Below are 142,539 nucleotides of genomic sequence, written 5' to 3'. Positions count from 1 at the left end.
ACCACCTGTGGATATATGACGTAATAACCATGACATCGCTCTCACCTGTCAATCAGGATGGTTCCAATGGTGACCAGGTGGACCGTCCAGTGCGGCGTCGAACAGACACAACGTCCAACTCCAATCGAGGATCACCAGCTTCATGTTCAACACCTGACTGTGATGTACCTCAGGTCAGTGACAGACAGGGAGAGAACACCTGGATGGATTTAAAAACAGGACAGCCATATGGACGTAAATGATCTAATCTGATTATCAGATACTTCAACTCATACGCCTTCTTCTGTTTTTGTCTATCACTCTATCAATCAAATAATCAGATTGGGCAGTGCAGTAACAGAGCTCAGAGGAGAGCATCCTCCCAGGACAGACAGGTGAACAGACACACAGACACGGAGACGGACATACAGAGCAACGATGACGGCTTTAACAGGACAAAAGGTGAGTGAATCTATAAGTGGCTGAAATGTATTGACAAAAGGGTTTAGAAAAGCATAAAAAAGTACACATTTATATCCACGTAATTGCTTTTTTGACATCTCTTAACTTGTCCTTTTGCACCCTTTTGTTTATTTTACGCTTTAGTGTATGCATGAAAAACAGTCTGCATGGAAAGCAAAAGCATATATTCACTTTCTGAACACACACTTGCTATTTGTATAGTAAACAAAAGCACACAGAAAAACAAGCCTCTGCATGAAGTCCTTTATCACTACATCAGATTAAAGATTTCAAGAGAGATTCACCGTTAATCCAGAGGCGTGTAATTGTCAGGCGAAAGCTGATGGGTTCCAAGATCGCTGTCTGAATAATTACGTCCTTAATTTCTGCAAAACGTTCCCCACCTAGTTTTGTATTTTTCCTTTTTATAGATAAAGACTGTAAGTGATTTGGTGTCAACTACAAGTCCCAGAGTGCACTGCAAAGAGTAACGTGTAATATCTGATCTTCCAGCTCCAGAGATGTCGAGCTGTGTGCGGTCGGGGGACTGTGCGGACGGTCTGTGCTGCGTCCGGTATCTGACCGGTAAACGTTGTCAGAGGATCCCCGTGGAGGGCGAGGCCTGTCTGCTACGAGGGTCCACCAAACGGAGAAGCAAGCTGGGGCGCTGCGATTGCGACGTGGGGCTGTCCTGCACCGCCGTTAACCGGGCAGAGTCAGGGAAAGCCAAGGGTCAGGGGGTGTGTCTCCCCAGCCAGAGCCGGAGGAACAATTCTGGGAAGAAGAGGAGGACGGCAGAGACGAGCTGCTGACAGATTCACTATAAACTCTGTAGCATCGGAACATATTTAATTTAACTCGGTTCAGTTTGTAGGAGAATATTGTTGATGTGTAAAACTATAGTGACATGAGTCGAGGTTCAGGTATCACCTCTGGAGGCCATGTTGGATCTGACTTTGAGTAGTTGTAATCATGTGATCATCATGACATGTTGAATTTAGTTAGAGAGCAGGAAGAGCTTGATCCATGACTTGACTTCTTTTAAGTCCATGTAAATTAACATAATTAATATTTCTTAAGTTATTTACGTAACCTTATTTAAATTAATCTGTCCCAGCTCAATATAACGCCACAAAGTCACACAGAACAAAAGCCACATACATCATTTCACAAATGTAACTAGTACATATTTCAGCCAAAGCTACAATCCATTTTTGTGGTGCCTAAACCAAGCCAAACGTTTTCATAATGTCTACCATGTTTGTCAAAGCTGCTTTTAGGTAAATTTGATGTCTGGATCTTAAGTTATCAGAGAAACAAGCTGAGGTCGTTCAACAGCAGCTCAGCTCACAGCCCCTACTGAGTTGGATCTTTTTCTCTCTAAATCTTTTACCATTTCTTTCAATGTTTCTTTTACTTTAACCCTTTATGAACTGCAATGCAACTGACCCGAAAGTAGCCATGGTTCATTCTCATTTGGATTAGTTATAAAAGCACACACTCAAGGCATTGCTACCTAGCTGGCAGTCTGCTCTCCATCTGAAAAGCACGCTTATTTATGGCATCATATGCAAAGAAGCTATGACCCAACCCCATTCTGTCTGTCACAGATTTTGAGGCGCGAACTTGCCAAGTTCTTGAGAACTCAGGGCCGCTCCTCTATCTATTCGTAATGTGGATGAAGACCCTTACATAGACTTTTTAACCTTATTGTTCGCCCTTTTTTTTTTAGATTGCGTATCTGGAACCAATATTGAGAGACCTGCCCATTTTATATAACAAAACTGATGATGTAGAAAACAAAGTTGGATAGAATAGAATCCGTACGGTTGTAACCATAAACTGCACAGAAAACACTCCGTTATTAAGTCAACATTGAGTGTTCCTCTCAGTAAAAGTTACAAACATTTTCTTGTCAACTGTTGATTTAGCACTTTAGTATATTAAAATAAAGCATTAGTGTGCTCTGACTTCCTTTATTTGTTTCTGTTTTTCACTTAACATACACTAAATAATAAATAATGTGCCCTCCTTGACCACTTCTTGGGGATTTCTGTTGTATTTTAAACAGCGAATTAAAAAGTGCATGAATCTGAATAGCACTGCCTCAAATACAGGTGTGTGTATGCAGGTGTGTGTATGCAGGTGTGTGTATGCAGATGTGTGTATGCAGGTGTGTGTATGCAGGTGTGTGTATGCAGGTGTGTGTATGCAGGTGTGTGTATGCAGGTGTAGGCCAAAGTGCAGCCGCATGCAGGGGGAGTCAAATAATTTGACCAGAGGGAGGTTAGCATTACCATATTTTGGTGTCAGGAGGAGATTAAACGACTTTAAATCTGACATTTCACCTAAAATAAAAACCACAAGTGTCCAAAATCAACGTAAAGTGCTGATTTTCAACTGTATTGTCAAGCTAGCTGTAAATGCGTGAATGGACGAGGAAGTGTTTACCTGCTGTCTCAAAACCGGAGAATCCAGAAGTTCGGATAAATTCAGTTGCCTAGCAACCACCTGAGCTGTTACAGCTAGATCTGTGACGTAATTTGAGTTCGAAGCGATGACGTTTTTTTGCAGCTAAACTGAAAACGTGCTTTTTTTCCCCTCCAAATGAGTGCAAATGAGTGCAAATGAGTGCAAATGAGTGCCCTTTGAGTTGCATTAAATTTTAAAATTTTAAATTTTAATTTAAAATTTTAATTTTAAATTTTAAATTTTAAATTTTAAATTTTAAATTTTAATTTTTAACTTTTAATTTTTAAGCATTTAAATTAAAAGATTCACTAATTCAAAAGCCATAATGAGACCATGAATGAGACATGGTTTAGTATGTAAAATAAAAAAAATAGCTTGCAAGTTTGCTGATTTGGAAAATTTTGAGTTTAAGGCTACATTTTGAAACAAGATGGTGGCCTTGGCGTTTTTAAGTATTTGATGATGTATTTAATCTAAATAAGCAAAACAGCTTTTCCATTAAATAGCCTATTGTATATATTAGAAATCAGTGATAGAAGCGCTTGTAGGTGCAATTAAAGGCTAAAGGCTAAACACATCCTGACTTCAGCTTCACAAATTTTTTACAGACTATGAAAGAACAGTAGAACAGTCAGAGGTCTAATTCTGAATAAAAACATGTACAGTTTTATTTGTCTCTAAAACTTGTTTAATTTGAATAAACTTCAGTGTTTTTGAGGATTATTAACTCATTCATGAAGATTATAAAAATCAAGGTCTGGTGTGCAGGTGGCCTAGTGGTAGATTTGCATGCCGCATGTGCAGATGCTGGGGTCCTAGCAGCGGGCAGCCCGGGTTCAAATACCAAATGTGGTTCCATTTATCGCATGCCATTCGCCACTCTCTCTCTCGCTCTCTACATTATTTAAAAATCTGTCCACTGTCCTGCCTCTCAGATAAAGGCATAAAAAATAAATATTTAACAGAAACTAAAAATAAACCTTAGCTCTGACTTCCATCAGTCTACATTTGGGTGGCCGATGTATTTTTATGGGCCAAAATAATAACAATATGGTTGTAAACTTTTTTGCCTTTTTTATCCTCCATTACATTTTTTGATATTATATTCTAGCTTTGGTGACTGTCAGTCGGTTTCAGAAATCCAGTTTTAAAATGATCACCAAAACCATATTTTGTATTCACAGCAAAAAAAAACAACAACAACAAAATAAGGTTTTAATACCATTTTAATTTGTTTCAGTATTAAATCTGTCTAAGAAACTCATTGCATGGGCTATACCATTTACTTGGGTTGGGAACTGGAGGGTCACCGGCTCAAATCCCGGTATGGGATAGGTGCCAGATAACTTCCTGAGCACTGCCGTGGTGTCCTTGAGCAACGACTCCCCTAGGCCCCAGAAATAATTGATGAATGGGCCCTTCAGAGATGTCATTGAATAATATCTATAGATGTGTGTTGGGTCAGCAGCGTTAGATCAACCTGCTGTTTAAAACTCGCCTCCTCAGCCTGACTCAGGTCAGCTTTTGGAACTGATTAAAAAAAAAACGCTAGTCAGCATGTTATTTGTTGGGGTCAAATGTCCAGGACGTCTTTCTTTTCCCGGCATCCTGACTCTTCTGGCATTGCTACACAGTCAAACATTGCTGGCCTTCCCACCATGTCGTTAACATTACAGTGAGTCCTTAAATGGAGAATGGTACTAAAAACAATCTGATAAATCTTTGAGTATTGTGACATTTGGACATTCAGTTGACTACATGTTATTTAGTAAAATAGAAACGCGTGTAATTGCCGTTTAAAATGTAATATGAGAAGTTTTTATGAGAAGCCAGATTTTGCCCTGTGATCAGAACATTACAGCCAAACAGCTCCCTCTGCTGGAGACGCACACACATGACATTCTTCAGTTCATTGTTCGCACATTAGATTATGTTCTTAGTGCATTAACATATTTAACAAAATTAACGTCACATGTAAGCAATATCTTTTAATCGCATAAAGAAGCAACTTCATAAAGGCTCTTGTCCACACTTGGAGAGATAGTAAGTGACAATGACGTCTGCAAAGTTAGAAATATTTTGTACATCATGGTTTAATCACTGCTGGTTAGCTGCTCACAAAAGGCCAAAAACCTGATGTGTAAACTTCAGCCGCGTGTTCTCTGTAGTCTCTTAAATTACTGAAGCTAGTTAGAACAGGTCAGGGCATTATTGACATTTTGCTGAAGCCACACACGTATGAGCCTTTACATTGAGAGTAGCAGAAACAAATCATGAATGATAGTTCATGTTGTAAACGAACACCACATACTACCTTAACTTCAATTAATACACCAGTATTTAGAGCATAACATCTTAGGTGAAGTTTCCTTCCCAGAATCTGGACTTTCTGACCTCTCCTTTTGAGTCACATCAGCCCATTTACATAGGTGAAGGCAGTGGTTCTCTACTGGTTTTAGGTTCAGGTCCCACCATCAGCTCTTTGATAGGTTGGAACTCAACCACTATTGACTGACAAATTGCACTTTTGATGGCTTCATGCTTTCAATGGCTGCACACAGCACCAAGGTTTGTCCCCACCAATGCAAGAAAACCCCATATTAAATGTTTTAAATGTCATATTTGCATTATGTCATGCAAAAAGAGTCGTTTATTAGCAGTGGTAACAAGCAATGAGGTGCATCACCCCCCCCCCCACCAGCTCAGAACCAGGCATGTAGACAACCTGTACTAAACATAACATATGTAAATAACAACACAGTCTCAGTTGTCAAGGCAACATTTTTATTTTCTCTCATTTCATTTTTTGACTTAACAAAAAAGCGTTGGGACTTTGTGAAAAAAAAAAAAGAACGTTAATGCAAAAGAAACTTTAAAGGCAAAGTCACAAATGCAACAACATGATTTTAACAGAATATAAAAGGAGGGCAGGGTAGGGGGGGAATCTGCTGAATCTCCATCAATAGGAATGTTGAATTGGATGGGGAGGACAGGGCTGGAGCCTACAGGGGTGTGGCTACAGGATGAGCAGAGAGGGTTAAGTGCTGCAGCTCAGAGCTGCCCGCAGTCGGCGATGGTGAGCTTGCCTTGAACTTTGCCGCTCTGGCTGCCTTTTCTCTCCATTGCCTCTACCACATCGATTCCCTCCACAACCTTTCCGAACACCACGTGCTTACCATCGAGCCTGCAGGCAGACACATTATTAAGTATAGTCTCACAACCAGCACTAAATGGGAGCTGCTTGTGTAGCCACAGGGATGGAAATGCACAAAAGCAGTCAGAATGAGTCATGTAGCAGGAGGGGAGCTTTTATTTGCAATTCAAGTGTTTGGCTCCATTTAACCGGTTAGCAATTGTTTAAGTTGCGAGCTCTTACCATGCTGTTTTTGCTGTGCAGATGAAGAACTGGGATCCGTTGGTGTTTGGTCCAGCGTTGGCCATGGACAGGATGCCGGCTTCGGTGTGCTTCAGAGTGAAGTTCTCATCACCAAACTTGTTCCCATAGATGGACTTTCCACCAGTTCCGTTGTGGTTGGTGAAGTCACCCCCCTGTGTGTTCAAATATACCGTTTAACATCACACACACCTTAATACTAGAGCTGGTTTCCTGCATAAATCAGGTAAGACTGATCTATTTAATCTAAAATGCTAACACTTTGTGCTGAGAAGTGAACAGCGGATAGGCTGGGATTCAACGCAAACATGTCCAAACCAAGTTTTATCCCCATAGAGAGAACACTCATATCCTTTGAATTAGACATGGTGGATATCTTTGCTCTTGAATTAAAACTAGTCTTTTTTTCGTCAATAAATTTAGTTTTGTATGGAATTATATTCTACTATTCTGTTTGGAATTATTTTTACAAAGTTTATTTTGGGACACTTCGACTGCATTTGTTACTCACATTAACTGTGAAGAGTACATATTTCAATAATACTCTGAGGTGCGATGTCTACACTTTAGTTTTAAACATGGAGCCTTACAGGTGAACGGGCCAGTGATTGGAGGTGGGGTGAAGCCGTACGTCTCAATAAGACACTATGCAGTCTCAGGCATAATAAATTAGACTTCTATAGCACTTTTGTAAATACGCAAAGACCCTTAAGAAGGAATAACAAAAAGACAAAATACATTTTGTAAAAGAAGGAGGATGAGCGTTGAGATTAAGGATTTAGTTGAATGCGAGCTATGCTAGGCAGCACTAAACTGGATATGAATGAGCTGAGCAGTTATTTTTAGATGCTGGAGAACATTGGTGTAGCTGGCAGCAATGTTTATCGACACCAAGTCATCAGATTATGAGTCTATTGGAGAGTATGACGGCCTAGTGCTGATTAGATTATTAGTATGTAGTATAGCTGATGAGCCATTTTTGTAGAACTAATAAAGTCAATTATCGTTATATCTAAACCATTTCAGTAACTTATGAGTTTCACAGTATATGTTTATCGAAGCCATCCTAAACTACTCACTGGCATTTCAGGTCACCTTATGTCAAAAGAGTCATTTCTGCAATTGTCAAGTTTATTGATCCCAACATAGCTGGTTCAAGACGAGTGATTTTAAATGCCCCAAAACTCACAACTTAATACTAAAATAGTGAAATTAATTAACTAAACTGCATAACAAAACCCTGGAACACATCACGCAGACAAACCTACTTAAACCAAGCAAAAGAATCATGACTGCAATTGGATACCTCGCCGCATTACCTGGCACATGAAGTTAGGGATGACACGGTGGAAGCAGGAGCCCTTGTAGCCAAAGCCCTTCTCGCCAGTGCATAGGGCACGGAAGTTCTCAGCTGTCTTGGGCACCACATCGTCACGGAGCTGCAGAAACAAAAAAGCATCAAACCTCAAGTTAGTCAAATTTGGCGGGTTAGCAGAGTGTGAAGTCAGCTTTGAGTTTCTTGGACAAGGTGAGCGTTGTGAGCTGTAGCACTTGAGTTCACATTTGGCCTGTTGCCATCACGGCATGAAGCCAAAACCAGAGTAGGTGCGTCAGATATGGTGCACTTCGTTCCCTTAGTGCAGTCTGGATTGAAGTTATTCAATCACTTGCAACACATTTGTCAGCAAACTGGTTGGTTATATTCCAACTGCAGGAAATTACAGATGACCCCTTGCAAAAATGAATGCAAATTACATTCCAGTACACCATGCAATTTTGGAAATTCAGAACTGCAAACATCCCCTCTAAACATTAGCTAAAAATAGATTTGACTCCTTGCATTTACAAAGAACAGGTGTACAGGGTGTAAAGTTGAATCAATATCAAATACTTTGTGTGGCAGTCCACACCCATTAAACTAGATCAGGTAATTATGTGGTTAGTCTGTGGTAATAGCTTTATGTCAAGGTGATAGAGGAATGCAGCATTGCACCACACTGAAATATCTGCATGCCCTGCACACCAGTGATGTTACCATGCAATATGTTCAGAGGGAGGGATGAGAGATGCATGATGGTGTGCGTGTGTGTGTGTGTGTGTGTGTGTGTGTGTGTGGGGGGGGGGGGGGCTGCAGCAGACAGTCTGGTGTGCAGTAAGTACTGCAGCTGGTCTCAGAACAGCACCTTAAGTTACAGCCTTCTTTCCACCTGCTAGGCAGTAACAGGAACCAGACATTCATAATGCAAGAGTTGGCTGCATGAGGGATGCAAAGCCACCTTCTGCACACAGCAGAATTAATGCTTCACACTAAACAGGCAGAAAGGCAGCTGAAAACAGTCTCATAAGGTCCAAATACGTCGCACACATACCAGTGTGGCTTATTGCTAATACAAAATGATTAAAGTTTGCAGCTGTTCCAACAGAACAGGGAACAGGGAACAGGGGGTCTCTGGGTTAACATTTAGCTTAGAGCTCGTGCCACATATAGGTGACGCCCATAATGGGACACAGCTACTTGTGTGTGCACAAAATGGCTGAGGTTAGCTAGCATGCTAGCAGCTCTTAGGTTACAAACATGCTGCCTTACATGTGCAGCCTTTTGTAGCAACAGGGGCCATTGTACTTCACACAACCAGATATGCAACACTACGCTTCTTCATGGTGGGTACAAACGGCAGAAGGTATCGCCGCTGAATCGGCCCTCTCCCTACATCCGCATTTTTTAGTCATACAGAAAGCCCTCCCCTCCCCTCCCCTCCCCCCCTGCACCGTGGAACTTTCCAGAACTGCAGCCTCGTCCATTCACACCGGAACCGGTGTAATTAGCTTCACTGACTAACTGAACGGCTGCAAACAGCACATTTATGATTGGGGGGGGTAAAAAAAATAAAAATCATAAACTTCCAGTCACATTAACAACAATAAGAAGAAGTACTACAGTGGTTTGAGCAGCGGGGTTTCCCGGGCTGACTGAAGGCCGCTACACGCTGCAACAAAGAACAGCTGCGCACAAGCGTTTTTTAAATTTCCCTTCTGCGCACCTCTCGGATGGTCCGATGTCCAGCGGAAACAGCGGGCCACTACTTTGCGACTGCGTTATTTAAATCATGAACTTCATTTAAATTACTACATCATGAAGTACGGGGCCTCTGACGGGGCCTCGAGGTGATCACATGTATTTAAACAGCTCGTTAAATGGTTCAGACTCCCTTATTGTTGAAGATTTTCACTGTAGACACCGCAGCTGGCTTCTCAACTACACTACATGTATATACACACACACACACACACACACGTGTTACATTCACATTTATGAATATCTTCATCTGCTTCACGGATTCTCGCTTCATCAGCCGTTAAAAACCCGTTATCTGTTAAGTTGGCTCCACGCCACAAACACGTGGTCTCCAGCACCATCCTGGCCGTGACAGCTCGGATAATGTGAGCTCTAAACGCGACGTTTCCCCTCTGAACAGATCGACTCACTGTTTAACTTAAAGATACGAAGTGACTTATAACACCTAACGACACACAGCAGACCCCGGCTTGTCTAACCCCCCCCCCCCTCCCCTCCTCACGGCTAACATCGTGAAGCCCGTCCACAGTGATCACACTCCCGGCTGTAAAGCACCCAGAGGCCCGCTCACCTCCATCACGATCCGGCCCATCGGGCTTCCGTCATTAGAAACATCGAAGAAGACTCTCGGTTTGGCCATTTCAGCAGGCTGAATCGGAGTGGATGGACTAACGGTTTTTCGGCGAGATAATACGGGTGGCTACAGGGATCCGAAAAAGATGGAAGTGTGTGGATTAATTTTATATAAGACGCCGGTGGGCGGTGTAAACCTGCAGTGAGCCAATCGGTGCCGCTCGAGCTATTGATTGACATGTGCTTGAGCGAATCAGCAGCCAGAAGAGCAGGAGCGCATTTTTTTTACTCGTCATGGTGTGTTTGATTTATACACTAGAGTACAGCTCAGGCGGGGGATAGACGTTGCCAGGCTACGTCACAATGTAACACCGCCCCGGTCAGTTACCCTGGTCAGAAATAAAAGGTCCAGAAATGTTTGCGAGCAGCGCGCGCCCTGATTCACGGGCAGCTGCGGGAACATGAAGTCCTGCAGTCAGTGCGCGCTCCCGCCGGAGAGGGGAAATGTGAACGCGCACTCGCTTGGTTTGGGCGCGGTCTGTCCCGCCATCCGCATCGTAAAACTTTCCGTCTGAAGTTTCTGTTCGACGAATCAAACCATATTTTACTCACAATAAGGGCGCTGTCACTTAAAGGCAGACAGTTAAATATTTGTTCTTTCCAGGGGAAAACAAAAACAGTTTGTTTACTGTAGTTTAAAACTAAAGTAGCCTCGTCCGACAAAGGGCTGGTGGAGCATATTTTGCAATCTGTGCCCATAATTGCTTCCCTTTTAGCAAATCAGTTAATCAATCAAATCAATTTTTATTTGTATAGCGTCAACTCATAACAAATGTTATCTCGAAACACTTTACAAAAAGCAGGTAAAAGATCTTACTCATTGTTATGTTACAAAAAGCAGGTAAAAGACCTTACTTATTGTTAATTACAAAGATCCGGCCTATCCATCATGAGCACTTTAGCAAAGCAGCAAAAGTTACAGTGGTAAGAAAAAATTGCCTTATTAAAAGGCAGAACTCTTCGGCCGGATCCCCGGCTCATGACGAAACAGCCTTCACAGGCCTAGACTGCACCGGGCTTGGAAGGGGATAGGGGGAGAGATGGGATAAGATGCAGGAAGAGGGATAGGGAGCAAGGGGGTGGGGGAGGCAAACTTCTGTTAATCCAGAAGCAACCTTTAGGCTTTTAATACAGATTTGTGATGTGTGTATTTTTTTTTTCTTAGGTGACCTGAGGGGGTCTTCCTGTGTAGGCTATATTTACTATTTTATTTATTCATTTGTTAGGGACAGTGCATATTAATAAACAGCTGTAAAAATGTCAGATTATAGCAGAAGTGCTAGTTTCTATCTGTTGTCCCTAGGTAGGTAACAGAGAAATACAAATTACAAATAAAATACAAATACAAAGGCACAAGTGACACAAGACAATAATAGAGGTTAAAGGTTCAAAGTGGTCACAGACTTGGTTTTCTTTTATCCACTGTTTGAGGTGTGTTTTGAAGGTTGCATATGTTTGTGAGTCTCTTATTGTGAGTGGGAGAATATTCCAATATTTAGTTCCTTTGACTGACAGAACAGTTTGTCTGAATGTAGTGCGTCTGTATGGGACCTCACAGTCTCCTCGGGCTGTGGCCCCTGGTGCCGATCCCACTGGCAGACTTCAGCTTTATAAAGTCCTTCAAAAGAGGAGGAGCAAGTCCGTGCAAAAACTATAAGACATTAGTTAATATAGTAGCCTACTGCAGTGGTTCCCAAAGTCGGCGTTGGGACACTCCCGAGGGGGGGGGGGGGTCGCAACAACGTAGGCATCAGTGAGATGCAACACCTAGTGTCCAGTCTTGTATGTCCACTCTGTGCTAAAGTCTTTATATGGAAATTCCTTGTATTCTGCTTCTAGCATTTCTTATGATACAGTGGGTACGGAAAGTATTCAGACCCCTTTACGTTTTTCACTTTGTTTCGTTGCAGCCATTTGCTAAAATCAAAAAAGTTCATTTTATTTCTAATGTACACTCAGCACCCCATCTTGAAAGAAAAAAAACCGAAATGTAGAAATTTTTGCAAATTTATTAAAAAAGAAAAACTGAAATATCACATGGCCATAAGTATTCAGACCCTTTGCTCAGTATTGAGTAGAAGCACCCTTTTGAGGTAGTACAGCCATGAGTCTTCTTGGGAATGATGCAACAAGTTTTTCACACCTGGATTTGGGGATCCTCTGCCATTTTTCCTTGCAGATCCTCTCCAGTTCTGTCAGGTTGGATGATGAACGTTGGTGGACAGCCATTTTCAGGTCTCTCCAGAGATGCTCAATTGGGTTTAGGTCAGGGCTCTGGCTGGGCCAGTCAAGAATGGTCACAGAGTTGTTCCGAAGCCACTCCTTTGTTATTTTAGTTGTGTGCTTAGGGTCATTGTCTTGTTGGAAGGTGAACCTTCGGCCCAGTCTGAGGTCCTGAGCACTCTGGAAGAGGTTTTCTTCCAGGATATCTCTGTACTTGGCCGCATTCATCTTTCCTTCAATTGCAATCAGTCGTCCTGTCCCTGCAGCTGAAAAACACCCCCATAGAATGATGCTGCCACCACCATGTTTCACTGTTGGGATTGTATTGGGCAGGTGATGAGCAGTGCCTGGTTTTCTCCACACATACCGCTTAGAATTAAAGCCAAAAAGTTCAATCTTGGTCTCATCAGACCAGAGAATCTTCTGTCTCATAGTCTGGGAGTCCTTCATGTGTTTTTTGGCAAACTCTATGCGGGCTTTCATATGTCTTGCAATGAGGAGAGGCTTCCGTCGGGCCACTCTGCCATAAAGCCCCGACTGGTGGAGGGCTGCAGTGATAGTTGACTTTGTGGAACTTTCTCCCATCTCCCTACTGCATCTCTGGAGCTCAGCCACAGTGATCTTTGGGTTCTTCTTTACCTCCCTCACCAAGGCTCTTCTCCCACGATTGCTCAGTTTGGCTAGACGGCCAGGTCTAGGAAGAGTTCTGGTCGTCCCAAACTTCTTCCATTTAAGGATTATGGAGGCCACTGTGCTCTTAGGAACCTTGAGTGCTGCAGAAATTCTTTCGTAACCTTGGCCAGATCTGTGCCTTGCCACAATTCTGTCTCTGAGCTCCTTGGGCAGTTCCTTCGACCTCATGATTCTCATTTGCTCTGACATGCACTGTGAGCTGTAAGGTCTTATATAGACAGGTGTGTGCCTTTCCTAATCAAGTCCAATCAGTTTAATTAAACACAGCTGGACTCCAATGAAGGCGCAGAACCATCTCAAGGAGGATCAGAAGAAATGGACAGCATGTAAGTTAAATATCAGTGTCACAGCAAAGGGTCTGAATACTTATGACCATGTGATATTTCAGTTTTTCTTTTTTAATAAATTTGCAAAAATTTCTACATTTCTGTTTTTTTTCTGTCAAGATTGGGTGCTGAGTGTACATTAATGAGAAATAAAATGAACTTTTTTGATTTTAGCAAATTGCTGCAATGAAACAAAGAGTGAAAAATGTAAAGGGGTCTGAATACTTTCCGTACCCACTGTAAATTATGACACTAACCAGTGTTTGGATGGGCGGATTGGAGCAGTCAAACGAACTGGACTTTAGGGGTGAAGTGTGCTTGGGCACGGTACGATTACCTCGTGAGTGCGCCCTTAGTGTGTGTTGCCTCAACCATCTCCAGGGACAGTGGGGTCCCCAGTCTCTGGCAGCCTTATTTTGGGGGTCACAAGTCGAAAATGGGAACACCAGGCCTACACTGCAAAGTCTAATGAGAGAGCCAACAGCCTTGAAAATTAAAATCTTAATTGTTTATTCTCGTCTAAAAACTCTTAACCATAAAGAAAAGAATCCAGATTTGGTAAACTCATGTTAGCCTGTTTTCTGTCGAGATGTGACGCTATCCGTATCCCGTAATAATGCTACCAGATCATAATAAAACTATATTAATTCAGTTCTCTCTCCATATCCAATATCAAAACTCTATTCATTAAGATTTAAGGAGAAGCATCTCAATTGACAATTATCTCCGATCAAATAAAGCTCCTATAATCACTTTAAAACACCACTACTCTCTGTATTTGCTGTTATCAATTTATGCTCACTGTACTGCACAGGGCCGCATGCTAGCACATATCGATGGGTAGGCTAGAACTATTTGATAGACCGCCGGTTTAGCTATAACATTATTCAAGAAGCTAACGTAACGCTAGCCATGCTGATCTATCAGCAGCTAACAGGGAAAACAGCTTTTCAAATAAACGTCTTGAACCATTTCTAGTGTTTATCTGAATGATCATACGAGTTAAACAACTTAATTTAAGCAATGTTTTCATGCTGTGGTACGTACTCTATCCTCTTATAGTCTTTGTTTTTGTTTTATTACAGTCGGCGCCTCACTTCAGCACAAAGGGGAAGCTCAAAGCTCAAGAGCTACGTGTGTACATTCTCATGAGTTCAAAAGTCCAAATTTTCAAACTTGTTGATTTAAATCTGCTCTGTTGTTCTGTTGACTTTAAGGTTTTTTTTTTACAGGAGCACATTGTGTTTATCCTTAGGAACATGGTTGATGTATTTGCCTTCTATATAAATCATTTAATAAAGCAGAACTTAGAAATCAAATCCTGTTTTTCTTTATCTGTGTTTACTAGCTAATCGTGATCCTCTTTGCCTTTGCTTTCTAATGTTTTGCTTTCAGTTATCTTGGCAACCCATGTCAAAGGACAAACCGGATCTGGGCTTGACTAAGTTCTCTAAACCCCACCATTCAGTAAACTTCATATTAAGATGGACGGCGTAACAGGTGCCTGTATGAAGCCAGTAGACCTATATTTAGAGCTCCGCCCGCTGACTGCCTGCAGTAAAGCCCGGCGTATACTGTACTATTGTAGAAGTGTCAAGGTGGAATGTCAACTCACACTGTACAATCAAATTGTTTACGTCACTCAGCAAGAGCTTACGATTTATGTGCTGCTCACAATGTACGACAAGATTGTCCAGCACGACCTGAGTGCTCACACTGTACGGGTTTAAGTTGGACTCGGGCGGAGCATTCATGATTGTCAATAAAAAACTCACCCAGTTGGAGGTTGAAGTCAGATGTACGGTATGTAAATGGACTTGAGCATTTCTACTCTTTTGACTCTTCAGAAGTAACTAATCCCATTCATACACATGTACAGTATGCAGCCGCTGAAGCAGCATGAGCAATTTGGGGTTAAGTGTCTTGCCCAAGGACACATCGGACATGTGGCTGCAGGAGCTGGGGATCGAACCCCCGACCGACTCTACCAACTGAGCCACAGCCGCCCCATGTGTTTTTCAGTTGTCTCATATGCACAGCTCATGTACCCACACAAAAACACTCACTCTCTCTCTCACACACTCAGCATCAATAATGAACACAAGCTTGTAGCATCTAAATCATAACCAATAATTCCTTTCAGTCGAGGAATCGGTTTGTGGCTCTGCTTTCACTGCACCAGTGTTCGTGCAGTTGTTCGACCAAAATATCAAACTTGCCAGAAAACCATCCTACTGGTCTAGATCAGCTGATCGGTGTCAAGCCTCAGTGTACACTGCGCCATCAATGACACCCGATTGGGCTGGATTTCAGTCTGACCTTAAAATTAGTCATAAGACTCAAAAAATCCGGTGTGAATTGGCTTGAAATAGTACATTGTACACCTGGCTTAAGTCATAAACCCTGCCTCCTCCATGTGAACAGATGGGACAAACCGTCAGTGTTTGCAGACGTCTGTTCAACATGAGTCTGTTTCTGCCCCTTAAAAGGACGTTTATTTTCTTGCCTCTGTAACTTTTCTAAATGTTACTTATAGTGCTCATGCTGGATTAATGTTGGGTCTTTATAAATAAATAATATATGGCATGGAACAGTCTAGGCTCTTTTTCTAAAGTGTCTTGAGATAACATTTGTGATGAAATGGCGCTTTACAAATAAAGATTGTTTGATTTTCAACTGGATTAGCAGAGTAGAGGAAGAAAGGCAAAAACATGACAAAAAAACGACCAGTAAAGTTATTAAACCTGCCGTAAACATTGAGTGTCTGCTCCAAACGGACACAATAAACTGTTCTGATGTTGGCTGTACCTGACGCTTTAATCTGTAAGATGTGAGCAAAAATCAATTGGAGGGCCCTCTCTCCTAAAGACGGTAAAGACGGATAATTCCCCTTCATTTATCTTTGTTTACTTTCATCGACAAACTTTGGTTTTCACAGCAATAATGTATGCAATGCTCAGCAAGGCAACAAGAGTGACTGCTCTCAGTTGGGGCCCCCTCAGGGAGGATTTTACTTTTGTTGCAAAACTAGTTTGTGAGCCCTAAGGCGGCTTGCTTTGCCTGTTAACAAGCAGCGCCTCTGCAACCAAGCAGGTCTCATTCAGTCCAGTCTGTTCAGAGGTTTTCTCAGGTTTCCAGATAGAGGTGAGCGTTTGAACTGTGGGGTTCTGAAAAATACAGGAAGCTGGTGGAGGATTACAGGGGGCCCGGTTTCGATCAATGACCTTTTAACAACCTGTCGTTGATGCTCACAGAGACGAGGCTGTGCATACTGCTTTTTTCATCTACTCCATTTACCATGTACCACACTTGTTGCTATACTTAGTTATTCTTTGTATATTTTTGTCTTTATTGTACATATAATTGACATTTGCATATTTCTCCCTCATATCTCATATATATATTTTATATGTACAGGCTTATGTTCTGTGGAGGGGCAATTGTACACCCTTCTTTTTCCACCAGGAATTAGTAAAAATATTTCTGATTATGATTTTAATAAATAGTTTCTGATTGGTTTTCTGTGTATTAGTTGCTGCAGAAATAAATAAAACAAATCACCTTTTATTTAACGTTTTTCTCTCCAGTATTTCCTGGATGCTTCTTCGCACTTCCTTTCATCTTTCACACAAATCAGCACATGTTGTCCTCTGCGTGTCTTTCCAGTGTGTGTTTATTAAATTACAAAGGTTATTATTATTATTATTATTATTATTATTAATAATATTGTTGCTGTTATTATTAGCATCATTACTGAATCATACAGTGTGATCATGTATAGCTTTATTCGTTCCAGGAGCCGGAGAACTCACAGGGACACGGAGACACCACGACTTGTCTGGACTCGAGTCACTTTACAACATACAGAAGAACGAGGAGGGGGAGGGGGAGGGGGTGAAGATGGACCATCAGATATTACATACACAAACTGGTCGAGGAGCTCTTTGGGCTCAGGGCAACCGTTTGAGGCAATAACAACAATCCTCTCATCGACTTTCATTTAAATTCATTTTTTCTTCTCTCTTTGCCTCATAAAGTTGCCCTGAAATCCAAGAACTCCTTGCTTGAACGCTCGACTGCAGGAGTGAAGACAACAATGACAGAGATCCGAATTAAATCATTTTGGCCCCTTTACTATTTAAAAAAAAAAAATCAGTTTTTATGTCATGTGAAATCATTTACACTCAGCCACAGACGAGAGAGAAAACACACAACATGCAGAGTTTTAGTTTCTGCTCTCATCCTCATTTCTCTTTCAAATACTCTCTGGTGCTTCTTTTCTTCTGGCCCGTTAGTGAAACGTATCTGTCCGAGTGATGTGTTACCACTAGATCCAAATGCGTGCATGTCAGCAGGGGCGTGTCCAGAGGGGTGGCATTTGCCTCCCTTTTAATCTGATTGGCCACCCCAGAGTCCAAATCAATGATTGGCTATTCGCCTAATCAGAGGGTGGACTTGAGTTGAAATCAACTATTCTGGTTGTTTTCAAAAGGCTGCCGATAGTTTTCTTTACATGTAATGTTGTATTTTGTTGCTGTTAGTACTTTCAGTTTTACTTTAAAATGACTTTGTTCTTTCCATAAAAACTCCAAAGCAAACACTAGCACACATCGTCTAACCTGCCAATAAATGTATTTTTGTAAATTAGACAGCGTTGCGACAGTAAGCATGCAATCCTTTTAAGTACTTTCAAATTCGCTCATATATCTTAGTTTTTGAGTCCATAAAGAAACTAAAGATTTATATTTTGCCAAATTGTGTTTCTTACTAGTACTTAAAGTTTGTGGGTTTAGAAAGATTCAAACATTTTTAATTAATTTGTGTATGTGTAACCACAAACTTCATGCCCCTCCCCCCCCTGCGTAAGTCAAGGGCCACCCCTGCAGGTTAGGGTTGTCACGGTTACTGCTTCTTAAATTTAGTCGTTATTCTAGTAAAATACAAACAGTTTCGTTAATGCAACCAGTATTCGTAAAAAAACAATTTTTTAAATCACCCAAAGACGCCTGTAAACTCCTGCCCACTGTCCAAATTTAACGAATAGATTTGCAACGTTTCGGTTAAGAAACAAAACATGTAGACAGTACTCTCTCTCTGTTTAGCTCGCAGCACTTTTGGGTTAAAAACATCCCCTTAAACCAGAGTTTTTTTTAAAGCTTGAGTACTTTCAGAAACTATTGATCATTAAACAACCTGCCAATGATTTCCTTTTTGAACTTATCTTATGAAAAACTTCCCTTACTGTATCTCCTATTATTTGTCTCTTAAAGTCACTTTAGCTTCATGTTATTTTAATCAATAAAAGAAAATAAAGATAAAAACACAAACGAGCCGACTGGTCAGGTCAAAGCGTCAGGCAGCAGCCATGATGTAAGTCAGTCAGATCTCAGGGCTGCTCAAACTATTGACTACAAAACGTACTTTACACACCTGATGTAAAAAGTCACTTTTGACCTATGGCTTCACATTGGACTTAAACTCTGCATATGTGGTGGACGTCCTCGATTGTTCACTAAAATCAGACCTGAAACATTCCTCATTCTGTATCACTCAACTCTGAACTAATTCTTCTCTTGTTTCAGAAACTTTTCAAAAAAAAGAGTCAGGCTCAGGCGCTGATCTAGAAAAAAAATGACTTAGGGTGGATCTGAGATTAAAGGTGCAGCTACTGTGACCGCCAACGACAAACAGCATAGGTGAAATTTAAAAGTAGAGTGCAATCCCTCATCAAATCGGACACGACCACACTCCTCCAATCACTCAAATCTCCTTTTTCACATTTTACTAAACGGATGTTTCTCACATTTTTTGGGACAATTCATTGTAAAAATATGCATTTTGAAGAGAGCTGCTGATTATTTTTTTTGTGGACCAATCAACTCACTGATTGATCCTCGTCATCTTTGTTGTTAAAAGTTGAACAGCATTAATCCTCAAACACTGAAACACACACGGCATGTGATGGATCTCTCTCGTGACTGAAGCTCAAAATCAGATTCAAACAGATTAAAGAAACAATCTGCGCCTCTGTTTCTGTGATTTAGTACGATGGAGTAAGAGGGCCGCACTCAAGAGTAAAATATAGCTGGAGATTTAAATTGTAATTTGTGTGAAAAACAACCTGAAAAGAAGTCATTATTTCAGCCCGTTTGCTTTTTTTCAAGAAGAGTGACCAGCCGCCTGCTCGACAAACAGGAAGTGTTCAGTTATTTGAAAAACTTTAACTAAAGTATAAATTCACAAGATGCTCAACAGTTCTCTTTATAGTGCAGGCGACTGGCTTCTCTCCTGATATGCCCTTTCAAAATAAAATACAGGCTAACCACAGCCAAACATTTATGACTTTGATATTGCAACATTAAGACTTTATTCTCCTAATATTACATTTTTATTCTCTTACAACTATAATCTTGTCAAATCACGATTAAATCCTAAAATTTCAGATTATATTTCTTTAATTTGGCCCTCATTGTCTGCCGTAGTTTTGAGTGTTCTTAGATTAATCTTTGAAAATATTTCTACATAACGTCAAACACATGAAGTTTATTTATTTTCTGATGACTTATCAGCAGTTCTGTGTTTTTGGAATCTTTGATAAAATCCTTATTTGATGGTTTTGAACTTAAGTTTTGCGTCCACCTGGCGTCTTTTTTCTGCGTGGCAGAATCTTTTTTAAATTGTTCCTAACACAAAGAGAGCGTTTGCAGCAGCAGCAGGTGGCGACCGCCAGCACTCAGCGTCCTCTTACCAAGCGCTCCGCCCTTTTTTTGTGTGGCCGCTCCAGCCAATCATGTAGTCCTCTTATTTTTGTCTCTTTTGTCTACAGATTGTGTCTTGTAACAAAATCCTCTTTGTTCCGTGTATGATCAGAGCTAGGATTGCTGGGCGGCCATTATTATTATTATTACTATTAAGCTCATCCTCCAGTCAACATCGGAGGCAGACCTCCTCCGTTTGATGCTCAGTGAAGGAAATATAAAACATACAGTAAAAATCAACAGAGCAGTGTCAGTCATACAGCGGCTGTAGTCTAGAGACCGATGTCATAGAGACATGATACACGTGCAGAGCTTTTATTCTCAGCGCACAGCCAGCGTTTTACTCCCTGAAGAAAACGCCAGGTGGACACACGCCGTAAGGTTCTTCACAGTGAAGCGTTTTCTCTGTGGCTGAGTGTAAATGAAAGTTTCTCAACAGTTCTTCGTCTTCAGAGTCTCCACATCTCACCTTCACTCCTTTAAAGCTCATCTTGGATTGTTTATACCGACACATTTAAAAGTCTCATGGAGCAGAAATATTCCGCCTTTAAAGGACCATACCGCTCTTTAATTACAAACACAGCCACAGCTCATCACTGCTGAACCTCTTCAACCCCGACTGACCGATTCATCGCTCTTAGAAACTCACTGAACCTGTGAGATTTAAAAAACAAACACGGGTGATTTGGAGAGTTTCAGCAGTGACTGTGTGTGTGTGTGTGTGTGTGTGTGTGTGTGTGTGTGTGTGTGTGTGTGTGTGTGTGTGTGTGTGTGTGTGTGTGTGTGTGTGTGTGTGTGTGTGTGTGTGTGTGTGTGTGTGTGTAGTTAAAGCAGCAGCGTCGTCGTCACTTTAAATATTTTGTCGACTGGGAATGAAGGATGAAACATCAAAATACAGTTTCAGAGGATAAAAAAAAAAAAAAAAACAATAAAATAAAGTTACCATCAAGTTCATAGTCACACATTAACGATTTTGAAAAGGTTGTTTGTTTCCTTCTGATCGTCCGCTCCGTCCTGTGCAGACGGCGGCCATGTTGGACCGCGCGTCATGTTGGCGGGCGAGGAGAGAAAGAGTTTGTAATATACACTAAAGTCTCTGAAAGTATGTTCGTGTGTGTGTGTGTGTGTGTGTGTGTGTGTGTGTGTGTGTGTGTGTGGGTGTGTGTGTGTGTGTGTGGGTGTGTGTGTGTGTGTGTGTGAGAGAGTGTTCAGTTGTTCTCGAACAGCGACAGCAGGTCGTCGTTGTTGTTGTTCGGGAGGTCCGGAGGTCCGAGGTACGACAGCAACTCGTCAGGGTTGGTCAACTCTGGAAGCAACTGTAGAAACAAACATGTCTGTTAGTCTGATTCAAACAGCAGAACCACGTCTCTGTCTCTTTAAATCTCTGACACAGACTCAGGATGAGCCTGGGTCCAACGTATTTTATATATTCAGGGGCGTGGCCAGAGGGATGGCATGGGCTCAGCGCCTTGAAATCTGATTGGCCACCCCATGTGCCACCCAAAAATTCCAATCTAAGAATGGCTATTTTCCAAATCAGAGGCAGGACCTCTGTGAAAATCAGCTATCTTTGATTATATTTGATAAACCTGATTTTAGTCTCTGTCCGGGTTTTACTCACGTCCAGAGAAGGTTCTGGAACCTCCGAGGATCCTCCCAGACCAAAGGAGCTGTCGCCTTGGAGACGGGGATTCTGGTTGCTACGCTGCATCATCTGGTTGTTAGCCCCCAGTTGGGAGTTGCCGTGGAGACCTTGCGACTGCTGCTGGGGGAGAGGAGCACCATGGGAAGTGGAGTCCAGACGGCCTGAGACCGACATCTGAGAGAGAGGAAGTAAGAAAGGAATAAAAAAAAGGAGACAGAGAAATAAAGAAAAGAAAGTGATGAAGGCGAGATGGCAGGAGAGGAGGGTAGGAAAGGAGAGATGGAAGGAGGGGAGAAAAGGAGGGAAGGAAAGGAGGCGATTGAGGGAAGGAAACGAGATATGGAAGGAGAGGAGAGATGGAGGGTAGGAAAGGAGAGATGGAAGGAGAGGAATTGGGAGAGGGAAGGAGAGGAGGTGATGGAGGGAAAGAAAGAGAGGAGATATGGAGGGAAGGAAAGGAAAGAAGAGATGGAAGGAGAGGAGGTGATTGAGGGAAGGAAAGAAGATATTGAAGGAGAGTAGATATGGAGGGTAGGAAAGGAGAGATGGATGGAGAGGAATTGGGGAGGGAAGAAGAGGAGGTGATGGAGGGAAGGAAAGGAGAGGAGATATGGAGGGAAGGAAAAGAAAGAAGAGATGGAAGGAGAGGAGGTGATGGAGGGAAGGAAAGGAGACATTGAAGGAGAGTAGATATGGAGTGAAGGAAAGGAAAGGAGAGAGGGAGGTGCAGTTTACTGATTCACAATGTTTCTATTCTTTAAAAAAAAACTAAAAAACATGATGATGATGTCATCACTGTACCTGTCCAGCCAGCGGATGAGGGGGAGGTTTGTCGGGGGTGAGGAGGGCGCTGGAGAGCTCAGACTGGTAGGAGAGAGGGGGAGGACCTGGGGAGGAGAAATCCCCCCCCATTCCCGGAGTCCCAGGACCACTGAAGTCTGAGAAACCAGCAGACTGACTGGGATAGGACGGAGCTGAGGAGGGGGGGGGAGAGAGAGAGAGAGAGAGAGAGAGAGAGAGAGAGAGAGAGAGAGAGAGAGAGAGAGAGAGAGAGAGAGAGAGAGAGAGAGAGAGAGAGAGAATTTATACAACTTCCTCCATCTCAACCCGGGTAACACTGAGGTCTCTGTCATCGGCCCTGATCGTTTTAGTAAGTAGGTCAGCCATTACATCAGAACTCTCTTTTCAGTAGCTTATCGGTTTTTATGATCAAGTAGTACGTTAGCGTCCAGGCACCCTACTGGTCTGGGGCCCCAAGCAGCACCTCTGACAGACAACCCCTCATTGTCTCTTTACGCCGTAATAATAAAGTCAAAGGTCTGAGCCTGACGTTAAGAGAGACTCGTGTTTACGTCACCTCCACCTGAATGTTTTATCAGAGATCCATCGTCATCTCACATTAATGAACTGCAGACCTTCCATGTGCATTAAAGTTGCACTTATACATTAAAGGAGGATATCATTATCGTAATGACATCATTGATTATTGATGTTTCCTGGACCAATACAGATAATAGGAGGAGGTTAATGGATGTTGTTTTCCTGACGTTACTCTGCTGTTAAAACATCCATCGGCTCTTTTGAAGGTCAGTGTCGCGGCTCCTGTTTACCTGGTCCGGGGTAGTCTGGTGTGTTGTTGCTGTTATTGCTGCCCCCTGCAGACAGGGACGGGTAGGGCATCGGGGAGGAGGCGGAGGCAGGGTTGGAGGAGGAGGAGGGGCCTAGCGATGCGATCATCTCCATTACGCTGGGCAGGACCATGTGACTCGGGCTGAGTGTCCGGCAGCGCTTCAACACGGGACCGTCCGACTCCTCCTTCACGTGGATGTCGGGCTTCACGGGGACCGGCTTCCAGCTGCACACCGGGTCGATGGTGATCTCCTCGTACTCCGAGCTGAGGACAAACAATCTGTATGAGAAGACGTTCCTGACACGTTTCTATCACTTATGAATGCCTGAGAGCGTAGAGTGAACTACAGGCTTACAGGTGTGTGAGGAACACACCTGACCTTTGACCCCGTTCTGGACAGAAACCCAAACGATGGGAAACAATGAACAGGAACGATAGAAAAATGACAGCAAAGTTTCTTACTTCTGAACGTAGATGAGGATCCCCAGCATGTACTGATCCACTTCTAGACCCTCCAACAGAGCGGTTTTACTGCACACACACAAAAAGACACACACACACACACACACAGGCGTTATGCTGCATTCAGGTGCTCATGGGATGGTCGTTTTTCCGACTTCAGTGTGTTCACATGATTTCAGTTCGGAAAGTCGGAATGTTTTAACACCAACAACAAACTCAGTTTTTATTTTTCTTCTTTGATTTTTGGAGTTGAGTTAAGATGTGTTTAAATGTTTGTATACAAACAATGTGTGAGTGTGAGTGAGTGTGACGTACTTGCACACAGGACATCTCCACGTTCCTCTCTCACAGTTCAGCTGCAGGTACGACTCCAGATCAAAACACTGCGCACACACACACATAGACACACACACACACACAGAAATGTATTAGGCTGACAAATCAAACGTCTTTTTCCCAACCTTTTTGAAGTTAGTAATGTTGAATTGTATACATGTTCTAAAGCCTCTTTTCAACTAAAGGTCCTCAGAACTAAAAGGTTCAGGGACTACCGTCAAGACCAAGACCAAGGCAGGCTGAGACCAGGATCACAAATAAGACAGATAAATCATCATCTTGTGTGTTGAACAGTCCGCGGTCACACTGCACCAGGACTAACCGTGCCTAAGCTCTCTTTTACATAACGTTGTAATACAGCACATGCAAAGCTTTATGTTATTATGAAGCGTGCTCAGTTTACAAACAGACGGACTCGAGGGACCTGCGTGGACAGCTCTGTAACCAATGTTTCGAGTTTGGACTGCAGTACCGATTGTTAACACTAGGGGTCAGAGTTACATATTAATTAAGAGGTTTATCTTCGAAATCATTTTATGAATGAAATTATTTGCTACAAATATAAAATAAGTTACATATTCCCGTTGTCCCGATGTGACCCAGTTTTGTTTTATTCAATTTTTTTAAAAAGCTCCTTTGAAAATTAAAAGTAAAAACCTCAAATAAAAGCAAGGTTAAAACAAACGCCGTGGCCCTGACCTGTATGTGTCTGCAGTCGTGACCTCTGGCGGGCAGCTGGATGCGTCTGAACGTGATGGGACATTTTAACGAGACTCTGATGGCGGTCTGCTCCACGCCGTCCTCTCCATTTAACCCGGGGGTCCCAGGGATGGTGCCGCTGCTGAAGTTCCTCTTTACTGAAACACACACACACACATTTAAGAACATGAGACAGCAAACGCACACACAAAACTACATCATAGAAGATCGGAGACTTGAGGAAGATCCGTTTGAAACTTCACAAACGTGAACGCTGCACTGATCTGATTCTGATGAACTGACCTGAAGGAGTAACCCTGTCCCTCCTCCACACTGACTGACGTGCACCTCCTCAAAATGTAACAACGCTTTGAAACAACACAGACTGTAAGTCCTGTGATTGGTGTACAGTTTCCCCACATGTAAGACATCTGGAAACAGAGTCTTATAAGTGTGATAATGACAAGTAGATAAATACATGTCCTTTGTCACATGACCCTCCGTGTGTTTAACGCTGGCTAACTTGTAGCCTGAGCTAACAACGCTATAGAGTTGAATACTCATCCATCTTTTGTTCTTTGCAATAATGAAGATCAGATAATACTTTATTGATGTCCAGAGGGAAAATTGAAGGTTGCAGTATAACCAAGTGCTGCTCAATATTTATCAGCTACAATTCCAAAATAGTACGCTTGTTTTCAGTCGCCATGGTTACTGTACACAAACAAGCGGAGAATGTGGCGGATTAAAAAGTGGTGATATAACTAGCAGAGAAATCAGACTGTTTAACTCGGATTATTGAAACGCAGACTCACCAACACACAAGTATGTAGTGCTCACTCACGACGGCTTAGGACACTACGGTGAAGATTTGACGCAGAAGTTTAAACCAGGCTTAAGAATAACCGTCAAATAGACTCAACGAGCCATGAAGCTGCGGGTGAAACAACCGAACGCCTCGGCACACTGCTCATCAAAATGAGCATTTCTCAAAATGTTAGAATATCTGCAGTTTATGTCTCTCCATTCGAAGTTAAGTTAGAAACATTCAGCGACTCCGCTCCCGGATTAATTAAAAATAAAGGATGAGTGATTTGTTGTGATCTTCATTTCTATTGGTTGAAAAGACGCTACACTGGACAAACTGCAGTCAGTCCTAAATCAACCAGAATGATCTGATTGGTGGTTTGGTGGAGGAACTTACTCTTAGTGACACAGTGCTCTGCAGGCAGCAGCCTCTTCTTCATCAAACCCTGCAGCACCGAGCGGACCGACGGACGGTGAACCAGCTGGAGCACAAACAGGTGAGACTGCAGGGAGGGCGAAAGAGAGAGAGAGACGGAAAGAGAGAGAGGTATGTTAAACCCAGCAGTACATGAAGTTCACCTGTAGATGTGTGAAATATGAGGAGTTCTTACACAGCAGCAGGCGGTGACGGTGATCTGGATCGTGTTCCTGCCCGGCTGACACACTTGCTTCAGGTACAAAGGCTTATGGGAGGTTTTGTTGTCGCCTCGCTCGATGGTGAGAGGGGTGGCGTTCACACTCACCTGAGCAGGAAGAAGAAGAGTAAATAAAACAGGAAAAAAAACTAAAATCAAGAGCAGGACAAACTGGTTCTGAGAGAAGATGAGAGAAAGAGGATGGAGGTCAGACCTGGACGGAGGCTGGCCAGTTGGTGTTCATCTGTCGATCCTCGTGGTGGTAACACTTAAACTGCAGCTCCAGGTCCGGTCTGAAACAAGCACGCAAACATTTATCAATATACATATAAAATATACTTTTTAAACACTCTTGACTGACGCATGCCTCAGAGAGACGGTGTGCAATGGGGAGCTTCTAGAGAAGATTGATGACGTGTGATGTCTTTTTTATTTGTATAGCATCAACTCATAAGTGTTATCTCGAGACACTTTACAAAAAGCATCTTTAATGTGGTCCTGGGGGACAAATCTTCTTTGTTTTTGTCACAGACAGACACAGATATTTATTAAAAGTGTCAGAATTTATCACAGGAAGAATCCCAGGAGGAAAACCGTTTTGTTTAGAAGTAAGTTCCTTTTTTATCTCAAACCAGAAACAGCTTTCACATCGCTCCCTTCAAAGAATCAACCAGACACCTTTGACAAAAACAGTGATTCACCTTGCAGAGAAAGACAGTTACTCATTAACAGCTGCTTTAGTTGTAGTCTTTTCACAGGCACACAAAACTACTAAAGTTTTCAGGGTGTGCAGCATGTGTGAACGCAAAAACAGCCACATTTTTCACTCTGACTTTATCCAGAGTTTCTCCAGACCCCAAATCATTCTTGAATCATAGCCTTTCTTGATATAAAAATCACCTTATTAATACTTTACTATCCGGAGTTTCTCCTGCCAGACTCCTCATGACATCAGAGTGAGCTGATGTGAGAACGCAGCAGGATATTATCAGGAGAATTCACCTCGAGCCAATGGGAGGGGGTGGTGACGTTTATATACCGTGATAGGTGCACGACCAAAGATTGTCTGCACACGACCAGTATGACCTCTGTGCATGTTATTAAATGGCTGCATTATATTCTTCCCGCTCATTTGAACTCCACATATATAAAGGAAAATGTTCTCACTATAGTGTCCTACAGCAGACTTTAACTTTGTCCACAACTTCCACATAGTTCTTTATATGTCATGTCTTTCCTCAGGAGACCCCCGCCCCCCTTCCCATCCGACAGGTACAGTCTCCCGCTGTGAGGTGTGTGTGTGTGAACGATTAGATCAGGAGGATTTCAGAGGCAGTCCTCCTGAAATTCTGTAGAAATTTTCAGGAGTGCATGTGTGACAACAGCTTCAATGTTTTTGTCAAAGGAGTCCTCAGCTCGATCAGTGTTAAGGCCAGCAGAGGACTGTGTGTGTGTGTGTGTGTGTGTGTGTGTGTGTGTGTGTGTGTGTGTGTGTGTGTGTGTGTGTGTGTGTGTGTGTTCACACCTCATGATGAGCGTTTTGTAGACGGAGTCTCTCAGCTGGAAGACATGATTGCTGACAGCCAGGTTGTGCTCTAATCTGAACGGCTCTAAAACCACACCATCACGCACCGGGAAGGTCAGCCGCAGGTCGTCGCTCGGGTTACCTAGAAAACAAGAACTCAACACAGTCAGACACTGTCACACCTTTTGTGACACATGATACACCTGAGAAACTGAGTCATTAAGAAAAAGAATAAAGGTGTCCTTGCTGTTCCTGTAAAAGTTTCCTTTAAAGAAAAATGTGGAAAAAAACAAAAACAATCCAACGGCCCGGCCCATCAGAAAACCAAAAGATGGAGGTACGTATTAATCATATTGTTCATGTCGTTGACTCTTAATATTTTCATTACCTTCTATTACTGATGACGTGGTGTGTGTGTGTGTGTGTGTGTGTGTGTGTGTGTGTGTGTGTGTGTGTGTGTGTGTACCTGTTGGAGGAGGAGGAGGCAGGCCGGCCATGTTGGGTTTGATGTCGGGCAGGAAGGAAGCTGGGTTCGGCTTGACGTCACTGTTGCCAGGCGACATGTAGGGCGGGGCCATGGAGCTGCTGGGGGTGATTGGAGGGGTCGGGTTTCCAGGTACAGGGGAGGAGGGGTAACCTGGCAACCCTCGACCCGGCTGAGAGAGAGAGAGAGAGAGACAGAGAGAGAGAGAGAGAGAGAGAGAGCGAGAGAGAGAGCGAGAGAGAGAGAGAGAGCTAATTTAACTTCTCTTTATTCCTAATGTAAAATAATCTATCATATAATCATGAATTATGTGACACAAGAATCTCCAGTTGTCAGTTTCTCCAAACAGGCCTTCAGAGTTTGTCTTACCCCTGACGGTTGGTTGAAGGAGTTGTAGACGCCGCCAGTGCCCCCTGCTGTCAGAGAGTTTAAACCTCCACCCTGACCATTGAACTGTTCCTGCTGCACAGACACAGAAGACAAAATAAAATATCTTTAGTTCACTGTTCAGATTATTGAGGCCACTGGACAAATTTACCAAATTATAAATATTGTGAGGACACTGGTGTGATGTATGAACAACTTTTTCCCATGATTCCACGCCAGCCTTGACGTCATCTTTTGTTATTATTATTTAGAGAGTGACAGATTGCGCACAGGTGTGGTCGACTCTCCTCACCTTGTAGTACTGTGGGTTTGGGGGTCCAGAGGGCGGGTACTGTTGGAGGGGCATCTTGTGGGTCTGGTACGAGGGGGAAGAGTCAGAGCGCTGTGGGGCGGGGCCTGGACCACCAGGACCTGTGGACAGAAAAGACCCTGAAGCATGACTAATACACCTGTGGAGAACATCCGATACGATCTCTCTTTAGAGGCTAGCCGTTTCCCCCCGCTTCCAGTGTTTGTGCTAAGCTAGGCTAAACCATTTAGTGGTTAGATTGGTTTATATAAAATCAACAGGCGTCATCTTGTTGACATTCCCTTTGCAATAAGTGTCATTAACACCTGCTTCAGTCTTCTCACCTGGGTGGTACTGCATGCCGGGGCCAGAGTACGGGCCGGGTCCACCATGGCCGCCACCACCTGATCCTGGCATAGAACCACCTGGACCACCAGAACCCTGCATCACGTTCACATTAGAACCAACGGGGACGCCGTACTGCTGAGGCATGCCTTGGAACGACTGAGGACCAAAGAGGGACAAGAAGAATATGTGTGAGAGTGTTTTTATGTTCCTTAAAGTTTAATGTTCTTATTTCTAATCTTTTTAGGTCTAAATGACCGACGACCTCCTGACTCACCTCAGAGCTGTACGGCCGTTTGAGACCCTGTGGCGGCCTCAGGTGGCTCTGCTGTGGTCCAGGGCCGTAGTTTGGATGCTGAGCGACCCTCTGGGGGCCGCCTCCTGGTCCGTACATTGGGCCCATTGTGGGGGGTCCTCTGTTAGGTCCAGGACCAGGGCCCATACCTCCAGGGGCCATGCCAGGGGGTCCGCGGGGGCCGGAGTGAGCCATGAACTGGTTGTTATAGGCTGGACCTCCCATCTGACACACACACAAACACACACAAACACACACTGTATCATGAGTTAGTGTAACATGAGACACCTGAAGCTCAGATGGAGGCTCACAGGTGTGAACATGAATAAATGATCAACCCGAAATAATTAAAATAAAATCATGACAACACCTGAAGTCACCAGTAGGGGGAGCTCTCACCAACCAAACACCACAAAAACAATCACCTGTGACCCCTCTCTTCTCCTCACCTGTCCGTAGTTCATTTCCTGGTTTTGTTTCTCCTGGATGGCGGCGACTGTTGCCGTGGCCGTGGCGGTTGCCGTGGCAGCAGCAGCGGCGACTGCTGCAGCAGCAGCTGCCTGAGTGAAGTCGGCCGAGCCTCGAGAGCCTCCGGGGTTCGACTGGTAACTGAGGACAAGAAAAAAAGAGTTGTTTATATTTATTTCATACAGTGAAAGATCGACTACACGTCTTTATTTCTGAGTAAATTATCAAGCAGTATAAAACCAAAATAAGAATCTCATGTATATTATTCTATGTATGTGTAAAGGCTCTGTTGAATTCACCAACACACACTCACCTCCCTGCGTACCCCCCCGGTCCTCCAGCGTAGCCCCCACTCGTCCGGCCGTACATGCCCTGGTTCATGTAGCCTTTGTTTGGCTCTCCGTAGCCCTGCTGGCCCATGTAGCCTCCAGGTCCCCCGGCCATTCCCGGACCCCCGGGGCCCTGCATCATGGGTCCCCCTCCTTGGTTCGACCCTGGCCCCATCACTCCTCCACCCAGACCCTTAAGGACAACAAGACACACAGTTCAAATCAACATGTTTCCTTCAAGCTCGACTTAAAGATATTTTAATAAATAAATTTATTTATTTATTTATTATAAAACTTCCTGTTTGGTGATGTCATACCTGGCTGGCTGAGGGATTGGTGACTCCCCAGACGGTGGTTACCACGGAGAGTGATCCTGTGGGCTGATTGGTTTGTTGCTGCCAGCTGGAGGGGTCGTAGGGGTATGAACCATCGCTGCAGACAAAGACACAGATCAGGGTTCAGCTCGTTACATTTTTACATGAAGGTTCACTGTGGTTTTCTCCTTTTGTCTGTTTTTACAATAATATTTGACAGTTTTCATGGATTATTTTAAACAGAGAGCAACAAACAAGAAGTGAGCCAGTCAATGGACTAACATGTTGTTGGTTTGATTGTTTAAAGTGTTTAATTCCCGCTGAGCTCCAGTGGGTTACATTCTTGCTGTAGTGATGTAGAAACATACTCTCAGGTGTGTCAGTATATTGTGACATCACTCCTGGGTTTGGTGGTTACCTGTGTGGATTGTTGGCCAGTCCAGCCTTCATCTGGTTCATAGGGTTCATGATGGGAGGGGTCCAATCAGACAAACTCCTGAGACACAGACAGGAAGTGGGTTAGTTACCTGCAGTCAAGTTAAGGGACAAGAAGACGCCCTAAAGTCGTTTTCACATATTCACTCCTGAAAATTATTCCAAGAGGACTGCTCTGGATATTCTCCTGACCTGACTGTTCACATATGATAGATCATCATTCAGAGTATTGGAGACAGACTACTTCTTTGTCATCTTCCTAACGCATCACGAGCTGCTTATCAGGTCCAGTTTAAACCAGTTTGACTTCATACTAAATGATTTCTGACCCTAAACAAAGAAATTAGTTTTATTCTAATAAATCTGAAGTTCAGAATAAATCCTGAATCAAATAATTCCCAGAAATTAAATCCCCTCTCTTCTGTTAGATGTCAGAGTCATCTGAGAGGCAGCAGGACAGTAACGTTAGGTCACACACACACACACACACACACACACACACACACACACACACACACACACACACACACACACAGTGTGAACAGCAGACTAACAGACACTTGGACGGTTTATTTGACTTTTTGTTGAGATGATCTAAGCAGTCACATTGTCTCTACACTGCAGAGGAACGCCCTCATTAACAAAAACAAGTTTTCTGACTTTATTCCTCCGCCCAGAACAAACAGCTCACTTCATACCAAATGGACGGAGCATTTTTTTTTTAAATTACACTAATATTCTGGGAAATGTTTGATACAACCTCCAAGAAAAACACAGGAAACACAGAGGAGGAGCGCCTGTGTAATCTGATCTGTTTATTTTTTTTTTTAAGTTATTTTGAGGCCTTTTGTCATTTATTAGAGAGGCGAGCTGAAGAGAGAGAGAGACAGGAAACGTCGGGACGAGAGAGGTCAGATTTGAACCAATGGCTGCTGGAACGAGGACTGAAGCCGCCGCACATGGGGCGTGCGACACCAGCGCTAGGCCATCCGGCGCCCCGATCTGTTCATGATTTACAAACTCGCTCAAATAAAGCATAAAGGCGCTTTTACAGAGCGACATGGCAGCTGCAGATCAGCTGACACTCAAACAGAAGAATCATTCAGACACAGGTCAGCTTCAGACGGACACGCTGATAAGACATGATTCATGTGGAAAAACAATTCTACAGTCTGGTCAGAGCGCGTTTCCTAGAATCCCTGATACCTGGAAAATGTGCACTACACTACAGGAAATTGAAAAAATAATAATATTAAAATACATTTCATTAAACTGGTAAACCTTCATACAAGAATCTATAGAGACACAGATGTTTTAAAAAACATAAAAGGAAGAAGTCGTCCATACACCACAAGCTGCTCTAAATCTCACTGAATGCACTTCATCACCACATGACATTTCGCGCCGCCGGCTCTTTATCAGATATAAACAAGCGAGGAGACACACGTCCATGTGTACGAGCCCCGAGGTCAGCTGACAGCTCATGAGAGCCATAGTAAGAATAATTTAAGAGCCATGCACAGAAACATTACGATAAAACAGAGCTCCTCCATGAAACGCTTCACGTGTTGATGAACTTTATGAAATGGGATGTGGAGCAGCTTCTGGTGAGAGGTCTGACTTTGCTTATTGAAAACCTGTCCCGCACGGCGTGGATGTTCCTGCTGGTTAATATTTCATATAAAACAAAAATATGCTGCAACTTTTCAAACTAAAAACGTATTATTCCGTTGGTTACATCACGTCAACACACGAGTCATTTAACCTGCTGCATTATGTTTCCTGTTCTCCAGGATGTTCTTCTCCACTCTTTAGTTCAGATTGTACTTCTGTTGAACTACATGTAGCATTCATAGAAAGACAGTTATTCTCATTATAGCGTCGTATAGAGGACTCTGATGCTTCATGCGATACTTCCGCATTGTTTTTAACGTCTCACCTCAGGAGACCCCCCTCGCCCCCCCCTCCCGTCTGACAGGGAAAGTCTCCAGCTGTGAGGAGCATGTGTGAACAGCTAGGTTAAATTATCTGGATATTTTCAGGAGTGTGAAAACGGCTAAAGTTGCAAGCAGCGCAGCACAGCGGGAGTTTCACATAGACACATTCACACATACCGGACTACCCTCCCCAGCTGAAACCGTCCCGCCTCCGTAGATGATTATATTTTAAAGTCTCTATAACCTGCCAGGGGACAATGAATGAATATTATCATACCAGTTAAGTGTGGCATGTTTAATTCCTACATTTTGAATGATGTTGATCAAGGTGCTCTGTCCCCGTCAAATACACTGGAGGAATATCAGCTGCAGGATGGTTTACCACAGTGTAAACACAACATGCATCTCATCTTACAGCTACAGTGTTAGGCTTTTATAAAAGAATAAACTGAAGAGGATGAAAGAACAGGAGAACGATCTATCAGAGCAGAAGGACTTTGAAGTAACACTCACTTAAATTCATTTATTCTAACATTTCCTTTTATAACAGCGGCGGTTTATAGTGACTCAGTACGCTTCATGATTCCTCCCTCGAATGATTCAACTTTCCTGGATGCTTCTGTGTCATTGGACGCATCACCACGGCGCCTCCCTCGTTCAATGATATTTAGATTTCCTCTGAATGAAACCTGAGTCATGATGAAAGCGGTTATCACACGGCGGGAGTGTCGGCGCAGCAGCTTTCTGTCAGATCTTCAAACTGTTTCAAACCGACTCTTCAGTGGAAACAATGCTGAAGAACAAACATCACACGCTTTCCGTTTCTGCAGAGACGTCCTAACCTGCCCCCTGCGTCAGGCTGAACTGAAGTATTGCTAGTTTAGAAACATAAAAAAAAAACTCACCCTGCTTTTATTTTTGAAACATTTCTTATTTTTGCTCCTCATCAAACACGTTTTCATTGTTTTAGATGTGATGCAACTTCACTTTCAGAATGAGTTCAGTCAGGAGACAAACAAACTCAAACAGTATCTAACGCTGCGTTCCATTTACTTTCGGATCTCGGAGCTGGGAATGACGTCACACCCGAGTTAACTGCGTTCCAGTTGCAAGTCGGAAAAGCAACATGGACGCCTCCAGGAGTACTTTTGTTTTGTTAGCTAACACCAGACGATAACAACACACGACGTGATAGTTTCTGACCGAAAATAACATGAAAACACCTCCACAGAGAGAACTTGCACGATACCATCGGTGTGATTGATTTAATTACACAAAAAGACGACTAAGCTGCTAATAAACAGTCACAGATTAAACATCCTTTTCGATGCTCGTGGCAGCCATATTGGATCTGAATTCGGGCTACTGAAGGTTCTCAGAGTTTCCGAGTCGGAGTTCAGACTTCAGGGGGCGTTCCTGATGACGTATCAAACCGGCAACTTCAATTTCCAACGTCTGAGATCAAATGGAACGCAGCGTATATAAAACAAATGTAAAAGGTGTATTCAGACCAAACCGTTCTGGAGACTATCCACTAGGGCGTTCCCTGAGAACTACACACCATGGGGACTTTTTTCTGTCTGCATTCGTCCACCATGGTACCGACTCTGAACAGGAGCTAAAGGGTTCCTCTACATGAGGTTCTAGGAACTAAAATAGTTCATAGGTCCTGCGGTGCAGAATCAACAAATAAAGGGGCGAGGGTTTCAAAGGTTACTAGAACTATGAAAAAGTTCCTGTAGTCAGCTATTGTCAACGTTTTAGTACCAAACTTTGTCCATGTAGACAGCGCACACTCTCTCTCTCTCTCTCTCTCTCTCTCTCTCTTTTTCTTGAGGCAGCCTTTTGTTAAAACTGAAGATGTTTAAAGCATTGCTCCTTTTTAATGTGAACAGTAAAGATTGTGTTGTTGTTGAACACGTTACTGTCATTCAGAGAAAGTCTTGAACGGATGTAAACATAACTCTGCTCACTTCGGGTGGAAATCCTGTTGGTTTGTTTTTTTAACCTGAAGCCGACCACAACCCCTCGTCTAGATTTCACCAATACGCAGCTTTAACTGTGGACTCTACATTTACTTCAGAAATGTTAATCCATTAATATAAACTCTATCAGTATAAATGTTTAATGAGAAGCAGACAAATCATCGCAGCTCCAACAAAAGCTCGGGTGTGTTTATGTCTCGAGAATCTGACCTTGAATTACAGTGTCTTCATGGTGAATCAGTGCTGATCTGAGTGTTTGTACAGTGACATACTTTTCCTCCCGCCTCTTATCAGTGGTTTTATAACAGGGCAGGCGCCATAACAACAAGTAGAACAGCATAAGTGCAATACTTAACATGTAGATTGTCCTTTGTGCACGCAGAGCTTTTAAATGAACATGATCACCCAGAGTTCCTTCAGGTTCATTTCAAATGGCATCTTAACACAAACAGCTTGTTCAGCCAATAAATGGCCGGGAGAGTCTTCTCCCGGTCGTTATCGGTGGATGTGTACAACGTTACGCACAGAAAAAAAAGGCCTGAATAATCTATTAGGGTCTTTCACACATGCAGAAATCTTCTGAAAAACTCCTGAGATTTTCAGGTGGAGCTGCATGTGTGAACATAAACAGCCACATATTTCGCTCAGACTTCCCCTGGAGTTTCTCCTGCCAGACGCTGAGCATTTTGTCCGCAGCATGTCTGAGTGAGCTGATGTGAAACGTTGCAGGACAGAGATAGTCTCCCACTGTGAGGAGCATAATGTGAACAGGAAGGTCTCCTGAAATGATCTAGATATTTTCCGGAGTGCAGATGTGAAAACGGCTTAAATCTCCTTTTGTAAGCTGCTACAGTCTGAAGTTTTTGAGCTTTTTGAGGAACGGACTTCAGCATGAAGAGCTGATTTTCTTTAAATGTAATTGTTTTTAAATTATAGGTCTGCTTTGGATAAATCAAGAAAGCTTTGTAAGGTGTTTTAGTAGCTAATTCGATTTTTAAATGGTTTTGATGCACCCATTTTCTTTTAAAGCAACCGTAGCTGAGGCTCGTGGTTATTGTATTCAGCGGGTTGGACAAAGGTAAATAATTAAAGCATTAATTCAGCTTGTCATTAGGTAAATCATCACCACTCCTTTGTTACTGTTGTCAGGAAACAAACCAGAGTGATGCCTCTCCCTCTTCTTATAAACAATCTTTGTGTAAGCAGACAGCAGCTGACACCTGAGCAGCTTCCACAGCTCATAAACTGTGGCTGAACTTTTAACCAGCGACATGAACGCTCTTCATGTTGAAATGACAAGTGTGTGTTTTCTTCTGAAGAACGAGTGAAAAACAAAGACACCCCCCCCTGGAATCACTTTCTCTGGGCGTGCAGTCCTGCTGATAAAGGTCGACTTGAATTGGTAGATTTGTGAATGGACTTTGTTATGGCGTCCACCAGGAGACATAAACACAGACAGAGAGACAGAAAGTCCACAATAAAAACTATTTAAAGGCAGCTACACTTAACAATCAAACTCTCTGGGAATCTCAGCACTATCTTTCTTTTACAACTTTTGTTTTTTTTTCCCGCAAACAGGCAAGACTTTCTGAGAAACTGTTTTGTTCAGAGTTTCCACAGATCTAAGTAAACAGAAAATTAACCAGCAACCGTTCTTGTTTTCTATATTCAATTATATGTACATGTTCTATCCTTCTGATCTGGCTGTTCACACATGCACCTCAAAGGGGGAGACTATTCCTGTCTGACAGGAGGGAGGCCAGCGGGGTCTCCTGAGGCAAGACATCAACGAAGAGGTGGACTAAGCAACAGAGTCCGCTATAATGACAGAATTAAAACCCCTGATATTCTGAGCGGGAGCTGCATGTGTGAACGCAAACAGCTGAATGTTTTGCTCCGACTTCATCCAGAGTTTCTCCGGAAACATCTTGCTTCAGGAGACCTCGTCCCCGTCCAACACGGCCAGTCTCCCACTGTGAGGTTCATGTGTAAAAGCACAGATAAGCAGGATTTCAGGGGGCAGTCCTCCTGAAAATCCTTTAAGGTGTTAATATGTGGAAAGGCTTTATATCAGGGATGGGCAACTTTGGTCACAGCAAGGGTCACATTCATTCAATTCTCATTGCCAGGGGGCCAAATTGTAGGATACAAAACGATTCCAATCGATTATGTCTCAAATTTAACTCAACATATACCAGTGATCAAATATTATTATGGACATACTTCTGGTTTTCATGATTTCATGGCAGATTTTCTCATGTTTTCTTCCTGATTCCAATTAATTGATATGTAAAAATTGACCTGAGGGCCACGCTGAGGGTTGATGGGGGCCGCACGTGGCCCCCGGGCCGCCAGTTGCCCACCCCTGCTTTAGATAATTGTTGACACTCTTTCCTGCCCTGAAACGAGACGCAAACGCTACAACTCAGGTATCATTGAAATGTCCTAAATTTAAATCGGTTATTACGACTCTTGAGGGCTGTTGATGTAACTCCTTAAAAAAGGTAAATCCGATATTTCCGATGAGCACATGAAGGCAGCATTGTGTTCTTGTTGCCATGGTATCAAAACAGGTATGATATATCGTATTGATCCTGAATAAAAGTTTGAACTCTTTAATTATGAATAAAACAAACTATAACTTATTATAACAGAAATGATCCATACTAAGTATTAAGTGCACAAAATAAACAGTTTGTTTATTTTCAGTCTTTAAACTACCAACCCCTCTAATAAACATAATGTGACTATTTACAGTAAAATACCGAAATGTAACCGGGAGGTGTTGTTCACATTGTCCTCATATCTCCACTTGGAAGGGAAATGAAAAAAAAAAACAAAATGACAGTGTCAGAGGAGACATTTTGAGATTCCTTGTAGTGTTGCAATCAGGTAGTAGCTAATGCTAACAGGCTAACAGGCTAACAGGGAAATGAGGCTGTAGGTAGCCATAGCACTGTTAGCATTAGCATTAGCATGCTAACGAGCCGACAACAGTCCGATGCGTGTGGGTCGCGTTGAACAGCTCGATAAACACTGATGTTTGAAGGGTCGCTACGTGGGATTAAAGGGGTCAAATAAAGCGTTTAATATACCGAATTTGTTGACATCATTTCACCCGTTCACTACTGTTACGGAGCTAGCCTGTTAGCCTGGCTAGCCCAGCGGCTGTGACAATAGAATGCTCCTCGGCTAACACTTAGCTAACAGCTAGCTCCTCGGCTAACAGCTAGCTCCTTCCTTCAACACAAAACATCCTCTGAATGTGAGCCTGCATGTGGATCCACACTGAGCCCGCTCTGGGGTTCAGAATCGACACATTCCCTGTAATGTTAACATGTAATCTGAATCACACACACACACACACACATACATACACACACACACGGAGGGTCGCAAATGTTGTTCCTCCCACAGCCGACATACCTCCTCTGCTTCCCCGGTGTCCGAGCCCTGCTCCGGGGCTCCGCAGTCTGAGCTCCTCCGGGGTCTCCGGGGCATCAAGCACGGAGCACAACTGAAGCCAGAATAGATCCCCCCCACCAGGACCGGGAGAACCACCTACAAAGACGATCCAAATATCCACAGACCAGTCCCGATAAAATCCTGCTCTGAGGCCGAGATTCACACAGCAGCCCTGGCTTTAACTCCAGCCAGCTAGCCCTCCCTGCCGCCGGCCTTTGCGTCTGATTATCGGGCTTCAGGAGGCGACACCATCCCCCGCAGCTCCACGATCAGTAGAGCGGATGAATATGAAGTAAAACAATAAATAGTGCGGTTCAGTGTTGTTTTTAATAAAACGCTGGGGCCGCTTCAGTGTGTTTCCTCTGCATCGCTGCTGGTGATACCAGCAGGTTGAACAGGAGAGAGAGAGACAGACAGAGAGAGAGAGAGAGAGAGAGAGAGAGACAGCCACACAGACAGAGAGAGAGAGAGAGAGAGAGACAGCCACACAGACAGAGAGAGAGAGAGAGAGACAGCCACACAGACAGAGAGAGAGAGAGAGAGACAGCCACACAGACAGACAGAGAGAGAGAGAGAGACAGACAGAGAGAGAGAGAGAGAGAGACAGGCACACAGACAGAGAGAGAGAGAGACAGCCACACAGACAGAGAGAGAGAGAGAGAGAGACAGCCACACAGACAGTCAGAGAGAGAGAGAGAGAGAGAGAGAGACAGCCACACAGACAGAGAGAGAGAGAGAGAGAGAGAGAGAGAGAGACAGCCACACAGACAGAGAGAGAGAGAGAGACAGCCACACAGACAGAGAGAGAGAGAGAGAGAGAGAGAGAGACAGGCACAAACTGGATTATTGAGAAAAATCAGGTTATGGCAGGAAATAAATCAGTCATTTATTTATTTATTTAGCAGCAAAGACAGAACAATCAGAACAATGGCTCTGACACTTTCAGGTATAGGCTGTTCTCTACGGAAGAGGATTAGGGCCAACCATGAGGAATAAATAATGAGACTTCATGTCAGTGTGCACTTTGAGAAAAATAAATCAAAATGTCAAGAAATTATGTTTCAGCTTGTATTCCCAAGATTTTGACTATTTTTCCTGATATTTTGACTTTATTCTCTTTCAGCTTTATTCTCAACATTTTGACTTTTTCTTAGCATTTATTGACAACTTTATTCAATTAATTATAAAATCATAATAATAATTGTCCCTGGGGGGAATTCAAAGGCAAACAGAGCCCTAGCATGAAGACAAAAGCTTCAGCAAAGACGGTGCAAGGTAGACCAAAAATATATGAGTTTATCACCGACATTTTTACTTTTTTTTCTCTAAGTTTAGACTTTTTTCTCAAAGTGCATAATGGGAACAGCATAGGACCAACATTTATCCACTCCGAGTGAGCACTTCAACAATGAAAAGCAAAAACTTAAACAGGCAGAAACCTCGATAAGAACCAGACTCATGGTGAGCAGCCTCAACCAGTGGGTCAAAGAGGGACAACAAATATGGGATGGAGACAAAAGAAAACGAGACAGGCAGACAGGAATCAATGTTTTAATAGTTTTAGATTATTTTTCAGTCCAGTTGGAATTTGTTTTTAATATTGATGTCATACGTTTTAGTTTAGTTTTTATGGGTTTTAGTGTTAGATTTAGTTTTTATGTTTTGTTTCTGTATCGTAAACGGTCCAGAGAAAAATATCAACTTCTTTAAAAATACTCTTATTTAAAAAAAGAGGGGAACGTTTTTTAACTTCTGCAGACAGCAAGTTCATCTAAAATTGAAATTGAGACTCCTAGCAGTCTAAGCCTGAGCAAGCAAGACTATAAGCTTCATTTAAGAGGAATGGTTTTAGTCTACTCTTAACAGCACAGAGGGTCTCTGCCTCCTGGACCCTGACTGGTAAATGATTCCAGAGGAGTGGGGGCCTGATCACTGAAGGCTCTACCTCCCATAGTACATTTAGAAACTGAAGGTACCACCAGCAAGCCTGCATACTGGGAGCGTAATGGTCTAGAGGGGTAATACAGCACTCTGAGCTCTTTAAGATATGATGGTGCCCGAGCTTTGTGTACCTGAGAAAAAATATTTTAAATTATATTCTAGATTCTACAGGGAGGAAGTACAGAGAAGTTAATACAGGAGAAAACTGTGAACACAAACTCTTTTCGTTGTTCTGGTCAGTACACGTGCTGCTAAGTTCAGGTAAAAAAAGAAGAAGCTCAAAATAAAGGGTGCATGGTGATGGTGGTGCAGTGGTTAGCGCTGTTGCCTCACATCAAGAAGGTTCCTGGTTCAAATCCCACACTGGGCAGAGCAGTTTGCATGTTCTCCTTACTCATGATGGGTTCCCTGGCTTCCTCCCACAGTCCAAAGATATGCTCCTTAAGTTAATATGTGACTGTAACTGTCCTTAGGTGTGGCTGGTTGACTGTCTGTATACGTCAGCGCTGTGACTAAGTAATGACTCACCTGTCTTATGAATAAATATTATTTATGTCGATAGTGTGGACTGACTTGTAGCCCTAAAACACAGGATCCTACATTTCCCATGATGCACCTGAATCACACCGTCCAGAGTTTGAGACTTGAAAGAGAGTCACGTATTTCAAACGCCCGCACCTGTTAGTGAGATATCTTTAGTCTGATGACATCATTATGACATCAGTATGACATCATCTGCTTTATATTCCTGCTCGTGGCAGAATACCCACGCAGCTCTGTGTGTGTGCGTGTTTAAATACGTACACAGACGCCTCAAGAGATGCTGCTGTGATCTGCAGCCTGTTTCCATGGCAACTGATAGTCTCTCTCTCTCTCTCTCACACACACGCATTCTCTCTCAAACACACCTGTGATAGTGATTAGGTTTGACATCTAACAGACCTTGCGAGTGTGTGAGATCAAAGCGAAGACGAGACCGAGAGACGAGAGGAGGGGAGGGGAGGGGAGGGGGGGGCTATGCGAGGGAGGACAAGAAGGAAAAGGAGAGGAGGGAGAAGAAAGATCAAGGTACAAAGATGTGAACAAAGGAATTCAGCAAAAGATTAGAGAACAGTCGAATGAGGAGAGCAAAGGGGAGAGGAAGAAAACAGGATTGAAAAATAACATTAAGGAGGGAGGAAAGGAACCGAGGAAAGAAAAGGATGCAAGGAGAAAATGAGGGAAAGAAAAAGGCAGAAATGAAGGGAACAAGTGTGTGTAAGTCAGAGACAGGACCGTGGATAGAGTCAGAAATCCTGCAGGGAGAGAGAGTGGGGAAGGAGCCACAGGTCGGAATCGGGCCTGGGCTGCCAGTTTGGAGGACTATAGCATTCATACATGTGGAATGGACACTAACCGCTAGGCCACCGGCGCCCCCTCTATTACATTTATAAATGTGTATAAATAAATCTCTACATATTTATCTTTATACATACTGTATATTAGACACGCTGATATCTCCAAACACATTTAAGAGTATCATAAAAAAGTAAGATTTTTAGTTAAGCAGCTGAATGTTTGCAGCACTTGGGAGACAAATTTCCCCAAAAGGGACAATTAAGTGTATCGTATATTTAAAAGTCACATATTATGCAAAGTACACTTCACCATATTTTTCAAACACTAATATGTGTCTCTTGTCTGTCTACAAACCCCTCAATTATGAGAAAAGTCCATCCTCTCCGTCTTTTGCCTGCTCCACTTTTCAGAAAATGTGTGCTCAAACAGGCCGTTTGGAGATTTTCCCTTCATGACATCACAAAGGGCAGTAACCCCTCCCCCAGGTGGGTGACACTCCCACAGCTAGGTGTTTGTTCTGCCCTCTGAGTCTGCCTTCTCACCGTAAACAATAGGACATGGAGAGAGAAAGCCAGAGACACCCGAGCCCTTCCAGAGAGGGGGCGTGGCCAGACACAGCTCATTTACATATTTAAAGGTACAGACACAGAAACAGCCTGTTCTGAGCAGGGCTGAAATAGAGGGGTTTATAGGCATGATCAAATACAGGATCAGAGTGGATTTAAAACAAGAAACTTCACACACATGTTTTGAGGAGCTCTGAGACTTATTTACACTGAATGAAAATGAGAAGAATATGTCACCTTTAAATATTAAGTTACTTTTTCCTTATAAAATCCGACTTGGATTGCTTCAACCAGCCTGTAAAGGTTTCAACGTAATCCTCATGGGGCAAATTGTTCTGATCGATGTTTGTAAGCAAAACATATATTGTTCAGGCTCAGATTGTTCTTGAAACATTACAGAAAAGATCTCAATATCTTTGCTTTATTTTGAACGGGTTACAGCTCGTACGTCGCTCTCTTCAAACTCACCGGACTCCCGTCAGCTGTAATTTGACCTTGCAGAACATGCAAGCTTAAGGTCTTTAGCAGCCGGTATCTTTTATTTATTTTGTGTTATTGTGTTTAACTCTGACTAAATATTTGAGACACCAAAGTCAAACATTTACACAAGCTCACTGGTTGGAGCAGCGGTACATCAACAAGTTAAGTTAGTGTTTTTAATAAGAGGAATTTGATTGCTCTAAACTAAACAGTCATTAACCAGTTGATAGTGGTTTAGAAAAAGATTATTACCTGAACAAAAAGATCTATAAAATATCCATCCATCTAAATTCAAGCCAGGTTTAAATTTCTCTTCCACACACAGAGACACAGAAGCAGCTGCTCTTCAGTACATACAGGATTCTTTATTGAATGAAGCAAAGTAATGAAGAGAATTACAATCCCCTATTATGAAAATAAATAAATCATTTTCTTTGTCTCACAGAAGCCCAGAATGCCACCTGCAGCCGATTTATTTTCAAATCTTCTGTTGTCGTTTTGTTTTTACTATTTTTTTCAAACCAGGAGCTTTTGTTTCCTGCTGACAGAGTTCATTCAGCTGCGAGTCAAATAATAAAAACATGAGACGCTCCGATCCATTTTGGCACGGGGTAAATGCTCCAGAGAGAGAGAGAGAGAGAGAGAGTAAGAGAGAAGAGAAGAAGAGAGGCAGAAGCCGGGGGGTTAAATTATAATCAGCAGTGCATTCGGTTCATGTAGGGACGCCTGATAGCGCAAAACGCGGCCATTTTTACTCCCAAAATATCCCTTCGAAACAAAGATAAACAACAAAATCTCAGTGTGCTAGTTAAGCGTTGCCGTGGTGACTAATTACAGACTTTACCTTAACGAGCTTACACACCTGCTGAAAGGCAGAAAACCCTCCACCTGCTGTACTGAATCCAATACTCCAGTTATGACACCAACTTTTCCCACAGCTAGCCCGCCTCCCATTCGCTTTTCACGGGGAGTGCTAACGATGCTAATGAGCCGTTTATTAAAAAATGAAAACAAAAGATCTCCCGCAACGTTTCAGGTGAAGATGATGATTATCGAGTAATGATCCTGCGTGTGTGAGTGTAGACTGAACTGCTGACCTGCTGATACGTAGATGTGTGTGTGGACGGAGGAATGTGTGTGTGTTTCCAACCTTAAGTATCAGGCTCCGCTCCATCAATGGATTGAAACTATTCTTTAGCAACATCGCCTCAGACGTCACCTCTAATGTCTCTGCTGTTTCTGAATCGTTGCCTCATTTTCACCACAGACTCAGTCACGTCTGCAGCACAGAGCTTTTAAAAAACTGTTACCTACTGAAATCTAGAATTCATGAATCAGACCAATCTTCAATAAAAATGTCGCTGATTATAGTCAGAGTAAATTCAGGGGATTTTCTTGTCTAGCTGCAGTTGTTTTTCAAACCTGAAACCTCAAAAAACACAACATCATCTAAATCTGGCCAATTTTTTTTTTATCAGCAATTAAGTCCAAAAGCAGCTGAAAGAGCTCGAGTCTTCACGCTTTAAATACACACATTTCTCTATTGATACGATGACAGTGATTTCCAGAGCAACAAGAGTACTCTCACATATCGGATTTGATGATTTATTTTCAATTAACCGTCTATTCTTTCACAGCGACACTCAGACGCTGATGAACATTGAAAAACCTCAAGAGAAAACTCGATGCTCGAAAAGTTGCTGCAGTGGAGTTGAGCCTGACGCTGAGCTACCGAGACAAACCGCACTGATGCTAAACTCAAGAGTATTTTTGTAGTTCAATAGTACACAGTGAATTTTAACTTCAAACATCAGTATGCACTTATAGTCCATGGTGTGTTCTGCGTTAACTTTATGTGTCCAAACGTCAGCCTGACCACATACTATCACAAGGCCTAAAGTACATGAACAGCCGATCACAAACAAACGTTTCCCCAACATCATCATGCACAAGAGGGCGCGTTTAATGATGCAGGGAGGCGGATTAGTTTCTGCAGAAACAGAATAAACTTCATTTCTGAATCTGACTGCTGGTAAAAGAAGATCTGAACATGTTTTCTGCGTGTTCTCTGACGTTTGGTTCATTCATCTGGTGAAATGAAAATGAGGAAACTGTCAATATTTGAATCAGACAGACCTCTTCAGTTTGAACCTTCACATTTGACAGAATTCATCGAGTGCACAGAGAACTGCACTTAAGAGAAACAACAGAAGAACGTTTGCATCTGCTGTTTATAACGCAGAGCGTACATTTATTTACCAACAGTTCATTGTTTTGTCAGAAAATCTTATTTTTTCTAGTTTAAAATCTGCTGAAGTAAAAGCAGATTTATAAATAACCTGATTGGAATACATTAAATAAAAGCAGACTTGTTGATAATCTGTTTGTAGTTTGGATGCACTGTGTACTAAAGAGGCTGACGTCTCTGTGGAGTATTAGCAGATTGTGCAGTTTAAGATCATGTAATGTTTGCAAACCCTACGATGAGATATAATGTTTGTTTTTGTGCGCGTGTCGATGCAGTGCGCGTGTCACAACTGAATCCGGTAGAGTTGGGAGAGGGGGGTCAAAGGTCAGACAGGTGAGAGTTTGATCCTGATGTTGCAGGTCAGGGGTCAGAAGTCGCGGCTTTACTCCTGATCTTTGAACGCGTCGAGGCCGAAGGCGTTGTCCAGGAAACGTCGCAGCTCCATCAGGTGAGTGTTTTTGTTTCCTGTAGCCGGAGCTGCTGCCGGCCCCCTGCCAGCGTACCTGAACACACACACACAGTCATGAAGCGGCCCGGCCTAATGTTAGACTTTAAGTCATGTGACTGATCAGACTCTTACCACACAGGTTTGGCTCTCTGGATGGTGGTCCTGATGCGGGGCTTCACGTAGTCATAGTAACCCTGGTTCTTGTGCTCCTCCTGACACCACACCAGGTCGGCGTTGTGGAAACGCTCAGACTCCGCCTTCACCTGATCGAAGGGGAACGGAGACAGCTGGAGAGAGAGGAAAAGTCATCAGTTAATATAAATATCTAGTCCTTTAAATTGTAATGCTCTGTTTTTAAAATCTCATATTTTTTATTTTATTATTCATACAATGATCAACTTGCACTTTGAAGCTTTGGCAGAAACTGTTCTGCCAATAAAACCTTTAAAGCAACGTAATGTAACATTTCGCTTTGGTGCCCCCTGAACGTCTCTGAGTGTCACTGCACTGTTGTAAAACACAGATGTTAAGACTCCCCCTCGTAGACTACGTCCATATGTGGAGGAGCCGAGGCAGGGGGTGAAACCAGAGTCCAACTGACAAGCTAGAGTAATGTCATTTACTGGATTCTGCGCAAATATGATTCTGCTAAAGTCTACCGCCCGTTGCAGGGACGACTTCTGGTGTGAGATGGGTTTATTTATTTGTATGCAAATGAACTGAATTCAGATGGGTACAACTTTATAAATCACCCATAAAAATAAATAATTAGGAGAAAGTTGCTTGTTCAGCATCTCGAGAGTCACTGCCACTTTCCACATAGTTCGAGCACACCGAGTTCCATCAGTACCACAATTTTAGCTCTGTCGGACAGTGAACGCTCTGCCCCACTGGCTCTGTTTCTGGAGCCATGAGCAGCTGAACACACATCACTGGAGAACTACAAGATCACAGGAATTAAGAGAAAACGTGCAGACAACATTTCGCTTTGTCTCTCTGAGGTTGCTCTGCTGTTCATTCTGTTGCACACAGCTCGATTCATTTCTCACACACACACTCTTCACTGTCCCGCAACCCATCTTCAAAGTCGTGTTTAGGAGTGAACAATGCCGTGAGGTTATCCAATATTTGTGAAGCTGTTTAATATCATGTCAATATAATGACGAGGCTTGAAGACGGATCAGTCAAAATATATAGCTGGTTGGAAAATCTTACTTCACATGAGACCTCACTGTGTGTGTCTGTGTGTGTGTGTCTGTGTGTGTGTGTGTGTGTGTGTGTGTGTGTGTGTGTGTGTGTGTGTGTGTGTGTGTGTGTGTGTGTGTGTGTGTGTGTGTGTGTGTGTGTGTGTGTGTGTGTGTGTGTACCTGCTCCACGCGTGCGATGGCCACAATGTCCTCCATGCCTCTGTTCTTCCTCTCTTTGGTCAGCTCATAGTAAACCTTCCCTGTGCAGAAAATCAGCCTCTTCACCTCCTCTGGACGCTGGGCAGCAGAGCCTCCTTCAGGGATCAACCTCTGGAAGTGAGTTCCTGCAGGGAGGAGGATGAAGATATTAAACCGCTTCTTTATGAAATTCTGCTTTAAACGATCAGAAGTGTAGAAGACGTACCAGGCAGCATCTCGTCAAAGCTGGATCTGGCCTCGGGGTGACGCAGCAGAGATTTGGGGGTGAAGACGATCAGCTGGAGGGACAAACGGGAACGTTAGAATTTAAAATGGATCCAAACACAAACTTTACAAAAGAGAAAAACCTGTGATGATTAATCAGATAATAAACTAATATGGTAAAGTTTGTTCATGTTCAGGTTTTATTTATAGCCTGTGATTGTCAGAGCACACATCAGAGAAGATTCAATTTTTGAAACATAGAGGTCTGTGACGCAACGAGTGAAAGCCTGAACATGACCGAGGTCTGTTTAAATAAATATCTCATCATATCTCATTCCATCTATTAACTTCAACAGTCCAACGACACATTATCTGAACATGTACCTGTGTGTGTATGAGTTTTGCTTAAGTTTGTGTGTGTGTGTGTGTGTCTCACAGGCTTCCTGAACGGCAGGAGGATCTGTCGTCTGAGGACGTGGAAGTAGTTTCCAGGAGAAGCACAGTTCACCACAATCCAGTTACAGTCGTAGAGCTGACGGACTGCAAAGTCATCAGTGAGGGCCTGTGAGTGAGAGAGAGAGCGAGAGCGAGAGTGAGAGTGAGAGAGTGAGAGAGTGAGAGAGAGAGAGAGAGACGCACAAATTAAATCACTTTTGAAAACAAGAAATCAATCACACAAAACAAAACAAACAAACAAAATCAGAATTAATTTGACTTCTGAAGGGTAAAAAAAGGTGTTTATCATAACGGCCATGTAGCTTCCACTGCACTTAATGTGTTTGGTGTGCGTGTGTGTTACCGGCATGACGTCGGGGTCGTCGTTGCACATCTGGAGGAATCTCTCTGGACGAGCTGAAGAATGTTCTGGGCCCTGCAGACACAAACAGACACAAACAGACCTGTGTGTCAGTTCACCTGTGTGTCAGACGGATGGTGTGACTGTGTTCGGATCACTAATCATAACACGTTCTGTTCAACTCTGATTGTGTAAAAACCCTTTGATTATAAAGAAATGTGCAGCCACACTAGAGGACTTTATCAGAGACTTTTTCAAAACAAATCCCTCTTTTATAACTTTGTTGTTTTTGGAGGAGTTTGCACATTAGGGCTGCATGCATGATCGTAAAAAACAATACAATACAAAAAAAAACAATCTCGATTCACACATAAATGCAATTTCATTTCTAAATGATTCACTTCCCAATGCGTTCAGGACGAGCTGCATATACGGCAGCTTTTCCCACCTATGATGGGGCCATACTACTCTATCATCTCTCTCATTACTCATCCTCATTTACGGCACTTAACTGTCAGCCACCGTTACTATAGTTACCACTCATGGAGCAGGCAGTGGCATGTGTAGACGAGCAGGAAGGAGGCAGACACTTTATGGGGCTGAAGTTGGAGCCGCAGCTTTCATTTAGTTGAAAAAAATATATATATTGTAAGAGAATGGTGATCTCAAATCTCAGGGAGAAAAATCGGGATTCACATTTTAGCAAGAATCACGCAGCGCTATCACATATCCAACTATCTCATGAAGAAGAGGCATAGGATGAGGCCATTTTTACAACTGTTCTTTATACATCTCGAACCCTCCAAAGAAGTTTAAAGCATTAAGATGAATGCTGACAGGCCTGACACAGCTCTGTGTGTGTGTTTTTGTGTTCGCATGCTCCTCACCATGCCCTCCATGCCGTGCGGCAGCAGCAGCACGATGCCGTTCTGGCGGACCCACTTGGCCTGACCGGGGCAGATGAACTGGTCGATGATGCACTGAGCCGTGTTGTGGAAATCTCCAAACTGAGCCTCCCACAGGACCAGAGCGTTCGGACTCGCCATCGCAAAACCCAACTCAAAACCTGCAGATAATAAACAATGAATACGACAATAACACTGAATAAACTGATTTATAAACGAGCATCGGCAGGAGTGTTGGGACTGACCGAGGCAGCCGTACTCAGACAGAGAGCTGTTGCAGACGGTGTACGGCGCCTGGTCAGGAGCGATGTGGTTCATGGGGATACAGATCCTCTTGTCCACGTTCTGATCGTGGAGGACGTGATGACGGTGGCTGAAAGAGGACAAACAAGAGTCAGACTGCGGGTACACTCTACAGCCCTCAGCTTTAGTTTGATTCAATCTTCTTTTTCTCACAGATGAAATGAACCGAGAGGCGTTAAAAGTCTGCGAGAAACAAAGGTGGTTTACAGCAAATGTGCCAACAACCGAAGTGTTTGTTTTAACATGTGTTGTCCTTTTTGTGACGCTCGGATCTGAGAAACATTGTAATCCTGTTACGTCGATAAATGCCACTGTCAGGTATTAATGGTGTATGGATGATCGTAGCAAACACAGTTTCTTTCTACAAGGATAGTTTAGTTGCGGAATAATAGAGGAGAGAACCCAAAGTCAAACAACAGCTGATACAAATCTCAGTAAAAAGTCCAGCTGTTTAACTGGAAGAGGAGCGAGTGTGTTTCCATGAAGAGGATCTACGAGTGAAGGAATCGGCTACCAAAGCAGGCGGTGAACACAAGGTCTTCATCGCTAACTTCCTGAGTCATGTACCTGAACGTTCCTCGCTCCACGTCCTGTCCCGACAGCCTGATGTGAGTTCCCTCCTTCAGCAGAGACCCGAAGGCCATGTACTCTCCCAGAGCCCAGTCAACGGTCCGGTTACGAACCATCTCAGCCCGACCCTTCAGGATACGACTCAGACCTGGAAAGAAAAACCCACAAATACATCTGTCAGGCCTGTAGTCTTAAGCAGTTTACTTACCAATGAAAAGAACAAGTTGTTTATAATGTGTCAGGAGAAAACATTGACTTTAAATTATGATTCACCGTCTTCTCTTTGTCTGAAGTCAAATAAATAAACGAGGCATTAGAGGTATGATGAATGTGTCAAACCTCCGTGGATGGTGAAGTCCTCCACAGGTACAGACGAGGCCACCTGTCCGATGTGGTTCAGGCTCTCTTCAGTCAGACCAGTGGAGGGGCAGCTCATGGACTTGGGCTGACCGTCCAGAGTGAAAAAACCTGAAGGCGACAACAAAACAACAACATGTCAAGGTCATGATTCATGTGTACACGAGTACGGTCCGCTGGAGGATGTGAACACAACCGTGCTCAAACAAGGAAGTGGACCGCTGTTTGACGTAATTCTAAACGTCTCCTGTCGCTTCATCTGTGCAGCCCGGATCCTGTTTAATCCTGAGCTGCACGGTAGATGTGGAAGTAGGGAGAGGGTCGTTACTGGCGTCTCATAAATAACAAAACATCCACAGTTTCTGGTTCTTGGCAGATTTGGAAACCAACTGTGTGCATACTGCCACCTGCTGTATCAGACTGTGTATATACGCAAGTGTACTCGGGTACAGAACAATGTTACTAATGTGAACACAGACCTGCGGGGGGAGGGGGGAGCAATCGAGCTCGGGCACGGTGCCTAATGTGAAAACGCCCTAAGACCTGTTTCCTTCACTTGTCTTATTTCCTCACTCTGTGTCTGATATGTTAGTATGATAGATTTTCTAGTTTGTTGTCTGTTTTTAAGAACAATCCAATCCAACCAAATATATATCGTATTTAATTCATCATTGTCCTGAAATAGTGACTCTGAGTCTCACTGATCTCTTGTCTCACACTCACCGGGCCATGGGGAGTCCAGCCAGTGCTTGATGTGGAGGATTTTCTCGTCTTTGGAGCGAGCATGCGCCTCCTCACAGATCTTATCGTATTTGGCGATCTCCTCCTACAAACACAAAACCAGAAGAGAGATTCAGACTTCTCAATCAAAACAAAAACAGAAAAGATGACGTCAAGTCTGTTGGGGGAATTTCTCTCTGCACATTTTACAGTGTTGATCAAGAGGAAGACATCTTTTGATCTAATACTTTTAATCATGAATGACACCAACATTGAAGTACATCCAGATCAATGTCACTTTGATCCACCTGCAGTACCACGAGCAAAAAACAAAAACTTCCTGCTCGGACTTTGACACTCGTCAGACTTCATCCTTGGACATGCAGGAAACACGAGAACAAAGTAACGCGGTCATGTTTGTTTGTTTTTTACCTCGTACTCCTGCCTGCTGACGGCTCCCTCTGCGATCAGCTTCTCTGCGTATTTCTGCAGAACCGGCTTCTGCTTCTTGATCTGTTTGTACATCAGCGGCTGAGTGAACATTGGCTCATCCATCTCGTTGTGACCCATACGACGGTAACACACCTGAGAACACACACACACACCTTCAGGTTAAAATACATTCTGCTGTATCTCTAAGAGGAACGCTGCTCATGCTCACATGTTGCGTTTGTGTGCACACTGACCAGGTCGACCACCACGTCTTTGTGGAACGTGGCCCTCCACTCGGCGGCGACCTTGCAGACGTAGATGACAGCCTCGGGGTCGTCTGCGTTGACGTGGAAGATGGGAGCGTTGACGACTCGAGCGACGTCAGTCGGATACGGAGACGAGCGAGCCACACGAGGGTCTGTGGTGAACCCGATCTGGAGACACGGCATCAAATCTCAGTGGTCCGTTGTGTGTTCATCGCTGTGTGTGTGTGTGTGTGTGTGTGTGTGTGTATCTGTGTGTGTGTGTTACCTGGTTGTTGACGACGACGTGCACGGTGCCGTGTGTGGTGTATGACGGCAGGTCAGACAGATGGAAGGTTTCGTAGACGATGCCCTGACCGGCAAACGCTGCGTCTCCATGGAGCAGGACGGACATCACCTGAACACACAGATACACACACCTGCTTCAGAAACAAAACACTTCTACATGATTTTAAACAAGAAGAGGGCGAGTGAAGCTACAGCCTGCACTCATTACTTTATGTTTGGTTTCATCTGATGTATTTTCCACAGATGTTTGAGTACAGGCCTGTCAGCTCTTTGGAGCCTGTGTTGTTGTAGGTGTGTTACTGAAGGGACAGATGAGGACATTTTTATAGTTTATTCAAATACATTTGGGACAGAGTTGAAGAAATCCAAAATGAGACATTTATTTCTGCCTTTCTTACCACACATGAAGCTGCATCAGCATGTTTGTTGGCAGGGATATGGAGACCAGGTTTAAAGGCTTTTAGCAAAAAAGCTCAAGATTTTTTTTTTTTTTAGCACTTTCTAAGAACCTTTGTCAGACTCCTATAACCCTCAAAGGATAATTTAAATCAATCTGTGGATCTTTATGGATGTTGTGTTTGGGTTAAATCGTTCTCTGGATTTGGATCGTGGTGACCTTTTTTAAAGCAGCAGGACTGGTTTAGTTGGAATATTATGATTGGGAGAGTGACAGTTAAGATTGCGGTTTGTTTGTCGGAGGTCTGACAGACGCATAGATTGTGGCTGCTGTGGTGTTTGGATCTTGAAATGGTTGACTTTGTCAGAATCACAGGAACCGCAGCTTTCTAACAATGTGGAACTTCTAGGGTAGACTTTGTTTTCTTGTGAACGTAACCTCTGATGAGGATTTGTTTAAATAATTTGTCTGTCTGCTCCTTCCTCTCTCTGAGTCTCACCCGGTTGCCGTCGTTGTCTCCGCAGTAGAACTGCTCAGCCTTGGTCTTTCCTTGCACCACGGGATCCACGGCCTCCAGGTGAGACGGGTTCGCCATCAGAGACAGGGTGATGTTTCTGTCTGTCACACGGTTGATACGACGATGGTACATTCCCAGATGGTACTTCACATCACCAGAGCCCTGCGGAGGAGGAGGAGGAACAACAACACAGAGGTCAGAGTGTGGAGGAGACGTGGAGATGTGGACAGTATTTATGGTTCTTAAAGCAGCGTGAGTACCTCATCAGCAGCTTCCAGTTTGGAGTCGAACTGACAGAAAATCTGCTCCAGCTCTTTACGGATCACGTTGGCCAAAACATTCAGACGACCCCTTTGAAGAGATGAGAGTAAGGTCGACGTGAAGCACGCTGTAACTGAAAAGCTCTGAAAATAACGGGCATTACTGTAATTGTTGTTTTACCTGTGAGGCATGCCCATGATGACGTTCTCCACGCCGTTCTCAGAGGATTTATCGATGATGGTCTTCAGAGCCGGGATCAGAGACTCGCAGCCCTCCAGACCGAAACGTTTCTCTGCAGACCACTTCTTCTGCAGGAACTCCTCAAACCTGCAAACACACACACAATATAAACAATAATGTGTTGCAACTAATACTGCACAATGGCAAAGGTTAATACACATCCAGCGGACTCTTCTAAGAAAACATTAAATATACACCACAGCTGCTTGATTGAGGAGAACGGAGGTTGGATGCAAGTTTTGGTGGAGAGGGAGGGATGTTGTGGTGTTGATAGTGTGGTGAGGTTACCTGGTGGAGCGGACCATGCGGGCCAGCAGCGTCCTCTTCTCCTCCAGAGTGAACTGCATCACTCCTGGAGTCTCAAACTTCTGTCTGATCCACTGACACTGCTCCAGGTCGTTGATGAACATGAACTCCACGCCGATGTGCTGACAGTACGCCATCTGAGCAGCAGATACCACACAGGTGAGTGTCAGGAGCAGCGCAGGACAGGTGTATGACTTTAACATGTATATTTGTTTTTAATTATTCAGACAAAAGCTTTCAGGGTGAGCTGCATGTGTGAGTTTCTCCTGCCAGCCCTCAAAGTATTTTGTGTTTGCATAGATGAACACACAAAGTAGTTAACCCCTGGATATCTCTGTCACCACCTCAGATGCTTAAACTCATCAATATTCACTTTTATTTGAAGTTTAAACTGTGAGAATGAAGAGTTTCAGAGCCACAAAGTTTTATTAAATACCTAAGAGACACACAAACCAACCATGTCTCTGTTGCTGGTGGAACACCTCCTGATTTCTACTTATTGTTTACTTACCTCCAATCGGCGGATGATCTCCTTCAGCGGCAGGGCGCTCTCTGAGCCGCCGATGAAGGTGGTGGTGGGCAGCCGGAACACCTTATCAAGGTCCGACTCATCCAGACCGTAGAAGCCTACATGTCCCATGATGCACCACAGCACAGGAGAGCAGGAGGAGGAGGAGGAGGAGGGGGGAGAAAAGAGGGAAGGAGGTGAGAAAAGGTTGCAGGACAGAGGGAGTGGAAAAACAAAGAGATGGACAGACAGGCCGTGGACAAATGAGAACATGCATACAAAGGTTATTAATGAGTGCATGAATAAATCAATGAATATTAAATGAATAACATGGAGACAAAGATGTAACAGCCAGACATGTTATTGAAGCACAGACACACAACAGACATGCAGACAGATGAACAAAAGGAGAGAGAAGAGAGCAGAGAGAAGCGACAGCAGCAGAAACAGTTTTAGTTTGTTGATGGAGGAGTGTTTGTGTCGCAGCAGCAGGACGGAGTGAGGAGAAGTTCAGGGGTTCAGTCGAGTTAAAAAAAGAAAAGTAAAAGTAAGAAGAGACATCGTTAGTGTCATTCATCTGAACCAATCAGAAGCTACACACATCAAAACAGACATGACGGAGCTCAGTCTGATGATATTTCTTAAATCAGCAGGTAAGGTACCTTATAACAATGACTGTGTTTGTTAGTATCCCTCCGCTGCTGAAAGTAGTCCCTAACAAATTCCCTGTGTCCTCTTTATGGGTTACAGAGAGACGCTGATTTCAGAGATTCTTGAGCCTTTTATTAAAAACAAAGCATGTTAGACTGAGATGATTTTAAAGTCTGCAGCAGGGAAGCGACAGGCTCAGAGCGACGAGTCTCACGCTGTAGACTCCCACGCTGTGTCTGTTTTTAAGACTTTTGATTACAAGACGGAGAAAAGAGAATAACAGCAGACTGGTTCTTTCACAGGTGACATTATTCAGGACTTCTCAAAGTTGAATTTAACTAACAAACTAAATAACATTGATAATCTGCCTCAGAAGCTATAAGTCTTAAAGTTTACTTTGATGTTTTTAAGGAAGAGGTGTGTCAGATGCTGTAGAGATTATAGATCCCCCGAGACATATGAAGGAATAAAAAAGGCCATCCCCAGTCCATCATCTTCATCATCATCAGTCTACATTTATGAGCCTCTTCCCGGCTGGTTAATCTCGGCTGACAGCTGTAAATCAGCACGGACGACACTGAGGGTGAAATGTCCCAAACCTGAAGAGAAAAAGGTGACGGGGAGTCTCCAGAATGTTTATTCAAAAAAACAAAAAACAAAGCTCTGTTCACCTCAGAGAGAGCAGCGATGTGTTAATGACAGCAGAAATGATAACATGAGTGACATGTTGGGAGGGTTATGAGGATTTAATCGATTATTCTGCAACTTCAAACGGATTATGGGACAGTTAGGGGAGGAGGTGTTATGAAACGAAGAGGACAGATTCAAAGAGAAAGAAGAAAGATGTGTTTTTGTGTGTGTTCGGGAAAAATAGAGTCCTACTGTGTCCTTAAATCAAACAACACAAGCACCTTAAAATGTTTCCTGTTAGACTTCATGAGCAGGACACACTCAACCTGCCAATCAGAGCGCTGGACAGGCAGACTGACGGCTGATTCAGCAAATCAGAGCGCTCACACAAGTTAAAAATCACTTCTGACAAACTGAGCAGTAAACAGAGACGACACAGCCACAAACCAAACGAGTGACAGCCAAGCTGGCCAATCAAGAAGCAGAGTCTCCCTAAAAGTAGCAGACAGACGGATCACTGCTCAGCCTCTTCATCCCTCTCCTCCTTCCTCCTCCTCCTCGTCCAAAGAGCGTGGAGGTAGTGAGAGAGGAGAGGAAACACATTTAAGACGACACTCTTGTTCTCTACAAAACATGGCAGCCAAGACTTTTAAAGTTTCAGAGACACAAAGCAACACGCTCCTGATCTTTACCCCTCTGTCTGCAGCCGACACTAATGTGGGAGGGGCAATCTGACTCTGAAACACAGTCACAAAACTTGATGTTAAAAAATGAAGACTCATTCAATCTTTTCCTTCGACACACATGCTCAGCACGCGAGGACAGCAGCGCGCAGAGACTCCTGACTTTAATACTCGCAGTGCGTTCACACATCTGGCTTCATCTGGTTTGTTTCAGTTTGTTCAGACACAAATCATAGAGACACTTTTTTTAAGACGGTAGTAGAAGTAGAAGGTAGAAAGACTAATAAAACATGCTAGATTTTCTGATGAAAGGTTGAGCGGCATCCCAGACGGTTGTTCACTATGACACACTACACGAGATAAAATGATCGATTTTCGAGTCCCTACGTCCGCTAGATCAGGCTTAAATCGTGCTTACAGTGTGTAGTCTGACCTCAGCATAACATTTTAGAAATGGACTTCATCTGACAGGTCGGTGTCCATCTGTGAAGTCCTGGTACTGATCCGGGCTAACAGGTTTTCAAACTACTGTAAGCAGGACATAATCAGGAGAATTCACCTCGAGCGAATGAGAGGGGGTGTTGACTTTTATTCCCTGTAATCTGTGCACGGTGCATAGACTGTCTTCAAGCGGCCGCTACGATCTCCGTGCACATAAATAAACTGTGTATTATCTTTTCTGTTCTCCAGTATTCTCCCGCTGCGAGGTGCATGTGTGAACAGCCAGGTACGGAGAATATCCAGAGCAGTCCTCCTGAAATTATCTAGATATTTTCAGGAATGCAGATGTGAAAACGGCTTTAATTGTATTTCATTTTACAACGTGCCGTAGCAGATTTTCGAAGGCTTAAACTGTCGAAGATCCACAAAACATGAGAGCAAAGCAGAAAACAGATTCATATTAAAAAAAAAAGCGAGATTAAAGACACAGACAAAAGTTCTAACTCAGAGCAGCTCTGCTTCAAGCTAAAGAAGCTAACAGAGCTAACTACAGACAGGCCAAACATTTTCTATCAGTGACAAATTCTGTGAATAATAAAACAAAAAGGATTATTTTAAAAAATTGAGAATTCATTTTCCCCCAATCCACTGCCATTAAAAAAGTCACTGACAGAAAAATCTTGTGAAAAATCCTCCATCAGAGATTTCTTCAAACTCTTCTACTGTTTATTGGACAGAGCAGGGCGCTAGCAGCAGCTAAAAGCTAACTAAACTACATGGACAGAGCACACAGCAGACATTCAGAGATCAGAGGGACTGAGGCAACACTTGAGCTGCAGAACGACCTCAAAGGTTGTTTTTTTTTTTTTTTTACTCAGGATGTTTCCTCTTTACTGAAGTCTTAAAGAAACATTTCTCTTTGGTTCATCGTCTGAAATCAACAAATAAACAAACGGGACGTCTTATGGAGGAGAAAACAGCGAGCGTGAAGAAACATCAGCTGTTGTCTGCCAAATAAGACGTGATGGATGGAAAAGAAGAAGAGTGAAGCAGATGCTACTAAATCAGGAAAAAATTAAACAGAAGTAATTTAATAAAGCAAACAAAGAGAGAGCTGGATAGTCGGAAACTTTGAGTTCATGATCTGAATTATGTCGCTCTCTTTGTTTCTGCATGTTGGTGATCATTTAGGGGAACTTGTTTTAAATTGCACGTTGGTTTTCAATTCTTATTCCTGAACGGGTTATGTTCATTTTCTTGGTACAGGTCTAATTTTTAATTCTAATTAAAATTCTGATCTATGTAGGGGTTTCTTTAAATCTTTGTTCAGGTTAATATTTAAATTCGGATGGGGGGAATTCCAATGGGACAGAGCTGTGTGACTTACCGTCTCCACTTTTTTTTTCGTTTTTATGGCTTTTGTCTACCGTTCTATTCTTGCGACTTCCCCTGGGAATCATACGTTTCACGTAACAATGAACTGTGGGTAATGCCCGCTTAGTGGCGGGGTTCATAAAGGGATCAAAAAGTCAGCGAGAGATCCTCACACACATTAGGATTTGACAGTGGGACAGCCCTAAGCCCTGACAGGCTGAGCGGGGACGCTCATCAGAGTCAGTGAGTGTGTGAGTGTGGACATCGAGACTGGGCCTCTGTCTCTATATGTCGGGCCTGTGATTGACTGGTGACCAGTCCAGGGTTAACCCCGCCTCTCAACCAATGACAGCTGGGAAAAAGCGTTATAAGGATTCAGTGTTTCCCTACCATTATATTAGGGGGGCGGCCAGCCCCCCCCCAACGGCCCCCTTGAAGGTCAAGTATTACTTTTAGGCTTTTTGGGCCTTTATTGTAGAGATAGGATAGTAGATAGAGTCAGAAATCAGAAAAAGAAGTCGTTTAAGGATACCTTTCCGATAGAAAGGGAGTGTTTGTGTTGGCGTGTGTCCCCCCCACCCCCTTAAAACTGTAAACTTGGGGGAAACACTGGGATTGAAAGGATAATTATTTTTTTTGTAAATTCATATTTTTTTTACTCATCTATTTTCATGTATTGCTGTTTTTGTTCTGGGTGTGTAAGTTTGATATTTTGATGTGATGCAGATGATGTAAAATCAGTCAGTAATCAAGTTAAATAATTGTGATCTCGATATCACTCAAAATAATCGCCATTATGTTTTGTGACATGAGCAGCCCTAACTTTGACATTTTATACATTTCTTTGTTGGTTTCCATTATTAAATCATAAAACAGTGGATCCACGCTTTCCTCATAGCTGAATGCTGCATATATCACACAACACATTTGTATGACTGGAGCAGTTAGCATTTGTAGCACATGATTTGAATGTGTATATTTGTTCCCATTTTAATGTTTTATCTTGATTTTTATGTCATGGAAAAATAGTTTAGCAGCGCTGACTGTCGCTCCACAAAGTGGGAACATTTATGAACTCATGGAACAAAAGTTTGATCAACGTAAAGACAGTGAACCAAAGAAAATATTCCTTTTATTCTAACCTGTCGTCTAGTGCAGCAGCTCCTGCAGGAGCTCAGGATGTCAGATAGAAACTCTGCAGTCTGCTGAACTGGTTCCTCGTGTTACCTGTCCTGATATCCTGAGTTCCTGAAAAAGTCACTGCACACTAATACACGTGATAAACTCTATTAAAGGCACAAACTAGCTTCAAAGCACTGTGCAGGGTCACACCAGTATTTGTGTTTCTCATACCTCCTACCGTTAGGATTTTCAGCCTCTCCTTGAACACAGCAACATCTGGATGGTGGCCAGCAGGGGGCAGCAAAGGGAGAGACACTCGGAAACATTAGTGACCCACAACCTGCTTAAACCAAACAACCACGGCCATTTTACACCAGCGCCACAACCGTCCACAGCTAAAACAGAGCACAACAGTGACCCCTGCATCTCAACGTCTCCACCACCTTTTTATTTGGTAACAAATCCACAGAATCAGTGCAGACGTTTGTTGTAAAAAAAAAGGGTGTGGATAAAAAAAGGGAAGTGGTGGAGAAGAGGGATGCAGTCAAACCATGCTGAGGTTCAAAAGTCCTGAAAAACAGAAACCACACAAACCAACCCACACTGAGGGTTTCACAAAACAGGAAGCCATTCTGCACAGGTCACCTTGATCAGAGCGAGGATTCCCCGAGCTGCACGGACACTCTACTCAACCACTGACATCCTCTGTTTGCAGTAAAAACTTGAGTCTGTTCACAAACCAGACTGATTCACAAACTGTCCCTGAAACACGAAGCTTAAAAACTCATTGATGATGTCACTTTTATTCAGTTAAAGCGGACTGTTAAGAAAAGCTAAAGCGGGTAGCGGTTAGTGGCAATCAAGCAAGAGAGCTCAAAGAGAGAGACAGACCAGGCACTGATAAGAAACTACATCAGACCCACAGAGGAAACTTAAAGTAGTACACGGTTATCAGGTAACATCAGTAAAAAAGATCAGATAAAATCATGTAAATTCAAACAAAAACCAAACGTTTCTCTCTGTGTCGTGATGTCCAATAAATCTGCATCTCATTATCAGTAAAAATGTTTAAAAAGTTTTTTTAATGCAGTTTTTTCTGGTTTTGAAATTGTTGCACGAATCTTGCTTAAATCGAATTTGCTTTATTTGAGTAATGATGCCGTTTACTAGATTTCTGCTTTTATTCTAAGTATGTGTTTATTGTTTTTGCACCAAAACACCGACACACACATTCCTCTACTCGGCAATAAATAAAGCTGAGCCGCCCCCGGAGCGTGCCACCAGCGCCACTACGCTCTGCTACAAATATGCTGCGAGTCTTTTTCCGACGCTGCAAGCACGCATCAAGCTGGACAGAATAAAACAACCCGCACAGGAAGTCAGACAAGGAAACGCACAGAGTGTTGGGTCAATTTCAAAATAAAACACAAAATCCCGACTCACGATCGTATTTTCCATCACTTTATCAACATGACGTGAAAAGGGGGCACCGGACGAACGACAAAGCAACATGTTGTTTTGCACGTTTTTCTCTTTATTCCCGCGTGATCTTGTAGTTCTCCTGTGATGTGCATTAAGTTCATCATGGCGGCGCTCACGTCCAGAAACACTGATGAGTTGACGCTATACAAATAAAAATTGATTGAAATTGATTGATTGAAACGGATCCAGTGGGGCAGGGCGCACGCCATCCGACGGAGCAAAACCGCGGTGCGCACCGACTATGTGAAAAATTTGGGGTAACCTGACATGAGTAGACGAGTCACATCAATCATTTCCTGTCACATGTGATGCTACTTAGCTAAGTTAAATCAGCCAACAGAAAAGGCCAAAAGGCTACAAAGACAACGAGCTCAAAGCTGAGAGCCGACAAGTCAAAGCAAAAGCCAAACAATCAAAAAAAGCAAAAGCTGAAACACACTCGCTGCTGAAAACATTTCAAACTGCAGCCACAGGTCTCTGTCGTCAAACCGAAGATGCTGCAGACTAACATCTCGACACCAACTGATACAGAAAAAACAGTTTCATCGAGCAGGGGTGGAGATCCTCAAACAGAAACAAAAGGTGAGACGCATCTGAAAGAGTCTCGACTCGGACTCTGTTCCTGGAGCTTACGATCATTTCTACAATCTTTAACCCACTTTGTCCAACTTCAGTTTCTGTCAGTGCTTTGTTGACTTGTATTTTCCAAAGATAATACATTAATAAATACATGTCATGGTGAAAATGTAGACTCTACTTTTCAAGATAAAACAATTAAAAAAAACAGAAAAAGAGGGTGAAGGTTTTAAAAAGAGATTTTAAATAAGAATATCTTCTATTTAAAGATGTGATCCACAAGATGCTAACAGATTTTAAATGATGATGTTTGATATTTTTCATGAATGAGTGTCTCAAAGCTTTTCACAAATTGCTAATCTTGCTATTTTAGCCAACACCTCGTGGCCGTTCCTCTACCACCAGGTATAAAAAGATTAAATCCCAAAACACCTGAGGGCAAAATCTATTTCTGCAAAGTGAATCCAATTTAGATCTTTGTCGATAAACCGATCAAACAACGAGATCAAGGTTCGAGGGATGTTTGGCGGACGCTTTCACTCGCTAAGGGGAGAGTATCTCATCCTGATTCCAGGTTAATATCTGAAGTTTTAGAAAGAATTCAAAGTAAACGAGATAATGTTATCTAAAAGTGAAACTAACTAGAAAATGTCTAATAAAGAGAGAGAGAGTTGTTATATAGAAGAAGGTTCCAGGAGATTATGTAAAGATTGAGCTGAGATTTACATGTTTTAGAAACATTAATCATACATAAGAAAGCTCCAGGAATATTTGAGTGTTTGAGGGATGTTTCAGGTTCAGTTGAGAGTTTGAACACCCACAGCAAAGCGAAAACGAGCAGAAACATTAACTGTATGAGAGGTTTGCCTCCTGTACAACAAGGTTTCAGAACAAGTCACAGAAACATTCCCAAACTTCAAACTTCCACCGACTATTGTAAACTTTCTGAAGTAGCCGGACTGCGAGGCAGACCGGGAGGAAACGGGAGAACAGAGGGGGAGTTAGAAGACGTTGTTGTTCTCTAAGGGTTTAACTCCTCACCCAGCTTGTCGGAGGAGGTGATAATGTCAGTGGGGACACACGAGTCCAAGTCAGCGTCCATGATGCCGAGGGGGTCCAACTGGGCCACATGGTGCCCCCGGATCTACAGGGGGTGACAACAGCACAGAGCCCACCCGGGACAGGAGGAAGAAGAGGAGGAGGAGGATGGAGGTGAAGAAGTGAGGAGAAGTTGGACGAGGAGGAGGAGCGAACGAACGAAACGAAGGAGAAGGAATGAGGACGAGGAAACAAGACGCAACAAAACAGCCGATAAGGGGAGGCGAGAGGACGTTGAGAGGCGAGTGGATGAGAAGCAAGATGGAGTGAAAATTTGGAGGAAGTAAAAGAAAGAGAGATAACGTGAAGGAGAAGAATAGAGAGAAGGGAATCATATAGAAACAGGGTTTGACAGAAAAACGAGAACAGAGGAAAGAAGGCAGAAATCCAACAACAGCAGGGTAAAAGAATAAAAGACGACCAAAGAGAGGAAGAGGAGGAGAGAGGGGGAGAGAGAGAGAGAGAGAGAGCGAGAGTGAGAGAGAGAGAGAGAGAGAGAGAGAGAGAGGGTGGGAGGGAAAAGCAACATTAACACCACAGACTGGAAGCAGTTTGTTTTTCAGCTCTGTTGTCTCACCGACGTCCTGGAAGCCGCTATTGACCGGAGCATCATCAAAATTCACACAGCTGATTCCCAGAGGATCCAACTGAGCATTGTGATGCCCCATCACCTAAACACACACCCACACACACACACACACACACCTGGTTATCGCAACACAACCTGCAGTGAAGGTGCAGGCCTGGTTACTGGAGGTCTTCACAGGTCAACGTTAAGGACAGACGATGTGATGAGTCTGACTGTAACAATGATGCACTGGTGGTGATGTCACTTCTCTTGTGTGTGGATTTTTATCATATCTACTATCAATGACAGAGTTCACTTTTCCCTGACAGCTCACCTGGTGGCACCTGACTCTGATTTGGACAGTGACTCGGATTCGGCAGCGCAGTTATAAGACGTTCACAGACAGATTCTTTCTTAATGTTTAAAGTCATGTCGCTGCCATTTAGGCAAGAAGTGAGGTAAGATCAGCTCGCAATCCTAAAGCCCTGCAGAAGAGTGCCACAGAGACACTGACTCATTAAAGATACAATATGTACAATTCTTACACCATGATGTCTAAATTTATAAAAAGAAATCGACTAAACGTGTTATTTTTGTTGAACGCTTATATTACCTCAAAAGTGATCAAAGCCAGAGAAATCCTTAATTTTATAGTTGTAGCAGGATGTGTGTTGTCGTGTCAGCCACCGTGATAGACACAACATGTATACCGTTGCCATGGAAACACCGGATGTCAAAGACCGCTACATAAGGAAGAGGTAGCTGCTGCTGAAAGCTGCAGAGCTGTTGCTTTATGTGTGATAAAAACGTCATGTAAATTATACTCGGATACTTTAGCTCGTCTGTAAACGTTTTCTCTTCCTCAGGTCGGTTTCGCCCGCTCGTCTTGACTACGGTAAAGTCGGAGTTCGTTTTCATCGGGGAGGGTGAGTAGTAGAGAGAATCACTCCTATGATTCCCCGCACACCTCGATATCATCTTTGTTATTGTTTTGATTTAGAGCCCCCTGGTGGTGGACTTTACTCACTGTACGTTTAACTGATTTTAGCAGATTCATTCATTAGGTTTGCTTGTTTTGGAAGCAAGCATACATTGGTGGTAAAATCCGGCTCTGATTAATAATCTTGTGCAAGACGAACCCTAAAGGAATCCTGACCTTAGATATAAATATCAGATATAATAGATATAAAAAAAGCTCGTCCAGCAGCCTACCTGACGTCCTGTGCACCGACCAGCCACAAAGAGTCAGCGAATTATAACCTGAAATGAACGCTGTCTTTACCTGCTCTTACCTCTTTTGGGTCTGTTTGTTTTAGAGTGTACTAATGTTCAGCATATTAATGCACCTGTTCCAGCAACTTTTTCATTCTGATTCACACTGGACAAACAACTTTGGACCTGTGAAGACCTCCGTTAATCCCGCCGTACACCATCAGATAAAGAGATGTCAGGATGTTTTGTAAGTCCGAGCATGCTACGCTTCTGTAATGTCATGTTTTATAAAATACAGAATGTTGTTTTGTTATTTCAGTGCAACCCCGTTCAAGTTGCACCGACTATGAACCAAATAAACATTTACTTATCATAGATATTTCCAACAAAACATTCTGCTTTCATGTTGAGAAACTTTGAACTTACATCCTCTTGATTAACTCACTTTCTGAGAGGCATCAACAACTCGCACTCACTGGAATAACATTCAACTCTACCATGGATTAAATGTGTTTCTGCATGCAACAAAAGCTTCTTAGAATAATAACTCAATTTCATGATTGCTCAAATATCAAACTGTAATAACTAAGTCATTAAATTAACAGACATTCAAACTTTTTCATTAGTGATGTGCTGTCACTACTGAGCTGCACTTCTGTGGGGGAAAAATGCAAGTTAAATATCACACACATCTCAATAACAAGACACACAGAGGAGAAAATAAAACATATTTATCAGAATTTAAAAAAAGGCCTTTTCAATATCAAGGAGACATAATGTTTCTCCAGGATAATAAAAGTGCAAAGTTAGGTTTTAAAACATCTTAACTAATGTCACACTGTTTAAAAAAAAAAAAAGAAGCCGATAAATTTCATTTATGTCAATGTTATCTCTACATCACCGAACTGTTTGTCACGTGCCTTATAAACACACAAAAGAGATGTTTGTGTATTTACCTCTTTTAACTTGTGACTATTTTAACTCCCCCAGTGATATTTTGTTTACGGCATTTTTAAGGTCTGAAGAGGAAAAGTTCAATATAGAGGAAGGCAAAAGACAAAAGGTTTCAGGAGATGTCCAGAAACCAAGGAAGTCTTATTTCCTGGTTTCTTTTCTATTCCTCCAACGAGGACGTCTCAGATAAATAAACCCTCCTGTATTGGGAACCTATCATTAGTTTTCAATATGATCATAATATGTACCCCAAATGTTAACCTAACACTCTGCAGCTCTTCATCGTTGATAACTAACTCATAAGCTTTATGTGCAGATATTCAACTCTTGTTTTTGTGCCTGTGTTACCTGGTAGGCCCTGATGAGGGACTGGACAGCCAGGTGATCCTCCACCAGCTTCTCCACGTTGGGCTGAGCTCCGACCAGAGAGGAGAGCTGAGGAGCTGAAGCCAGACCCAGAGGAGACTGGTACGCTGCACCCGGAGGAGCACCGGCGTTAGCATTCCTGAAAAATACATCCCACGACTGGAACGGAGGAGGAGGAGGAGGAGGAGGAGGAGGAGGAGGAGGAGGAGGAGGAGGAGGAGGAGGAAGAGTGAGAATGAGGCGAGAAAGAAAGAGATGGGTAAGAGATAAAGAGAGAGAGAGAGGGGAAATAACATTAGACTTTTTATAAACAATAGAAAAAGAATAGAATGTGCTTTGACTTACATCACGACATCTTAAAGATATTTTTTGAAAAGTCACAACGTTATGAATGATTTTTTTTTTACGCTCTGATCCTGATCAGTTACTGGATCGCTGGCGATAGCTAACGTCTGTGTGAGATATAAAAGAACAAATTGGACTGCTGTCCTCATCGTTCTTTCTTGTGTTTGACACTTATTCAGGATTCAGCACACACTTGTTATATGCTGTCAGTAAATGCTAAATGGATTTGAGCTTGTATAGTTATTTTCTAGTCTTCTGACTACTCAAAGAGCTTTTACACCGCAGAAAGAAACTGTATGTATGCTTTGGTAAGAGGCACTCAGGGAAACCGACACAGCCTTTTTTTTCTGCCGCAGCTTCAGGTTTCCACTCAGTGACTCATGAGTCCAGAATGAGCTGAAAAACCACAGACTGCAAACATCTCACTCCCAGAATGAGCTCAGTGCTCTCACTACAACACAAAGACATTTCAAAACTGAACACTCTTCACACAGTTTACTCCCTCCCTCTCTCCATGTTTCAGCCTTTTGCCCTCTTTAAGTATCAATCAATATTTACTGGAGGACTATGACTTACGGTAAGTCGTGCCTACAAACTGCATAACCCGAGTACACACAGCAGGTAATTACTGCAAAAAGACGTTCAGGAGGGTGTGATAACAAAAATGTAGTTGAAATGTGTTTTCCAACATGTGCTTCTGTATTCTCAGCCTGTTTGTCTACATCCTCTCCATGCAGGAATGTTCTTGTTTTCTTTCATGCCTTAGTGTGTTTTTTTTACCACCAACTTGCACATCACTCACATATCATGCAGCCATGTTTCAATATTTTATCCTAATGTGCAGCTATACTTTCTAGTACATAAATGCAGCAGAGTGTTTGGAGTAATTTGACATGTGGTGAAGTAGTGGGGGCTTTAAGAATTTACCTTCAGCTTCACTGCGGCGCCATTTATCAGTGAATAAAGTAAAAGAATAAATCTAAATGGAGACTAGTGAGCGAAGGCGATGGCATAATCAGCTAAATGAAGCATTATCTAATCAGCAGAGTACGGAAGCATTTCAAAATCTAAAACAAAACATTCAGCCTGTTTGAAGCTGCTTCACTCCACAACGCCAGCTGATCTCAGGACTCAGCTGCTGCTGTAAAACCAGAGTCAGCAGAAAACAGCAGTGGAGAAATGTCAGCTGTGTAACCTGTCATCACTGACCACTGTTCACTACACTGATCCTCAGGAGCCCAAGAGAAGAAATGTAGGAATAAGTATTTAAGTAATGTATATTAGTGCAATAGTGATGCATTCAAAACCTTAATTATCTAATTATATGACGGGTATTCAGTCTGTTGACTGCATGATACAACCTGAACTTCAGATAGGCCTGCACAATATGAGGAAATGTTCTATGAGCATTAAAGTCGTCAACATTTTTGTTTTTTTAAAGCTTTTTGGTACGTGATTTATAACGATACAATCTGTTATTTCAGTAAGTAAACGTACTGTCTAAGTTGATCTACTTAGTGCTGCTGGAGCATTTTGACCTCTAATAAGTAGAAGTGTTGAAGCATTAGATCCCAAAGTCATATTTCAACCAAAAGCTGCAGCGGAAGAATGAGAGGGTGCTGTCTACATTTTGTTAAAAGTGCAATTAAGACAGTGTGCAGGAGTTTGCCAGCAATATTTGGTAGTTTAAAACAAGAAATTAGACAATATTTGATGCCTTGGACTTTTGCTGGCGCGGTATGGAAACAGACCTGATATCGTTAGATTTGTTTATAGATTCAAGATTAACTGTATTTGTTCAAAAGGGGAGAAACGTGTCTCTGGCTCTTCACACATGGTGCAGATGTGAAAAATCTGGTCATCATTCAACTATTAAAATGTACGCCTGCAGTGAGCGAGCATCGTTTACATTCAATAACGTCATACCTTTTGCATTAAATTCAGACTTTTGCGATGCGTTTACCGCACATGCTCATATTGCAATGACAATAAACTTGTGATTAATTGTTTGCAGCCATAACTGCAGCTTTAATATTGAACTCACTCTGAAGTCACGCTGTGCTGATGTACAAAAAAAAAGAAAAAAAAAAAAAAAGGCAGAATCTTGGTCCAACACGACCACAGACAGATTTATGTTCGTTATAAAACCGAACAGCAACCTTGAAGCAAATGATTTCTTCTGCATCACCTTGGATGTGACATTACAAAATGAATCATTTCATCTGAGATGATTACCGAGAAAAGCACAAGTCGACCTTCGTAACCTAGCAACAAAGGATGCTGGTAAGAAGTGCTCTGAAATGGAGGTTTTGAAAGTGCCTGTGCAAAAACCACTGTCAGTGATCACAGGTCCTAATGCATTTACTGGCATACACTGCTTTAAGTTTAGAATAGAAATAGAATAGAAATTACTTTATTGATCCCAAACTGGGAAATTGTGGGCAATTTATAGGCAAGTAATTAACCTTTAGACGATATTTCTCATATACCTTTGTAGATGTACTGTACCTTACTTTTTAAACGCAGGGAATTCCCTTGTTACAGGGGATTTTAGACATTTGAACAGTTTCATCATCTACAACCCAAAATTGGATCATCATTAAAGCTGGTATGTTCTTGTTTTAGCCATTGATTGTATTTGCAGCCTGTGGTTTCATCTCCATTTACAGTTTTCAGTTTACCATGCAAGCACTTCCTGGTGAAACAGCAGGACGGGTCAGACAGGTTGAAGGAGTATCCTTCCAAACAAATGGAAACAGACTATTTGAAAACATGCCACAAGATTTGTTTAAAAGGTTCACTGACTCTGAAACTAAACTCTGAGACTCAATATGTTCCTCCTGGCAGATGATGCAGAAATCATCTGATGAAAACAATCACATACGTTAGGTTATAAAATATTAAGACTTCTCATAAGTGTGGCTTGTATCCAAAGTTAAATAATGAATGTTAGTCTTTGGTCTGCACTTTCAAAAACACAAAAAAACTAAACTTTGCTGGGTTTAAAAATGATTCTTGTTTAAATGAAAAGTTTATCCTACTCAACCTCCTACCAACACTAGAAGACTTCAAGAAAACGTTTTAAAGTTTGACATCTTCTCACATCTTAAGACATTTCAGTGACAGAGTGGACACTTTGGTAGGGACCGGGTCTCTTGCAGGCTCAATGTTTATAAGATTACACCTTGATTTTTGTTTCGACTATTTCCGATCCTGCTTCTGGTACAACTTAACAAAAATGGAAAATGAAGCAGATTTTAGCCTCGTCTGTGCAGTACTTTGTGTTATCTGCAGTGACTGAGGCTCTAAGGTTTGTTGGGTTAGCTTAAGAGATAACAAGCAGCAAGCTTAGTCTCAACTTTAAAATGCCCTAATTTGAATTTCCCTCGGGATCAATAAAGTATCTATCTATCTATCTATCTATCTATCTATCTATGTCTCCAGAGCTAATTGTTGCTACGCTAACAGCATTTCCTAAAAGTATGCCAGAGTCTAACTTCACTGTATAGCTTATGTTGGCAGAATAGGGTGAGGGTTTGCTGCTCTGTGTTTGATGCTGGAGGGACAAAGAAAGTATTTAATGGTTGATAAAAATGTGAAGTTGTTTTTTTTCCACAAGCTGAAACTAAGGAGGTCAGATGATATCAAACATGTTTGATTTGAGCTAAACATCAGGACAGAAAAGAGACTGACCAAAGACGGATGCTACCGAGTTTTACAACAACATAACTCCAAACAACGGGATGATCGGAGAGCACTACATATTAGAGGTGGGGGAAGAAATTTATGTAAAAAAATCGAGATTCAAAACTTCCAAAAAATCAAAAAAGAAAATTGGCTAATCAGTCACTCCCTGCTTAGTGCTAAGGCTAGCTCTTTAACTCAGTAGGATGCCAAATGGAGCAGCAAGAAATTCAAAGACTTTGAATCCATGAATCCAGAATAGTTTTGAACTGAAAATATTCTGAATCGAATCGTGAGACACCCAAAGATTCCGAGCCCTACTATATATTCAGCAAGTCTCAACTATTTCTATTCTGTCACTGAAGGATTGTCTGCAACAGTTAAAGAAACAGAAAAAAAGATCAGTGTAAATTCAGCATTACTGTAATCCGACTGTTGCTAATGACACCAATCAATCGGGCTTTAATCTCATGTAACCACCGTGTGTTTGTGAATGTGTGTAACTATTATTTGTTAGTGTGCTTGTATATGTATCGTTGCAGGAAACCCCCTGACCTCAGTCTCAGTGGCTCCTCACAACTAAAATAAAGGATAAATAAGAAATACTATAGAATTTAACAGCAGGCTGCAGATACACGGTGAAGCGGTGACTCATTCAAGGAACTCAGGCTAATTTGGCTGCCGCCTCCATGTGGTTTCCATGGTGATCATTGTGATCCATGGAGTCATGTCTCATGACAATAACATGGAAAAATCAGTGGAGGTCGTAGAGACACCTGAATGTTTTTAACGCCCTGAGTATGTATCTAAAGGGAGATTAACCATTTTTAACCGTTGATTTCTTCTAACTAGTAAGATTTCCACTCGACTACTTTAAATAAAAACAATAAGCAGGATGTGTATGTAGCTTCCTGCTCGATTGCAAAGCTCAAAGCAGCAAGGTCACACTGCCCAACTTTACATAACTGTGACATGTAACATGACACACACACACTCTAAAACACACACAAACACAGGATTGACTGTGTGTGTGTGTTAGCTTTAACTGAGATGTGAGGATGACAACTATACCAACAAATGATGCAGATTATAAACTCAAAATAAGAAAAATTATAAAGATTCTTCTTATCAATTAGTCCTAAAGAGAGGATAACAAAATACAACAAATCTTAATAAGAGTTAGTGTTGGAAAGCGTAGCTACACTCCAGACATGTTTTGAATCAGAGGAGATGTGATTTTTTACAATTCAATTAAGTTTCTTCAACTTCGCTCTTCTGAAATGAGCTAAAGTTGCATGTTTTGCAGAACATATCCTCTTTTCTACAGTTTTGTAGGAAGCTTGGGGACTTCAATAACAATTGTCTCACTAATAAAAGCAAACACATTTATGTTCTTGTGGAGGATTAGGATGGATTAATAGATGTTGCTTCCTAACACTTTTAAAAAACAACCCCAATATCCACCTGGTTTAAAGGTTATCACATGACTCCTGCCTGCCACAGTGTGACCTCTTATGTTGGACGCTAAAACTGCTTCGTCATGTGACAGAGCCTCAGGAAGCTAAAATTAACCTGACTGTCCTTTAGCACCAAGTTAAAATGTGTTGTTGGCGTCCCTGTAGAGAGATCACTGAAACACCACCAGTTTCATTAGGCCTGACGGGGGCGCTACCTCTCACCAGCTGTGCAGTGTGTCACCTTCAGGGATGCAGTTTCACAAAAAAATTCTGAGCTTTTGTGGTCGCTGGTGGCGCAGTGGTTAATGTGTGCGCCCCATGTATGGAGGCTATTGTCTTCCAAGCGGGCGACCCAGGTTCGAATCCAGGCCTGTGGCTCCTTTCCCGCATGTCGTTCCCCTCTCTCTCTCTCTCTCTCTCCCTGATTTCCTACTCTATCCACTATCATATCTCTATAATAAAAAAGGCACAAAAAGCCTAAAAATAAATCTTTATCAAACCTCACAGGCATTAAAGCCCAGGTACAACGATCTGATATTCATTTATCACTCTACTTTAACATGCAAGTATGTTTGCATTACATAATGTGCTTCTCTTCAATATGTTTTGTCCACCTGACATATTTAAGTTGAATACAATTTTACATTTCCCTAAGGCTGTTGGAATCTTAGGATAGAGAATAATCTAATGCAGATAAATCCCTGAAAGTATTTTTTGTACTTCTGAAAAGCAGATGTACATCATAACTGTGACATCATACATTGGTTTTTCGACAGCGGTTTAAAGCAGTTTACAGTTCATGACTTTGGCCATTGCCATGTTTTATTTGAGTCATTAGTGACCATATTTGAACAAGATTGTGGAGCTGGGGAGGTTAGAAAACACTGAGTCGCTAACTAATGCTAGTGCTAGCTTGGTTAATAAGGTGCAGTCATCATTCACTGTAAATGCCATATGGATTAGATGCAATTTCAAACTTTAATCACCCAAATAAAAGGAAGACGAACAAGAGAAGCACAGCTGCCTCCTTTCTGTCTTTGAGCACTTCTAAATGCAGAACAAGATATTTTTCAGGTTACCGTGGTTGTCATTGAAAAGGTTGCCATGCCTTATCACCAGAGTAAATCCCCTTTAAGTTTTCCAGACATGCACTGCCCCTTCCGACCAGCAGGGGGCTGCCACTGCTGCTTACCTTGTGAACACTCTTGGGGTCCTCCAACCAAGCGTAGTACATCTCCTCCACGTAGTTAGAGCTCGTCCCGTTCAGGAACGGCTCAGAGGCCACAGGTGCAGTGTAGCACCTGATTGGCTGAAACGTCCTTGTGCCACCTGTGGAGGCGACTGTGATTGGCCGTTGCTGGCCGACAGTCTGAGCCGCCTGTGAGGCAGTTAGCGGACGCAATCGCGCCGCACAAGTCCTTAAACGATGCATTAGCAGTCCTTAAAATGTCACACACACGGTGGCGGTGGTCAGGCCGACGGGCCGGACGTCCTCAACCTCAGAACGAAGAACAGATTAAAAAAAAATAATCACTCCAGCAGGGTCAGTCCCAGATCAGAGAGGAAGGAATCAAACATCCACTGTCCACTGGTTTATTTGTCCACTGAGAGGGGAGGGGGAGAGACACAGTGTTAGAGCTTGAATGAAGTTTGGTGTGTTCATGTTTCTAACACCAAGAACCTTGAACCTTAACAAGATCATAATAAACATGAACCTTTCACTCTTCATTCATGTGCAGAGAAAACCCTGGATAAGTGCTGGTATTAAAACACAGGGGCTTAAAACAAAACGCTGCCAGAGAAAGACAAATGTTACAGAAAAAAAAGAGCAGGGGAACAAATATAATGCAAATTGACCTTCACAGTGCTGTAAGACCAAAGGTGAAGCTATTTCTTTTTCTAGAGTTAGACAGCTTGGGACCATTTGTGTTTCTTATCCATGGTAAATCACTAACATTAGCCCTTACAGATAAGATAACACTGCTGTGTGGGTTCATAACATCAACATGGAGACACACGGCAGCTTTCACCAGGAACTGTCTGGATTAACTTTACCGCTGCTTTCCGATACCTCAGGCTGATCAGATTTGCTTGTAGATTCTGTATGCATGACAAGTAAAACCTCTTGTGTTTTTCCATTTTTTTTTTATTTTTTTTTTAAAATGGAGTTTGCATGAAACTTTTGTGATGTAACACATTGAGGTTGGGAAAATCCTAACGCTGCAAGGCTTTTACAAAAAACACATCATGTAAATATTTTAAGAGATATTCTGGTTTGGCAAATGACTTTGCATTTGATGACTGTGCGTGATACATTCCCCTTCCCCTCACAAGGCTTGTGACGTTAGTTTATTAGTACATGAATATAACAGAGAACATGCAGAGAAAGGGGAACACACGCAGTCTATTTTCCTCCAGTGACCAGCAGGCGATCAAAGTATTTTATTTGTTATATGGCAATGTTTTATACTTTCTCTTGTCCATGAATATAAATATTCAGAATTAGTACTAATGACAATACACCTTACAAGGTAGAATTACTGATATTTTAGCTACAGCTTGCTCAAACAGTATCAGGCAGACTCACACTTGAGGTCACAGTGTTTGTCTGCAGTCTGAGAACCTGCCAACTGTTTCTCCCTTTTCAACGTATTGTCTGATTTACGCTCAATCTGTACCTCAAGGAGACTAACGCAGGAAACACATTAAGGGGTAAGGCTGTCAAAATGTCAATACTGCTTTAAAACGATCCTTGTTATTCTAATGACGGGACGTACTTAAAAATAACTACACAAGACATGTGCGTAGGAGAGGAATGAGTGCATTGAAATAGCAAGAAAACTAATGGTGGCCAATGTTTTTGTGCAATTTAGACAGTGTGCATGAGTTGCCTGCAATGTTTGGTAATCAACAAGAAACTAAACTGGTTAGATTTTTATTTGCAACATATCAGAGTTCAATTCTGATATGGCGGGGCGGCAGTAGCTCAGTCTGTAGGATCTGTAGGGTACCAGTGGGTCACCATGCGGACCAAGTAGGAAGTTAGTCTGGTAACGGAAGAGGTGCAAAGTGATTTCCTGAGTACTGCCTAGGTGCCCTTGAGCAAGGCACCGAACCCCAAACAGCTCTGGTGCGCTCCCTGTGAAGCAGCCCAACTCTGACTTCTCTTCATCAATGCCTGTGCACAGGTCCTGTTTGTGCATGTGTGTTATTCGGGCCTATATGTGTGAGAAGCATGACTTTAAATAACAGTGTACACGACATTTAATAAATAAAGAATGTAAAAAAAAAAAAAAAAAAAAGTTTAGAAAATAATTTCAGAATATTTTTAGTTAAATATCAAAAATATAATAGAAGTTATTTCCAGGCTGCTTGGACTTCTTCTTCTGTCTCAGCTGGAGCTTCTGCGTCTGTGTTTTGACCTTGTTGGGTCCCCACTCCCTGCCTGCCATAGTCCTTCCCGCACCCCGGCCTGAACACGCCCACCACCTGCTCGATCAGCCTCCTGATTGGCTCTCCGAGGGAAACCCCGCCCGGACATAGGACTACCAAAGCTTTGTCATTGGCTACGCTACGTGTCCGTCACTTTGTCCTTTCACGAGTCATGAGTTCCTGAAATGTACTCGCTGCTTCATCAAAACATGGTACAATGACGTTCTGTAAATGTTTAAAATGTTATAAAACAAACGAAAGCGCCTCAGATTGTGAGAGCTCACCCTGCACCAACTGGATATATAGTTAGCTAATTGCTAAGCAGTTATGTAATTAGCCGGTTAGCTTCTACATCTGACTCTATTAGTGACCATCAGCGCGTTTTACTTGCAGCTATATGACTGCGTATTGAGTTAACTCAAACACCAGTTTAAATGTTAACACCATGTTTATGTCTTATATTGAGTAAAGCATCATTTCGCTGCTCTGACAGATGATCTGTTTGTCAGTTAGCACGCAGCTAACATGCTAACAGGTTTTGTCTCTCAAAAATTCCTCAACACTGATTTTTTTCTTCTCTTAAATCTGAAGCTGTGATCGAGCCTACGTGATAAACAGCACATCAAACATGTTCTCTGTTGACATTCAGATGCTACGAGATAATAAAGTCCTGGTTACTGACCTCGATAAACGAGTTACAGCGGCTCCCCTCTCGGCCGGGTATCCAGGATGCCCTTCGTCTCTCCCGGTAAAATGATGACAGCTCGGGGTGCGGAGCGTGGACGTGAGGCCTGGGTGGAAGTGACGCAGCAGCGACGTCATGACGCAAAGAACATGAGGGTTTTTTTTTTTGTTTTTTTGTTTGTTTTTACACGGGAACAAGTTAATTCAAACATGAATCAAGATTAGGGGGGATTATATATATAAAACAATAAAAATAAAATAATAATAATAATAAAAATTTCCAAAAGTAAACATCAGGCAAATGTAAGCAGACAACAAACTGGAGCAAGGACAAAAAAAAATTCAACAAGGGCCAGAAATAATAGCAAGAATTTTGATAAGTCAGCACTAAATCTTTTTAGCAATCCTGCTAGATTTCATTTTTTTCAAAGATAAGAAAAAATATTTTAAATCATTTATGAACCAGTCAAAGGAAGGTTTGCTGTTTCTCCACTTACTACACTGAATATGATATTTACTCATGAGTAAAATAACATTTACCATGTCAGTAATTGAAGGGTTTAAATTATCCAGAAAATAGAGAATACTATAAGTATCAAAAGATGGAATATCATTAATTTTTTAGCGACAACCAACTTCTAATGTCGACCCAACATCTTTGAGACACAGGACAGAATACAAACAAGTGCTCTAAAGCACAAGGGTTCACATCAAAATTAAGCCTTTTGTTGAGAAATGCAGCAGTTGGATAAATCTGGTGAATCATTTTAAAATGGGTTTCTTTCACTTTACGGGAAAACAGACATCTTAATATATTTGGAATGTGCTTTAGTCAGAACAGAAAGCTCAATTAACTCTGGGAACTTAGTATGCAGCCCTCTGTGGTAATCATGGAAAAACCTAGATTTCAGGATAGAACATGGGGGGGGGGTGTAAACTATATAGGCCTACTTTCTTTTCACCACATCATTATCCTATTTGTACGGAGCCCCCTGAAGTCCCAAGTTATTATCTTTTGCGCAAAAGATAGTATCTTTATTTGTATCATATCAGAGTTAAATTAGCACGTCATAGTTTTTGTGATCATGGAGTTAAGACCGACCATTTTCACATCTTCTGGAAGCACAGAGTAATTCAGCCTTGCAGGAGGTGAAACATGCAATGCAAAATTTTTTTGTTGTGAGTGATTTTTCTTTCTCAACTTGGCTATGTATCGAGGCAACATTGCAGCTCACTCTTTGTGCAGGATAAATATCTAATAAAGATTCTGTGAGCAGCCAGCTAATAAGCAGCAACACGAAAATTGAAGTTCAAACCTCCAAGACTGACTGGATAAGTCATTGTGACTGAAACTAAAGGTTTGGGACTTTCTCACTCAATCTGAGGGCAGGGACATTTCTGTGATATTGGGGGAAATGGGGTTGTGTTTTTTACATGGAGAAGTAGGAGGTTCCTGGTTCGAATCCAACTCAGACAGGAGCCTTTCTGTGTGGAGTTTGCATGTTCTCCCTGTGCATGCGTGGGTCTTCTCCAGGTACTCCGGCTTCCTCCCACAGTCCAAAGACATGCTTGTAAGGTTAACTGGTGTCTCTAAATTGCCCGTGTGAATGTGAGTGTGGCTGGTTGTCTGTCTCTATATGTCAGTCCTGTGATTGACTGGTACCCCGCCTCTTGCCCAATGACAGCTGGGATCCGCTAAAGCCCGAGGTTGAATCTGAATTCTTGAGAAACTAAAGCGGTCAGATATATGTAATGCAGTAAAAGGTCAAAGTCTCTTCATCAAAAGAATGAATCAGCCGTACGAGGTTTCACATGACACAGCAATATTTAATAATTCAATTCTGTTGAAAGGTTTTTTGCGTTACCACAGATAACATGTTTACATTTGCAAAGAAAAAAAAAGATAAAACAAAAATCCTATATAAAATCATTTATTAAAATAGAAAAAGGTGATGAGATTCTCTGTGTAACCATGGCAACGCCTGTCTATCAATCAGACATGCCGTGGTACACATACAGTACACACAGGTTGAGCATAAATATATCTGCAATCTGGAGGTTTCCTTTTAATCCTGACTTTCCTGCCCTGAGTTTGACCTCTCAGGCTGTTTTCACAACATGGATGTAGTGTTATAGTCAAGACCACACTAATCGAGAGCAAGACGTACCCGAGACCAGAGTGCCCCGTTAACACAAACCTGATCGTTTGTGTCATATCCAGATCTTAATAATACATCCATGTTGTACATCCTTATCTACCTGTAGTTTGCGGCCTCCTGCCTGACAGACTGAACTCAGGGCATCTCTGCTGTGGAGTCGGTTTCCTCACAAGTTATCTTCCACCTTCAAACCATTAGCTGAATACAAACGAGACATCTGCAGTGTAAAGGAGCAGTCTGGCAATATTTTATATATTGTTAAAAACGAATCTTATGTGCAGACCCAAACAACATCGTGTGAGTAATGTAGAAGGAAACTCCTGCGCTTCAGCTGCTCCACAAATGGAGGTCGGTGCTCTAAAGAGAGGGACCTTAGACATTTTAAATATAATTCAGTGGACTCCTTCACACGGGCAGGAGCCAAAGAAAGTCCTGGAGCAGAGAGGCAAATGCATTATGGTGCAAAGAAATTTGCGCCAAATAAAATTTGCATGAGGTGATTCATGTGCTCCGAACTTTCTTTGGATCCTGCCTGAGAGAAGGAGTCCACTGAATTATAGGTTGAATGTGTGAGAGTTGTCATGATACCAGGACTTTAATCTTTCATACGATACCAGTAAAACTTGTTTTTAATACCACGGCAACAAAAATAGAAGTCCTAGGCAGCAAATAGTGGTTCATTTCTTGTTTTAAATAATCAAAAATGGCAGCTAACCTCCTGCACAATGTCTAGATTAGGCAGAGTTCAAAAGTTTTCCTGCAATTTTCAATGGATTGATTCCTCTCCTTTGTGCACCTGTCCAATGAAATATGTATATTTTTTAAGCTTCTGTCCATTTTGATAAAATCAATCATTAAAATAACTGAGATTGTATCGTTTAAAGACATCAGAAATATCAGAGTATCACAAATTCTGACGACTTCACATCTTTCAATGGTGTCTGACCGCTCGTCTGTGGCTCTCAGCTTTAATGCCCACAGCAGTGTTAGTTTGATCTGCACATGGGATTTGCTGATTTTAAGGAAAATGCGGAATTTCTCCAGACTTATTCAGGCTTTAACGTCAGCAGCAGCAGAAACCTTTGGCTGGCTGTAACTCGATGCTCTTGTCAGTCTTGTGTCAGATGTCTTGTGAGCTCCGGCCCCAGCTGCTCTCAGTCTCTAAATAACCTCAGACCGAACAGTCTGTCCTCCAGAGTTCTCTTTTCTTTAAAGAATAACAATGTTGGGGAAACACTGATTTATAATTTTTGGCATGAAAATGATCAAATGGCACAGAGTTAGCCCTATAAGATACTTAAATCCTCAGTCGATTCCTCATGTTCAATGATTTCTGTGCAAAAAACACCCCACACCTCTAATTTAAAATATACTAAAGGAGATAAAAAAAACAAAAAAACATGATGTTCTCCTCTCACACGCAGTGCATCCAGGTTCAATAACTGCAGGGTGCTGTTCACTGGCTAAAAATGCTAGCAATGCTAACAGTCCATGAACAGCAAAAGAAGCCAGGTCCAACAAAAACATTTGGTTTTCTTGGTGAGTAAAAATCCCTGGATCACTCCTGGTGTCGAGTGACTTTGATGCTGGTTGCCAAGCAAAGAGGGAAGTTTAACGTCCTGAATGTCACCTTACTTGTCTGTGCTGCTGCAACGCCTGAATGTCCCCTCTGGGGATCAATAAAGTACTATCCTATGTTCGTGCATGTTTAGAGAAGTTTGTTCAGTTTCTCACATTCAGGTCACGTTGGTGTGCAGAGTCTGGATGCTTTCAGGACTTTAGAGCAGATGTTCCATGTAGCTGAGAGTTGAACGGATCATTTCCACCTTTAGTCACTTCAACACTGTAACAGATTTTCTTCTAAGAGCAGCAGTTTAAACATCATTTGAACGCCCAACCCCCCATAAGTACCCAGGGGATTTCCGTCCAGCCTGGTGGCAAAGAGGCCGACCAAAACCTGCAAAACAGCAACTCAGACCTACTTGAGTTGATTTACTATATTTCCCATAAGGCCTCTTACCAACCTTCTAATGAAAGCTGTGGGCCGGTGATACATCATTAAGGTTTAACAGTGTTGAAGTCTCTCAGGGGAGAGTTTCTTTGTGGTAAAAAATAAGAGATGAGCGCGTTCATTCCCTGCAGAGACGTCAGCCAGCAGAACCAAAAGCATCAAAGTACCACAGATCCAGAGCAGAGAGAGTTCTGCACTCACACGTTGTTGCATACTGTGTTTTTACAATTCTGCAGAAAGAGAGAGAGAGAGAGAGTGCCGGGGCGAACAAGGTGATGGAGATCAAGCGCACCCGCACACAGCAGCCGGGGTGCGTTACATTCCTGTGACAGTGCTGAGCAGAAGAAAGTGCAATCAGACGGCACCAGTGCTTTCATCCAGAGACAGAAAGAAAGAAAGTAAGAAACAGGTGTGCAAGCCCCGCCTCCAGGGACCTCTGTCCTAAAACCAGCCAATCAGAGTGAAGCTCCTCTGAGCAGAATGCATTTGTTCATTACAGCGCTGAGTTAGCCTTGACATATTTACAACCCTTTCAGCTGGATTTTAGCCCAGCTCACGTTCCCTATCAGTGGGTGAACGATCCAACGTTTGGTGAATTCTGGTTCACAATGACAGGAAGAGCCGACATCGAAGGATCAAAAGAGACGTCACTATGAACGCCACAAGCCAGTTATCCCTGTGGTTACTTTTTCTGACACCTCCTGCTTAAAACCCACAAAGTCAGAAGGATCGTGAAGCCTCGCTTTCACGGTCTGTATTCATACTGAGAATGAAGCCCTTCTGCTCCAGGGGAGGTTTCTGTCCTCCCTGAGCTCGCCTTGGGACACCTGTGTTACCCTTTGACGGGTGTACCGCCCCAGTCAAACTCCCCACCTGCCACTTTTCCCTGGAGCGGGTCACGCCCGGGCTGGGCCGAGCGCATGACAACAGAAGCGAGAGCCACCTCAGGGCTCTTCTCTTGGCTGTGGCTGTATGTAGGGACAGTGGGAATCTCGTTCATCCATTCATGCGCGTCACTAATTAGATGACCAGGCATTTGGCTACCTTGAGACATGTTTATATTTCCATTGACAAAATCTTATTGGTTAGCAAACTAGCAATAGTGGATCATTTACAGTAAAATGTTATTTTGGGAAAGTTGCAGCTAACCAGCATTAGCTATGGCTGTGCACCTTTAACTCCTGTTTGCCCCCACAGGTGAGCCAGTGAGATAAATGGCTTGGTCGTATTTTGATTAAGAGGACGGGGGAGTGAAATGAAACATCTTTTCACAGCAGAGATAAAAACATGTCTGAGGCTGATTCATTCTTTGCGTTTGGGCTTCACTGTAAATATGTCTTCTGTAAATATGATTGGCTGGTTTGGTGACAGGTAGTCACTGTGTCGCCTGTAGACGCAGAGATTTGCACTTCAAATAAAGAAAGAAAAAAAGGACAGACTGCAGAGAACAGTTGCTGCTTCAGTTCAGTGCCGCAGTGTTCCTGTTTGTTTGCGTAGATTTCCCCGTCCAGTGGCGTTGTTTGGATCTTAGACCGGCAGTCTTGGCTCCAGGAATTATGTCCTGGCTCATTCTAGATAACCAGCACTGAGTGAGTAGGTACTGAGGTGGAGTAAAAAGAGGAGAAGAATAGGAGGAAGAGGAGGGGGAGGAGGGGGGGGGGGGTGTCACCCAGGTGTGGTGGGTGGGCGGGGCCCATCACATTGGTTAAACAGGGGGAGCAGGGGCGGGTCTTTGAGGCACCAGAGGCTGGGCTGCAGCAGAAGGTTTCGGTTTTCTGAAAGAAAAAGAAAAGTGAACAATGAACTCCAATGTCTCCTCTACATTCACACACCTGATAAAGTAACAATAAGTAGGAATTCTGTGTGGAGCAGTCAGCGCCAAACGAAGGTCAACGGCACTGTTTTAAAATACACAGAGCTGTTGTTTTTGTTGGCAATCCTCACTCTTTGCTGCTGTAACAATGTACATTTCTCCGTTGTGGGATGAATATCTTATCTTACTACGATGTGATGATGTACATAAAGTGGTAACAGTACTCAGGCCAATGGAGCAATGTGGGTACAGGAGCCGGGGAGGGGGGACAATCATACATCAAGCAGGGTGGGGGCAACTGAGCCTAGTGTGAGTGCACCCTACGGTTAGTGTTTGCAGCATCAGAGCAGTGAGATACACAGGGGGGAGTCGGTTCTTACACTGGAGGAGGAGGAGGCCTCAAAGAGTAGGACGGAGCGGTCCTGCTGGTCTCCACCACCTGAAAACACACACAAATAAACACACACAAATAAACACACATAAATAAACACACACAAATAAACACAAATAAAAAGTGTTGTCACTTCTTCATCTGTAACTTTATATTTCTCTTTATTGTATCTACATGTATGATGGACTGTTTCAAACCATAGTGTAACTTATCTCACCGTAATGAGACTTTCTTTGTTAACGATCATTATTAATTCAACACAAAGTAATGATTTCTAATAACTCAAAGATGTGAAGTCTATTCCTCACGTTGAGTAACTGAATATTTTTAAAACCATTAAAAAAACAGATGAAGTGTAAAAAATCTCTTCAAATAAAAGAAACTTCACAGAAGAGAGCAGCAGCAGTATGATGACACATTATTTAGTAAAGTTGCAGTAGTATTATTAAAGGTGATTTTAGTAGAAGAGGTGACAGAAGTGTTCTCACAGAGCGAGTATTAAAGGTGTTTTTTTTTACCTCCTGTGGTGGCAGGAGCTGAGTGTGGTTCTTCAAACAGAGAGAGAGCAGAAGATGTAACGACTTATTAATACTGATTAGTTCACACACACAGACACACACGCACGCACGCACGCACGCACGCACGCACGCACGCACGCACGCACGCACGCACGCACGCACGCACGCACGCAGTATAGTGTAAACTCACCCCGTCTCTGACATAGTTGTTTCCGTTGCCCCGGGGAACAGATGGAGGCTGCGCTCTTGGAGGCGGTCCTCTGCTGGGATTGGCCGAAGCTGCACCGTCAGCCCTATTAGACACGAGGTCGGTTAAAGCAAAATTCAGTGTCTTACTGCTATCACAGTGCATTTGAACGCAGCACAGGGGACAGTTTTAGCATAGCAGTCGGTAGTTTGAGTGTCCCTGAACATAGCACAGTGGACAGTGTGAGAGCAGCTTTCATGGGGCCCTTGAATGCAGCACAGGGGGGACAGTTTTTCAACAGTTGTGAGAGTGTACTTGAATGCAGTACCAGAGACAGTTCTAGAGCAGATTGTAAGAAGAGGAATGTTTTTTAGGAGTTGTCAGAGGGTTAGTGAATGCAGCACAAGGGTCAGTTTTAAAGCTTCTGACAAAGTGTCCTTGAACGCAGCACAAGGGACAGTTCTAGGGCAGATTGTAAGGATGTCCTTGAATGCAGCATGGAGGACAGTTTTATAGGAGTGGTCAGAGGGTCAGTGAACCCAGCACAAAGGTCACATGATACACAAGTTGTCCTTGAATGCAGCACAGAGGACAGTAGAGAGCAGTGAGAGCAGCTGTCTCTCCGTCTAAAATGATTATTAATAGAAAAAAAAAAACAGCTGACTCGGCCTCTGCTGTCAGCTGCTGCCGACTGCCTCAACTCAGGAAATTAAGGAAATAAGAGCTCATGTAATGAACAGCATTTTCAAAATTAAACTGGTAAGCTTTCCTCACTTCCATGAGCACGTCTTCAAGGCATAATCTGCGACATTCTGGATATTAATATCACAAAAATCAAATATACCCTTTGTACATTTATTGTGGAGTGAAAAGTGAGCAAAGTCAAACTCCCCCTGGATTTATTTTTCTCCGCTCTGTGTTCATGTGGACGGCATATCCTACAGCTTGTTTATGTTTCACTCAGAGGCTCCAACGTGTTTCACACATATTTTAATCGAGTGAGCCCCTCCCTCTCCAACCGTTAGCCCTCCCATCACGAGGGGGGGAGAGCGACTGTGTCTATAACTGAGAGAGAACCAAGAAACAAAATACTTTCTATGGTCTAAAAAGACAAACGGATCGAATAGAATACATTTTAGACAATCGTCACTTGAAATTGGATTTCAGATCTTATTAGAACTCGTCTGCTGCTGACTCTGCCTCACAGAAACCTGAAAGTGAAACAGGACAGGAGGGGCGGGGGACGGGGGACGCATGGAGACAGGAGGGGCAGGGGACGCTGAGGGAAGAAGGAAGTGTGTCTGACGGGGACATTTGTTAAGGTCTGACAATCTGCTCTGACAGTCTCATAGTAATACTGTGTTAATAATGTGTTTTGAAACAACATGTCCTGGTGTTAAGATCACCAGCATGTCTCCTTTGTGAACTCACTGGTATCCTTGCGATCTCTTCCTTCGGCTCACTCCGAATCGCCGCAGCAGCTCTTTTCTGCGCAGGAAAGCAAACGCGCCCAGACCGAGCAGAGGAAGAATGAAGAAGAAGAAGACCAACAGACCGTCCCTGAGAGACGTGTCCTTATCTGTGGAGGACGGACGGAAAAAAAGTTTACATTACAGCTAACAAATCAACCAAAACACAACGTTACTACAACATATAGCATATTATTTTGCAGAATATGTGACCTTTCAAAAGATTGCAAAATATGTGTCTGACGTGGTCAGATAAGTATCAACAATAAGAATGTAATTAATAGTTTTATTACAATAAACAGGTGAGGATTGGGGGGCCTGATGGCCTAGTGGTAAGGTGGCGCCCCATGTACTGAGGCTATAGGGCTCTCGCTCCTAAAGTCTGACATATCTTCATCTTTCCCCACTCACACTCTGATCTTCCGACTCTATCCTGAACAACAAAATCCTGAAAATAAATCTAAAAAAAACAAAAATAGAGAGGAGGCTACCGTTCCAGGTGGGTCCGCTGTCCACGCTGCCACCATAACCTTTGAGCTCACAGAAAGGAGCTTCCCAGCCGTCGTCACAGTGACAGTTCTTATTGCTGTTACACCTCTGAGAGACAGACAGAGAGAGAGACAGAGAGAGAGACAGAGAGAGAGACAGAGAGAGAGACAGACAGACAGACAGACAGACGCACGCACGCACGCACGCACGCACGCACGCACGCACGCACGCACGCACGCACGCACGCACGCACGCACGCACGCACGCACGCACGCACGCACGCACACACACACACACACACACACACACACAGGTTAGTTTATGATGTCCTGATTATCTTCACAGTGAGGCAAACAGGTAAACAGACAGACAGGTGAACGTGTCTCACCCCGTGTCCGTTACATTTCTTCTCTACGTCACAGTCGTAGTTCAGGATGTCGGCGCTGCGACACTCAAAGTTCATACAGACCTGAACACCAGAGAAGAAGAACAAGCGTCAACATATCTTCTGATCTCTTTCTATTATCATCCTCTTTTCTTTCCTCTCCTCCTTCTCACCTTGTTGTCTCCACACTTGGTTCCCTCGTTCACCATGCCCGGATCGGGGACGTCTGATCCCAGCATGAAGTCCACTCCGTAGCATTTGCCTCCGGTGATCGGCGTGCTGATGATCGACGGTTCGATGCCGAACACGGTCACCGCCTGAACATTAGAGCACTGCAGCTTCCCGCACAGAGCGTTTCTATGGAGACAGGCAGAAGCGTAATATCATCAGTGCCAAGTGAATATACAGATCAGATTGGGAGGCTGTGGAAAGCTGTTTGAGGAATCATTTCATGGCCACAAAATAATTAATTTTTTTTATCAACCCTGCTGTGTACCTCATCTACAAAGTCACTGTATGGATACAGCAACCAAACATATAAAAAACAAACGTGTGTGTGTGTGTGTGTGTGTGTGTGTGTTTGTTACCTGCTCTCACACTTCTTGTAGCCGTAGTTGTGGTAGCCACAGTTGCCGAAGCGATCTCCTTTACTGTTGACGTCTTTAAAACAGATTTCAGGAGCCGCCTTCGCCTCTGAGGAAGAGGAGGAGGAGAGGGACTCGGGTTACTTCCTGAACATCTCAATGAAAACAGTCGTACATCAATATAGCAAAATGTATTCATCAAACTCGTCATCCAGATGCTTCAGATATACAGAAAGAGGCTCTTAAAGACAGATTTTGTGGCGGTAACCTATTTATTGACCCTGTTATTCTGTTTTATTTAAACCGATCACGTTGATTTTTGTCTCTTCATGTTCCTAAATACTCTCACTTTGCCTCTCCCAGGATGTACAGTAAAAGTGGTTCATTAATCTTAAAGGAGCAAAATGTAACTCTGACATCTTTCTGCGTTCTAACCTCTCTCCATTTTTCAAAAGCATCTCCAATATTGATCCTAGTCTGAGCACGTTTCTGCTCGTGGAGCTTATTAGAAACATGCAGAGGCTTTTTAGGTCGGGTACAATCACTTCTATCTGAACCTCTTCTCTGTCCCGCTTCCATCGCTGCAACACCTGTTGACCTGATAACTGCTCTCATATCTGGGAAACCGAGGGGCGTCCAAAACGGCCGTGTGGGGGGTGCCTTAAAAGCGCCTACCTTCTCTGGTCCAAACAAATCCAGAGCATTCAGGAGCAGAATCTAAAGTTAGAAGGAGGACATACTGACTGCTGCATTGTTGTCAGAGAAGCCAGCACTTCAACATAACATGTTTCCTTAATGTCTGATCATATACTAAGATACCTTTATCATTTCACTCACTACACATCTTACTGGTTGGTCCTTCAAAGAATCTGAAGACAGGAGTGTACGTAAAAATACTACTTTGTGACTTTAGTAAGGAACCATCTTATCACATAACTTTATTATATATCTGACCCGAGACGGAGTGAAAGAAGCAGCAGTCAGTTTCTTGTTTACAGTAAACAACAGATGAAACATAAGCTTCATGGAACATGCAGTCAGACAGAGTTTAGAGTTTAAACACGCAGGAGGATGTAACATACTGGAGCCGAATATGGCCTGACACTGTCCGTCATAGTGCCGACACTTCCCGTTGTAACAGTAAGCCTGCTGGTTCTTACACAGCTGCCCGTTCTGAAACACACACATAACAAACAGAGAAAAGTAAAAGACTGTCAGTCAATGAGATCTGTGAGCTGAGACTGTGGCGCCCCCCTGTGGCAGCTCAGTGTGGAATAGAATAGAGAAATATTTTTATTTGTCCAAAATGAGGAAAATTGTCTTTTGCTTCACAAGAACAAAATCAAAAAACATGATGATAAACAAGACAACATTTGAGAACAGTAAGAGATCAGAAGAGCGCTTAACCACATCACAGTCGACTTGGTTTCTAAGTAGAAAACAATATTTGAAGAACACCCGTCAGGTCATTATATAAACAGGCACTGATAATAATGGATCAGAAAGCAGTCATATGGCACCATTGTCTCATTCTAAAGAAACACGATATATTGTGTTTTGACAGTTTTGTAAACTTTTCTTTTTTAAATCTGATTTTTAAATGTGTAAATAACCTCTCTCCAAAAACAATATTTTTTCTATTTGTAAATTGAACAATTGAATTGCACTTCACAAATCATTTTTTACAAACATTTCTTGTGGCAGTCTGAGCTGCTGACCTGATGGAGGCGCTTCAAATTGGCAGTACAGTGTTTGAGAGGGGCCGCTTGTTGTGTTGAGTTCTTTCTTTGTAGTGTTTAGTATCTGCCCGTCTCAAGGTGACATCTGTGGTTTCCTTATGATTCTACAGTCTGCTTTGACCACTCTTACACATCTGACATCTAAGTGTCCGTACCAGATTCTTGTAAATCATTTCACCTGTATGAAGACGTCACTCTGACAGAGGGACGAGGAGCCGTTACAGTACTCAGGGAGATCACACTCGTCTGTACTTGACCGACACACTGTTCCACCAGGCAGGTACTGGAAACACAGAAAACCAAGATGAAGATGAAATATTTGTCATTTTTAGAAGCGTTTCACATTCAAGTCTTCTCTCTTTTCAAAGTAACCAGACTCAAGTCGTTTTACCAGCAGGAGCGTGGGAGTTACTCGTCTACCTCTGCGTTGAACATTTGGCTTTTTTGATGCACAAATATTGTGATGGACCTGAACTCTTACTTTAAACCATCAGAGTGACATCAGATCAGATCAAACTAAGTGATTAATGCAGCGGCCGACCAGCTACCCCCGTGTTCTTAAGGCTAAAAATAGTGTTTTTGTTGATGCGAGTCTGTGGGATTTGGAGAGATTGATGTAACGGTTGCTTGTGGTTAAAAAAAAAATCCTCTTTTACAAAAATGTCTATCTCTGCAGGAAACCTTTCTGCAAAGTTGTCTGAATAAAAACAATCATCATGGACTGTATGCAGCTGCTGTCTGAAGATATCTACTCATAAACTTTCTAGACCTACTCGTCATTAACACCCCAAAAGATTTGTAAAAACAGTGCCCACGTTTACAAAAATGCTGGAAGTCCCCTTTAAGCTGCCTGCGCTCTCTGGGCTAACTGGAAGTGGGGGTCAAAGGTCAGACTGTTGTGTTTACCTGACACTTGGAGCAGCACTCTCCGTAAGCACACTGAGCTCCAGGCTTCAGCTTACAGGTCTTATACTCACAGCAGGGGTCCTCCTCACACTCCTGAAACACACACGTTCACACATACAGATACAGGTATTAATCAAGCAGAGACATTCAGTGTTGAAAAATGAAGCAAATATCAAAGTGCGTAACAAAAAAAACACAGTTCCTCCAGTGTCCACTAGAGGCTCTCTCTAAAACTTGGGGAATCCCAATTAGAACCCAAATTTGGATCTGACAGGCATATAGATATTCTTCCTACAGACCTTCTGTGACCCACAGTCGCACTCCTCCCCCATGTCCACCAGTCTGTTTCCACAGTAGGGGGCGCTGTAGGCCTCATCGGGGCGAGGGACGTTCAGGAGACACGTTCCCCCCGTCAACAAAATCATCTTCTCAAAGTCGTCTGCACTACAGCTGCTGAAGTTCCTGGATCCTCTGCAGAGAGGAGACGAGAGAGTACATTTTAAGAGTGTCTTTTTAATATGTAGATTCAGGGATTTATTTACTTATTGAGCAAACGTTTGAACAGTTTACATTTTTAAATAAATGTTTTCACTGTATGTTAAACTTTGCTTTCATAAAACTTTTAAAAACTTCCTGGCAGTAAGATCAATTAAATTAAATTTAAAAAAGAACGATAGAGAAGGAACTGAGGAGGGTATGAGAGAGGAGGAGCAGAGATGGAACATGGTGTTAGAGAAAGTGGAGATGAAAAGAGGAGAGGGAGGAAAAGAAGAGGAGGAGGAGGAGGAGGAGGAGGGGGGGGGGGATTAGAGATGAGGAAAGGAAAAGGAGAGATGGAAAAGAGGAGGGAGAGAGATTACAAAAGGTGTAAAGTTGGAGAGAAAGAGCAGGAGGACAGGTGGAGTGAGGAGATGATAATAAAAAAGAGTAGGTGGAGGATAAGAGATGGGGGAAAAGAGGAGGAGGAGAAGGAAAAAGGAGGAGAGAGGACAGGAAGAAAAATGAGACATGAAGGAGGGTATCGAGAGAAAAGGAAGATGAGAAGGAGGAGAAAAGAAAATGCTGAAGACAAAAGGAGGTGTATGAGTAGATAAAGAACAGAAAAGAGTTAAAGGAAAATATTTAAGGAGAAAGAGAAGTAAAGGAGGAAGGAAAAGGAGGAGATGATAAAGAACAGATGGGGGGGAGGAGTAAAAAGGGGATCTGGAACATGTGTTGTAATGTGTGTGTGTTTTAATTTGTGTGTGTGCTTCAGTGCCCTCCTTACGTGGCTCCAGAGTTCATGATGCAGGCGGGGACTGGGCATGTGCAGGAGCGCCCGTCGTCGTGGTTCATGCCGAGGTTGTGACCGAGCTCATGAGCCACGATGGAGGCGAACGAGGGGATGTTGTTGTTGGTGAACTGAAGGAGTAAAATTAAGATGAAAATATGAACAGAAAGAAATATGAAAGGTTTTTACAGCCTTTGGATTAAAAGAAAAGAAAACGCACTCCCTGAACTTCTGGACCATCTTTTTCTAAAACAGTTTGTTTATCTTTAAATATGAGAACATGACAAACTTTACACTTATGGAATGTAAACTTTTGATGTTGCAGTGCTTTCACACTTCTCGTAAAACACTCCTGAAGTTGAGCTGTATGAGTGAACAGAGTTTCTCCTGCCAGCCCCCTAGTATTTTTTTTTGCAGAAAGTCTGAGAGGGCTGATGTGAGAAAACAGCTGGATATAATCACGAGAAACCCCCCCCCCCCTCTCCTTCCTGTCTGACAGGGATCGTCTCCCGCTGTGAGGTACTTATGTGAACAACCAGATCAGCAGGATTTCAGGGGAAGATCTCTTGAAATTCTCTGGAATATTCAGGAGAAAGCAGCTTTAGTAATGTTTAGATCAACTAGAGAAAAGTCGTCTGAACAACCAATAAGCTGCTTGTGAAGAGAAAGAGAGGTGTCTCAGCCAATAAGAGGAGAGAGCAGAGCAGTTTACCGCATTGATCCCGCCCCCGTGGCTCCTGGAGCAGACTGTGGAGACGAAGGCCATCCCTGCTGTTCCTCCAAAAGCCTTCTTCCTGCAGTGACATCATCATCATAACCATCATCCCTTTTAATTATCAACAACACTCATGTTTCACTTTAAGTGTTTCTATACTGACAGGATGAGTTGTGCCGAGTCGTGGCGGCGACGGCTGACCAGCTCTTTCTCTCTCCACTGGGTGAAGCGACTCAGGACTTCTCCGGCTCCTCCGTCGGTGCTGATCGGGTTCTGCTGAGTCCAGATCTCCAGACCGACCAGGACCACTCGAACGTTCAGCTGAATGTAGATCTGAACACAAAGAAATTATAATTATCTCTACGGCCTTTAAAATGTCTCCTCAGTTTTTAGTTTTGGTCTGTTGGTTAGATAGTTTATTTTTAATTGTATTTAAGTAGGGTTAGGGTTCTTTTACTCCAATGCAGGTTTTTTCCTTGAAGCTGAGAACATTAATACAATAGTTACAGTGTTCATGTTTGATTTACTCACGCTGTCGATAAAGTTTGCCAGATGAACCATCTCGTCCCTCACTGCGGTCTCGTTTCTGTTCATATAATTATACTGAAAGAAAAAAGAAAGACAAGTTGAGACCAAACATCAAACACAGAATACTTTATTAAAAAGATGCCAATATTTTGAAAAGTCTTTTGGATTCAGACGCTTCAGATGAATCTGTTTCATCTCTGGGGAGGAGCAATTAGCCTAGCTTAGCACAAACACTGAAAGTAGTGGGAAACGGCTAGCCTAGCTCCTTTAAAACACCTTTCAACGACTCCAATTTATATGCTCACATCTTCTTCTCTGCAAACCATTAAACGTGTGACAACCAATGACTTTGTAACTTTATCTCAGAACAAGTTAAGAGCAGAGACTTCAAACTGTTAACTTATGGTGCTTTCCATTTGACCTCTGAGTTGCTAGTCTGAAACATCTTCAAGAACGCCGTCCTTAAGGGGCGCTGGTGGCGCAGTGGTTAGTGTGCGCGAGCCCCATTTGGGAGGCTGGAGTCCTCCAAGCGGGTTGCCAAGGCTCGAATCCCGCCTGTGGCTCCTTACCCGCATGTCATTCCCCACTCTCTCTCTCTCTCTGATTTCCAGCTCTATCCACTGTCCTATCTCTCCATTAAAGCAAGCCCAAAAATAAATCTTAAAAAAAAAGAACGACGCCCTGAAGTCGGACTTGGAACTTCTGTGTGTGTGTGTGTGTGTGTGTGTGTGTGTGTGTGTGTGTGTGTGTGTGTGTGTGTGTGTGTGTGTGTGTGTGTGTGTGTGTGTGTGTGTGTGTGTGTGTGTGTGTGTGTGTGTGTGTGTGTGTGTGTGTGTGTGTGTGTATTACCCTGTCATTGTCGACAACCAGCAGCAGCTCCACATAATGAGTCTGATGAAGAATAGCTCGCTTCATCTGGAACAAAAAAACAAAACAGGTAACTTAATCATAATATTCATTAATGAAATGACCATATTAACAAGATGGTGTGTGTGTGTGTGTGTGTGTGTATACGCACCCTGCTGTGCTGTCTGTGGTGGATGTCCTCTTGTTTGTACTGAGCGTGCTCGGTGCTGTTGTTGTGTTCGTGCTCATCCTCATGTGGCGTTCCACATCCACGGGGTTGTGATGTCACATCCTGTAGGCGGTACACCAGGTGCTGCTCGGGGGCGGAGTCTAACGGCTCGATACCGTAACTGTCGTCAGCGAGGTGCAACACTCCTCTGAAAAAAGAGCGATGCAACATCATGAATATGAATGTGACGTTCCATATTTACTGTTCAAGGTCACATGATCTGACCTTCAGGTCTGACACTCAAAGGGAATCAGCTGCTGACCTTTAAGGTTTACTACATGATATAAGATATATCACATGATATATATATATATGACATGATAAATGAAATAAATACTTTCCTCTCTTTACAGTCTCTTATCCATACAGTCAGAAGGTTGAGGTCTGATTTTTTTTGCTGCAGAGTGTTGATTAAACAACACATAAAGTCGAGGGTTTAATTAGGCCTGAGTGTGTGTGCTTTATCAAAGTAATTACAGAGATATCACACAACAGGGCCACACACACACACACACACACACACACACACACACACACACACACACACACACACACACACACACACACACACACACACACACACACACACACACACACACACACACACACACACACACACACACACACACACACACACACACACACACACACACACACACACACACAGAACAACAACAACACACAGAGCCATCTGTGAGTAGAATATAAAAAGGACACTTGTCCTTGAGAATAAGGACGCAGAGGGGAGAGTGTACAGTGTGTATAACGTGTGTACCCGGGGGGTTACAGTGTGTAGTAGTTTTTCAGGTTCAGGTTTCTGAGAGTATTTGGTTTCCTTTGTTGTCACTGTTGATATTTCGTATTCTCTGCTCTTAAAGATTACTTTTTCTTTACAGCTTTGTTTTGTTTTTAACCATCTAGTGTCTCTGTCTCTGTCCTGCATCCTCTAATAGCATATCAGTGTTGGACACAGGTGTGTGTGTGTGTGTGTGTGTGTGTGTGTGTGTGTGAGAGTGTGTGTGTGTGTGTGTGAGTGAGTGTGTGTGTGTGGTTACCTGAGGCCGTTGCAGACGCTCATAGCGACAGAGGAACCCTCCATGTCCTGAACGAAGCCCTGATAGTGACAGTGATTCTACAACACAAGAGCACACAGAGACACATGTTTTAGTACCCTGATGTTCTCTTTCAAAGTGCAGTGTCACAGAGACACCAGCAGGGGGCAGACTTCAGCTTCACACAGGCAGGTTACACTCTCTTCTTCTACATTTATATTCATTTATTCAGTAGTAAAACCAAAACTGACTGTAACTTTCAGAGGCACAGAGAGGAAAACATGGTAGAATTACGTCTCAGATAAAAAAGGTTTTCATCCAACACAAGATCCTATTTTAAATAGAGACAGAGAGGAGCTGCTGTCAATCATTAAAGTTTGATCAAACATCAGATCTGAGGAGACGGACTGAGAGGGGAGAGAAGAGAAAACCTCGGGGTAAAGAGTGCAGGAGGTCAGCAGACAGGAAATATCAATGCACTCACTTCACACACAGAGAAATCTCCCAGCATGCTTTTCTTCTTTAAATAAACACAGCAGCTGCAGAGAAGCTACACCGACACACTGACCGGTTAATTACTACTATTTCATCTGCAAAATATGCTTCACTACAAAGACCCAAAAAGAGACAAAACACCAGTGTGCACACATCCAAGACAAATGGCAGACAGACGCAGAGCAAAAAAAGAGCAACAACTGTACTAAGGTCCTGCTTATTACATCGACCCTGACCTCTGTCTCACTGTGTATAGACTTTGATTCTTTGTCTTGGATGTCACTAGTTTGCATTTTATGTTTGGTACTTAAAAAGAAAAAAAAACATTGCAGCCTTTAGGAGACTGAGCCATAAATCAAAGATATTTCAGATTTAATTGCAGCACTAAGTGATCAGTATGTCATGTTTTAATGATGGGAACAGACAGAAGTTTGAAATGTTCCTGTCTCCATGTCTTCATTGTACATTAGGGCTGCACAATTTATCGCCGCATGAGCATGAGCACAGAAGTCTTAATTTATCCCTTAAGATGAGAGCAATTATTTTCTGTGAACGAGCCATCTGTCTCAATCAGCATGTGCACGTTTTACCCATCGGATGGAGGCTGACCAGGCTTTTTAAAGTTTATTTTTGGGACTGAGTTTATCTTTATGCCTTTATTTAGAAACAGGACAGATGATAGAGTCAAAACGACAGGAGAGAGCGAGCGAGAGAGTGAGAGAGAGAGAGAGAGAGAGAGAGAGAGAGAGAGAGAGAGAGAGAGAGAGAGAGAGAGAGAGTGGGGAAATGACATGCCGTAAAGGAGCCACAGGTCGGACCTGAACCCCGGCTGCCCGCCCAGAGGACTACAGCCTCTGTACGTGGAGGGCATGCACTAACCAGCAGGCCACCGGCCCCTCGTGCTGACCATGCTGAGGCAACATTTTGATGCAGTCAGAAGAAGATGAAGCTAACAGTCAGCTGCTCTTTGATTAATTGATATAATGAAAAGAAAACCTGTTTTTTAAATGAATATGTATTCAGAAGAAACATGTTGCAAACACAGGAGTGAAACATGAAGAACAGCAGACCAAAAACCTGAGTTATAGCTACAAAACATCTTTTAAAATTGTATCATTCACCCCCACCTTCACATATTAAATAATAAACTCATATTTTCTCAGGCACCATATTGTGCAGGTTTAAAGAGCATCATTCAAATCTTTACATATTTAGTGTACTAGTGTCTGACAGTTGGATTTTCTAAAGTGACTTATCTTAATATTAACGGTACTCACTGCTGCATTTAAATGAGGAGACTGAGATCACATCCTGTTGTTCTGAAACTAAGTGGAAACATTTGAAACAACACAACTTTAAACTGATCTCTGATATGAGGTGAATGGGGAGTTTATTTTTTGGGCCTTTATAATAGAGAGACAGGAAACGCTGAGAGAGAGAGAGAGAGAGAGAGAGAGAGAGAGAGAGAGAGAGAGAGAGAGAGAGAGAGAGAGAGAGAGAGACGATGACACAGTAAAGGGCAGAGGTTTGATTTGTACCCACGGTCCCTGTGACGAGGACTATAGCCTCTGTACATGGGGCGTGCGATCTTACCGATGTGCTATCCATTTTTTTTGTTTTTATTGAGCCTTTATTTAATCAGGTAATTAACCCATTGAGCTAAAGACGCTCTCCGATGGTCTTAAGTGAGAATAATCATGTAATCAAACGTTATAAGGCCCCCCCCCCCCCCCATAAAGAAGAAAAAGATAAATAAAGCTCTGAGTAGGAAGGCGAGCAGGACACCTTCTTAGTGAGAATATTCACAAGTTTCCTGATCATATAAATCCACAACGTCCACTTTGCCCAGCCTGCTTTTATTGAAATCCTCCAAATGTAAAAAGTGCTTCATTTCCCATCCCTAATAAATAATTAGAAAACAAATTTAATGTGATAATCAAAGCTGTACAACCAAATCACTGCATGTCAGTCGGTCATATCGATATTACAGTTTTGTGCCGATGAAACATTTTCTGAAACAGCTTCTGCATTATTAGAAGAGGGACTCTGTGTCGAAACGTCTGAATCTCTTCCTTTGTTTGGTTTTCTTTGTGGTGACGTCGTTTCTTTGTGGTATTTGGACTATGAGTGTTTTTTTACTCTCTGTCTCAGTCTGTTTCCTTTCTCTCGTCTTTTTCTCTCCTGATCTCTGCTTCCTGTTTGGCTTCATTCGCTGACCGGTCACATGAAGGAGTTCTGTCACTTCCTGGTTAATCAGATCCGCTCAATGATTGGCTCCCTGGAGAAAAAGCAGGACTCATGCTGCATTCATGCGGTGTCGGACACATCGGAAAAAACAGTTTTGTGTTGGAAAATGCACATGAACGCCCGCTCAAGTTGGAAGAACAACTTGGAAACTTAGAAATAATTAGGTGCTCGATTTGCCGTAGCTGAGGTCCTCATCGTCATCAACGAAGGGAGGCAAATGAGGTTTTGTTAACGCAAAAAAACTTTTGATTAATTCACGTATTGCACATCGACTTTTTGCTGAAATATAACTTGTAACAGAGACATTCACAAGTTTCTTTAAGGCATCCACGATGTTTGTCAGACTTTCTGAACTGAAATCAGGTGAACGCACTGAAGCCAGAAGACTGACCTCCCAAACTCGGAAACTGGGACCATACGAGAATACAGCATCGTGTGTGTGTGTGTGTGTGTGTGTGTGTGTGTGTGTGTGTGTGTGTGTGTGTGTGTGTGTGTGTGTGTGTGTGTGTGTGTGTGTGTGTGTTACCTGTACAGGTGGTCTGGATGTGATCAGTGATCCGTTCTTGCTGTAGGTGAACACAGTGAAGTCTGCAGGAAGCAGCAGGCTGAAAACAAAGACAACAACAACATTTAATGTGTTTGTATCTGTTTTAATATCTCTTTAATATTATAATTAAATAACGGACACATGCTGGTTCGATACGGACCGATTGAAACCTTTTTGTTTTGTTTTAAGTTTAGTTTTGAGCGAAACAGGATAGTGGATATAGTCGGAAATCAGCGAGAGAGAGACAGAGTGGGGAATGATATGCAGGAAAGGAGCCACGGGTCGGATTTGAACCCGGGCCGCAGAGTGGCTGTAGTCCTCCAGGCGGCCCGGGTTCAAATCTGGTGACCCAGTTGTCATTTAAGGAGAAGAAATATGATTTGTTCAGATAAAACAGCAGACGTTTGACGTCCATGAACACTTGAAAACTAAAGATAATCAGCTGTTTCCTCTTCTCTGACATCATGAACGGAGGGATCTGATTGGCCAATCAGCAGCATCTGATATGATGTCATCAGAGCAGATGATACTGTGTTGTAGTTCAGCACACACACACACACACACACACACACACACACACACACACACACACACACACACACACACACACACACACACACACACACACACACACACACACACACACACACACACACACACACACACACACACACACGATATGAAGTCAGAACTTACTCGTTTCTCTCCAGATGAACGACGTGATCACTCCCGTCCACACTGATGACGTACGACACCTGAAGAGAGACAAAGCAGAAGTTCAATCTACACATCTTCATCTTTCACAGCAGTAACATATCTTTAGTTATCTAGGGGCTCTTTTTGGCTTTATTAGACAGGTCGGCTGGAAATAGAGACAGGAAATGCAGAGAGAAGAGAGAGTGGGGGATGACCTGCAGCAAAGGGACGGGGTTGGACTCAAACCCACGGCCACTGCGGCGAGGACTACAGCCTCCGTACATTCTAATACTAGTACATGCTAATACTTAATGATGTGGTTTTATTTGAAATCGAACTGCTTATTTGTATCTATTTTTCCACTAATGGGTCAAATTTACAATTGTCAATGATTAAAAATGTGTACTTGTTGTTTTTGGAAGGTATCCCGTGACCCCCCTCATGGTGGACCCCACTTTGGAAACTACCCAAAAGCATCAGTTGGTCTCATCATAGAAAAAAATACAGATCGGGCTTTGACTTTGAAAAGCGTAACGGAGCCATGCTGGATGCCACATGTCCAAGTTTGGCTCACGGTAGCGCAGTGGTTATTGTGCGAGCCCCATGTATGAAGGCTGTAGTCCTCCAAGCGGGCGGCCCGGGTTTGAATCCGGCCTGTGGCTCCCTTCCCGCATGTCATTTCCTACTCTCTCTTTCTGATCTTTAACTCTATCCACACTGTCCTATCTCTACGATAAAGGCACAAAAAGCCCAAAAATAAATCTTAAAAAAAAAAAAAAAACACACACAAAAAAACAAAAAAAAAAACACAAGACTTTGGCTTCGAGGTCTCGGTAACTCTCGGTACCTCGGACCATGAGCAGTTGTTCACTGTCTCCAGACTGAGTGAACTACAATCTCATTCTCGTTTATGAGTTGCAAAATGAACTCGCTCACACATCCAGGCACAGCACAGCACGGCGCTCTGAAAATAGCTCCGGGTGGAGAGACAGATCTGCTGAGTTTGAACCGCAGTAACAGTGAGGGGGTTCAAATGCATGAATTTAAAAAGTGGGTGTCACTCGTCACAGCGTGTGGGTTTGACACCCGTGGATTTCACAGCCTCTCCGTCATGATTATGAGTGGACTATATTTGTGATCTTTGATTTAAAATCTTCAATACTCGATCATTGATATTGTGAATGACTTCTCTTTGATCGCTCTAATTATTATGTTGCTGTTGTGTTTGTCCGATTGTTGCCACAGACACAAAAGTTAGTAATTAATTAAACTATTTAAAAACTCATGTTGTAACAGTCTAAAGACTCCGACAGTAAATCACTGAAGAGTCCAACAGATTCTGAATAATGAAGTCTTTTGTGAAATTATTCCAGACACACAGATTCCTTTCCCACTCTCTGTCTCCCCCCAGTTTCTTTCTCCATCTACTGTCCTGTCTCTAAATAAAATCAAATCTTAAAACAATAAATACAGAGCACGGATCAAAACCATGAACAGGGTAATGACCGTATGACGTCTGAGAGGTGATTGGCCGGTGTCTAACAAGTGCGACATCATGAGTCTGATAAAAGGTAAGACGAGGTTTTGTCCCAAAGGAGTGAAGAGGAGAGAAAAAGTCCAATAAACTTCAAAACTAAACTCCAAGGTCAGCCGAGCCTCTGACTCACCTGGCAGACATTCACCTCTGTGTGAGTGTGTGGGTGTGTGTGTGTGTGTGTGTGTGTGTGTGTGTGTGTGTGTGTGTGTGTGTGTGTGTGTGTGCAAGAGAGAGAGAGCTGCATCTATCAGCAGGTGAGTGATTACTGCGTAGGTGAACACATGGGCAGGTGGTGTGTGTGTGTGTGTGTGTGTGTGTGTGTGTGTGTGTGTGTGTGTGTGTGTGTGTGTGTTGAGGTGAATGAGGACAGGAAGTCAGCAGTTGACTACATCAACCAGCTGCCAACAGCGGCTCTTCCGTCCTCCAACAGAGAGCGAGTGAGACTGAATCCAACTCCCACAGCAACAAACAAACTGGAGAGATGTGAAAAGTTTTTTTGCCGCCCCAAAGCTAGGCGTAAGATTTAAGTGATAACTTAAACGTTGGAACTATCTCAGCTGGTGGAACACCTTGAATGTAAGAAACTGCTCCACCTCGTCATAAGTTAGACTCAAACTAGGATACGCTTGTACACACACAGAGCTGGTGCGAGCCGGTATGTGCTGCAAACATGAACAGTGATGACCGAAACTTAACTCCGAGATAAGCTAAAGCTCTGCGCCGCCTCCTGCTTGTTTAAGAAAAGGACAACATTTGTTTACTTTGTCTATGCATCACTTTGGCTGCAGGAGCCTGCAACACTTTTCACTTTATCTTCACTGTAGTCTTCAGAGTTTTAGTTCTTCTTTTCAGGATCTGTAAAGTCATATCTGCTCTCTCATTGACTCACAACATCTTGTAGCTGGAGTCATGAAACAAACACAGCTGGACTCACAGAGTGAACTGGCTCCACATCCATCATCTGTCTGAGAATGAGCCAAAAGAGCCTCGAAATAACGACGAGTTTATAACGAAAGGTTAAGAGGACACACGCAGAATCTGCAGAGATCCTGGAACCACTTTATCCTAAACTTTATCAAGCATGTGAAGCACCAGTTTTAAACATCTGTACCAGACTGTTGGACTGTTCATTTCTGGATCGACAGAAACTTCAGCGCGCAAAATCGTACAAATCTGGGGCGCTCGTGGTGCAGTGGTGCAGTGGTGCAGTGGTTAGTGCGTGCGCCCCATGTATGGAGGCTGTAGTCCTTCAAGCGGGCGGCCCGGGTGGTGAATCCGGCATGTAGCGCATGTAATTCCCAACTCTCTCTCTCCCTGATTTCCAACTTTATCTGTCCTGTCTCTCCAATAAAGGCCCAAAAAGCCCAAAAATAAATCTTTAAAAAAAATCGTACAAATCTGATTTGCTAAATTGTAGATTTTTAAGGTTTTATGTACCGATAAAGACCTGTAAGCTGGTTGCTTGTTTTGCTGTCTGTGTGTTTCAGGTTCCCAGTGGGTGTGGCCTGGTCGACGTGGACTGGGAGCCCCCCACTTCCTCATTGTGGGAGACCGGGAGAAAGAGACGGAGGGAGGCTGCTCCCCAAAGCTCCTCATTCCTTTTGTTAAGTTGGTAGATTAATGTGGTTGTGAGTAAATGTAAACCTATTTTTTTAGATTAACTCCTCGCCTCCTCCACTCATTGGTCACTGGCTTTGAGCCGGCCGTGTCATCTAATCTAACGATCTTTGTAATAAATGTTAATAATGAGGTTTTCCTGTCTGTCCTCTCGTTCAGAGAGTCGAGTCCTGCAGGCAGATCAGTGGGAGGTGACGTGTTACAGATACCACTGTGCTGACATCATAACATGACAGGGCTGAGTTAACGTGCCGTATCAACACAGCTGGGAGGAAATCATGTAAATCATACTGTACACGGTTTATAATCAGCAGTGTGAGGTCAGGAGTGAACATCACAAAAAGAACGGAGATTAAACCAGCTCCAAACTTTTGCAGTAATAAGATACATGAACTCAATCATTTTTACACCGTTCTACCAGAAGGAGAAACTCACTTTGATGTCTTTCATGTAAAAATAGTTTAAAAGCAGCTTCTAAATGAATCACTTGGTGTTTTAATGAGCTGATAAATCTCCTAAAAGGATCTGTTGGTGGGTGTTTGTTGTTAACACATAGCTTAAGACTATGTCTTAAAAAGACTTAAAGGTCACATATTATGAAAAACACATTTCAACATGTTTCTCTAACACTAATATGTGTGTCTCTAGTCCGTCTAAAACCCCCCAATGATGAGAAAAGTCCATCCTCTCCGTCTTCTGCCTGCTCCACTTTTCAGAAAATGTGTGCTCAAACAGGCCGTTTGGAGATTTTCCCTTCATGACATCACAAAGGGCAGTAGCCCCTCCCCCTGGTGGGTGACACTCCCACAGCTAGGTGTTTGTTCTGCCCTCTGAGTCTGCCTTCTCACCGTAAACAATAGGACATGGAGCGAGAAAGCCCGAGTACACCCCAGCCCTTCCAGAGAGGGGGCGTGGTCAGACACAGCTCATTTACATTTAAAGGTACAGACACAGAAACAGCCTGTTCTGAGCAGGGCTGAAATAGAGGGGTTTATAGACAGGATCAAATACAGGATCAGAGTGGATTTAGAACAAGAAACTTCACACACATGTTTTGAGGAGCTCTGAGACTTATTTACACTGGATGAAGAGGAAGAGAATATGTCACCTTTAAATAAATGAAAGTGTTAACTTATAGTCAGAAGCTAGCTGGCTGTTTAGTGTGTAGAGACGTGACGATGGAATCGATCTGAACATCCGACTCTCAGAGAGGATTGCTCAACACATTTGTAGTTTGAAAATGTTCTTAAATCTCCGACAATCAAGTGTTTTAAACTGAACGCATAAAATGATTAAATAACGAGGGTAGAGTGACGTGACGCTGATAAGACGTGGAGTGATTGTAAAGACTTCTGATGTTGTTTGTTGCCTGCAGAGATTAAAACACGTCTGACAGAGGGGAGAGAAAAACATGGCTGCAGGCTGACACACACACACACACACACACACACACACACACACACACACACACACACACACACACACACACACACACACACACACACACACACACACACACACACACACACACACACACAAACTCAAAGAAAATGCACACAGCCTAATATCATTCTTTCACACAATGTCACTCCTCCTGAGCATGCTCACATTTCTACGTAGTGTAAGTGTGAATATGAGTGTGTGTGGTACTGGACTTGTTCCAGCATGCAGGGTGGAAAAGAAAATGACAGCGATGGAAACACACACACACACACACACACACACACACACACACACACACACACACACACACACACACACACACACACACACACACACACACACACACACACACACACACACACACACACACACACACACACACACACACACACACACACACACACACACACACACACACACACACACACTGAGCAGAGACATGTTGTTAGAGGAAGATTTATTCTGCTGTGTGTGTGTGTGTGTGTGTGTGTGTGTGTGTGTTTTAAGGTGGTCCTGCGACATTAACAGTCTTCGTATGAAACAGTAACATAGAGGAGTTTCAGGTCCACCTTACTCTCTGACTCATTTCAAACTGAAAGTGTGATTTCAGTGAACTGCTCGTCATCCGTGACCGAGGTAAAATCTAGAGGTCTAAAACTAGTAAAATCCAGTTTGTTTTTCTTCTTCTGTGGAACCTTCAATCTGCTGCTCAGGTTCTACTGGGGACACTTTCTGCTGTGCACCAACCCATTTCAAATTATTTTTAATTCCATACTCGTTCCATCTAAATTATTTCAGAACATGCTGCAGCTGCTCTTACAGACTAACTGAATGTAAACTGAGACATGTCATAACACTTCTCATTGCACTCCTACAGTGATCCTCATATGGACTACTAAAAAAACACAGTGTTTCAGCAAGGCTTTATGCTGTGCTCCTTTCGGAAATTCCAGTTTGCCGGTCTGATATATCATCAGGAACGCCCTCCTGAAGTGTGAATTCCACCACACAAACTCAGAAAACCTTTAGAGGCCCAGGTTAAAATCCAACATGGCTGCTGTGTGCATCAACCAATCAATCATGACTTGTAAAGTGCCACTTCATAACAAGTGTTACCTCAAGACGCTTTACAAAAGAGCATATGGGATAATATGCAGGAAGGATTTCTCCTTTGTGTTCCTCTCGTTCCTGTTGTCCAAACTTCCTCGCGAGGTCGGAGCTGGCCGTGTATGAGTGAGGACGGCGGTGGTTGTGAGGACGACACAGACCGATACTAGTGGCTGAGCGTCAGGGGCGCCGGGTGGTCGCCCCCTGTAACTTTTGAGTTTATTAGCAGCTACGTCCTCTTTTTGTGTAATTAAATCAATCCCACCGATGGTATCGTGTGAGCTCGATCTGAGGACGTGTTGTTGTGTATTTTCCCGTGCAAACTATCACGCAGTGTGTTGTTATCGCCTGTTAAAAGCTAACAAAACAAAGGTTCTCTTGGAGGCGTCCATGTTGGTTCTCTCTCCCTCATCATGTTCAGGTTTACTCTTCTTAAAACATCCTGAAACTCCTCAGATGTTATTTCAAGTTTTAAAAGAGTGTGTGATGTGTTTTTGTTTTAGTGAGAGAGATAACATACTGCACACTCAGCGAGGACACACACACACACACACACACACACACACACACACACACACACACACACACACACACACACACACACACACACACACACACACACACACACACACACACACACACACACACACACACACACACACACACACACACACACACACACACACACACACACACACACACACACACACACACACACGAGGTGGACCTGCTGAGTGTGTGTTTTCCTGAAGGTCAGAGATCACACAAAGAAAACTACACTTAAATGTTACAGCATCGTGGACCCTCGGTACCTGATTGGGGAGTCGTCCGTCCACGTCCCGCCTCAGCCTGCCTCCAATTGGTCGAGGGACGGTCAGCTGATAGGAGGAGAGGTGTTCTGTCTGCTGGGAGTCTGCAGGAGGAAAAACAGTCAGGAGTCATTAACACTGAAGGAAACTGAGCGCTGAGTAGGCGGAAAACAAATAAATTGAAGTTTAAAAAAAACAATTCCCTCGGAGTACAGACTGGCTGAAAAATACTAAAATAAATCTCAAAGTGACGTTTTTGAAAAACCTCACTGAGATGAAGAATCTCTTTCACAAGAGCAACAACACAGGCAGTAACACACTTTAACACAGTTACACAACACAGGTCGACACATCGTTGGTTATCGAGCAGAATGTTAGTAGAAACAGCCTCTACAAACCCGAAGCATCATCCTCACACATCGTCAATCTCATTAGAAAATGATTGTAAAGAGGACACATTATACCCATTTTCTACCTTTTAAAACAGTTACCTGTGACACTCAGGTCACCCAAATGTATGTTCAACAACACTGTCAAAGTGGATTTTTCACAATATGTCCCCTTTAAGAGACCTATCCCCAAATCCTGCTGCAGAAGATTCAAGCTGCAGGAAGAGCAGAACCTGAAACGGCTTTGTTTCCCCATTTCAAGACGCACTTTGGGAACAGAGAACGACTCGAGCGTACCGAGAACGATGATGATAGTTATTACAAAATGGTTCTCAAGAGTATAATCTCAGTAAATGGACTTCAGCTTGTATCGTTCTTTTCTTCTGACTACTCAAAATGCTTTTACACGGCAGGTCACACCGACACATTCACACAGTGATGGTAGAGGCTGGGGTTAAGAGTCTTACCCAAGGACACATCGGACATGTTGCTGCAGGAGCTGGGGATCAAACCCCCGACCTTCCAGTTGAGAGACGACCGACTCTACCAACTGAGCCACAGCCGCCAAGTAAATGTCTGGACTTCTAAACACCTTTATCATGTGTGTGTTTTGTTTTTGAGTCTGTTTTTCCCTCTAGTTGTGTTTAACACGTAACCTTAATATGCTTGTTTATTGCGTTCATGTTTTCAGTCCACATAAAAAAATTGCCTGTGTATAAAAATGGATGTGTCCCTACCTCCTTCTGTGGCACAAAAGTGAAGCTTGAATACACCCGTGATATGCATTTTTAAAGATGCACTTTGTAGTTTTGGTAGAGAAATGTGAAAGTTGGAGACATTTACAGATTCTGTGGTACATGTTCATAACTCTACACACAAACTAACTAACTAGATACTGTTTGAAGATAAAATGTTACAGGAAAAGTTGTGGTGGGGGGCCCGCTACAGTGAATCCGTAACTCACCGGGTTGCTTTTTAGCTCCAAACAGTGTTTCAGGGACCCATATTCTTCTTTGAGCAAAGTTTGTGTATCCACTTCAGAAAATATAGCATCGAATTGTTTCACTTCTCTAACTTTCAAATTTCACCACCAAAACTCCATAGTGCAGCTTTAACGTTACATATTGCAGCGCTCATTTGGAGCCACAGACACTGCAGCTTTGTCGGCGTCCCACTACTTCCTCTAACCACAAAAAAACATGTTTAACTAAAATGTCAAAGATTCCTCAGGCGGGTACAATCCACAGCAGAAACTCACAGCTACCAAAAGTGTAGCAGTCTTTGGTTACGTTTCCTGTCACTCCTCTATTTTGATCAAATTCTGAATAATGTTTCACAAGGCTGGGGGTTTTGCAATACCACAAACATGGTGTCCCTGTATGCTTTTTACATTTTCTTACCTTTGTTATTTTATCTCTCATGCTGTGTTTTTGCAGATATATGTTGTGTTGTTCTGTATTGGTATGTGCCTTTTTGTTGGTGTGTGGATGTGGTTTTTCTATTGTTTTTATCTCCTGATTCGAGTGGAAGAAGCTGAATGTTTGGCCGCACTTTGGGTCCAAAGACAAATTTCCCCAAGGGGACAATAAAGTGCATCGTATCGTTATCCGATGCATACAGAGCCACAGGAGCCTCTATCGTCAACAGAGCTGTCAATCATGTTGTTCATCAAACCAGCCTTCTGACATGTCCTCCATCTTTTTACACAGTCCTATAAATATAAATAGGTTTTTACAACTTGGCTGATTACTGTATGAAATAAAGATATAGCTCCGGAGTGTTTGGTGAAACAAAAACAAAAAAATCATAAAAATGTAAAAATTACTATTAAATAAATAAACTTCAGCCTGTTAACGTGGATAAATCTGAGAAAGAAACATCGTGAGTAAGGCCAAAGTCTTAAGGGTCACACACCTCTGCACCAGTCACAGGCTCACAAAGAGGTAACCATGACAACAACTCTTCAGGGCAGGCCATGCTCAAGGACAAACACTCTCACTGTCGGCTGACCAGCAGTCTGAGGTTCTGGTTCTAGCTCCTGACAGAAATCTGCAGGAAGCTGAATCATTTATGAGTCAGAGATGGAGGCATTTATCAGACCTCCGTTATCAACAGGAGAGCACACACACACAATGAATCACTAAAAACACACACACAATGAATCACTAAAAACACACACACAATGAATCACTAAAAACACACGTGTCGGTGTGTGGAGTATTCTGTGTTGTGAGAGTTCATTAGACACTGAAGATCTCCTGCTGTGAGCTCCGTATGTACAAAAGGAAGTCTGGAAATGTTCAGGACCAGAATGTCTGGAAACTGTCCGGAGTTCATGTGTGAGAAAAGACCAAACACCTGAAACACAACCTGTGAATCAGCTCGATGAACACACGAAGAACAGGTTTATAACCGATTGAAAAGCTGCACGTTCTTTTTTATCATCAGAACACTGTGGTCCTCACAAGGATGGTAGAACAGGACACCGTACATACACACACACACACATTCTTACATCATGAGTAAAGTGTGAGCGTAGGTTCACCTCCATCAGTAAACAACACAACAGACTACCCCTGTATGTGTGTGTGTCTGTGTGTGTGTAATTGTGTGTTATGGGGCGGACTCCTCTCTGTATGTTGTAATCTGTAACCATGGTAACGGCTGCAGTGTGTGGGTAACGACCCCTGCGTCCTGTTGTCCTGCCCAGAGCAGCATCTCCCTTTGTCTTCATTTCATAGGTGAGACTCAGGATGCAGTTAGCCTAGCTTAGCATGAAGTTTGTAAATCAGGCTAAAAACTCCAAAACATAAAAAAAGTCACCTTCTGATTAACACGTTTAACCCTTTACTTTAATCCAAATACAAACGTAATTTCTTTACACAGTGTGATTTCAAAACAGCGCAGTGACAAAGTTCCCCCTTCACTACACCTTTCATTCATCACGCCGTCATAACGTTGTCCCACAGCTTGATTTTATATTGCTTTACGGTGAGGCGGAGGCTTTAGGAATCACACTGGGCCCAGTTGCCCCGAACCGTGATAAAGTACGATTGTTCCTCCTCTCCAGTCCCCCGCTGGCCTGAACTCACATTGCTCCAAGCTAAACCGGACATGAGCACGGTTACCTCTTGTACAAACTGTACGTCATCATCATCACGTCGTGTTATGACACCAGAGGGTTTAACGTCATCATGAAGCGCTGTCTCAGAGTCAGCACAGTAGAGATGAATGACTGCCAGTCTACTGACTTAGAAGCCTATTTTGAGTGATTTGGGTCAGATAGCAACATCCTGGATTATTCTTTTATGCAAGGCGGCGATTGATTATACGTCATGACCACGTTGGGTACTCGTGTGTGAGCACGTGCACTTGTTATTAATTTTTGAACAGGTTGTTTCACAGAAGTTTGCAACAGGATATTGGCAACGTTCATCAGCAAGCACCACCAGGTGTATTGGATGCAAAAAATGGAGCAGATTTTCTCCGACCCAGAATGCTAACATTGATTTTACAAATGTGCTGAAAGTAACTGGTAGGAAAAGAGAGGAAGGTCTGCACGCTGCTCAGCTTACTGGACTGGTTTTCTTTTTTGTGCTAGCAACTGGCACAACGCCGGACGTCTGTCTGTTCGTCTGTCTATTTACTACAGCTACCTGCCCGCCCGCCTGCCGAGACGCAGCAGGTTCAGAGTTTGTTTTGGTTTCAGTTTGAGCTTAACGGACAGTGAAACCAGAGAGAAACGGGTCCTGAGTCTGTGTCCAGCCGCAGATCGGTTTGAGTGCCTGCTGCTAACAGTGGGAGTCACAGAGTGGATCAGAGGACGAGGCTGTCGGGGGTGAAGGCCGGGTTAGCGCACACACACACACACATACATACACACACACACCACACACACCACACACACACGACACACTGTGGCACAGATTTAGTCTGCTCTCTCATTAGTTCTGCCTCTCTCTCTCATTAACTGTCTCGGTGTTTTCATCACCCAAAAATCAAACTAAAAAACTCCAGGACATTTTCCCTGCTGGCTGAAACTGAACCAGAGGTCGTACAAGTCCAAATAAAGGACAAAGAATAAAAAATAACATAAAGATAAATGTGAATTAATTAAGTGTTAACTATCTAATAAACAATGTGCCTCTACACAGCTGAACCGTGAATATATTGGGGCATTTAAATGACGATTGTTTTCACTATAATCATAGTGAGCCGAAACACCAAACTCATTCCAAAACGAGTGCGATGCAGCGGGTATATGCTGGGCTGGGTGACTGTTCCTTTAACTCTCTGTCAGAGGCGGGGGACGCGCGCTTCTGGTGGCGATGAGCCCAGGAGGCGGGGCCAAATTTGAATGTTGTGTTCATGAGCTGCAACAAACATCGCTCCTCAGTCCATCTTTAAAGATCAGATAACAGTCAAATGTAACGGCTGTGCTGAAATAATCTGAGAGGAGGGCAGCATTCTGTGTCGAAAGGTGCTGGTTGTGACATTCATCACATGTAGCTGCTGGTAACCATGGTAACTGGGATAGTTCAACAGCTGCCAAATTGAGTTTAGGAGGCTCAAATCCATCTTCATCATTCAAAATATTCAAACTGAGTCTCTGGGTGGCAACACGTACTAAATCCTAATCTGATACCAATAAAAAAATTGTTTTAACTTTCTTTGTTTCTGAGATTGAATAAAAGCTCAGAGAGTCAAGTGAAGTCGTGTGATGAGTCAACGACTGGGAAAACGTTGTGGTTTCAGGGGAAATGATTAGGCATCAGTTTATTTTTAATTTAGTTTCCTAATGTCATAAAAATCTAAAATTAAAACATGAGGAATAATAATAACACAAAGGATCTCTCTCTCTCCTCCTGTTCCTCCGTCATCGACCCTCCTCTCCCTCCCCGTTACATAAAGTCTTTGTGTTCACATTACTGCCGGCTAAGCTGCCGTTTGTTTGTCTCATTTCAAGGAATGAATGCAGCATTTATGACTCTGTGTGTGTGTGTGTGGCCCTTTATTTGAAAAGATTTCTGTTTTTGTGATGATCATGCAGCTCTCAGTAGCATCAGCCGTCTCTCTCTCCTCCTCTCTCTCTCTCTCTCTCTCTCTCTCTCTCTCTCCTCTCTCTCCTCTCTCTCTCTCTCTCTCTCTCTCTCTCTCTCTCTCTCTCTCTCTCTCTCTCTCTCTCTCTCTCTCTCTCTCTCTCTCTCTCTCTCTCTCTCTCTCTCTCTCTCTCTCTCTCTCTCTCCTGACTGTCAGTCTTAAAGATTTAACGGTGTGAAAAAGAAAATGTAGAAGAAATCCTTGAGGAAGGTTTTTGAAAAGAGAAAGGATTTTACTGTTTTGTATTCAAGAGATAAACTCAAAAGAAATCAAAAATCGTTGTTAAAGAAAGTATTTTAAAGGTCACATTAAGTAAAATACATTTCACCATGTCTCTCTAACTCTAACATGTGTCTCTAGTCTGTCTACAAACCCCCCAATGAAGAGAAAAGTCCATCCTCTCCGTCTTTTGCCTGCTCCACTTTTCAGAAAATGTGTGCTCAAACAGGTCGTTTGGAGATTTTCCCTTCATGACATCACAAAGGGCAGTAGCCCCTCCCCCTGGTGGGTGACACTCCCACAGCTAGGTGTTTGTTCTGTCCTCTGCCTGAGTACACCCAAGCCCTTACAGAGAGGGGGCGTGGTCAGACACAGCTCATTTACATATTTAAAGGTACAGACACAGAAATAGCCTGTTCTGATCAGGGCTGAAATAGAGGGGTTTACAGACATGATCAAATACAGGATCACAGTGGATTTAGAACAAGAAACTTCACACACATGTTTAGAGGAGCTCTGAGACTTATTTACACTGGATGAAGAGGAGGAGAATATTTGACCTTTAATATTCCTAATTTACATTTCATAAGAATGAATGACTTTCAAAATCAAACCTATATTGTTATAACGTTAGTACAAAATGGCAGTATCATTACATATTTACACAAATGACTCAAAATAAATGAGTACAATTATAATGTTCTTTAAATAAGTCCTCTATAGGCTTCCATAGATACCGGTTACTTCACATCTAAAGCATCTTCACTGTAATAGTAATTTCTTTCTGATGACCACATAAAATATTTCCGAGGAAGAAGTAACACATCATTCCTGCTAAAACCACGAGTTACGTCTGTTCACATCAGACTTCCTGTCAGTCGGTTTGAGATTTGTTGACAGACTCTTCATCTGCTGCTCACTGTCAACTCGTCAGCCTCCACCCACTGAATCACATCCTCCCTCAAAAACTCCTTCCTGCTTTTACTCTCTGCTCTCAGTTCTTCACGCAGAGGTCACCTCAGGTCATCCCGAGGCTTCACAACATCCATCTAAAACTACAACTCACATCACAATAAAAGAGCTGCAGGCGTGGGAATCTGTCAAAGTCTGGACTAAGTGTCAAACCTTTCAGTAAACCTGGAGCAGTCACTCCGAATGTTTTCAACAGAAAGTTTTTATGTTTTCTCAATAACAGCTCTTTTTTCTCAGAAGACACAGTCCACTCACACAGAGCTCTGAATCGTGACGATGCCTTCAGGTGCAGGCTAAAAACTTCAGAGCCTGCCTACAGCCTGTTGTTATTCCTGCCATAGATTTCAATTTCAGTATGATCAACTTTATATCTACTTTGACCTCCTTTTAAAAGTGCTTTATGGGAAAGATTAAGGGTCAGGGTTCATAAAAATACCTTCAGTGATAAACATTACTCATGTAGTAACGGTCGGTGTGTCTGACTTGTTTCTCTTCAGGACACTGAAGAGAAACAAGTCCTCCGGACGTGTCCTGATCATGTTCTTGGCTGGTATGACACCCAAATTAACCCCCGCTGATCACCGAGGATTTGTCTAATCTAATCTTATTTACTGTAGCTTCATCCGCTGACTTTCTCTTCGACAAGCAAAGCAGACAACCTCCAAAAGGAAACCTCCAGAGGATCCTAAAGTTGATCCAGAAATATTTTTTGAAGAAAGTTCACAGACACGCCAAAGAAAAACAGAGAAATCTTTGAGAAAACCTCTGAAGAAAATATCTTGAACTGTCTAAAGCCGTTTTCACATCTGCACTCCTGAGACCTGCTCTGGAGATTCTCACAGCGGGAGACTATCCCTGTCGGAGGGGAAGGGGGACGGGGGGGTCTCCTGAGTTAAGATGTGACGTAAAAAAAAAAAAAGACGCGGAAGTAGCGGACGAAGCAAGTGTGAAAGCACTAAAAAAAACGGAGACTTTTAGAATAATGAGTGACGTCTGAATGTAAATAAATGAATCTAAGAACAAAGATTATTGATTGAGGATTTCTTAAAAGACAATCCACAGATGCCTTACATTGAAAAAAACTTTTTGATTTCAATCTAGAGTTCAATCTTGAAGTCACCCTGAGTTCAGCATCAGCTCTGGATGTGGATCAGACATGTGGGTTATGATATAACAGCAGAAACTTGACCTGACTTTTCACACACGCAATAATAGAATCACGACTGTCCTCTTTCACAGGCCGACCTGACAACCAGACAGAAGACAATCAGAAGCTATTTGAACCCATGCCTGACTTCTTCTGTTGTAAAGGTTGTTTGATAATTTAGATCAAAGATCAGAGTCACATCTGTGATGTTCTGAGTCTCCTTCATTGACTGTATATAAAGATGGAGGACAACCTCCTCTCGCTGTACAGGAGTCCATCTTTTTCATCCAGACTATGGACTCTTTTGTTCTTACCACAGAAAAACAATCAATCAATTCCTCAATAAACTCTGATATTAAACTCTGATATTAAAAACAAAGATCTGGCAGAGGAGCAGAGATACAATTTTCCTTAAAGGAAGAATGTGCGACTTGTTGATTCAGTAGATGTCGCCCTAGAGCGCCAGCATGAAACCAAAACAAACTGCTGTTTGGCAACAACTCCGCCATTAAGCCTCCGCTCTCCTCCAGAGACACACCTCCAACCTCCCTCACCTAGCACTCTCAAGAAGGAGTTGAGCACAAGCGGTGGACAAAACTATCCTTTGTTCGAGCAGCAGTTGCCTGTGGCCTGAATCGTTGTGTTAGCATGCGAATGTTAGACAAGGCAAGTTTATTTATATCGCACATTTCAACAACAAGGCAATTCAAAGTGCTCTTTAGTTAGCTTGTAGCTTCATATTGCATGTAAATTTACACAAAATGAGCATGATCTAAAAACACTTACGTGATATTCAAATAATCAGTGAGTATGTTCTTCTTCTTCTCTCTAGCTCTTGACTAAAACAGCTTTTATACACAAGGGGAGGAGCCAGCCGTCCCGTCCATGTAAACACAGCTCTAACAACAACACAGCCAGCGGGACTCGAGCTTCTCACTCATCGTAGACAGTCATGACTCAGAGACACATTTACATAAGATATATGTACTTGATGTCTGCTGAAATACTTGCTTGTGTTGGATTAATGTTGGGTCTCTGTAAATACTTTAACAAAGAGTACACTCTGGAGCCTCCAGTGTCATGAGAGAACTTTCTTTATGATTTACTTTACTGAAAGAAAAAATAGATTGAGTCATTTTTTGATCGTGACTTGAGATGCAAGTATCATCAGAGGCTGGTGCCAGTGCTGTGGATCCTCATCGAGCACATGTGAGATCACATAGCAACCACACCACAACAAGACGATTCTGTTACTAGCATCTGACAGAGTAGAAACGGAGCAGGGTGCATTCTGGGATAAAACTCTGCAGACTGGTCCTTAAACTGGAGCTGAATGTGAGCATATTTGTTCATGTTCAGCAGGGAGACAAAAAACAGAGTGAGTCATCATTCAGGGAAACAGCAAGTGTGTGTGTGTGTGTGTGTGTGTGTGTGTGTGTGTGTGTGTGTGTGTGTGTGTGTGTGTTGCTGGTAATCTAATCACTCAGATTCATTCAGACTCTCTGGACGTTTTAGTGTTTCTGTCTCAGCTCACTGCTCACAGTCCACACACACTGACACATCCAGCAGACACACACACACACACACACACACACAGAAACACAAACACACTGTCAGACTTGAGTGTTGAACAGGGTTTACTTCCTGTCAGTGTTGGGAGCTGAAGGATTCGGCTGTGCGCCTGGTGGACGACGACGACGCTAAGCTGCTTAACGCTCAACCTGCCAGAGCGAGATGCAGAAAAACACACTAACAACCAGAAAACACACACACACGCACACACACACGCGCACACACACACACACACACGCGCGCACACACACGCGCGCACACACGCACGCACGCACATGCGCACACACAGACACACACGCTCAGCAGTCCATGTAGCAAAAACAAATCAATATCTACTGTCACACTTAAAAGTTTGAATTTCTTGGATTTTCTTACTCTGTGTGAGTCTCACAGTTTTTACAGAAACATGAAAACGGAGAGAAATGAATCTCTAACCTGGTTGAAGATATATTCATGTTTATTCAAACTATTTTAATTAAAGATTTATATTGTTGATGTTTCAGTACCAAAATGTTACTAATGTATTATTTTAACATGAAAGAAAGATGTATCTTTAAGAGACGCCGGGAGGAGTTGTTTAACGTCAGTATTTGCAGACCTGTGAATTTCAATGGACCGTCGCAGCTCCGTCTCTTCTGCACGCCAAGCAAGCTTCGGTAATTTTGGAGTAATAAGGTGAAGTCAAACAAAAAAAGAGGCCTGAGTGACGTCAGCCATCTGTTCCTGCAGGGGGCTACAGAGACTCATCAGCAGCAGCCTCCATGCTGGAAATCCTGTCTCAGCCTAACTTTCAGTCAACCTAACGACAGGCTGAGAGCTGGAGCTGAGGCAGCTTTTAAGCCTCTTGATGAACCGTTACACCGCCCACCTGTCAATCATGTCAGCTACATGCCCAACTATAAATAACAGGTATCGTTTTCAAAATCAAAACAGAGCTGTTTTTAAAAATCCACCCCCGTACAGTGTGTCCCATGATGACAATAACTAATCAGACCTGTTTGGTTTTTTGTACCAGGCTGTAAACATGTTTAATTATGCTGTAAAAACAGTTGTTTTGAATGTGGTGTGTATGTGACTTCCTGTGTTCCTGGAGCCAGACTCAAGCAGGATTCTGCACTTCTGCATTTGCTTCATTTTTCAACACTGGAGGTCACCGCTTCGTTTAAACCCATGTGTGACTGTTTGTCACCTATCAGCCAGTTTCTACTTCATCACTGACAAAAAAGTCGTTCTGTAGTTACTTGGACAAACGTTCCTTTTATCTGTCATCTACTGCACTCCTGAAAACTCTCGACATAGTTTGGGGTAGGTGTGATTTAACACAATCGAGTAAAGAGGAAACTGAGTGGGCGAGGTGATGACGTCGTTGATGATGTTGTTCTCTGCTTTATCCTCTCTACTGCTCGCCTCAGTTGTCTGTATCATGTTTTGCTGTTGTGTTTGGGTGGTGAAAATGTCCTTTTACATATTGTAGTGATATTAACAAAGATACAGACACCATTAGTGAACACTCCTCCTCCTCCTCTTCCTTTTCCTGCACGACACTGACCGGCGGCCTCTTACTCTAAACCAAACGGAGCGTTTCCAATTGTTTAAGAGCGTCTCTATCTCCTGCTATAAGGTGCATGTTTGAAAGGCTTTCCTAGAAAATATCAGTACCTGAATGTGCTGAAATGGTCATAACGTCAGGAGCTCATATGAGAAAAAGGCTTTAAAGCCTGAAAGCCGCCAATGCTCTAAGTCTTTACCTGTTGCACAAGCCAGCCGCACATTATGTCTCCGCGTTAAGAGGTTTAACCTCCGTCTGTATGAATTAAACTTTACAGATCCCCTTTCCGAGGAAGGATTATTACCATGATATTAGAACTATGTGTCCGTGATCGGAAAATCTCAGGGGGAATTTGACCCAGAAGTTTCCTTCCTCTGTGAATGAATGTAAACGTTCATTCATACAGACGGAGGTTAAACCTCTTAACACACAGACATAACGTGCTGCTGGCTTGTGCAACATGTGTAGATTTAAAGGTACTGCGAGGACTGAAAGGTAGACTCTATCCAGGTGCATTATGGGAAATGTAGGTTTCAGGGATTCTGGACTTAAGGATGGGATGTTTCTCCCTCTGTTGCTCAGATTGGTTTGCTCTGAATTACAATAATTCAACAATAACATCTACACATGCTGCTTCTGCCAACTAAATCTTCAAACACTGCAAGCACCAAGAGCATGGTGACACATCACAGACGATGAAATGATGTCAATGAATCCAACTGTTTAGAAAGGACCTGCAGTGTCTCTAATTCTTTTTTTAAAAGCAGTGAAAGGACATCACACAGCTGCAACGGAGAAGAAGATAAACAACTGTTTTTACTCAAATACATGAACAAGCCAGGCACCTTTAAGGCTGCAAATAAACTGGTGAACGTTGTTTTAAAATAAACACGATTAACACCGAACCAATCATTTAATCACACTTTATTCAGAACTCATTCCTGTCTGTCAGTGCAGCATACGCAGACTCTGTAAACTTAGTCAAAGCTCCAAAACAGTATCATGTCTAACGTCTGTGCTGCCACCTCTACCTCAAACCCACCGCATTTCAGAGGGAAATTTTGAATCTTTTGCTGCTCTTTTTTTACAGTTCTGAGTCCGACACACTTTAGAGTTTTCACGAGACAAATGACTTTAGAGATCATACCAGTGACTGCTGCAGTTTGTTTCAGGTTTTAATTTTCAGGTGGCTTCAGATGATCCAATAATTTAAATCAAAATTAATTCAGAAGAGTCCAAAATATGGGGGCGCAGATGGACTAGCAGTAAGGTCACACAACACGTACAGAGGCAACAGTCCTCCAAGAGGGCAGCCGAGGTTCGAGTCCGACCTGTGCCCGTCATTCCTCACTGCAGGCAAAAAGTCCAGAAAGACAATACAAAACCTCGCAGAGGAGTCACGTCTCATCCTGAAGACCTTCCTCCGTAATAACAACCATGTTACTGAGTCATTCCACACACACACACACACACACACACACACACACACACACACACACACACACACACACACACACACACACACACACACACACACACACACACACACACACACACACACACACACACACACACACACACACACACACACACACACACACACACACACACACCTCCTGCCGCCGAGTAGACAGTCAGTGTGCAGGAGTTTGTTTTCAATTCCTGTCCATTAAAAATAGGAACTACGTACTGGGTGCCTAGGACGATATTTGTATTGCTGTGTTCTTTATTTACTATCCCTACAGTAAAATGTGTTCACTTGTAATACTGTTTAGTAGGGCTGGGCGATATGGACCAAAACTCACATCTCAATATTTTTTCACTGAATGGCGATACTCGATATATATCGATATCTCTTTTAGTAACAGTCAGTTGCACAAGTTCAACATGTACATGAAAACAAACTACCTGTTTGTGAAATTAATGAATTTTCTGCATAACAAAATAAACACAGTTGTGTGTTTTGTTAACCACTCATTTTTGAGTTTGGCTCTGAGAGAGAGAGAGAGAGAGAGAGAAAGAGAGAGAGAGACAGAGAGAGAGAGAGAGAGAGAAAGACAGAGACACAGAGAGAGAGAGAGAGAGAGAGAGAGAGAGAGAGAGAGAGAGAGAGAGAGAGAGAGAGAGAGAGAGAGAGAGACAGAGACAGAGATAGAGACAGAGAGAGAGGAGCAGGGTGAAAAGAGAGAGAGAGAGAGAGAGAGAGAGAGAGAGAGAGAGAGAGAGAGGAGCAGAGTGAAGAGAGAGAGAGGAGCAGAGTGAAGAGAGAGAGAGGAGCAGAGTGAAGAGAGAGAGAGAGAGAGGAGCAGAGTGAAGAGAAATAGGTGAACTGGCAGCTCTACAGAAGTCGTGTATTAACGTTAAGCAGTACAGTTTGTAGTACAGTTTGCAGTTTGCAGTGATGAAGTGGAATACAGTGGGATGTTGTTCTGTACTGAATGACTGACTGCTGAGACAGTGATGAGAAACACACAGTCAGCACACACACACACACGTCACCCTCCTCACCCTCAGTATACAACTCCTCATCCTCGCTGTTCACTCCTCCTCACCCTCAGCTTACCCTCACTTACTCCTTGTATCCTCAGTGTACTCTTCCTTACCTTCAGTATAGCATCATCATCATCACTGTTCACCCTGAGTTTACCCCGTACCCTCACTCCCCATCATAGTACCCTTCATCACCCTTCATCACCCTCATAGTACCCTTCATCACCCTCATAGTACCCTTCATCACCCTCATAGTACCCTTCATCACCCTTCATCACCCTCATAGTACCCTTCATCACCCTTCATCACCCTCATAGTACCCTTCATCACCCTTCATCACCCTCATAGTACCCTTCATCACCCTCATAGTACCCTTCATCACCCTCATAGTACCCTCACTCCCCATCACAGTACCCTTCATCACCCTCATAGTACCCTTCATCACCCTTCATCACCCTCATAGTACCCTTCATCACCCTCATAGTACCCTTCATCACCCTTCATCACCCTCATAGTACCCTTCATCACCCTTCATCACCCTCATAGTACCCTTCATCACCCTCATAGTACCCTTCATCACCCTTCATCACCCTCATAGTACCCTTCATCACCCTTCATCACCCTCATAGTACCCTCACTCCCCATCACAGTACCCTTCATCACCCTCATAGTACCCTTCATCACCCTCATAGTACCCTTCATCACCCTTCATCACCCTCATAGTACCCTTCATCACCCTCATAGTACCCTCACTCCCCATCACAGTACCCTTCATCACCCTCATAGTACCCTTCATCACCCTCATAGTACCCTCACTCCCCATCACAGTACCCTTCATCAACCTCATAGTACCCTCACTCCCCATCACAGTACCCTTCATCACCCTCACAGTACCCTCACTCCCCATCACAGTACCCTTCATCACCCTCATGGTACCCTCACTCCCCATCACAGTACCCTTCATCACCCTCACAGTACCCTCACTCCCCATCACAGTACCCTTCATCACCCTCATAGTACCCTTCCTCACCCTCATAGTACCCTTCCTCACCCTCATAGTACCCTTCCTCACCTCTGCAGTGTGAGTTTCCGCTCAGCAGCAGCAGGCAGCAGATCTCCAGCAGCAGCTCCACTCTTCCTCCCATCGTTTTCTTTTTCTTCTTCTTCTTCTGGTGGAATTTAAATGTCACCGGGCAGCTCTCACACACACCACGGTACTCCCCCTTCTGCTTCTCTGTTTCTTCTTCTCCTTGTTGTTGTTGTTGTTGTTGTTGTTGTTGTTGTTGTTAATGTAGTTTTCAGTGTTGTCGTCCAGCCGTTTCCCTCCGCAGAGCCTCATGCTAAACACCCCGGAGAGGTTTTCTTCCTCGGCCGAGCCATTCCCGTCCCAGCTGATGATCCACAGTCACAGCAGCTGACGGTCTGATCCAAAATGTCTGCCTCTGGAGGTTGTTAGTTGTTGAATGTATTAATAAAATAAAATAAAGGACTTTAGGAGGTCCGTCTGTTCGACCCGGGTTCAGTAAAGTGTGTCCTCAGATATTTCTCTCCTTGTAAACTCGACTGGAATCTAAACCAGACTAAAGTTAGCGTGAATATTTACTGCTTCCGGTGACGCACTTCAAAATAAGAGTTCGGTGTTTTTTTTTTGGTGCAAAAAAACATTAACGAAGGAAAATAAAGCAAAAATAACAAGAGATTAAATAATGAAATATAAGAAGCAATTACAAATATATACATTATACAATTAAAAAATGTAAAAAATGTAAAAAAAAAAAAAAAAGTACAAAATGTGCAATGGAGGAGCTGTGCATTTGTCACATACTCATACAGATGTGCAGTGAAATGTAAAGACTGTTCTGCAAGGCCATCAAAAATGACTAATACACATATATACAATACATGTAGAAATGTAATATAAAATTAAAAAAAGAATGTTTAAATATACAAAATATGTCAAAGTTTGTATTGATTGAAGAACTAATTGAGCTGCTTTTTCCTGTTCTTGTCATGTCTGATAACAGTAAAGTAGAGTGGCTGTGTCTCAGTGGTAGAGTGGGTCGTCTCTCAACCAGAAGGACGGGTTCAATGCCCAGTTCCTGCCACTTGTCCAGTGTGTCCTTGGGCAAGACATTCAACCTCATTGCTCCCGCTGCTTCGTTTTAAATGTGTATGAATGGATTAGATAATACTGATGGACACCTTACATAGCAGCCTCTGCCATCCGTTTGTAAATGTGTAGGTGTGGTTGAAAATACAATAAAATACATATTCTACATTTCCTACTGCTACACTGTGTTTAAGAGCAGCTGTAACGACCGAATTTAAGGATAAGGATAAGGATAATACTTTATTGATCCCCAGAGGGGAAATTCAGGCGTTGCAGCAGCACAGACAAGAAAGCTCAAAATACAAAATAAACATTAAACAGAATAGATAAGATAAATAAAAACAGGGGGTATATACACGAGTACAAAGTGAATAATGAAGTTCACTATGCAGGGAGTTGAGACAGTATTTGTAGAGAATGACAAGATAAGGTGACAAGTGATGATTAAAGTGACTTGGTATGATAAAGAGCAGCAAGTGATGTAAACAGCAGAGGAGAGGCAGTGTTGTACCACAGTAATGCAGAGTGCAGTTATATAATATAATGTAGTATAATATAATATAATATAATATAGTGCAATATGAACAATATAGTGTAATATAATGAAATGTTATATAATATAGACTAATATAATAATTGAATTTGAATTTAAACTATATAAAGATAAAGATAAACTTTATTGATCCCCGTGGGGAAAATTTGTGCATTACAGCAGCTCCAGAAAACAGGGGACGGGAATATACTTATTAAAAATAAAAATAGAAGTTAAAAACAGATCAAACATATTTACATAATTTAAAAAAATACAATAATGTAAAATTACACAGTAACTTGTTCTTAAAAAAACACACACAGTGTGTAGCATGAGGTGGTGATGTTGTTAAACAGTCTGATTAAACAGTCTGATTAAACAGTCTGATTAAACAGAAAGGGGTTGTCCATGATGGATGTCAGCTTCACTAACATCCTCCTCTCACCCACCTCCTCTACAGAGTCCAGAGGACAGTCCAAGACAGAACTGGCCCTCCTGACCAGTCTGTTCAGTCTCTTCCTGTCTCTCTCTGTGCTCCCTCCTCCCCAACAGACCACTGCATAGAAAAGTGCAGACGCCACCACAGTGTCATAAAAAGTCTGTAGCAGAGTCCTAAACACTCCAAAGGACCTCAGTCGTCTCAGCAGGTGAAGTCGACATTGGCCCTTCTTGTAGAGGACGTCGGTGTTGTGTGACCAGTCCAGTTTGTTGTTGAGGTGAACACCCAAGTATTTGTACGTCTCCACCCTCTCGATGTCCAAGCCCTGGATGTTCACCGGTGCAGTCTGGGGTGACTTCCTGCGGAAGTCAATCACCATCTCCTTTGTCTTGCTGGCGTTGAGCTGAAGGTGGTTGAGCTCACTCCAGTCGACAAAGTCCATGTCTGTACTGCCTGTACTCCTGTTCGCTCCCCTTAGACACACACCCCACGATGGCTGTGTCATCGGAGAACTTCTGCAGGTGGCAGCTGTTGTAGCAGAAGTCCGAGGTGTACAGGGTGAAGAGAAAAGGGGAGAGAACTGTCCCCTTAATAACTAATATATAATAATTTCCCCCCGGGAATAATTATTATTTCTGATTATGATCATGGATTTCGTCTTAAAGTCTTAACTTTGGATTATTATTTTTTTCTTATTTTTTCTCTTTGTATGTATCTGACCTGTAGAAACCGTATTATTATCACATAAACAATTAAATTCAGACTGCATGCAAAGATAAAACAATGTTCTAAATTTTAGGAATTTAGATATTATGATGTTTCATGTTTTTATTTATCAAAACTTGTCAGAGTTGAGTCAAATAAAAATAATAACACTGAAACACTTTTTTAAATGTTGCTACAGATTTCTCACTATGAAGTGAGAAGCATCTACTCGGGCTTTTGTTTTGAAGTCCGACGACTAAAACCAGAAGTTGGTGAGTGTTAGTTTCTGGTGACGTCACCAAAATAATCTCCAGCTGGAGAGAAAAAAAACGCCCCAGCTGCGCACGCGCCACTAACGGGGCTGTACAGCTGAGCAAACCGAGCGCCCCCTCGTGCACATCATAACTTTATCTTAATCTGGTCAGGACGGAGCCTGAGTAATATCAATAAGTCATATTTACAGTCTATGGGACGGAGGGCAAGCACAATGCAAAAAAAATACCCCAACACATTTTCACAACATTTTTGCATCATTTGATCCACAAATAAATCCCCACGATCATCTGATGACAAATAGGGAAGTTTATTTATTTATTCATGACAGATTTATATACTTGATTTAGTAAAAAAAAAACATGTCACTGGCTTAGAGTGGATTTCACAAGAAGTACTTCCTGTTTACAGATTCTCTAACATGATACCCCTGCTCAGATTCATCACTCATCATGTTCACTTTAATGTTTTAGAGAAAGAGATAAATGCACTCAAGCTTAAGGTGTCCCACATTAGTCACTGTCCCAACATTACACGTATCCACCCTGTCTTATATCATCTATATTCTTACAGCCGATAAGCAAACTTCTCTTAAAAACAATACTGAACCTGACAGATCTGACATGTTGGGACATGAACCAGGGAAACGAGGGACTCAGTTTCATTTCAGGAAATTTCCTGAATTCTCCACAGCCACCACGATGGCAGGTACAGACTCGTGTTTGTTGTTAAATTTTACATTTTACACTCAGAAACACTCACAATATGTACTTCATAATTACAGGATACAACAATGTACATTCTCAATTTAATTTATTACTTCAGATAATTAAAACCAAACAAACAAACCCTCAATCTGCTTGTGGTTTGACCTGATTTTCCTTCTGACAGTTTAGCGAACCATTGGATTTAACTCAAATTAAATATTATAAATGTTAACATGTTAAAGAAACAGATAAGTATGAGGAGAACTACTGCGTTTTCTCTTTTAGATCCAGCCCGTGTTTTACCTCGAATTTGGAGAGACATGTTTCTTCTTTGCTTTCACTTCCTTTCATAAAACATGATCCAGTGTGGAGTCAGAAAAGACAGATATATTAAATTATTAGTAAATATTATCATTGTTACAATAACAAAACATTACATACAAAAATAATAAGTTTACAAAACGACCAAAGTCCAAAAACTCTTTGTTTGTTTTGTCAAAAGTCCAAAATGTACAATCTTGTATATTATTAGAGTGTTGTAAAAAAAAAAAAGTTAAAATCTTTGGGTTGTTCTTTCTATCTTATCTCAAAAGGGCGTTCTTTAAGGAAATGAACATTATTACAAATTTAATATATGAATCCAGTTCAAAGAAAAAGCGAACAAATCCCTTTTTCCTATTTTCTTGTTGGTTTTTCTGATTTTGATGTTGTTTGGTCATTTCTCGTCGTGTTTCGCACTTCACGGCCACCGTACTTTCCGTCTCTATCCAGTATCGAGGCTATTCATTGGCTGCGCATTGTTTTGTCCCGCCTACTAATTTACTCGTTGTTCCGATTGGACAACCCGGCAGAGGCGTCACTCCACCGTCCTCTCTGATTCGTTGGGGAAAATGGCGGGGCGAAGAGGCGACTGTTCAAACACAAAAACACACTTTTACGGTTCAGTCTGTCCTTCAGCAGTCACCTGTTAGTGTTCTCTTTAAGGACTCTTTAAGGTCCAAACACCGCGTTATTCTCTCCCTCTTGTCGGTGAGGAGCTTCCGCCCTCAGGATGGATGTTTCTCAACGTGATGACGGAGTTTTGAAGATTTCAGAGAAACTGGAAAAGTAAGTGAAGCTAACGTTTAGCATACATGCTAACAGTCACTGTAACACAAACTGTGTTAACTGTGATATAAATCAGTTTATAATGTTGATTAATAACATGTTTAATTATCCGAGCTGTTCTTAACACACCTGACTCTGGTTTCAGAAATACAAGTTATTTGTAATTTTATAATCACCTCTTCAAGTGCACCAACATTAAAGTAGGAGAAGAAGAACATAATTATATTTTATTTATATTATATAAAATATTTACATCAGATAATGTATATTTCACACTTAAGTAGCTTAAAACAAGTAAAAAAACCTTTTATATGTATTGCATAAGTAACAGTAGGAGGATGAGAGGAGAGGAGGGATGACTCAGAGAGAGAGAGAGTGTGTGTGTGTCTGTGTGTGTGTCTCTGTGTGTGTGTGTGTGTGTGTGTGTGTGTCTGTCTGTGTGTGTGTGTGTATGTGTGTGTGTCTGTGTGTGTGTCTGTGTGTGTGTCTGTGTGTGTGTGTGTCTCTGTGTGTGTCTCTGTGTGTGTGTGTGTGTGTGTGTCTGTCTGTGTGTGTGTGTGTCTGTGTGTGTGTGTGTGTGTGTGTCGTTAAGTCTGCGCTCATAGTTTGTTCTCATCTGCTGCTGCCAACATGTAACTGAGAGAGAGAGAGTCCCTGCATGTTTACAATAGAATATATAATATTAAATACAAAGTAAATAAGCACTAAAAATATCAAAACTAAGAATGTGAATATATACAACCAGGATTTAACTCAACATTACTTAAATAGGAAGATTAAATATGGAAGATTAAATGTAAATGTGCAAAAACAGAGTTGTAAATGGACAGTACTGACACAAGTTAAAGTGCATGAGTGTAAACATATAATAAGCAGAAACTATACAATATAACGGCGAGTAGACAGACAAATGAAGTGAACATGAGTGCAGGGATAATTTGTAAATTTAACACGTGCAGAACAGATGACAGTAAAGGAGAGACAGATATGATCATGAAGACAGTTCTCTGCTCACATGAGGTGAGCTGTTGTACAGAGTTATGGCCTTCGGTAAGAAAGATTTCTTGTATCTGTCCTTGTGACAGCGGAGTTGGATCAGTAAACTGAAAGTTTGAGTTCAGTGTGGTTTTGGCTCTGGGGAAGAAAATGTCTTTAAATCTGTTTTTGTCTGTCTACTGATGGAGCTGTAGCACAACACACCCTGCTCTATTTAAAGTGAGAAGGCAGACTCAGAGGGCAGAACAAACACCTAGCTGTGGCAGTGTCATCCACCTGGGCGAATGGTTTAATGCAAGTGAGCATAAAATCGCCACTGGCTCTCTGTCCTGTACTGCATCCAATTCAAAATCCTGCACCTCACACACAAAGCCCTCAACCACCAGGCCCCCTCCTCCTACCTCACTGATCTCCTCTGCGTCACACCCATAGCCTCTCTGTTCGTCCAAAGCCAACCTCCTGTCTCCACCGCACAGAACCAAGCACCGGACCAGAGCTGCCCCCCCTCCCTTAGTAACTCACTCCCCTCACATATTCAACACTGCACTGACGCATCCACATTCAAATCTTTACTCATGACTCACCTTTTCAAACAAGCTTTTAATGTGTGAGGGTTATTTGACCTGAATATATCGTTAAGCTGTTTGTTAGTTTGCTCTCACTGTGATGTCTCGATCTTTCTATTAACTAATGTGTCTTTGAGGTCTTGAAAAGCGACGTATGAATAAATGTATTATAATTCTAACAGAATACCACAAAAAATAAAAACAAGCAAAACATTAAAAAAAACAACAATACAAACTTTATATTCATGTTCAGGATTCTATTTTTGGGTTTCATTATTATTCGATCTGTTTTTTATAAACTGCACAGCTGGATAATTACTTGGCTGAAAAATTATAAATGTTTGTTGCTTGTTTTAGTTGTTGATTAACGTAGATTTTTACTCTGTTTTAATTTTTGATTTGTCTTTGCAGGTCTTTAAGCATGGCTCAAGATGATCAGATGGAAGCCTACCAAAGGTAATGATGAAAACTTCTGTCATTTTGTGCGTGATCTCAATGTAAATTAAATTAATCTTCATTAAGATTTTTGCCATAATCAAGCAACTCTATGGTCTCAGTATATTGAAGGTGCTGATTGGTCAAGAAGGATTGCTCCAAATCTGCATTCAGTTACTCTCAGTTTCTGTTGACAACAATGAGCTCTGGGTGAAGAAACTGTCCTTAAATCTGTTTTTGTCTGTGTGCTGATGGACCTGTAGTGCCTGCCAGAGGGTGACAAGTCCAACAGATTTCTCCTTTGCATTAGACACCTTTGCATTTCCCCCCCGCCGGTTTAAAAGGCGTCCATTTGCAGAATTGTAATCACTCCCAAACTCACCTGCGAGCTGTCATTGGCGTCCACTGCCCGTCCAGAAGTGCCCCAAGTCATCAGTCAGACAGAGGACAGAGACTCTGCAGACACAGTCACCTCCACACATGTATGGAGGTCCAGAAGTGATGATTGAACAGGTTTACTTTTGTGTAACTCTACATTTTAGTCTTTAAGGAAAATAATGTCAAAAACATCACCATGGAATTTACAGGTATATCAGTCAATCGATCTCTATTTGTATAGTGCCAATTCATAACAAATGTTATCTCGAGACGCTTTACAAAAAGTAGGTAAAAGACCTTACATGTTACAATTCAATTCACTTAGCAGACGCTTTTATCCAAAGCAGCGTACATCAGAGAGTAAGTACAACACTAATCCGTTCATACACCGCCACTGAAGCAGCGGGAGCAATGCAGGGTTAAGTGTCTTCATCGACCGCACAGACACATCGGACATGTTGCTCAGCTGACATGTTGCTCGAACCCTCGACCTTCTGGTTGAGAGGCGACGACTCTACCGACTGAGCCACAGCCGCCCGACCTTACTCATTGTTATGTTACAAAAGAAACATGGGAAGGGGGAGATGGGATAATATGCTGGAAGGATCTCTCCTTTGTATTCCTCACGTTCCTGTTGTCCACACTTCTTCTCCGCTGAGGTGGAGGTCGGAGCAGGGTGTGCATGAATGAAGACAGCGGTGGTTGTGGGGACGACACAGTCCGATGGGGGTGGCTGGGCATCAGGGATGTTGGATAGTAAGGTTCACGAAGGTTGACAAAAGTTTAGAGACATTAATACTCTTTGTAACGATAAAATCTGTGATCGATGACCGATATAGAAACATACCAGAGATTTAAAATTAAAACTTCATATTTCTAACTGAAAGCTACCGCAAGAGAAAGACAGATCACTGTGTAAGCTGCACATTGACATTGCCAACATATTTCTGCAATTTAGACCGTGTTCAGGAGGTCGCTTACATTTTTGGTCTTTAAATATCCAATATTGAATGCCATGGTATTGAAATCGATATGAATATTGTTTGATTTAGAGTCTAACTTTGTGAAAACCCTACAATACACCTGATGATAAGCAGCAGAGGGTAAAAGGGAAAAACAAGCATCAAATAAGAATTGATCATTTAAAGCTTAAATAACCAAAAACGTGTTATTTGACTTTTTGTAAAAGAAAGCAGATGGCAGAGTGTTATTATTGTTAAACTTAAAATATATCTGGTCATTAATGACACTTTTCTGTTTCTGCTCTTCAACACTTCCTGCAGAGATTAACCGATAAGATGGTCATCTGAAAATGAATCGGCAAATATTTCTATTAACTAGAGATGTTAAAGATTATTAAAGCAAAACCCCAAATCATTGAATCATACTAGCTTCTCAAATGGGCGAGTTTGATGTTTTTCTTCATCACCTGACATTTGTTTTAGTTTTTTAAAAGGTCATCATACAGATCAAACAATATGAAAAGATTTCCTCAAGATTGATACATATAGATTTTTACAGAAGTATTTAATGAGATGGATCATTGATTAGAGCTCTAGTCTAGACAACATTGTCTTCAGTTAAAATGAAATACCCTCTAATGCCCCGTCCTTTTCTCCTCTTTCAGGTTCATTCAGGACGCTAAAGATGTTGCCAGACAAGGGGACATGTGCAAAGCGCTGGAGCTCTTCAAAATGGCGTATAAAATCCGACAGAGTCAAAAACTTGAAAGCAGGATAAAGAAAATTGAAGAACTTATTTCTCAGGATGAATCTGAGGACGAGGAAGAGTTTGTCAACGTAAACAACAGCGGATTGATGCTGTTCAAAGAGCTACACGACAAGCTTTACGACTACCAGAGAAACGGAGTGGCCTTCTTGTACAGTCTCTACAGAGACGGGCGTAAAGGGGGGATCTTGGCTGACGACATGGGCCTTGGTAAAACCATTCAGGTGATATCGTTCCTCTCTGGAATGTACGACCAAGAGCTGGTCAAAAGCGCACTGCTGGTCATGCCGACTTCACTCATCACAAACTGGACCAAAGAGTTCGCCAAATGGACTCCTGGGATGAGGGTCAAAGACTTTCATGGAACCAGCAAAGCAGAGAGGAACAGGAATTTGGAGAAAGTTCAGCGGAGAGGCGGCGTCATCATCACAACTTACACCATGCTTATGAACAACTGGCAGCAGTTGTCATCACACAACGGAAGAGAGTTCACATGGGACTATGTGATCCTGGATGAGGCACACAAGATAAAAACATCAACCACCAAGACAGCCAAAAGTGCCTCCGCCATACCTTCCAAAAACCGACTTCTTCTCACAGGGACTCCAGTCCAGAACAACCTGAAAGAACTGTGGGCGCTCTTTGACTATGCTTGTCAGGGCACTCTCCTCGGCACGGCCAAGACATTCAAAACAGAGTATGAGAACCCAATCACCCGCGCCAGAGAGAAAGACGCCACTCCAGGGGAAAAAGTCCTCGGGTCTCGGATGTCTGAGACTCTCATGGCCATCATAAAACCCTACTTCCTCCGCAGAACAAAAGCTGAAGTGCAGAAAGACAAAATGAATGGCAAACAAACATGCAAAGAGGAAAATTCCGACAACAAGGAGAGTCCAGACCTTCCCTCTTCAAAAGTTTCTGGAGCAGTCATGCCCGATCTGACGAGAAAGAATGACCTGATTGTCTGGACTTTCTTGAGTTCTGTTCAGGAAGACATATACAGGCAGTTCATTTCTCTGGACCACATCAAGGAGCTGCTCATGACCACCAGATCACCTCTGGCTGAATTGACCATTATGAAAAAACTCTGCGACCATCCGAGACTGCTCTCTGCTGCCGCCATTTCCAAGTTAGGCTTGGAGGACAACATGTCTGAGGGTCAGCAGAACGACGACACGGAGACAGACCCTAACAGCATTGCTAACGTTCCTGACGACACTCTAATATCCGAGTCGGGGAAACTCGTCTTTCTGTTTGCACTCCTTGAACAGCTCAGAAATGAAGGCCACCGCACGCTCGTCTTTGCTCATTACAGGAAGGTTCTTGACATCATTGAACGCATCCTGGGAAACAGAGGCTTCAAAGTTCTAAGACTGGATGGGACCATCACACATGTCGCAGAAAGAGAGAGGCGCATCACGCTGTTCCAGACCGACAAACGTTACACTGTCTTCCTCCTCACCACCCAGGTCGGAGGAGTGGGCATCACTTTGACGGCAGCCGACAGAGTTGTGATATACGATCCCAGCTGGAACCCGGCAACAGACGCCCAGGCCGTCGACAGGGCATACCGCATCGGCCAGACTGAAAACGTAGTCATCTACAGGCTGATCACGTGCGGCACCGTGGAGGAGAAGATCTACAGGAGGCAGGTTTTCAAAGACTCCCTCATCAGGCAGAATACCGGAGACAAAAAGAACCCTTTTCGGTACTTCAGCAAACAGGAGCTGAAGGAGCTCTTCACTCTTGAGGACACACATTCCTCCTCCACGCAGATTCAGCTTCAGGCCCTGCACTCCAGACACAGACGGACCGACCCCGAACTGGACGAGCACATCGCCCACCTCTACTCCATGGAGATGTTTGGGATCTCCGACCACGACCTCATGTTCTCCCTCGACATGAACCACGATGAAGCGCCAGAAGGTGAAGAGGCGAACTACATCGAAGGGAGGGTGCAGAAGGCCCAGGAGCTGATGAAGGCTGAATCAGAGCTTCAAATGCAGCTGGCGGAGAATATGGCGTCGAGCACAGAGCCAGCATGGCTCAGACAACCAGCGGACAACAACAACAGAGAGCGGTCTCAGGAGAAAAAACAGAGAATTTCAAGACCAAGTCCCTCCTTACCGCAAAATGACATCAACTTTAACAGATCACCAGTTGTGGTGGAGTTGGACCAGTCAAGTTCTGGCAAAGAGGAGGACACCCCAAAGAGTCTGAATCACCGAGTTATTGATCTGACTGCAGATGAGAGTATGACAGAACAACCTGTTGAAGAAATTAGCCAAGACAGCGTTCCCCAGCAGGACCTGAATTCTTCAAACCACCGACCTGCAAAACAGGAGAAGAGTTACCTAGACGTATCAGACGCTTCTCCTCAGGGGCTGATCGATCAGTCTCTGGTGATGTCGGACGCCACTGAGGCTGTTGAAGCCTCAATTCACGAACCAATGGACCAATCTGAGGCTGCAGCTGGTTCAGCAGGTGATGGTAGTCCTTCTTATGTGACTGCAGATGATGAACCGCTTAATGAAACAGCAAACTCAAAAAACGACTCCAAGATGGACTTTGCTTTTCCACGTGTCACACCTCTGCAGAACAAAAGACTCTCTGTGTTGCAGACATCCAACACAAGTTTCAAAGCAAACACCTCGTCCAGAGTCAGCAGTGGGCTCGACTCCTTCGAAGGCAACTTCAATCTGCAGCTCGAGGACAGTGACATGTCAGATCAAGAAGCCCCGGACCATCAGGAGACCGAAGCAGAGGAGAGGAAGCTGCTGTCACAGCTGCAGATGGAGGGGAGTTTTGATGTGAATAAATCTCTTTCTGAGAGACATCATAAAGAAGCACTTGAGCAAAGCCTCAACAGCACAAGAGACTCAGAAATGGCCGATTCAATGAACATTTCCATTGTAGTTACCAAGAAGAAAAAAGCAGCAGTGATTTATGACAGTGAAGAAGACGGTGACGATGACGAAAGGCAGGAAGAAAAGAGCCAACTTGAATCTTTCCATGTTCTTGAATCAGCACCCAGCAGCTCCACCCCTCTGCGGTCAAGAAAGAGCGTGGGATTAAACACGTCTGTGGCTTCGCGCCGGTCCCTCCACCAGTCCATCATCGAGGACATTGATGACCTACAGTCGGACATGGGGGATGACGCTGAGGTGTCAGAGAGTCGTTCTGATGAAGCTGAAGAGGAGGACATCATCGGGTTGACTGATGATGGGCTTCAACTGGAGGAGACTGTTGGAGAGACATTAAACACAGAGGGAGAGGAGGAAGTAGAGGAGGAGGAAGTAGATGAGGAGGAAGTAGAGGAGGAGGAAGAAATGGAAGAGGAGGAGGAGACAACCCCAAATTCAGAAGAGGAAATGAGCAGCAGCCTGGAGGAATCAACCGGCGATGCAGAGTTGGAGTCCTCTGAGGGAATTGATCAGTGCACCGTGGATTCAGGAGTCAAGACAGACGACGCTCAACACATCATCAAGTTTGAGAAGGAAAGCTACGAGTCCCTGGTCAGCAGAGGGAAGGAGAACTACAACAGAGGGACCCTGGACGAAGCTCTGGACTGTTTCCTCAGAGCAATCGACATCAAACCTGGAGATCCTGAAATTCAGCTCATGACCATCCAACTGTACCGGAAGCTGAGTCAGAGAAGTTAACATCGATCCAGAACAATCCTGAGACAGATACAAACCTCTACCACAAGCTGAAATAAGACCTGCTTGCTGGAAAATATTGTTACAATGAACAAAGAGGGACACACTGACTGTTTAACAACTCTGATATGCACAAGAAAAACAATGATTTGTTAGATTTTCATCTAACTTTCGTCTTTCAAAAAAAAAAAAAAAACACCCCTCTTACATTCTCTGTTGCCCTTGGCAAAAAAATTCCTGCAAGTATGTGTTCGCAAAGTAGACATGGTATAAAAATATCAAATTGCATGATTTGTATCTGATTGTGGTTACACGGTTCAGGGGTTTTCAAAGTCATTTGGAAGCAAACTTTAAGTATTTTGATTTTTGAGAATCAACAAGAGCTTATTTTCATTTTGATTTCTTTCTGGGCTTTTTGTCTTTATTTGGATAGGACAGTGGATAGTGTTGGAAATCTGGGAGATAGAGAAGGTGGGGAAGGAACCACAGGTCACCATGTGGCTCATTTATGTGTTTGTACAACAGTTTCTTCTCTACAGCTCAGGGGGAATCATTCAGTGATACAAACACAGAACATCTCTTCAGGTTCTTTCACTGTCGGTTTGAGTCTGACCATGAGAAGGAAGGCGCATGGGCCTAGCGGTTAGGACGCGCCCCCTGAACCAAGACGAGAGTCCTCCAAACGGACAGCCCTCTCTCTCCTGTGCACAGGTTCTGAGGTTTATTTCCTAATGGTTAGAGTTCAAACACGAGAAGGAATGTGTAAAATAGCATCGCTTGTACGTCCTTCACTTTGTGTTTCACAGAGCGTTTCAGAACGTTTAATGTAACTTTTTTTTGTGTTCTTTCCTGGTAATTCTGCTTCAAAATCAGCTCTCCTTCATTTAAACTTGACCGTGTTGAAGTGCACTCTTGATCTGATTGTCAGTAGAAGTCTTAATTATCTGAACCTTTGCACAGAATAACATTCAAAGGTCAAAAAGCTCGGGCAACACGTGAAGTATGAAGAGTTTTATCAGACTGATGTGTTTCAGTTAAAGTTAACTAAGTTAATAAAGTTAAAGATCTTCATACTTCAAGTGCTGCTGGAGCGTTTTGACCTCTTCAAGCCTTTCTCTCTCCGTGCACCGTGGTAGGTGGTGAAGCTGTGGCAGAAAATCTGACTGCTTCTCAACAAAATACAATTTAGAAACCTAGAAAGTGGGGAATGAAATCCTTGTGGTGTTGAAGGTATTTCTCAAAGTCTTGGTAGTTTGCTTCAGTTTGTGTAACATTGCTGCTAAACGTCTGTATCATATTTCTGTGTTGTGTTTTAAATGATAGTTCAAAAATAACAGCAGCTCTTCTCCTGGGTTAAGGTTTAACTTTGTATAAACAGACCCTGGATTCATATTTACTTCACTGTTGTTGAATAAAATGAGCACCTTTTATAATAATCTGTAATTAAACAAAAGTCACAGACTTCATTAATTCTCATCTGGTGATTGAAAATAATCTCCTGTAACCTGTTGTCTTTGTTTAATGTCATTATAACTTATTTACATTTTAAGAGCTTGTTTTGTTTGTGACTTTACATCGAGCTGCTCCGTGTGCAGACAGGTTGGGACAAGATTCCTGACCTGATTTATTTATCCGCCCACACTCAACATTTTTAAATTAAATAGTGGCAAATTTCCATGGCATGTTCTGAGAGTGTAAATAAGTGTTGTAGTCAAAACCAGACTAAACAAGACCGAGACATACCCGAGACCAGAGTGCTCTGAGAACAAGTCAAGACCAGGACAATAGCAGGGCAGGACCAAGACATAAATATCACAGAAAAATCATCATCCTGTTTGAAGGAGGTGTGTCACTCACTTAGACAAGCAAATTACAAATTAATATTTGTTGTTCTAGAAAAGGGGTGTGTTCCTTGACATGAAGGTCATGCCATGGAAAAATAGCCAATCAGTGGTGGTCTTGATTTAAAATTCAGAGTCCACCCAGTTCAAGGCCAAGTAAAAATTATTTTGATTCCGAGATGAAACCTTCAAAAAGTGGTCTTGAGACCAAGGCTGATTTGGAGTACTGCACTAATCTAACCCCTTTTCTAGCATAGGAACTACCACCTTGAACCTTGATCGCCTGCTTGGAGGACTACAGCCTCCATACATGGGGGCGCTCACTAACCACTATGCTACCAGCATCCCAGAACATCTCCCTTTAAAGAACGACTCGGTGGAGCTGAGTGTTTACAGAGGCTTTATTTATAAAGAGTCATGGAGAAACAGATCACCGGACTGTTAGGAGACGACACAGGGAGACGGGAAACTTCTGACACAAGCAGTTCATTAAAAGGCTTCTCATTTAAAAAAAACATAAAATAATGTCACAGATATACAGTAAAAATACGTTTTAAAGAGTAGAATTATTCAGTTTCAGATATAAAGGTTTTTGGTTTAAATATTGAACGACTCTTTCAGAACAGCGGAGCCGTCTCCAGAGCTCGGACTCGAGCAGCGAAAACCAGAACTCTCTTCTCCACCTCAGCGTTGATCTGATCCTTTGACGCTCGCGGGTTGTCTTTGATGAACTGTGAGATTCCCAGGATGCATTCTCTCTGAGGAGACACACAAAGAGGCTCAGTATACGTTCTAAAAAGTACTTCTCAGATGTTTTAATAGATCAAATTAAATTATCACATTTCATGAACAATCCAGAAAGCCCAGCATGCACTGTTCGGTTTCAGGATTACGACCTTATTTTGAGTTGTACCACATTTTTAAAGTCGGGCTGAAGATAGCTTGATTGCACATCATTAGTCTTGCAGTGTTTGCTGAGTCGAGCTAATCTGTGCTGTTGTGCAGATCGTGTGTGTGAAAGGAAAGCGCGAGTGTTTTTGCCAGTGTGGGCAGGATATTTGAACCATGAGACAACGTAAATCAACCGTCTGTTGGAGTTTTTTTTATAGATAATTGTGAATCTTCCGTCCTGATTTAACGTGTACAGCACAGCTCACTCGACCTGTGTGAGCTCACAGGTCGTGCCCAGCAATCAGGTCATACGCTGCACATAAATCGTGAGCTTTAGTTGTGAGTCATAAACGATTCATTCACACAGTGTGAGCTGACACACAACCACGACTTTTCTACAATCCTACAGTGTATGCCGGGTTTTAAAAGATTAAGTTGGAGATGCTTTTGAAAAATGGAGAGAGGTTAGAACACAGAAAGGTTTACAGACCGATGCAGAGCTGGATAAACACTGAAGCTTCAGTGTCCACCACATGGTGACCTGCGTGAACATCGACTCTAGAGAGGAGGGGGGGGACAGCTCTACAATGTTTTTAAATCAGACTGCAGTACCCATTTTAAACTCTAGGGGGTCAGAGTTATACATTGCTCCTTTATATTACGGTTTGTCTGTCAGTCTCTAGTTTTAATTTGATCAGTAATTATTTTGAAGAACTTGAACCTATCTGGTAAACAAAGTAGACGGGTAAACGTTCTGCAGATAAAATCAGTGCGTTTCCTTCCCACTACGCGCTCACAGCAGGCAGCACTCAGGTACCTTGTAGGCGTCTACTTCGTCCTGTCCCGTGATCCGGTTCAGCAGCTCTTTGGCCACCTTAATGCCCGTCACTGCGGCCAAAATCGTCCTGTCCTCTTCAGTCTGTGAGTTCAACCAGCGCAGAAGCGCCATCTGCAGGAAGACAACATTCATTTTAGTAAATTACACAGATTGATGATCCTTCTCTTCATCAAGTCATGTTTTTTCTTGTTCTTGTTTTCCCTAACTATCTACCATCTTCTTATAAAGCCTCCTTTTCGATCCGGTCTTAGTATCAGATCCACTTTGAGTGTCGAGACCTCCAACTTCATCTTCTTTAAATTATAAACTGAGTCTGTTTCCAGCTACAGATATCTTGGTATTAACAAGTCTCTCTCTTTTACACCTCACATTCAGCAGCTGGTAAAAAGGTTAAAGCTGAAAACAATCCGGCCTTCATTTGAATATAAGAACAGACTGGTTGCTGGTACTTTATGTCTGTACTGGACTACGGTGATGTGTTAGACATACACGCCTGAGGTCTGAGATTCAGATCTCATTTTAGACCTTCACTGTTTGTTATGAACTTCTTGTCCACACGTAGACTTAAACACTGGTGTGTTCTGATCAAGAAGTCTATTTTAGGTCTGCTTCCTTCATACCTTCTGACCTTCATCAGTCAGTAAAGACTTACAATCTTCGATCCCTTTTAACCTTTTCTTGTTGTCTGTCCTGAAAGTCAGATCTGAACTGGGGGAAAATGCAGTTAAGTTTAAGTTTTCTTCTCCCTTCTACAATTCACTCAGCAGACACTTTTATCAACGCACATCAGAGAGTAAGAACAACACAATCGAGGATGTAGAAAAGAGGAAACAATGTCAGGAAGTGCAAACAAACAGCTCTAAAACATCTCCTTTTAACTGCAAAGAGCTACCAAGAACATTTTAAAACTGAATATGCTTTTAGAGGATTTTAAATGATCACTTTAACATCACTTCCTGATGTGTTTATGGAGATCTTGATGGACATTTGCTGTTTAAATTTGTTATTTGAGTCTTTTAAAGTCTAAAAATGTATTTTATATGTCTGTATGTCTGGCTGCTCGTCTAGACCAGGAAACCTAAAACACTTAAAACACTTTTAGCTTCTAGACATTATTTGACACTGTCTCATTACATCTGAAAAACACAACACTTAGACTACTAATGTTCCAGAAATACATTTTTTACAACAGATAAACATTGAAAACATCATGACCTGCGTTGTTTTTAACACTTCATAAATGTTATAAATGTTTTTACCTGCTGAAATAACTCCGCGTTGCTCATCTCTCCTGAGTTCAGTAAACTCGACATGACGGAGAAACGGAAACCGGAAGAATAACCGACAAATTATAAAAAACTAAGATTACTTTTGAAGAAATATAAATCTTATAAACTCATGTGCGGCTGAGAGTTTCAGCTAAATTGGCTATTTTCACAGAAATATCGAGATACTATAAGAGATGATTCTGTCGGGTCGAGGATGTCAACAGTCTCACTTCCTGTTTACGTTCATTCTTCTTCGCTGGTGTCTTCTCGGCAGAGACCGCTGCTGCCTCCTATCGGTCACAGCAAGTACAAACTTTACCAAGTGAAAGCAAGTCCTAAGAAAGATATTAAATAGAAGTTTAAGTAGATAAATCACATAATAAATACACTCTGTTATTAGCAAACGAGCTATTAAGATTTCACTTCCGTAGAAGTGTGTGAAATAAAATTAAATATTATCAGTAGAAACATTCATTTTCAAAGTGAAACTACTTGGTCTGTTTTGAGTTACTTAACAGGTAAAATTTCTTAAAGGTGCAGAGGGACTCTGCAGATCCAATGGAGTTTGGTACTTCCTTCCACCACCGGGGGGCGACAGAGGAGAAGAGTCTAGCTAGAAAGTTATTTTTTTTTTGTTAAAATTAACTACTTTTAGTAAAATGTATGTTTGTTAAACTCTGATCTGTAAAGTAGAAAGTTATTTCAGCTGTCAAAAAAATCTAGAGTCATCGTACTTTTTCTTTGCTCAATGAGATCTTTGAAGTTTGTGCACGTCATCATGAGTTAATTCTCTTTTTCATCAATAAAAACTCAAACATATTGTTAGACGGAGATGAGATTTATTTTTGTGAAGTCTTTATAGTTTTATGTGATGATGTAGATTATTTGAGTTTAGGCTAATTTATATTTATATTTAGTACTTTGCATACAATTACAAAAGTCACTGTTTGACATGATGCACTTTGCCTTTAAGGTTGCTCATGGTTACGGTTTCCAGAGTGATATATAAAAGGAGTGAAGTGATGCATCACTGTCGTCGTCGTTCAGTCTGGGTATGTCATGCTATAGGATAGACATTAAAGTATTCCAGACACAGAAGAAGTTGTCCCTGTGTCCTTGCTTACCCACACCTGATGGTATATTTAATTAAGTCTACTGAGAGTATAGTTAACAGCAAGACAACCAAGAGTTAAACTTCACCCCAAGAAACACAGTTACTGATTTATTTCAGATCTCAGTGATTTTTGTGGTAAGCGCGTCAGACGATGTACGAGGCCCAACGTCAGCGTCTCAGCGGCGTCATTGTTACAGAAAGTCGCTACAGAAGTGTTGTCCACATCACTTTGTTTATTATCACCATCAAGTCAAATTCATTCATTTCAGAAGTCTAAACAGTCAAAGTGATGCTGTATTACATCGGTTTTATAACACTTAAAACATGCTTCTTTTATGTTAATCACATCAGTTTCTCCGTAATCTCAACGCAGCGTCTCATAACCAGTGAGCAAGTCTTTGGGAGGTATTTGTTGGTATACTTCAGGGTCCCGTGATGTCACACAGGTGTGAGGTCAGCTCTTCTCTGCAGGTTTGGAGAAGGATCCCAGCTGTTTGGTGTTGACGTCCTTCAGCTGCTCCAGCTGCCTCTGCCCTCGTCGGTACAGATACTCGATGTGCATCACGTCCGACTTCTTGATGCGAGAGTTCTCTTTGAACTCGTCGCGGATTCGGGGGATGAAGCCCGGTTTGTCCTGGCCGGCCCGCAGGAACTGCCGGTACAGAGACAGGACCTGCTTCTGTAGCTTACTGTGACGAGCCATCGCACAAACTCGCCCACAACAGACCAGAGACCCTTCTTCTTAAACGGACTTAAACAGACACCAGGAAGCTGTGCCGGGAGCAGAGTATTTTCAACTGCAGTTCCCTTAATGTCCACTAGATGCAAAAGGAGTCTCTCCGTTCTGTATTTAAGTGAATTTGAAAACCCCAAACATCTCTCTAAAAATACAAAGTTTTAACTCAACAGGCCGAGCTCATAGGAGCTCACTGTTCCTCTGAAGGCCGACTGAAGAATAAAAACCTGCCCTGAAGGTTCAATGAATCCTGAAGGAGTCTAGATAGTAAGACTGAACACAGAGGACCCTAAACGCACCACAGTGCTCCACTTTGCCTCCTGAGTTTCGTTGTACTTTGATCTTACAAAAAGCTGAAACAACTCATGTCAGGCCGACTGAAGGAGCTCTGATTGGCTGAGAAGTCTCCTGAGGTTTTCAGGTGTTGAGTGGACTGAGGGAGGATCTGATGTCTGTCTGTCTGTCTGTCGGAGGAAAGACACACTGAATTAACATGATGTGACAACAACCATCACACAAAAATGACAAAATACTGGACGTGACCTGGAAGTGACTGTCAAAACAAATTAATTGACCCCTCACTCCGTCACTTCCATTTCTGTCAAGATTCTGTCGTTTGATAATTTGTTGAGGAAATCGATTGCACATTTTTAGAGTTTATTTAGTTTTGTCCTTGGTCAAGGGTTTTGCTTTTGTAGTTTCATTTAGAAAATGTTAAAATATTATCCAATATGTTTATTTGTCTCAAGATTTGCAAAAGTGTTTCACACTTTTTAAAATTGGTTTGCACTTCCCAGCCACCGTAGAAACTCGTGTGATCAAACGTGACTTTAGAAGAAAAACAAATACACAATTTAGACAATGTGCATGAGTCTGCCTTCTTTTTAAAGTAATGAAACACAAATAATGACCTAATGATCCAGCTTTGGAGCCTAGCACTTCTCTTTTCGTTGCTGTGGTATCGAAACTGGTTTCTTCTTCTTTAGTATTTATAGTGTCGTAAAGAAGTTTAGTGTCCTGACAACCGTCGATAGGAGTAAAAGTATATGAAAAACTGATGCTGTCAGTCACCTGATAGCGTTTAAAAAGACAGTGAAACAACATAAACTCCTGTAATGTTTGTTGATAAATCATGGTTATCTCACCTGTGTGACACGGTGAGTTTTCAAACTGTTCGCTGTTTGTTTTTATCAAAAGATAATTAATTATGATAAATGTTAAATAAGTGCTGCATGCTGACTTACTTTAAAAAGCAGTGTTAGCTGATTTAAACAGCCTCTGGTTGACCTTACTTCACGTTACGACACCACTGAACACATCGGACTACAAAAAAATGCCACTTCCTGTAATAGATTTCAAAATAAAATGCATTCATTTTCTTCTTGGTGTTTTCTGCCTGTTTGCAAACAACGTTTTTGTGAATTACCGCCACCAGCTGGTATGGAGGGTGGATCAGGAACTTACGCCTGCATTAACTTTTTAAGCCTACAAAAAAGAAAATAATAAATAAATTCTCCTTTTCAAATGTGTCCTCTGTACAAATAAAACATATGAAGACGTAAAAAAACGAAAGCACTTGTTCATAGAATTTCTTTGTAGAGAAAATGGACGATCTGTACTGTCAGTGTGTTCAGGTCTATGGTTCAGGTCCTTCGTAGCATATCCACTGACTGTAAATAGTCCGTATCCCCAAAAATGCTTTTTCTATTGAAAACCACAAACCGGAAAAGTGTGTGCACTTCCGGCTCAGCCGGTCGGTGTCAAATGTCAAAACAAAGCAGAAAGCTCCGAGTGTCCGAATGTAAAGCTAACCCGGTTTATAATCACAGAGAGGTTCGTGATTTAATTTAATTTATTCTTTTCTCCGATTATTCGAGTATTAAGTCAAACTTGTTTCCTTTTGGGAGGTTAAATAAAAACATTTAATAATAAAATAAAAACGTTTTTTGTTGCGCTAAGGTTAGCTCCTCTGTTTTAAAGACTTTATCTCATTAAGTGACATGTTCAGCTCTCTCTCTCTAGATATTTATTAAGTCTAAAAACAAAAAACATAAATGAGGTTTGTTGACCTTTTCACAGCATTAATGTAACATTACATCACAGGAAGTACATAAAGGCTTAAGAAGAAATAATAATATTTAATGGACATTTCTGGTGAAATCACATGACGAGTGTTTAACTATTTGATAGTTTTTTTTACCAGTGAGTTTTAATATCTGCTTATTAATCAAACTCTGAAGAGTTTTTAAATTTAAATTGTTAAACCACAACAAGTGAAACAAATCTCCATTTTGGGGCTTTTTGTACAATAAACGTAAAATCACCTCTTCAACCATATTTGCTCCCCTGATTTGAAAATCACCCTTACTACAGAGTCTGGATGTGACTTTGATTTTGCTCTGAACATTAATTACAATATTTTTTAATAATATATTTTTTATTAAATTCCATAAATATTAGAATTTATAAAAAGTGACTGTTGAATTTGTAGTCGTTCTGAAGGTGTAACGACGTAAACTGATATTTATTAACGTCTTAGCAGTGATTTATATGTCTCAGCTTTTAACCCAGCTTTACAGATGTGTGGTCTCCGTGTTTCTGTGTTTTCTTTACCTTGCAGAAATGGAGGTGTCGGAGGAGGAGCGGAGGCAGGTGGAGGAGCAGGTGGAGAAGATGATGAGCGGTCAGGGGTCGGAGGTCACCTTGTGTGACGTGGGCCTGGATCAGAGCAAACCTGCAACTCTGAGGAAGAACGTCACCTACATCGTCGCTGCTGTGATCTTCAACGACAAGGTCACCTGTCCTCATTCACCTCTCCTCACTCACCTTTACTGAATCACCTGTCCTCACTCACCTTTACTGAATCACCTCTCCTCACTCACCTGTCCTCCCTCACCTGTCCTCACTCAACGGTCCTCACTCACCTTTCTTCCCTCACCTGTCCTCACTCACCTCTCCTCACTCACCTGTCCTCACTCACCTGTCCTCACTCACCTCTCCTCCCTCATCTGTCCTCCCTCACCTGTCCTCACTCAACGGTCCTCACTCACCTTTCTTCCCTCACCTGTCCTCACTCACCTGTCCTCACTCACCTGTCCTCACTCACCTCTCCTCCCTCACCTGTCCTCCCTCACCTGTCCTCACTCACCTCTCCTCACTCACCTGTCCTCATTAACCTGTCCTCATTCACCTGTCCTCACTCACCTGTCCTCCCTCACCTGTCCTCCCTCACCTGTCCTCACTCACCTCTCCTCACTCACCTGTCCTCATTCACCTGTCCTCATTCACCTCTCCTCACTCACCTCTCCTCACTCACCTGTCCTCATTCACCTGTCCTCATTCACCTCTCCTCACTCACCTCTCCTCACTCACCTGTCCTCATTCACCTGTCCTCACTCACCTCTCCTCCCTCACCTGTCCTCACTCACCTGTCCTCACTCACCTGTCCTCACTCACCTGTCCTCACTCACCTGTCCTCACTCACCTCTCCTCCCTCACTTCTCCTCCCTCACCTGTCCTCACTCACCTCTCCTCCCTCACCTGTCCTTCCTCACCTGTCCTCACTCACCTCTCCTCCCTCACCTGTCCTCACTCACCTGTCCTCATTCACCTCTCCTCCCTCACCTGTCCTCACTCACCTGTCCTCCCTCACCTGTCCTCACTCACCTGTCCTCACTCACCTGTCCCTTTTAGATTTAGCACCGGGGTTAAGACAACTTTGACTGGTATTTCTTTAATCTGACGGTTCTGTCAGTTTAAAAAAAATGCAATAATGAAGGAAATGAATGTAAACATTATTTTCCAACCTTTCTTTTTCATTTCTTGCTGTAGCCTCAAAGGTTATAAACGTTACAGTCGACAAGTGAACAATGCTATGTAGCCTAGGCCTTTTTCAATTTCTGCTATCCAATAAGAACAGTGTTGGGGAGGCGTCAAGACTTGTTAATCACCTGGAAACGGCCATCAGCTAAATTGTAAATGTGTGTGTCTTCTACCAGGAGGAGGTGCTGATGGTGCAGGAGGCGAAGCAGGACTGTTATAAGCAGTGGTACCTGCCTGCAGGGAGGATGGAGGTGGGAGAGAGCCTGGTGGAGGCGCTGATGAGGGAGGTGAGACATGAGTGAGCACTTTTCAGACATGAAATTCTGGAAATTTGTAGAACATTTCAGGAGCGGCTGCCCCCTGAAATCTTCCTCGGCTTCACCTCCACACACAGCGAGAGATTTTCACCGTCAGACCGGACATCAACACTACGTGTAACTGGATGTATTCCCAGTATGAAAGAGAGAGTGGGGAAAGAACATACTGGGAAGCAGGGAAGAGAATGGAGCTGCTTCATCAAGTGCATGAAGATCAAATGAATGATATATAACCGCCATCGCTCACCGCCTGCTCACTCGAGATGTTCAACGCTTGATCCAAAGGCAGCTGGACTGGTTGAAGATCTTGAAGACGTTTCACCTCTCCATCGAAAGGCTTCTTCAGTTCTAAACTTTCTGGTTTCTCACATCGCTCACCCCGACTTCTTACAGATATTTTAAGAGAGGGCTGATTGGAAAAAGTTTGGATGAAGTCAGGGTGATCGTTTGTGATCACACATGCAGTTTGGTGCATGTGTGAAGAGATTAATCTAATACACACACACACACACACACACACACACACACACACTCACCTGTCCAGACTTACAGCTCCGTTTGTCTGCAGGTGAAGGAGGAGGCGGGCTTTGATTGTGAGCCGATCACTTTGCTGCTGATCCAGGAGCAGGGACCACAGTGGATCCGCTTCATCTTCCTGGCCAGAGTCACAGGTCAGAGGTCAAACATTCACTCACATGTTTGTTCCTCTTTGTCTCTAAACTTAATCAGAACCTGAAACTGTCTGATGATAACATTAAAACCAAGTCTGACCTCCAAACCGGTCGAATGTTCACTCAAGTATTTCAACGTTTGTGTTAACTTGTATTTAGTTATATTCTACCTCAATGTGTTGAATAAATTAACAGGCTGTTTTTCTGTGTGTGTGTGTGTGAGTGTGTGTGTGTGTGTGTGTGTGTGTGTGTTAGGTGGGACTTTAAAGAATCTGTCAGCAGCAGATCAGGAGTCTCTTCAGGCGTCCTGGTGGGACAGACAGTCGGCTCTCTCTCTGAGAGGACGAGACATCCTCCGACTCATCGACTGCGGACTCAAGTAGGACATTAAAAAACTTTTCACCCTTTGATTCTGCCTGAGAGCTGTAACGATGCTCTGCAGTCACCCTGCCTTTGTACTTATACATTAAATATGAGGTGTAAGATGTAAGGTGTCACTTTTCCTACAAAAACCGATCCCCCTTTAGTTTTTGTTACAGTTTTCTATTTGTTCATAATTTCATGGGAACAAATCAGACTCTTCTTAAATGAACATGGTGTGGATTCTTCTGTTTGCATAGAGAGAGAATGGAGATGAATACTTTATCTGTCTCGGGCCTCTGTGCTGCTTTCAGGTACCGTCGGGATCCATGGCACCCAGTCACCTTACCGATGGACATGAGCTGCCGCCACGTGGTGCAGAAGTTGGTGCTGGTCTATACGAACAATGACGACATCTGGGTCCTGGTCATTAAAGGTAACTGAATGTTCATCAGATAAAAAACTCGGTTCTTAAGTTCTTAAGGTCTTTGGTGTGTTTGCACTGCAGCAGAGTTTCCATCAACTTTTTAAGGAGACTCCAGTTACGGCTAGAATAAACGATTCTGTGCTTATCTCTGTGTGTTTACATCTTATCAGATCATCTAAGTACACACCTGTCCCTCCTTCCTCTCTGTCCCTGCAGCCCCGGCGCTCCACCTCCCCACAGCGGCGGCAGTAAAGACCCACGCGGTGACCTGGGCGGCCAACATGGTGGTGCAGGAAGCCATGCCCAAAGCGTACTACGACCACGACGTCAACACGCTGGGCGCTTTCAGCCTGCAGCACAACGGCCGGCAGCACGGGAAGACTGACGGCGTGTGCTTTAACACGCTGGTGGCTCTGGTGCCCGACCACGTCCAGCGCAACGAGGACGGAGAGAAGGTGGAGTGGAAGGGGACGGAGCGGCCTCCACCTGTAGAGAACTCTCGATACATCTGGTGTGAAGTCCGGAAAAAAACACTGAAAGAGAAATTGTTGAAAATGACCAAAAACATGTCGATCTTACCCGTCCACAGCCTCTACTGACCAAATAATACTGCTGCGGTGCTCGCCTTTACAGACGTATTGTGAAAAGAAA

The 142,539-nt window shown here is 42.7% G+C and overlaps 9 protein-coding genes across 19 annotated transcripts in view; 3 read left to right on the top strand and 6 right to left on the bottom strand.

Moving 5' to 3' along the window:
• Positions 1–971, bottom strand: part of LOC110004280 (chromaffin granule amine transporter) — a 19,737-nt gene extending 18,766 nt beyond the window's left edge. Inside the window, exons 1-2 of the mRNA XM_065951021.1 lie at positions 747–971; positions 46–199 (exon numbers count right to left, since the gene is read on the bottom strand). The gene's annotated coding sequence lies outside the window, so the exon portion shown is untranslated. The remainder of the gene's footprint in view (positions 1–45; positions 200–746) is intronic.
• The window catches only part of LOC109990997 (uncharacterized), a 4,265-nt gene extending 1,788 nt beyond the window's left edge, over positions 1–2,477 (top strand). The window contains exons 2-4 of the mRNA XM_020643289.3: positions 57–173; positions 321–441; positions 955–2,477. Of these exons, the coding sequence (XP_020498945.2) occupies positions 57–173; positions 321–441; positions 955–1,253 (537 nt within the window). The 3' untranslated portion in view covers positions 1,254–2,477. The remainder of the gene's footprint in view (positions 1–56; positions 174–320; positions 442–954) is intronic.
• Positions 2,478–5,676: 3,199 nt separating this feature from the next.
• On the bottom strand, positions 5,677–10,115 carry ppiaa (peptidylprolyl isomerase Aa (cyclophilin A)). Its single transcript, XM_020643248.3, has 4 exons — positions 9,955–10,115; positions 7,627–7,746; positions 6,290–6,462; positions 5,677–6,097 (listed from the first exon to the last, which is right to left on the bottom strand). The coding sequence occupies exons 1-4, from the start codon at positions 10,021–10,023 to the stop codon at positions 5,965–5,967; spliced, it is 495 nt and encodes a 164-aa protein (XP_020498904.2). The 5' UTR covers positions 10,024–10,115; the 3' UTR covers positions 5,677–5,964.
• Positions 10,116–16,913: 6,798 nt separating this feature from the next.
• Positions 16,914–39,017, bottom strand: LOC109990978 (zinc finger MIZ domain-containing protein 2). Its single transcript, XM_065951018.1, has 21 exons — positions 38,450–39,017; positions 31,085–31,162; positions 30,670–30,784; positions 30,337–30,545; positions 30,005–30,164; positions 29,538–29,780; positions 29,260–29,419; positions 28,919–29,037; positions 28,609–28,701; positions 28,222–28,411; positions 27,756–27,897; positions 26,445–26,523; positions 26,207–26,338; positions 25,993–26,098; positions 24,789–24,946; positions 24,069–24,136; positions 23,754–23,822; positions 23,272–23,555; positions 22,463–22,635; positions 21,638–21,835; positions 16,914–21,332 (listed from the first exon to the last, which is right to left on the bottom strand). The coding sequence occupies exons 2-21, from the start codon at positions 31,132–31,134 to the stop codon at positions 21,225–21,227; spliced, it is 2,856 nt and encodes a 951-aa protein (XP_065807090.1). The 5' UTR covers positions 31,135–31,162; positions 38,450–39,017; the 3' UTR covers positions 16,914–21,224.
• A 6,318-nt stretch (positions 39,018–45,335) lies between these two features.
• On the bottom strand, positions 45,336–74,877 carry ogdha (oxoglutarate dehydrogenase a). 4 transcript variants are annotated; one of them, XM_065951006.1, is made up of 25 exons: positions 74,740–74,877; positions 71,818–72,229; positions 65,122–65,298; positions 61,983–62,085; positions 59,115–59,159; positions 55,956–56,000; positions 53,986–54,101; positions 53,457–53,611; positions 53,109–53,255; positions 52,928–53,018; positions 52,650–52,829; positions 51,734–51,862; positions 51,457–51,636; positions 51,203–51,355; positions 50,774–50,876; positions 50,033–50,161; positions 49,691–49,841; positions 49,066–49,193; positions 48,803–48,981; positions 47,919–47,990; positions 47,556–47,681; positions 47,121–47,193; positions 46,877–47,040; positions 45,642–45,796; positions 45,336–45,564 (listed from the first exon to the last, which is right to left on the bottom strand). In XM_065951006.1, exons 2-25 carry the CDS (start codon positions 72,055–72,057, stop codon positions 45,444–45,446), a joined length of 3,162 nt encoding a protein of 1,053 aa, XP_065807078.1. In that variant the 5' UTR covers positions 72,058–72,229; positions 74,740–74,877; the 3' UTR covers positions 45,336–45,443. The 4 variants fall into 4 exon arrangements, with proteins under 4 accessions (XP_065807078.1, XP_065807080.1, XP_065807087.1 ...); XM_065951008.1 differs by lacking the exon at positions 55,956–56,000; XM_065951015.1 differs by lacking the exons at positions 55,956–56,000; positions 59,115–59,159; positions 61,983–62,085 and adding an exon at positions 62,617–62,710.
• A 1,670-nt stretch (positions 74,878–76,547) lies between these two features.
• Positions 76,548–117,555, bottom strand: adam9a (ADAM metallopeptidase domain 9a). Of its 2 annotated transcripts, XM_065950993.1 has the most exons (24): positions 117,041–117,555; positions 102,534–102,634; positions 96,018–96,076; positions 95,301–95,379; positions 92,036–92,112; positions 90,924–91,128; positions 90,755–90,820; positions 89,909–89,980; positions 89,541–89,710; positions 89,375–89,456; positions 88,660–88,793; positions 87,692–87,863; positions 87,393–87,485; positions 86,665–86,769; positions 85,830–85,920; positions 84,751–84,856; positions 84,337–84,520; positions 84,167–84,247; positions 83,781–83,886; positions 83,252–83,399; positions 81,824–81,926; positions 81,634–81,663; positions 81,105–81,163; positions 76,548–80,686 (listed from the first exon to the last, which is right to left on the bottom strand). In XM_065950993.1, the coding sequence occupies exons 1-24, from the start codon at positions 117,111–117,113 to the stop codon at positions 80,617–80,619; spliced, it is 2,466 nt and encodes an 821-aa protein (XP_065807065.1). In that variant the 5' UTR covers positions 117,114–117,555; the 3' UTR covers positions 76,548–80,616. The 2 variants fall into 2 exon arrangements, with proteins under 2 accessions (XP_065807065.1, XP_065807071.1); XM_065950999.1 differs by lacking the exon at positions 81,634–81,663.
• A 3,705-nt stretch (positions 117,556–121,260) lies between these two features.
• Positions 121,261–131,069, top strand: ercc6l (excision repair cross-complementation group 6-like). Its single transcript, XM_020643236.3, has 3 exons — positions 121,261–121,841; positions 123,815–123,859; positions 125,844–131,069. The coding sequence occupies exons 1-3, from the start codon at positions 121,786–121,788 to the stop codon at positions 129,604–129,606; spliced, it is 3,864 nt and encodes a 1,287-aa protein (XP_020498892.3). The 5' UTR covers positions 121,261–121,785; the 3' UTR covers positions 129,607–131,069.
• Positions 131,070–135,768: 4,699 nt separating this feature from the next.
• On the bottom strand, positions 135,769–137,858 carry sdhaf1 (succinate dehydrogenase complex assembly factor 1). Of its 7 annotated transcripts, none has more exons than XM_065950927.1 (2): positions 137,536–137,858; positions 135,769–136,755 (listed from the first exon to the last, which is right to left on the bottom strand). In XM_065950927.1, the coding sequence occupies exon 2, from the start codon at positions 136,256–136,258 to the stop codon at positions 136,010–136,012; it is 249 nt and encodes an 82-aa protein (XP_065806999.1). In that variant the 5' UTR covers positions 136,259–136,755; positions 137,536–137,858; the 3' UTR covers positions 135,769–136,009. The 7 variants fall into 7 exon arrangements, with proteins under 7 accessions (XP_065806999.1, XP_020498906.1, XP_065807034.1 ...); XM_020643250.3 differs by having other exon boundaries at positions 135,769–136,747; XM_065950962.1 differs by having other exon boundaries at positions 135,769–136,743.
• Positions 137,859–138,040: 182 nt separating this feature from the next.
• The window catches only part of nudt18 (nudix (nucleoside diphosphate linked moiety X)-type motif 18), a 4,603-nt gene continuing 104 nt past the window's right edge, over positions 138,041–142,539 (top strand). Inside the window, exons 1-7 of the mRNA XM_020643243.3 lie at positions 138,041–138,124; positions 138,912–139,084; positions 140,290–140,400; positions 140,999–141,101; positions 141,357–141,480; positions 141,776–141,897; positions 142,105–142,539. The exon at positions 142,105–142,539 is cut by the window's right edge and continues 104 nt beyond it. Of these exons, the coding sequence (XP_020498899.1) occupies positions 138,914–139,084; positions 140,290–140,400; positions 140,999–141,101; positions 141,357–141,480; positions 141,776–141,897; positions 142,105–142,487 (1,014 nt within the window). The 5' untranslated portion in view covers positions 138,041–138,124; positions 138,912–138,913 and the 3' untranslated portion in view covers positions 142,488–142,539. The remainder of the gene's footprint in view (positions 138,125–138,911; positions 139,085–140,289; positions 140,401–140,998; positions 141,102–141,356; positions 141,481–141,775; positions 141,898–142,104) is intronic.

Source organism: Labrus bergylta, chromosome 2 (genome assembly GCF_963930695.1).
Source record: "Labrus bergylta chromosome 2, fLabBer1.1, whole genome shotgun sequence".
NCBI classification, from domain to species: domain Eukaryota; kingdom Metazoa; phylum Chordata; class Actinopteri; order Labriformes; family Labridae; genus Labrus; species Labrus bergylta.
The sequence above is the reverse complement of the archived record's forward strand: the minus strand, read 5'-3'. Positions and strand labels throughout refer to the sequence as shown.

Coding starts and splice junctions, on each gene's coding strand:
- ppiaa (XM_020643248.3), bottom strand. CDS start 10,023: ATGGCCAAACCGAGAGTCTTCTTCGATGTTTCTAATGACGGAAGCCCG. Junction 7,747..9,954: donor TGGGCCGGATCGTGATGGAG/GTGAGCGGGCCT, acceptor TTGTTTCTGCAG/CTCCGTGACGATGTGGTGCC. Junction 6,098..6,289: donor TGCACAGCAAAAACAGCATG/GTAAGAGCTCGC, acceptor GTCTGCCTGCAG/GCTCGATGGTAAGCACGTGG.
- LOC109990978 (XM_065951018.1), bottom strand. CDS start 31,134: ATGAACCCTATGAACCAGATGAAGGCTGGACTGGCCAACAATCCACAC. Junction 26,339..26,444: donor ACTGGCCAGCCTCCGTCCAG/GTCTGACCTCCA, acceptor CTTCCTGCTCAG/GTGAGTGTGAACGCCACCCC. Junction 21,333..21,637: donor TTCCAGAACCTTCTCTGGAC/GTGAGTAAAACC, acceptor TTGTTTCTACAG/TTGCTTCCAGAGTTGACCAA.
- ogdha (XM_065951006.1), bottom strand. CDS start 72,057: ATGCATCGTTTAAGGACTTGTGCGGCGCGATTGCGTCCGCTAACTGCC. Junction 65,299..71,817: donor ACCCCAAGAGTGTTCACAAG/GTAAGCAGCAGT, acceptor CCTCCGTTCCAG/TCGTGGGATGTATTTTTCAG. Junction 59,160..61,982: donor CACCTCCTCCGACAAGCTGG/GTGAGGAGTTAA, acceptor GCCACCATCCAG/ATGTTGCTGTGTTCAAGGAG.
- adam9a (XM_065950993.1), bottom strand. CDS start 117,113: ATGGGAGGAAGAGTGGAGCTGCTGCTGGAGATCTGCTGCCTGCTGCTG. Junction 87,486..87,691: donor GCGACTGTGGGTCACAGAAG/GTCTGTAGGAAG, acceptor TGTGTGTTTCAG/GAGTGTGAGGAGGACCCCTG. Junction 84,248..84,336: donor CCAAGTGTGGAGACAACAAG/GTGAGAAGGAGG, acceptor TCTGGTGTTCAG/GTCTGTATGAACTTTGAGTG.
- ercc6l (XM_020643236.3), top strand. CDS start 121,786: ATGGATGTTTCTCAACGTGATGACGGAGTTTTGAAGATTTCAGAGAAA. Junction 121,842..123,814: donor ATTTCAGAGAAACTGGAAAA/GTAAGTGAAGCT, acceptor TTGTCTTTGCAG/GTCTTTAAGCATGGCTCAAG. Junction 123,860..125,843: donor CAGATGGAAGCCTACCAAAG/GTAATGATGAAA, acceptor CTCCTCTTTCAG/GTTCATTCAGGACGCTAAAG.
- sdhaf1 (XM_065950927.1), bottom strand. CDS start 136,258: ATGGCTCGTCACAGTAAGCTACAGAAGCAGGTCCTGTCTCTGTACCGG.